General features: G+C 40.7%; 4 protein-coding genes and 1 long non-coding RNA gene across 5 annotated transcripts; 3 read left to right on the top strand and 2 right to left on the bottom strand.

Moving 5' to 3' along the window:
* Window positions 1-4,610: 4,610 nt before the first annotated feature.
* Window positions 4,611-20,451, bottom strand: LOC146719129 (uncharacterized). The gene is made up of 4 exons (XR_014920999.1): window positions 20,387-20,451; window positions 19,868-19,976; window positions 5,972-6,104; window positions 4,611-5,529 (listed from the first exon to the last, which is right to left on the bottom strand). It is a non-coding gene; the product is annotated as an uncharacterized LOC146719129 (long non-coding RNA).
* A 46-nt stretch (window positions 20,452-20,497) lies between these two features.
* On the top strand, window positions 20,498-23,988 carry htatip2 (HIV-1 Tat interactive protein 2). Its single transcript, XM_085460670.1, has 6 exons — window positions 20,498-20,636; window positions 20,981-21,170; window positions 21,260-21,367; window positions 21,870-22,007; window positions 22,087-22,148; window positions 22,999-23,988. Exons 1-6 carry the CDS (start codon window positions 20,512-20,514, stop codon window positions 23,213-23,215), a joined length of 840 nt encoding a protein of 279 aa, XP_085316796.1. The 5' UTR covers window positions 20,498-20,511; the 3' UTR covers window positions 23,216-23,988.
* Window positions 23,989-30,666: 6,678 nt separating this feature from the next.
* On the top strand, window positions 30,667-95,476 carry prmt3 (protein arginine methyltransferase 3). Its single transcript, XM_085460660.1, has 16 exons — window positions 30,667-30,742; window positions 30,897-31,026; window positions 32,556-32,638; window positions 32,731-32,780; window positions 32,930-33,035; window positions 33,738-33,891; window positions 34,416-34,557; window positions 36,427-36,492; window positions 38,879-39,000; window positions 41,976-42,075; window positions 62,143-62,221; window positions 72,593-72,780; window positions 77,317-77,403; window positions 84,524-84,574; window positions 85,170-85,257; window positions 95,253-95,476. Exons 1-16 carry the CDS (start codon window positions 30,721-30,723, stop codon window positions 95,360-95,362), a joined length of 1,578 nt encoding a protein of 525 aa, XP_085316786.1. The 5' UTR covers window positions 30,667-30,720; the 3' UTR covers window positions 95,363-95,476.
* LOC146719127 (E3 SUMO-protein ligase ZBED1-like) lies at window positions 43,953-46,464 on the bottom strand. The gene is made up of 3 exons (XM_085460648.1): window positions 45,344-46,464; window positions 44,915-45,167; window positions 43,953-44,761 (listed from the first exon to the last, which is right to left on the bottom strand). The coding sequence occupies exons 1-3, from the start codon at window positions 46,459-46,461 to the stop codon at window positions 44,345-44,347; spliced, it is 1,788 nt and encodes a 595-aa protein (XP_085316774.1). The 5' UTR covers window positions 46,462-46,464; the 3' UTR covers window positions 43,953-44,344.
* A 5,516-nt stretch (window positions 95,477-100,992) lies between the features above and the next one.
* Window positions 100,993-121,339, top strand: slc6a5 (solute carrier family 6 member 5). The gene is made up of 15 exons (XM_085460635.1): window positions 100,993-101,751; window positions 103,459-103,609; window positions 104,107-104,238; window positions 104,406-104,579; window positions 106,020-106,170; window positions 107,066-107,198; window positions 108,149-108,283; window positions 108,388-108,491; window positions 109,416-109,540; window positions 109,684-109,796; window positions 115,771-115,902; window positions 116,189-116,288; window positions 117,493-117,593; window positions 118,599-118,766; window positions 119,970-121,339. The coding sequence occupies exons 1-15, from the start codon at window positions 101,299-101,301 to the stop codon at window positions 120,123-120,125; spliced, it is 2,328 nt and encodes a 775-aa protein (XP_085316761.1). The 5' UTR covers window positions 100,993-101,298; the 3' UTR covers window positions 120,126-121,339.
* The last annotated feature ends 3,339 nt before the right edge of the window (window positions 121,340-124,678 follow it).

The following is a 124,678-nucleotide window of genomic DNA, read 5'->3' as shown; positions in this document are numbered from 1 at the left end:
AAAAAGCAGGTAAACTGGATTTTCTTTTACATTCTTTAGTGGTAAACGTGCAGCTTAGGAAACAATCCAATGACCCAAGGAATTAACATTTGCCATCGCACCAGGAGCAGAAGGGTAACAGCTTGCAAATAAATCTTGGATTGAGGGAACCTGGTTGGATTAAATGTTGTTTTTGTTTAACTTGTTTAAATGGAGGCCTGATCAGAGCAAAGAACTCCCTGAGGTGCACAGGCTGAGGTGCAGACAAAGGTAGGCCTGCCTGGGCTAAAGTCTCTGAGGACTCGGGAATATGCAAAGCCCTGCACCTCCAGCACCGAGGCTGAATTTGAATGGCTTAAACCAAGCAGCACCATAAGGAGGCAACAATCAGCTCCCCAAGCCACCGGGCTTTACATATAAAGGTTATAAAATGTAAATAGATGACAGTAGCTGGGATGTCAGGGGCTTAAGTAGGGAAATGCAAGTTTGTATAAAGTGTCAGCCAAACAAATAAAATGTATAAATAACTGTAAAGTTAGCCTTGGTGAAACCTGGGCGCGGGAGGGGAGTTAAAAAAAACAACAAAACAACTAGAGTAGAGTTCATTGCCTGTGATAGACAGTGTCAATCAAACCAGTGTGTGGAAAGCCTCACCGCCCAGGTCTTTGAGGACACATTGACTCCCTGTTCATCTTCACTGCACCATTCTACACTCCTGAGAGATGGCTACATGGGAACTGAGCAGTAGTTAAAATTATCCATTTGACCTTTTCTTCCATTTGACTCTGCCGAATACAAAACAATAATAGCAATAATAATAATAATAATTACATTTCATGCCTTATCCCATAGCATTTCTTTCAGCAGCAGTGAAAGTGTACTTTATTAGAAGTAATGCTGAACCATCATCATCATTAACATTTTTCTCCAAAAAAGTCAATATATACTAATATATACTGGTTCATGTAGGCTGTTTCATGAGTTATTATTTACAACTACAGATAAATTATTTAAAAGTTAATAAAAAAAGCAGATACAATAATAGCTGATGGTTTTCAAATTGCATTTTGCCAAATGCGGTACATCTGCTGATATCCACATCGACTTTTTGCATGCATGCTTGCAAGTAACACCTGTTCAAATGCAACTGCCCACAAGGACTGTGACTAAAGATGGAAGCCTGAAAGGATCAAGTACCTGAATTTGAAGATATAAGTTTATAGAGAATAGAAAATCCACTTTTACGTGCTTGAACCAGTTAATTTAAGAAGGAAAAAAAGGATTCAGTCTTTCCACAAATTTGCATATAACCCCCAAACATGATCTCTTCCTTTAGGAAAATGGATGAGCTAACAAAAATGACCAACAGTTTTCTTAACCATAACCAAGTGATTATAGCATTACTCAACTAACTAGCAGAGTATTTTTTTTTTTTTTTAAATCTGACAACGTACTAATGTATTAAGTAAATTCCCACCTACCAGTTGGGGTAAATTAGCCAGCTAATCCTGCTGTGTCAGTAAATGTCAATGTGATACTTCCTGCAGCCAGGAACCTGCTGACAGACACCACAACAGTGCTAACTAGGGCCTTTTAGAGATGCAGGATAATGGTTAGCTTGCCAGTACAACATCAGCATTTCAACATCTGTCTCAAAGGTCAACAGGAAGGAAGATGACAGCTATTTCCTGGTAATGCCAAACCAAGATGCCTGGCTATAGAGCTGCCTACCTGGTGTGATTATTTCATGTTATCAGCGATCTGAAGCTAGTTATGAATCTAAGAGCAATATAAAGTGGATGGTAACAGAATGCCAACAAGCACAACTATCAAAGGCCTAATTTGATATCATCTATATACATGTCAGAGATTAAAAACATAATAGTTTTTGATATGCCTGATGAGTAATGAATATCCAAATAGCAGCATTGTGCTTGCAGTGGTCAATATGGAAATGATGACTTTCCAAACGGCTGTGACTCTTTGTGAGAGTCGTGAACATTTGTAAGCATGAGAAGGTCGGGAGAAAAGACTCTTTTTCTTGGAGAAGTGTGGAAACTTTTTGGAGGGAGGACGGTTTCAGGGGTTGTGCTCAAATCTCTGGAAAATTCAAAGTGGGAGAGTGGAGGGGGTGGATCTGCCAGAACAGAAGGGTGGAGGAGAGGTGGAGGGAGGGGTGATGTATGGATGCGTAAGAGTAAGAGTTTATTCACTGGCGTCTGAGGGAGCCTTTCAGAGCCACTGAGTGAGTGTCTATAGTGGAGCAATCAACCATAGGACTAGAAGGCTTTATCTCTAAAATACAACCCCACCTCCACCACCCCATCCCACCCCACCCTTCAAACACACACACACACACACACACACACACACACACACACACACACACACACACACACACACACACACAGTCTTTCTGGTACCTGTGAGAGTCTCTCATGTGCGGCTAAGGGTGCCATTGAGGGAGACAGCAGGGAGAATGGCCCATGAGCAACAAACAATTCAGAGGAGTCTATCATTCTGTGTGGTGTTGTCTTAGGGATTGAATAGAACCACTGTGACCCCACCACCACCACCTCCTCCTCCTCTCTTCTATATCAACCCCTCCTATCTGCTGCCAACCACTCCACCATTACTATCTCCAACTTTCACAAGCCGCTCTCTCTTCAGGCATAGGCTGTCATTTTTATGGAACTAGAGTAATGTACGTTTTTAACACATCCCTTTTTTTTTTTTAAATGCGTCAGATATGTGCTCTAGTTTTTACTGTCTTGCAAGGCTGAGTTTAACGCCTTGATGCAGAAACATTCACTTGCCTCTGTTCCATATACTGTCTCTAAAAAGTGCACCATAGTTTACATAGCTCTCAGCTCTCAGTTTGCATACCTCTCAGAGTGCAGGTTTCCAGATGATTCCTGTATAAGGTTGGGATTGGGGTTTTAGGCAAATCCTAAAATCAGGGCTTGGCTTATGATATACTGAACCATTCCTCAGGATGACAGTGGCCCAAAGGCTAACTGCTTTAGCTTTTTTACATTTTTCTTTACATTATTACTGACATTTAATTGTAATTTTTTTTTAGAAGAAGAAGAAACTAAAGTTACATTTCATGATCACACAAACAGTAGGGTAAACTATATATCAAGCCATTCAGCAAAACTGTTCCCAATGTCACCAGACCTTGTATCTGCTAAAAGACATTTGGAAGTAAACAAACTGATGGATGACTGAAGCTCAGAAGTTAAGGACACTTGCTGTATATTCATTTTACAGTAATATGCTGTAATATTTAGCTACATACTTGATACAGTTAAATTAACAGCTTGACATGACAACGTTCATATTGTCATATATTTTTGTACAGCACATGCTTAGAATGCTCTTTTTTTCCTAATTACTGGATTAAAACTTTGGACATGTTTAGATGAGATCATTTGAAATGTGGTGGCAGATATGACTTAGAAAACTGATGAAGCAGTTGAACATTTTTCTGAATGTTCTGAATTAGCTCATAGACTGAAGATTTAACACTTGATAATTCTACAAAACTTTGTTCTAATAAATATTTTAAAAGTAGAAAGTTACACAGTAGAATAAATCAACTTCAATAAAACAAATATAGTATATGAAGTGCCCTGGCTTTTGTGACTTCATCTAAACTAAATTAAAAAGAATACCGTACTGTGTGTTGTGCTGAGAGGCCAAAGTGTGACTTGAAAATTAGAAATGTTTGTCTTCACTGGACCTTTGACTCCTAAGTTGAAAAATGGAGTGGAATTACTTTTTAAAATCAAACTTGTTGTCATTTTTTCCTGGAATAGCTGTAAACTCTGTATGTTAGCTGTATAAATCAACCCCATGGGCCAAAATAGTACTGTTCAATATCAATGTTTTACAGTAATTCATGTAGTATTTCTGCAACAGTCACAGACATGGAAGAACCACTGAGGATAACTTTGGGGAATTATTACTCCTATGCTATGTTTAAAGGATGGTTAAGAGTATAAGGCTGTAACATTAAGTAAGGAAAACTATCATAGTAATATTGCCCCTCACCGTATAAGGCTAGTTGAAATGCTGCTTTGCACAAGCTTGGTGCCTGATAAGCTTTCACACTAGACTGGACTGTTTAAACATTGAAATCTGTTAGCTGTAGCACATCACCCACACAAAAACCCTGGCATCTAGACTTTAAGCTCATGGCTCCACACACATAAGAAACTGGGGAGTGAGGGGTAAGCCTTTCCCTGGAACCTACAGGTGGATGCCTGGGCTGAAATAGGCATCAGCACAGACATGTGATGGGAGAGATGGGATCACCAGATTAGGAGGATATGTGGATCTATGGCATAAGTGAGGTGTGTAAGCATGTATGGTGCACTGCAGCTCAAGTCACTTGCCTAAAGTAGCTTTGCTCCATTTCTCCAACTTTCAGTTTATATTGATTGCCTGAATTAAATACAGGAAGAGGAATGCTCTTACCCTGAGTGGGTGAAAACAGCAGTGTATATCCAGAAAACAGGGCTGAAACCCCAGTGTCATCAAAGCTGGTCAGTTTTTGGTACAGTAGAAAGATGAGTATTGACACTGAGTAGAATAAATAATAAGCCAGATATTTGTTTAGTTCCCATTGTTTTTAATAAAATAACTTTGTACTCTGTTAAGTTTTCACGTTCCATATACCAGAAAGTCCCACTTTCTCTAACACAGCCTCCTCTATCGAGCTCTGGGAAAAGCAGGAGGAGCATCACTTATCCCAACATATGGTCCCGTGATCCCTTCTCCCTGATCTGTCGACAGCATCTGTTGCCAAGTGCATAACACAGACAGAAATTACAAACATTGTGTAGATGACACCAGGAGAAGACCAGGGGAGCACTCAGAGTTGGAAGCAAAGGTACGGAGAGGGCACGGGGCTGGTGGCCACTGGAGTAAGGTGGGGGTGTGTGTGAGGGCACCAGGAGGGCGTAAATAGAAAGGCATAGAATACAGTCATTACCCACCCAGGGCTATTCCTCTCTGGCCCATTAGCTGCTGGCGGCCGTGACCAATTGGGTTTTGTCGCTCCTAGCAGGGTCATCCAGTGGTGGTCTGGGCCTTTTCTATAATGGACGCTCACTCAGCCGTCCTCACACAAAACCTTTAAGAGGGAAAGAAATTCTCTCCCTGACTCCCTCTCCTCTCCCTCTCAGTTTAAAAGGAGCCAGTCAGGCAAGAAAGCGAAAGAGTGAAAAGTGATCATGAAAGGAGATTTGTTACAATGCGAGACGTGCAGGGAAGTGATCGTTTAGCCACACGTGGGTTGAAGGGGGACTCCATGGCGGTGGGTCTTGTTAACCCTCTTGACTTGTATGCCAGAAACCACATCAAATTGCTCTGCGCCTCAAAGTCTGCGGACGTGGTTCCTTGTGGGATAAGCTCACAACTTCACAACCTAGCGGCGTGTGTAATTTTCAAAGAGGAAAGGAGGACTTTGAATAGGTCATTGCAGATTATCCAGTGTGCATGAACACAGCACCTTGAACTTCGATGGTTAAAGCGAAGTTCGGTCTTTAAAAGAATCAGAAAAGATTACGAGTCAGTGGAAGAAACACAAATTCCTAGACATTGCCTTAACAGAATCATTGCCTTGAATTATCTTCATCATCGACACACTGCCACTTGAAAACCTGAAACATCTACTTTGTGGAAATCTGTATGAAACTCTCATCTTCATGGGTGAAAACCCCCCAAAACATCATAAGACTCTCCAGGCAAGATGTGGAAATGGGATATTCACACAGAGTGATATTTAATTGTGTGAACATAAATGCATATTGCATCTCATGGGATGTGCATCTGTCTGTGTGTGGGTGTTTTGGTTTTTTATGTTTTGTTTTTTGTCCAGTCCCAAGCTGAATAAAAGGCCAGTTAGCCACCTAGCGGGCTGCTAATTCTCCATGTCAAATACAATAGCTGCAATTATATGGTAATCAGTGTTGGTGGCTCATACCTTTCTGCTGCTTTTCTGCGAGTGTGTGTCTGGTCGAGCTGCTCCTCAGGGAGACGGTTAGTCACGGCTTATTATTGACCCATTAGACACCCGTCCCACTGCCAGAAAGAAACCAGTCAGCTCACAGGCCGTGCTGCATTTGCGGAACAATAACAGAGGGGAGAGTGAAAATAAAGTTAATCATTTTGTTATCTGTGGACAAATTGAACATGTCGCTGCCAGAGATGATTCTTTTAGAGGCACCATATCCAAAGTTTTGTATGCTTTCATTAAAAACTAACAAACTAATGACTTTAGAAGTCATAATGCTAGACTTTAGGCTCTTTTCCAGCCTGCACTAATGCATAATGAATTATTTGTGCTGGTAAAGAACAGAGGAGACTTTTCAAATCAGAACATACTAAAACTCCATGACCATATAGTAATAATGTAGCTTGATAAATCTAAATATATTAGCTGTCTAAAACTTTAGGAACTTTATGAAAAATATTCCCATGAAACATCTTAGTTATAGTTACATTTTACGTACACACCAGTCCTCCAACTCACAGTGTTGCTGCAAATAAAAATGAGCAGTTACTCTGTTTTATTTTGGAACCATTGAGTACATTTTTGCTGCTTTTTTTGTTGTATACACTGGAGAACAAACTTTACAAGTCAAAAAGAGATTATTATACAAAGGAGACTCATAACATGACACAAGCTTGTGAAGATATTCTCTCTCAAAACACATCCTCGTGTCTTTGTTGCTTCTTCTCTTCGTCCCATAATCGGCAACTGTGTTGTTTTGATATAATCCTCCAGATCTGTCAACTCAAAAGCTTGCCCTCTGCCCCACCCATCCGTCCATCCCCTCACCCCGCAACACACCCACACAGACCCCTCTGCCACCTCCTCAGCGGTCTCCACCCCTCCAAAGCAAAGCTCTCTTTGTTAACCTAATGTGCTTTTACCAGTTGCTTTCTGCCAGGGAGACATCTGCTGTGTGCAACCAGTCAATATTGTGAGGACAGTTCAAAGCAGCCAGTTCATTATCTGTGTCAGCTTAACAACCCGAAGGTAGCGGTCTAAGGGACACAAGGAGGAGGTGGTGGTGGAGGGGGAGGAGGGTGAAGGGTGAAGGGGGGGTACAATGTGTGAGGACACAATAGACTCCTCATTAACCAGTGATTTATCATGATGGGATGCCCGGTTCAACCTTTGCCCCCCCTCCCTCTTCGTGCACACACCTCTAGCACCCCTAGAAAAAGATTCCTATTGTTGGAAAAAGGGAAAAGAGGAATGTGAAAGTTGGGCTGAAAGCAAAATGATACAGTTAAAAAGTCAAATGAAAAGTTAAGGTGGGAAAGCATCCTGCATTGCTAAACTGTGCTCTTTTGAGCATGTCTAAGGTTAAAGAGTCAGAGAAGACCAACAGTCTAACTTATGAGCTTATCACATTTTTTTAAACAAATAAAAACAGACAAAGCCGATAGTTTCTCCGTTACATTTTTCAGTCTTCCCACTTAGATCTGAAACATTTAAACACACTTTAAAGTTTGAGACTTCTTTGATTGCCAAATTCTCTAATCCTGACAACTTAAGAGAGAGCCCAGAGGCCTGAAAAGTCAACTTTATTAAACATCACATGCTATATGACTCACACCGTAAAAAATTTGCCTTGCAACATACACACCCCTCCCTTTTCTGATTTCAGGCTATATGAAAGTCAAATCTCTCGGTCATGATGATATCATACATGTCAGAAAGCCTCTAAAGATGCTCCATGCATGCATATGCAGAGAGATCATAGTCCATCCTCGGCCGCTCTGCCCTCACACAGACGGAGCCTCCCTTTGCACATAAAGGCTGTATAATGAGCGTTTAATGTATGGCTTCTCAAAACGTGAGAGAAAAAGAATATTTAGCGTGGCCCATGTGGTGGTTTTGTAAAGCTGCTGCATGAAGGAACACACCCCTTTTCACTTTCTACTTTTCCATCCTTTCCATGCAAACCCCCTCTCTCTCCACCCCTCCCTCCCTTTCTGAATCCATTTGCCTAAATCAATCCCGCAGGAGGCGGTCGTGGATAATGTACCAGCCAGGGTTTGTAAACCGTTTTGTTAACAATGCATTTTGAAAAGAAAAGAAAAAGGAGGAGAGAGATAAAGCGAGACGGAGAGAGTGAGAGAAGGAGACAGGGGGAAATGGGCAGAAGGGTGCTGAAAAAGGAACAGTTGGGTGGGTGTGGTGCACTGGGCTGCTTCGGACAGGCCCTGCCGACTGGTGACACCCCTGTCCCATCTCCTCCTCCCTCAGCTAAAGCCTGCATCCGCCTAATTCGGCCCCAGTCCTCGCTTTAGTCACACCACCTGCTTTCACCATTCTTCACTAACTACACATCCACCCATCGACTGACGCGTTGAACACACAGAATAAACTCCTGTGAGTCAGCCTAAACCTCCTTTTTTATGTATTTATAACACATGTTACACAAGCAGCAGACTGATAGGCCCAGTGTAATAATAGTGATAAAAAATAAGCTGTGAAAGGTGATCAGCTCCTCAATTCCAGTGCATCATTTTTTGTTCGTTTTTTAGAGGGAACAAGGGAACACCTGAATACTCTGGAAAGTTTCATGTGATCATGCGGACAGTGAGAGGACAATCATACTTTTAAACTCAGCATCTTTTCCATTTTTATATTATCATTTGTGTATATTTATTTATTAAGCCTGCCACATCAAAACTGTCAAGATATTTGACATCCATAATTGAAAGCTTTCAAACTTTCCTTGCAAAAAGCACATGATCTAAACAGTCTGGTTTTGTGTGTGAAATTGTATGTGAGCCACTTTGTCACTTTTTAATGTTGTCTCTGTTCACTGCCACACTGGAGTGTAACATCAAGAAGCCATGGACATCACAAAACATTGCGTTTCCCCCTTGAGTTGCTCTCTTAGGCCTTCACTGCAGCCACCTTCAGTTGCTGCTTGTTTGTGGGTCTCTCTGCATTTGGCTTGATCCTCACTGACTGACTTGAGAGCTGAAGAAAAACACATTTCTTTGCCCTAAGAACTGTTGGGTTACTTTTGCCGTATGCTTAGGGTCAATGACTGGCAGTGGCTCAGGTGCTAGGGTGGGTCATCTGCTTATCAGAAGACAGGTCGATCTCACCCCAGCTTCTCCTGTGCATGTGTTGACATATCCTTGGGCAAGTATCTGAATGCCATGTTGCCCCTGATGCATCCATCGGACTGTGAGTCAGAATGTTAGGTAAAACTGCTTAGGTATAGGCAAAAGCATGTTATGACTCTGTGTGTGATTGGGTGAATGAGACTGTAGTAGAAAGGCACTACATAAGTACCAGTTCATCATTATCCATTTGCACTGTAAATAATGGCAAAATATCGTAATAATATCAAAGTAACATCAAATGAACTGCTAATTAGGATGAAAACAAACCGATCAACACATTTAAGCCCAATCACAAAAGCATCTTGCAAAACAAACAGACAAACCAGAAAGGGAGGCACAATTGTCCTCAAAACTGTACCAATTATATATTTTTGGCAGCCGATCAGTACTATTACAGGCTTTGCAACAGTTGAGAGGGAAATGTGGACAAAGCTGCTGAAGCTTTTTCAGTCCCTGCCGCATCAAATTACATATTAGTTAAAAGCTGTTCAAATATCGTGCAAAGCAGATCAGAGTTTTAATTCAGATAACTCCAGGTTTGGCAAACATTCAACATATTATCACTGACAAGACTGAAAGGGTTGTCTCTGTGAGCTGTGTTAGCAAGGGGTCATCTGCTTCAGTACAAGTTAGTAGTGACATATCCTATCAGCTGGGACCTGTTTCTCAATGTTCTCTTTGCCCAACTACTTTGCCTATCAAAGAGCCTTTCAGTCTGAGGACGCCTGAGCCAGTTTAACATCATATTCCCTTAGGATCCCTCAGATACCCACCAAAGCACCCATTACTGGATCATAAGCTTCAGAATCAGGCAACACTGGACAGGAATCCCCAGCAGAGTCCTGTGGATCTGTGCTGATTTGCAACATAAGCCCCCCTGTGATTGCCCATTAGCCCCTGTCCCAACTGACAGTGGCTAGTAGGGTAGCATGTGTAGGTCCAACCAGCTACTGTGCTTTCCCATTGAAGGTTTGCTACCATTACTTCCCCTAATTGGCTGTGAGGGGTATTAGTAGAGGTTGTGCCTTTGGGGAATTGATACTGACATCTGAACTGATGTCCACTTAAAATGAAGATGATGTTGAGTCATAGTGTGCTAACAGAAGAATATTCCCTTGGGATGCAGCTTAGGGTCTGATGATTGATGGGATATTCTAATACAAGCCCCCTTTGTCAAAACTGATTTTATGTTTGCTTCATTTTCCGTGTTCCTTACAAAAGCTAAAATCTTCACTTTACTGTTTTTCTTAGATTACCTCTAACCATATAAAAGTAACCCAGGTGTGTGAGAAATTCTGGACAGATTTAAAAATGTTTCTGCTTAATAAACAGCCATTTGATAAACTCAATTATGATGGATATAAAATATGCACCCAGCATTTGGAACATTTTTTGTGTTTGTGTAGGGACAGCTTTGTCGCAGGAACCAACTATGATGTGTGACATTGCATGCTGGGATACTATGCTAAATTTTACAAACTAGCATAATGTCCTTTTCTTGTGAAATTTAAAATAAGCTCTCTAAATTCAGTAGTAAACAGCTTTATGATGTCATTTCCTATTGCCTCTCTGTTTGCTTGGGAAACTCACATTTTTAAGCAATTAGGTAAAAATAAATACTCCATTATATATCCATCTGATATAAGCAAACTTTTAGATTGTTTTCTTCTTTCTTCTTTTTGATTTGCACAAACATTTTATGGTCCAAAGTTTGAACATATATAATAAATGCTGTGATTTTTTATTTTTTTTATTTTTTATTTTTTAATTGGCCGTTGACCCATCTTTGGGTCATTTTTTCACACATTGAAATCTGAAGTAATGGTTGAACATGAACATCTCAAAAACTATTAAAGCTAAAAGCCAGAAATTTTCACCGGCCCTTTGTACCATCAAAAGTAGCATCTGAATACTCGAGAAGTTTGTTTAATTTAAATTAGACTATCTGTTAATATTTCCGTTTGCTCAATTCAACATGAAAGTTGAGCAACAATAACATTTTTTTTCCTTCTGTGTTACAAGAATTTCATGTTAAAAATATTGTGTTTTATTTCTGCATTTTTGTGAAATATAATGATTCAGAAATTGTCACTAGTTATTAGTGTATGATCAAACATGGGATTTTATATGAGTACTGAAAATTATTTTATATTTTAACCTCGGAGGGAGACAGACAAAGTTAGACCAGCCTTTTTACAATGAAGGAGAGTTCTACAACAAAAAAGCTGGACAATTTGTACAAAAAACTCCACTGTCTCAGTATTACTACATGGAAACGTGTCTGGTTTCCTGTGCACACACAGGTCCGGGGATGCACATGATGGTATTGTCCAAAACAGATTTCTCGCAATAATCTTACTCCTGCTTTCTTACAAACTGAAAAGCATGCAAGGCACTTTTTTTTTTTATAGGACTTTGGCAGAAGCGTCAGATACCTGATCTGCTAACACTTTGTAAGCGCACCAGAGGCCACAACAGGCCCACTTGGAGCCACCCACAGTCAGAACTAGTATGACACATGAGCCAAGGGGCTCACAGTTTTTCTGCATGATGTCTGCAGATCAGAGGACACCAACACTGAGTGTGGTCCATCAACAGGTCTTCCTAATCAACCTCAGAGACCCCAGTCTTTTAGCCGCCAACTCTCAACATCTCTCGCTGTGTTTACACACACTGATTAGTTTGGTAAGTGCACAGAATGTCCCAAGGATGGTGATCTCTGAATCAATGTGCCCCTCAGTCCCATCCTTTATCTTTGCATCCCTCTGTCACAAAAGCTAGAGATCCTCTTGGAATCGGTGAGAGAAATTAGGGGATCAGAGTCGGCCTACTCTTGGGCAAACAGAGTGAACTAATGGACCAGCCGCTTTCTCCTCCCCTCAAATTATTAGTGCAGTGAGGGAATGTAGCCAGTCCAGTCATGATGTTAATGCTAAAGCTCACTAATCCCTTACACACACATTGGCTTCGCACTTGCCTTGATACACACATGGCTACTGGGTAATCAGCCCACCACCCATGCAGTGGGAGAGGATGGGAGAGTGCAAGACAGCCAAGGAAGCCAAGCGACTGAAAAATGTAGGTTTGAGAGATGTGGGGGAAATTCCCAAAAAAGGGGGATAACTTGTGGTCCACAACATTTTGGGGGTGGGGGACGTCTACAGGAATGCTAAGGTAACCTGTTATTGACCATTTAACATCTTTCCCCTCCTCTTTAGCAGTACATCACTGCTGAAGCTATCTCTTTTGGGTTCAGGTTAGCAACAGCTGGCTTGAGAAGTATATGTTAATGCCACTGTTTGGGAGGAGTACTTTGGGCTTATGAGGGATTAGCACTTGTTGGCCAGCCCTTACTCCCTGCCGAGCGAGCACGCTAATACAGGTGTTAGTAAACTGGCATTAGACTCCAGCTAATTAGCTTCCATTCAGCAAGTGATTGTCCAGCTAGCTCTGCCATTTGTCGTGGTGTTTGCTCATCGGCAGGGAGGTCTCTGTGCTGTGGTGGGTCTGCCATGATCCAGCATGATCTCCCTTTTTCCCTCCCTTTAAACCACCACAAGACAGCATGGCCCATCCAAAGGAGAAATTCAGGCAGTTTTATAAGACGCTAAGATAGAGAAACAGAGGGGAGGACAGAGTTTGACAGCATGAGTTTGGTAAAGCACGAGTTTGACAATGCTTCTTTTTCTTCACATTTTACCTTCCCTTCGCACTATGCCAGCATATCCTACCAGTAAAAACAGAGCATATGAAAATGTATATGAGTCACTTTGAAGACAACTCTGAAGTGAGTGCACCTGGAAAAACCACCAATCACATAGCTTATGCACACTACAGTAACTGCAGTAGGTTAAAGCTGAACGTGATGGATGCATAGAATTTGGATCATATTTGTAACTTTTACTATTCTAACTTTTTATTTCCAAGTAAGTTTTGTCTAACCTGGAGATTTCTATCATCTTACTACATGACCAGACCCTTAATTTAAATTACAGTACTGATATGTAAAGCAATATATATGCATATAGTCTAGTCTATGAATATAAATGTATGGGAGCAGCCCATTACACATAGTTTTAAATTGTTGTGAATTGTGATTTCGACCCTGAATTGGACAAGCGCTTTGGGTGCCTTGAAAAGCGCTATATAAATGCAATCCATTATTATTATTATTATTATTATTATTATTATTAAGCGTAATTTTGGGGATGAATGAATTTTTGGATATACGACAGTGTGCAAATACAAGGCTGAATTTCATTCATGGCACTACTTTTAAAAGCATGACTATGTCAAGATAACATGTTTTATTAGTGATCATGTAGTTTAAGCAAATACAATCCTACAAGGTTCAAAAGAAGTTGAAAATCACATCACCTGCAACTATTTGGCGACTTTATATTTTCTCTTCCAAAGATAAAGTTGTAATTTGTACAAAACATTAAAAATGTGGTAGGCTAGCTCAATAGGCTTATTACCATAAAAGCCTCATGTCTGCGTGTGTGATATACAAAATAATTAACTGATTAAGAATACAGGAGAGGGACAGGAATCGAAAGATAGGTATTACGTGCCCTTCACTGTTGCTTCATGTGGGAAAGAGACTAAAGGTTAGTTGGCTGACATTCCCGAATCCAATCTGCCGGGGATGTCGGCAGTTCAAAGGAGTCATTAGGCTTCATCCGTCCTGCCACAAAAGGGAGATTTAAGACAGCAAATAGATCTGATAGTGAAAACTCAAAGCCAAACACAGATATCCTCTAAGAGGCTTTGGTGTATTATGCTATTATTACATACAAGACCAAATAGATTTAACAGTTTCAAGTTTAATTTTCTCCTGGGAAAAATCCCATCCTATGATCATCTGTCTTTTTCATGTTAACTAATATTGAGAAAAAAAAAGGCAAATAGAAAATGTCAGTGACAGTCAATTACAATTTGCTATTTCAGTGAGTTCTGGAGGTTAGACACTCAAATAAATCCACATCTCAATTAATTATACATTTGGAATGCATTAAATATTGGAAAAGGGTTAGTAAACCCTAGCTAATATACGTGCAACAAGGGAAAAGGAAGGCCCTACCAGTTAGCTGTCTGACTTTAACAAAGCCAGACTCGTGAAATGGGCTCAAAGGCCAATACACATCCATTCAGACAAAGGCAGCAGAAAACATTTGGTAAGGAAACAACTTTTAGTAAATGGGAATGGAAATGTTGACCAAAAGGCACAATACAGCATATCAGCAGATTACTGACAAAAAAAAATCTGAAATAAATAATATAACCTGAAAATAAAATTGGAAATAAATATAAAAGTGCATTTGGTATCAGCCTTGCTCTTTAAAGTATTGAAAATTATGTCTTTTAAAAAAATCATAGGACTATCTTTCTGCACCTTTCTGCCTTTTTATGTCTCTTTATGACATCTCAATCCCAGCATATGGCAATAGCACCATTTGTTTATTATTTGAAAAATGTTATTATTAATTATTAGCTAAATGAATGCTTACTAGATATACTATATTGTTTCAACTGTATTGTTGAAACAATACAATATAGGCTAAAAACATTATAAAAATGAATGCAATCGCTGCTCATGGTTCTGTTTATGCTACACGCACGCATGCATACAGTCCACTATTTGTTATTTTTTTCCAGCAAACCCTGACAGACAAGCAGATGCAAAACCTCTCAGGTTAATTAGCCAAAAGCTCAGACCCTTTTGGCAGTTACCTCATAACTTCACTGTTAACATTCAGTTTCAGCACTGGCAGACTTGGAAACATGGCCTCGTGCTTCAAGCAATGTGAGACACTTTGATGTTCAAAGGTCCAGATAAATCATGTTGTTGTCTTGTTTAAACCTAGATTTCATACAGTGAAGTCTGTTTTCAGAGAAGATAATAGATTTTGCGATTTGTCTTATTTAAGTGCAAAAAGATGCAAAGTAAAGATATACAGTTTTAAGACAGCAGTAACCAGCAGGTCAGCCAGATGTGCATGGGCAATCTTAACTCTACCTGCTGGGAGCTGCTAGGTCCCCCAGACTCCTTAGGATCATCTATTGAAAAACACAGATAATCTGTTTGCTCTTCTAATGAGCTCATTGTTCCGTAAAGAAGGAAAAAGCAGGTGTCATTGCTGCTTAGCTGTGGCTCTTTGAGCAGGAAAGCTCCTCTGAGTCCAGCTGATACCTTGATTTGGCTCAAACATATTGCTAATGTCTGAGCCTGCAACAAAGCCAAGCCTGAAGAAGACTGGGCCTTTATCTTTCTATGCCATTATTTTTAAAACTTAAAACTGATCAGATGATTTGATGGCAGGTCCGACCTTTTAAGCCTTTAAAGTTAAACCTTCTCTTTTTTAATTTCGATGCACTCTGTAAAATTTGTAAAACATAGGCCGGCTGTTTTTGTGTGACTTGATTTTTGTTATATTTTATATCTTCTCTACATATTTACAGGGATTTTAGTTCAGAAAACACATGCTTTTCTTGCTTAGATGGAACTGCAAGGGGAAAGCTTTTTTGCATTGCACAGAATAACTTCTGCACAATGAGTTCTCTGTACTACATATATGTTTTTATGTTTTTATATATAGTGCAGTGAAGTGTATATGTCTTTATCATGCCAAAGTGCAAAACATGTGTAGTGACAAAACACTGTCGATTAATAAAATCAATGAATCAACTGGGGAGAAAGAAAATCCATATGATTTTTTTAACTAATGACACTGACCAGTAACAAGGTCACTTTAGGCATCCTAAAGTATTCATGGATATATTATCATTTGGACCACAGAACACAGTGGAGATGATTTCCCATTGAAATGCATGGCAACAAATGAATGTAAGGTCAGCAAAAAGACAAAAGACACATTTTTTCACTACTGTTAACATTATTAGACGCCGCAACATCTGATGGCAACAGTCGGCTTTAATGATGGAGCTTCACTCACATTTCTCCCTCACAGACGCACCATATATATCACTGAACCCTCCATCTTGATTAGACAGTGCCTTTCTAATTGAGCTAATCCCCCACTTCAGTTTGAGCGCTGTCCCCTGAGGTCTGACCCTCCACTCTGGCTGCCTCCTGCTCTCACTGTCTCAGCTCTCAGCTTAAAACTCCCATCCCCTCTGAGGCTCATGTGTAAAGCTGTTTATTGAGAGACAATGGGCAGCAGATTGTGCTGTCAGGCTCCATTAATTACCATCATTAGCATCACACTCCAGAGTCTGTGGAACTCGGGCCTTAAGCCTTAAGCCGTGTTGGTGTACAGATTGTGTGTGTGTGTGTGTCTGTATGTGACGTGTATATGCAGGCATGCATGTATGCGCTTTTTATTTGTCTTAATTGGTTGTATCACTTGTTTTATTTGCTTCAAAGAAATATACATTTCAGAAAATACACACACACACAAAATCTTAACTATAATTAGATATGTTCATTTTAGTTTGGTGTTCAGGGGTTCAATCATATGTCAGCAGTTAACACTTTGAAATGAAACTTTTAAAACATTGTATTTTCTACAGAAGATTACTTTTTACGATATTTAAATTGCACTCTGAAGCTGAAGTGTTGGCAGACTTCAGATAAGTTCAGTTTGATGTAAGCATTGCAGATGTTTTATGTGACACCTGCAGGCTCAAACAGTTATATTATATCTCATTTTGAACACAAATAAAATGTATATGAGGTGAAAACTGTAGTTTCCTAACTGCATAAGCCAAAAAAGTCTTTAAATATTTCTGGCCAACCAAATTTTCTACCTTCATCTAAAGTCAAAATAAAAAATTGAGAATTTGGGTATTAATTTAAGTACTGACATCAATGGCTAGGGGCCATTATATAACATAGAGCATAATAAATCATGATGCTTACCCACCAACTATTGTAAAAGTTAGTTTTGCACAACAATGTTTTTGTTAACATTGCATAACAAACCTGTTATGCACTGTTGGGTAAATGCTATAACTGTAAAGTAAAACAAACAACTGATGGAAAACCAACTCTTTATGATCCATATGTCCTTTTAGAGACTAATCAATGGTCAAATGCAATTGACCACTGACCACCATTGGTATTTTCACCTCCAACAGCGGAGTTCTAAAAGGAAATTGAACCACGTATCTGCCACGCACCCACCGAGGCATAAGCCTTCTTACTCCAACTTCCTGTCTGATCAATGTGAGAGACAATGACTCAACAGGTGCGACAGACAGGAGCCCAGCAGCAGCTTTCTTCCCTGCCGCTAGCTCCAATTAGCACCCGTGGCTAAGGAACAAAGAGGCGACATTTCATTTCAGCAGAGTGCCAGTTTAAGGCCTCTTCTCTCAACCTCAGCCTCTTTTCTTTCTGTCTCTTACTGCTGACATCTTTAAAGGATCATCCCTGGCTCCATCATATTCTATTAGATTGGGTCGATGCCTTGTGTTCAAAGTGGCAGGAGTGTTAAAAACATGGGGTGTTGATGAATTCATTGCATGTGACTGGACTTGCTTTCTTTGTGTGGAGGTTTTGACTAATGAAACCCCCTGAAGATCTGATAAAAGGCAAAGACATTTTTTAAGGTTTGGTCCAACTCTGGAACCACGCTGGATTTCTTCACCATAGACTAAAGTGTTGCTTTTCCCTACAACTTCCACTTTTTGGAGAAGAGACCTGGTGTATTATATTTCAGTTACAATTTTTCCCCCTGATTCACAGCACTTGCTGTGTAAATACCTTTGACCGATGTAAGAATACACGTAGTGGAGAAGAGTTTAGCTTTGATGGGTTGAGCAGGTGACCCATATGCTACAAGGCTAATGCAGAGCCTTATAGGTTCAAATCTACCCCAAGGCCCTTTACTGCATATCTTCCCCCTGCCCCTCTTCTTCTGTCTTAACCTCCTAAGACCTGAACTCTTTCTTGGCATGCATTTTTAATTTCTCTTTACTATTTTGGCTGATTGGGAGCTGATGAATGTAAAAACAAAGAATTACCTGATTTTTTTAACCTGATTTTTGTTTCTGAGAAAAATGAGATCCATATATGTGGACATTTGTTTTAAATTTTGATAGAACAGTGGCAGTATAATGTCCTTGTAAGTTGATATCAGGCCCTTGTAGAGCAAAATTTTGTATTTTGGTATAGACAACCCAAAATGTGATGTCCACGTATGTGGACGCCAGGTCCTAGGAGGTGAAGGTTTCTTTTAACCTATTTTTCCTCTAAAGCACTGGCACGACATGAGGTTGAACATTTTGTAAGCATATTTTCTATGTAACTTTCTATGCTTTTCAACAGCATGAGCTACTCTAACTGAGCGATTACAAGTGTGTTCAGCTCCAGTTAAATAGTCATTTACCTATGTATAGCTTACTGGTCTAGGGCTAACATAGGTCTAATTGACCGTTTTTGGTCTTTTATGGTGTTCTGTTAATGGGTGGGATATTTTAGAGAGCAAATGAACATTTTGTGCTCAGAGTTGATGTGTTACAAGCATGAAAATGGGGAAGCTGAAGGATTTGAGTGAGTTTGACATGGCTAGCCGACTGGGTCAGAAACTAAATTAAACCTGGGTCTAGCTCAGAGGGATGGTGGGAGTGTCTAAGTGTTTCAAGAATCCCTCTTTGACTCTGAACTACAACAAAACGATCTCATGTGTTTTACAATTGGGTGTAAAGTCTGGAATAACTTTTCCACTGTGATTGATCAGAGAGAAATCCAAAAAGTGGATGAGTTTAGATATCTGGGTGTCATCTTAGGTTCCCATCTTAATTTTAAAACTTTTAAAACAGGAAAGATATCCAGAACCATTAAGATCAACATAAACTGTTCCCGTTGTATAATGCAACGATGGTCTTGTCCTAGAGTTAGTGAGCAGAATGATTCTAAAAGCCAGCAGTAACAAGAAGAGTAGCTCATGGAGACTGCGAACTACCAAAAGAAAACATCATTTGGTCAATCCTCATTCTCACTCAAAGGTCCTCAGATTATTGGAACAGTTTACCATCTGCAATAAAAAATGTTTAACAGATCCTAGAGTTTTTAATTCCCAGGTGAAACAATAGCTGAAACAAAAACAAATCTCTGGACACTGATGTAAACCAGCCTGCTTTGCTGTGGCTGAATAACACGATACATCGCCATGTATCCCCCGTTATTAGGTATAGTAACTCTGAGTGTGTGTGTGTGTGTGTGTGTGTGTGTGTGTGTGTGTGTGTGTGTGTGTGTGTGTGTGTGTGTGTGTGTGTATTTGTGGACAGATTCGTTTTATTTCTGCTGTATTTTTAAAAAAAAAAGTCCAAACACAGACTGGGTTTTCTAGCCTTTAGCTAGAAGACCTTTGTGGAACTCGGGCCACAAACGGTTGGATTGTTTTATCATATAACATTGTCTTATGTGCTGTCCTTAATTAAATAAACTTAACTAACTAACTAGCTGCAGACCAGTCCTTGTTCAGTACATAAAGCAGCAAAAATGGATACATGAGCATCAGAACTGGACCATGGAGCAAAAGAAGGTGGTGGCCTGGTTTGATGAATCATGTTTTCTCTAATGTCACATGGATGGCCGCGTGCATGTATGTCACTTAACTGGGAAACGCCTGGCACCAGGACGCACAATGGGAAGAAGGCATGTTGGCAGAGGCAGGGTGTTGCTTTGGGCAATGTTCTGCTGGGATACCTTGGGTACTGCCATCCATGTGGATGTACTTTGACACGTTGCACCTACCTAAGTCCTGCAGAGCATCTACACCCTTTCATGGAAATGATATTCCTGCCCTTGGCTGTGGCCTCTTTCAGCAGGATACTTCTCTCTGCTACACAGCAAAAATATGATGCTGATGCGATTAACATCAGCATCAACTAATTAACATTAGTTTACCAAGAGCTTGAAAACGTTGAATGTCACACCCTTAAACTGTACACCTCCAGTTTCTGCAGCATAAACCGCTTTACTGTGCGGGGCAATGCAAAGACACACTTTTGTCGCAAAACCAACAACAACAAACAAACACACACACACACACACGTCATGGTATAGGAGATATAAAGATTGTGCACAAACTAACAGCTGGATGCATTACAAATCGCTAGCGCGCATGCGCATGCGCTGTCCGTAAAGCGTTGTCTGCGGCGGAGCTGAGCGAGGCGTGTTTATACCACCCCTTTGGTTTGCTTATATATCATGCTACGGTTTAATACAAACATAAAGTTAGTAGTCTAGTGTGAGTTGGTTTCGTGTATTAACCTGTCAGCGGCACGCTGTCGTTTCAAATTTCTTCCTCGGCCTATCAACGAAGCAGGAAGACATCCGTTTGTGTAACTATGAAGCAACCAGGAAGTGTTGCAGCACTTTAATCGTTGCTATCAGCGATGCCTGTTATTAAACTGCTGTGCACCACCCTGGGGAAGACGTTAGGATTTTTCACTGTCCTGGTTGTTTTCATCGCAGCGACCTTAAATTATTTCGAAGATTCCGAAACGGTTAAATACACGAGGTAATGACACGCACTCGTCTTTGTTAACGTTACCGAATTTATACTCAAAACCGAGCTGTACATACATGCTAAATATACCACTGTCAGATCGGTCAAGCCAAACTCCATTTGGGAGTAGATGAATTTAAAGTGATCTTTCCTCTTGGTAGTCGCAGTCCCCTTAACACCGATTTCTGAATTCCGTAAATTTAGCACAAATAATCATAACTGGTAGTCACTATTAACCAGTATTTAATACTTTGTTTCACCCTCGATTATAGCTGTCCACCGAGGTGCTAAACGGTACTGTTCAGATTTACATGTGCATTAAACGCGTGATATTTACATGACTCTGTTGTTAACAGTATGGCTGAGGACATCAAGACCCTAGAGGAAAACTTCAGGCAGCAGAACAAAAGCTGTTTCATCCTAGGCGCTTCAGGGGAAACTGGCAAGCTGTTGCTTCAAGAGCTGCTGGAGCATAATATCTTCTCTAAGATTACTCTTATTGGAAGGAGGCAGCTCACCTTTGAGGGCAAAACTTATGAAAACCTGGTTAGTGGGCTGATCAGTTGACCAAACCTGCAATAATAAGGCCCGTAAAAAATTTTTTTTTTCTTAAGCACTGTTTTCTGTGGCCCCAGGTCCAAGAGGTGGTCGACTTTGAGAAGCTTGATGATTATGCTGCTGCCTTCCAGGGCCATGATGTTGGATACTGCTGTCTGGGAACAACCAGAGCTAAAGCAGGAGCTGTGAGTGGTCTCAATCCAACACGGGAACTTGACAACCAAATGATAAGATTTTACTGTTTCACTGTGGCTGTCGGCCATAGCCAAACCTTAGTTTGTGAACAGTAACTATGACTCAACAGTAACAATAACTGAGCCGTTTCACCCACATTAATTCGGCTAACATTTCCATTAACACAGCTAATAAATTGACAAGGCTCATGGGCTGTTTTATAGACACTAGCTTATTTTGTAATATCTTTTATGCCACTAAGTTATAAAACATTGCTTTGAGGTAATTTAGAAGCAGCAATGTTATTACATATCATGTCTCTCAGAGCACTTCTAAATCATGGAGGTATTATTTGGCTACAATGACTTATTTAAGAGCTCCTAATGAAAAATACTTACCCATATTATACATATGGAAATGATATACATCAGTGACAATCACCAAAGTTAAAATGTAAAAAATGTTGGTCTTTTTTGGGGGTCCTATTTCATTAACTGCATTCTTCTGTTTCAGGAAGGATTCGTCAGAGTTGATCATGACTATGTTCTAAAATCAGCTGAGCTCGCCAAGGCTGGAGGCTGTACACAGTTCCACCTGGAGTCTTCCAGGGGAGCAGATAAAAAAAGCGGCTTCCTTTACCTCAAAGTCAAAGTATGTTATTGACTTAACATCCTGAAATTTCCTTAGCTAAACTTTCTTGGAGTCCTAAAATTAATGACTGTTCTTCCAGGGACAAGTAGAGGCAGACATCGAGGCCCTTGGTTTTGACAGATTCGCCATTTACAGACCAGGGTGAGTGATCTCACTTAGAACCTCTTTTCAAAAAGAAGCAAGACGCTGTGTAAAAAATGTAAACAGGAGCAGGATGGAGTGCTTTTTAAACCATCAATTTATTTGAAAATAGCACATAGCCCCCCAAAATTACACGAGTCATCACAAAACAAACCCTCTTTCTTAGAAACTAGATTGTACTGGCTGTTACAGAGCCTGTAAATATACACTCACAAGACATTTTATTAGGTACATTTAACTGCTCAACTTAGCATCAGAATGAGGACGAAAGGTAAATTGAGTATGAACATGGCTGTTTGTACAAACTCGTCTGAGTATTTCAGAAACTGAGGTCTTAGTTCACACAAGCTCACCAAAGCTGGATAATGGAAGATGGGAAAAATTAGTCTTTATTTCTACTGTGACATTTTTCATCGCATAAACAAGATGAAATCATGGACCCTTCCTGCCTTGTATTAAAAAATAATAACTAAAGGTCTAAAGGCCAAAGCGAGTACAACCAGGTATCAGCGAGGTATACCTAGTAAATAGGCTGCTGCAAATTACATGAATTGAAGGGATGAGGAACACCTACCTAGAAAATATACAGGGCTGTGGCTGCATAGAGTTGATTAGAACAATAAAAAAGTAAAATCTGGGATGATCATTCTCTAAAAGAAGAGTCGTGTGTGACTTCTGCTAATGTGGCAACAACTTAGGGAAACTCACAATGAACATGGCACAGTGTGACTTTTCTGTAATTAAACTCTTGTAAATTCATTCTTCTGAAGTTGAAGTGGCATTTCATCAGTCAGTGTGATCTAACCAAATACAATCTCTCAGTCTCACCTTTTGTACTTCTCCTCCGCAGGGTTTTGTTGGTGGATAGGCAGGAGAGTCGTCCCACTGAGTGGATGGCGAGGAAGTTCTTTAGCGCCGTTTCTGCTGTGGGATATAGATCCATGTCTGTCCCAATCCAAGAGGTGGTCAAAGCAATGGTGTCAAACACTGTGCTTCAGCCCGAGCAGAAGATGGAGATCCTGGAGAATAAAGACATCGCCACTCTGGGGAAAAGTACAGGGAAATAAGAGAGCAGGAAAATTTACAGGGGTGGGAAAAAACATGTTCAGTTTGCACTCAAACTTTCAGAGAGACACATAAACCTTTACATTTGACAGGAGACACCTGTGATGCTGTGAATAACCTAAGTGGGTGGTTATCTATAATTCATCTGTATTTAAAAAAAATCATCTGTGTTTAAAAAATATTTGGGGTGTCTCTATATTTTCAAGTCCTATAAACTTGTAAGAAATTGAAGCCAAGTAACTTTCCAAAAGTATAAAAAACTCAAAGGTGTGTATGAGAAGTTGCTTAAAGATAAATATTAACTTTAGTTTCTTTTTTATTTAAGGAAATGTTATTATATCCTCGAATGCCCATCAAACCAACATCATGGTGTTTTGCAGTTGTCAGAAATCCAAAGGTTTTTGTCTTTAAAGAAGTGAAAAAGAAGTAGTAGTGCCAGGCTTTTCAGTCTTCATCATTTGTGCTCCAACATATTAACCACTGCCTTAAAGTAAACGTTTACTGAACACTAGATTGAGATAATGACATTTAACCTGTTCATTAAATTATAATACAAATGTAACTATGTGTGTTTAATTCAGGGAAATGTTTCCATATCTGCAGGATGAATGTATGGATCAATGTAAAGATATCTTGTGTGCATAGGCTTTACTTTGCACACACCAAGATCCCAATGTGTGATGCATGTATTACAATTTCTGTACTGGAGGTGCTGCATAATTGTCATATTTACAATAAATGTACTCATGACAGTTTATACAACACGTCTCATTTACCTGCTCTCTCAGTTTTTTCTATTTCTAATTTCTTTCTAATATTAGTAGATGACCTGCTCTACCTCCTGAGCCACAGTGACCCCCAGGCAAAAACTGCTTATTAAAAACAAATGATCCGCAAATTGATTTAATGTAATGAATCCACAAAACCAGTTTACCTCTTTGTGTGCTTTTGTACAACTCCAGGGTTTCTCCACACCTCTATTATTAGTGCAGTGTATTTTCCAAGAAACAGAAAGGTAAAATCTGTGTTTGTTCTTTTTCCTGCATTTTTTTATAGACATTTTCTTTTTGCCGCATAATAAATGTCATATTCTTGATTTTAACAGTACAATGCAATATCACATGTTTATTTTTATATGCAAAGTGATCTTTAACAGATATATTTTGCATACTGAATTTTGTTTCACAAGTGTTAGAATTGAAAGTTGCAGATTTATTTGAAGTTGATAAAGCAGGTGATACCCCCACTTCCCTTTTTAAGAGACACTAACTTCATTTGAACATGCGTGACAGAGCGGTGTCACTGTCACGTCTTAGGTCTATCTCAGTTTTCGGTTTTGCCTCCTCGTTATTTCGTTTTGATGGACTTCAAGCTAAATGCAAATCCAGTGAAACGCTTGTATTTGGGATGAATCGCCCCCTTTTCCTCTTTGTTGCAGCAGCGCCCTCTTGTGACTAAATGCTGTAATACATCTTACAGACAAGGATTTGTTCACTAGAAATATTTGTTGGGATCAGCAGTCGGTGGTCGGTATACATTTTGGTCACAGAAACACAGATGAATACTTTGACATTATTGGCAGCTGAATTAAATTTAGACCGTTTTAGAGTCTTGCTGTTGTGTGCTTTGGCTCACTGTCACATTTGATATGTAATAACTTCAATGTGTACTCAGTATTTTGCTTTTTATATTAATTCCCATAAAGACTTGAATGTTGGGTATTTCTCTTCCTTTCTTTTAATCTAAAAAAACTGCAGTATGGCTACTGCACAAGTGTGCCTTGTAACAAACCACCAAAATGACTAAAAGTAGCCACAAGGTAACATAAAGAAAGGGAATTTACCTCTGAAATTGAGAAACAATCCCTCCTGCACTTTTGTGTGTGCTGCCATCATGACCTTGAAGTAATTAGTCCATAATGACAAACACATGCATCTCTCTATAAACGTTTGGAGTTCAGAATATGTTTATGGGTCTTAAAAGCCTGTTTCATCAGGTTGCTTCCAGCCTAATTTACTCATATGGTGGTGTAAGGTGGTGCTGCTTTTTCTATGCTTCTAGGCCAAACGGGAGTCTAAATACACAGTCTCATATTCTTTTAGAGGCTAAATGTGACTGGACAAAACAACAATCATAATTTAGTTTTCATTTTTAATAGCTCATCTGGACATCACCAGAGAATGGGATTGATTGCCTTTGTCACAGATGTATCTTCAGTTGTTTTTGTGTTTGCGGGTCTCCCTATCTCACTTTAATTTTGTCATCAGCAGGTGAAATGAAGATCAGTCAGACTGATGATGATTGAATCTCGGTATTACAGAACTTTTTACTTTTAAAGTGCAAAAAAACTTTAAACTTTAAAAGTATGTTTTGGGTCACTATTCATAAGGGAGAGTCAACTATTTATTTTTTCTCCATTTGGTTGAATAAGAAGAGACAGTATATCCCCAGCAGTTCAGAATTCCTGGACTCCTGTCTCCTTTAATTTTCTTCTTCTTTTCAGCTCTCCCCTTTAGGAGTCGCCACATCTGCCTTCATCTCACCCCTGCTTAGTATGCAAGAAAAAGCATTTCAAAATATAATGCCCTGTCACCTTTACCAAGCTATCTCTTTCCAATTAACTATTGTCTGCTTACCCACCAGGAACGTTACAGACACGGCTACAAAACCAGGCAATAGCTTGCCATGTTTGGGTGGGCAAATAAAACAAAGACCAGAGCTGAGATAAGCAGAGCAGTAACTTCATATTTTTAGAGATAATTCAGGGGCTATTGTTGTGATTTGGCACTATTTAATAAAACTGAAGTGAATTACACACCCTTACCTCAGAGGTACTCTAAATTGATTGACAATTGATTGAACCAACTTTGATCAGCTGTTCCGGAACAGAAAGCTCAGAGTTGAAAGATTAGACAGCTCTTTCCATCTTCTTTTGTAGCTGAAAAAAGGAAAGGAGACGGATCCCCTTTACAGTGATGACCCAAAATATCAGTAAAAGATTTGTTGTGGAAATAAAGCCTCCGCTGTTGGGATGTTCATGTTTTTTTCATGTATTGCATTGTGTTTGTTTTTAAAAAATTATATAAGTTAGTCAGGCAACAAATCTAAATATGAATCAAGAGAAACAAAAATGTACAGGGAGATACCTTCATTAATGAATCAGACTGAGACAAATCTGATTTATGTCAACATTTCTTCCATTTCGTTCTTCATGAATTGTCATTCCAAGTACACAAAAATGGTTTTATCACAGACACGTTTAAAATGAATTTACTTCTTGAGATCGTCCGTTGTTGTATCAACCTCCAAGTCATCCACAGTTAGGATTACATCAGTACCAACAAGTGTGAGTTATGCTGTGTCATTGTGTTTTAACTTCAGCCTCCTGTGGTAATAACATAATGTACAGAAAGCTCCAGCACAGAAAGCAATAAGTATTCTATATGGCTAACATGTGATCATTTATTCTGCAGATAGCAGCTTATTTTTTCAAACAATAATTAAACTGCAGGGATTTTTTTTTTCTGAACTAAAGAGATAAATCAATCGCTGGATTTTGCTTGATATGGGAACCAAATATACGTTTCTCTTGTTAGATGAGCACTCGCTTATGTGTGTTCAGTTAAGGTGCAAACTTTTTTTTAAATATACACAGTTTTCCTTCACCGTGTGTCACCATGAGCAAGAGGAGCGCCTGGGATGTCTTTGCTTCTTGTGGAGTCACAGAAAGGAAGAAAAATTGACAGATGACAGAAATATACAGTGAAAAGAGAAACTAACATTAATGTTAACATAACTGTGAGGAGGGAGGGGGGGGGGGGGGTCCTTTTCCATCGGTAGGAGAGCATCTAAAGAAAAAAAAAAAAAAAAGAAAAGAAAAAAAAAGGCAGTGGTAGCCAAGGAGTACAAACCCAAGATTAGCATTTAAAAGTTTACAATAGAACTTCCGGTTTAGGTGAGCATGGAGTATGTCGCATTGAGCGCAGCTCTTGCAGAGTCTAGCTATTATCTAGTATTTCTAAACGTTTACAAGCCAATAAAATACTAAAACTAAACCCAAGGTATTAGTCCCACTTATACAACACATGCCGCAGTCTTGAAACCACCATTACAGAAATCACGTTTCACCAGTTGTGTCTCACTGGGAAAGAGCCTCCTTACTTGGTCCACCTCCTTCATCATATCCAGCAACACTTCCAGGGCAGAGCCCCTTTGCATCCAACTTCACGCTTGTGCACTTCTGCACATGACTGCCACCACCTCCCACCATCTATGCACGAGCAGGTGTGGACAATTTCTTTGATTAAGATGCGGGTAGGAAGTAAAAACCTTTCACAATAAAAGCATGCAAAATCTATAGAAACGTGGATAAAACCAAAACAATAAGCACACAGAATAAAGACATTAAAACTATTCATACCCTGTAACACAACCCCTGGAATCAAATACCATCAAGAAGCATTTGTTCTGTCTCCACCTTGATCTTAAAACAAATGCAATGCCTGAACCATTTCTACATAATTTAGTGACTCATCGATATGTTTATTTGTAAATTTCTACATTTCTCAGCCCAAATTTGAAAACAACAACAACAAAGCAGAACTGCTGCATCATGGCATTTGACACTGAGGGAAAACTGCTCCATCTGCAGGGTTTGAAGTTCCTTTGATTTTAATATCCAGTCAGGTATTTACTATTGAATTTAATCTACAATCACAAAAGATTAAAAAAAAAAATCAGTGCATGTCATGATCATTGTCGCCCTCTAGTGGTTGATTAGATTTACTGTCAACAACTTCTGAGGAAAGTCCCATCAGATGTATCCCTGCCATATTTAGAGTTTAGAGTTTCCAGATAAGGTTGATATTTTTGGAAAGTGGGAAAATGTGGGCAACTGGTGAATGAAAAATATTTATGAAATAATTAAAACCAGACTCCTGTATTTGCAAATATATACTGACATTAATTTTTTAAAGTCAAATGCAGGCTACCGCCAACTAACTAACTAACCAACTAACCAACTAACCAACCAACCAACTAACTAACTACTGGATTAAACTTACTTTAACCATACTCAAACCTACATTATAATATTTTGTTCTTATAAACATAAATGAAAAATGCTGACTGTATCTCCATAGTACCATAGCAGTTGGTGTTATTATTATATATAATAATATCAATCCAATCCAATATACAGAATGACAAGTGACCTATAGGTCACTTGTCATTCTTGAGAAACTATTTAAATATCTCAATGTACACAGTGCGATATATCCCCACTTCCTCTGCAAAAAGAAACAGGCAGAATACCAGCTATATAATGTATTTCCCTTCAAAATAAAATCAAAGCGCTCTGTAAGGAGGTCCAAAATTGGTGATTCAAGAAATTCAGATGCACAATGAGATTGTAGAAGATCTGAATGCTTATATGGTAAATTACATGTGACTGAAAGCAGAGAGAAAGTCTCTTATCAACTAAAATACCACTGCAGATGAAGCTTGAGGTGCCGAAGTCAAAGTTCTCAAAAGAGGAAACATTGGAGAAGAGGAAGAATGAAGTTAAAGGAGAAAAGAAGGGCTTCTTTTTCTCATTTAACTTCATTCTTCTTCAGCATGTCAAATCTGGCTCTGCCAGCTGAAGTTACAGAGCTCCGTAAAAAACTCAAAGGGATACCCTTTTTAACCTGATATATTGAAAAGGAGAACATCAGTTGACAAAAGTAACGTAAGGAACTTAAAATGACAAATAAAATAGAAAAGGCTGTGGAGCAGAAGTGTGCAGAAATGAAGGAAGGACAAAATACCCTTAAAAATAATTCAATGATCTGACAAACTCTTAGGGAAACAACTCGAGTTACTAATGAAAGAATCCATTTAGATCTTTGATTTTCTATTTTGGCAACAGAGTAATGTTTTGTGGTGGAAGTGCATCAGCAATGGCTGTGAGTTTCAGTGCAGCAGTGTGTAGTCAATTAGCATCAATCACATATCCCAAACATTCCACAGATGACTGGAAAAACATTTCCCTTCATGGACACTCAAGACATATTCTTTCTTTGTAGGTTCTATCCAAGTTGTGCGGGTGCTGGTCCTCAACTGCTCCAGTGTGCAGAATATTATTGAGATAACTCTACACTGTTAATAACTCACTCAGGATTTGATCCATTGTTCACTGGAACAGTGCTGACAGAGCTCAGCAGAACTGCTACAAGGCAGTGTCTAAAAAAAGCCCTTTATGTGTGATACTAGTCAGCATTTCACACGACTGCTCTTCTACATGGATCTATAAGTAAGCTTGACAGAGAAAAATTTTGAATTCTGAATTTCAGTCCTCCATTCATTCAAGCAAACAAATCATCAATCTGGGGGTACTGCCCTGCTGCCAACACTGTAGTTAGTGTTACTAAAGAGTCTCCACAGATTCAGACTCCACGGTCCTTTTTTAGTGCTGGAACAATGGGTGTGTCCCATGGCAAACCAAAATAGCATCCTTAATAGTGGTGTCCCAGTTGCTTTCAAAGGGGCCTACTCTTCCAGCAAGATGGTCCTCTACCTCACTAAGACTGAAAACTAAACAAAAACAAAAGATTACCTTTAATGCATAAAAAAAAAAAAAAAAAATCAGGCAATTCAGTAAGCTAAAATACAGAGCACCTAGTCTTATGCTGCAACCTTGGGATGATTGTAACCCTCTAAACAGCCCAGATGGGGTCCAAAAACATAATAACACTACGTCTGTGAAGGTTCTCAGTCATCCAGGTCATCATAGTCAAATGAGCTTGCAAAGAAAAGCGTCAGGACTTCTTTAAGTTGCTTGAAGACATTTCACCTCTCATCCGAGAAGCTTCTTCAGTTCTAAGGTCAAATGGTGGGAAGTCCCAGATTTAAACCTAGTGGGAGTATCCCCCCACAGAGGGACAAAAGGACCCCCTGATGATCCTCTAATCGCCTGAGCCAAGGTGTGAAACTGGGTGTGGGTCCCAATCAGCCAGGGTTTCAGGTGAGCTCATTGTGAAACCTGGCCCCACCTTTGACATAATAACACTACCCTAATAGTTTGATTTTGTTATCACTCTGCCTATTGTCATGTTTTAATGTTTAGAGAGGTCACACTGTTTATGGTAAAAAAAACACCCATGTGTGTAATAATGCTGCCATAATCACTCCTGCAGTTATATATCTTGAATTTAAATGGATAAAAAAAGGAAAAAAACGGATATTTTGACATTAGAAAGTACCTCAAAAGTTTCAGATAACTATAATCTGACCGCTTTGGTAGCACCCACAGCTAAAACTAACCTAAACCAGTGCATGTACCTGTTTGTAATGTACCTGCAAACACCCAACAAAACATTATACAAACCACGTTATTTACGTGTTACCTTAGTTAAACGTTGGCGACATCTGGTGGTTTGTATGTGGAAGTGCTTCTTTGGAATGGGCCCGTCCCATTTATTACGTCACTAAACGTCACCAGGAAGTCCTCCGGACTCAAAGCGACATCATGGCAGAGTACACAGACCCACGTGAGTGAGAAATAACTGTATTAATCAAACACACATACTCTTCTTTGAGCTAGCTCATTTGTGTTATTGACTTTGGTGAAGAATAGTGTTTCTAGTTTCGTCACACAGCTGCTTTTACATCTGCGTTTACACTCATGAGATTTAACTTTGGCAGACGTCGATGGAGCTGCTGAGGATATGCCTGAGCTCTCAGACGGTGATGATGATGATGACGTTGATGATGAAGAGCAGTGGCAGTGGATGGAGGAGGACAGTCAGCCGGTTACCTGTTTGTTCTGTGACAGGTGAGATCACCCTGCTCTGGACCTGTCTGTCACTGCTTTTCTTAGAATGATGCGACACGTTTACACGCATTTTGAGTTTCTCAGATCTGAAGATGCTTTACCTAAAAGAGATCGTGTAACAAAACATACAGATATAACTTTCACACACTAAGTGGCCCTAAACTTTCAATTCATGTGTAATAATTGTACTTTTGTGTCAGTGCAAATAACTCATGGTCAGAATAAAGACAAGTTCCTTTGACATTATGCAAACCTCAGCAAGCTTCACCATCAAAAGAGCTGTTTTTGAGTACTACCTCAGCTGTGCAACATATGATGTCCTTCCATCACCTGAAATCTTAAACCTTTGAGTAGGGGAGGGTGCAGCCTGTCAGCTATGTTCAGCTTCAGTCAGTCTTAAGCACATACTCGTTACTTGTAGTACCAGTGTAACGCGTGGCAGATACACCTGGAGACACAACCAGGTACTCAAGTTCCCAGCACCTGCACTAGCAGACAAAAGAAGAACCACTAACATATTGCTGCATATCTCCAAGGCTACCCTACTACATTGTAGAGGTGGAAATCACAAGATGCCCCATAATACAATAGTATTGTTTTTTTTAAGTATTTAAGATTTATCACCCTTTTCTAATGCAAAATTATGGCCTCTGCTTTGTCCAATAAGATGACGTTATCTCACATACTGCAACTTTTTTTTGTTCAGTGCAAAACGAGATTGTCAAGCACATCAACACTGTCACTAAATCCTGCCATAAATTGTGCCATAAGATACTCAGTCGACAATTGAATAGGGTCAAGTTGGCAACTACATGCAGTCTGTTTCTGACAATACATCAATTAACTGTGATAAATCAACGGAAGTCGTATATCTGTTGTGGTATGCATAGACAGAAATTCACATTTAACAGAAATTTGCATTTAATAATTATGTTTGCGCTCAGCAGCCTTCCTGTTCTGTAGGAATATGACCAGCTGAGTTGTGTTGTGTCCCCTCGAGTTGTGCTCATTGACCAAGACTCATTCAGATGGAAACATATTGGCAATCTGTTTGCATTTGTAAATTACACAGCAATTATTTGACAACACTCGACAATCTCTCTGAGAGTGACTACAGTCAGTCTGAGTCAGACCATAACTATTTGCAGAAAGGTTGCCTCCTAGCAGACGAGATGAGCCCCTTTGTTCTTATTATTCCCAGTATTTAATTTAATTTAATACAGTAATGATATTTGGTGTCTATGTATTGATATAGTATTGACACGACAAATATCGTAATATTATGCTGATTGTTGTAAAAGTAATGTATGTACTGGTTCCAGCTTTTAAGGTAGTTATTGACGCAAATCTCCACCCCGTGTCTTCTGTGTTTTTTGCTTTTTCAGTCAGGTTTGTTTGCTGTTATGTAAAATAACTGGATACCCAAGTTACTACTCTACTATGAAAGAAAAAAAACAATCAAAGATTCAGTTTTTGATTTTTATGGCTTATAACTAAACAAGTCTTCCTGTCTGTCTTATTTTTTTCAGGTTGCTAAGTTCTGTAAATGCCACCCTGCAGCACTGTACAGCTGAGCACCAGGTCAACATTGTAGATCTAATAAGAAATTACAGTAAGTAGATATTGATTTTTTTCCTGCATCACCAAAGGAGCAGATGGCTGTTCTGTTCTCATGAAATGTCTCAACTTTCTGTCCCTCATTAGATTTAGATGACTACGGATACATAAAAATGATCAACTTTATACGGTCAACAGTGAGTGCTGTTTTCAAACTGAATTGAACATCATGCTGTGAAATATCAGGATGTGAATGTTTCTACTGTTTATGTGTGAAGAATGAATATCTAAAAAAAAAATTGAGAGTTTTCAGATTTATGAAAACATACATTTTTTGTGTGTATAGAAATGTAAAGCATCCAGTCTGAATGGGTTGCCAGATGCTCCTTTACCCTGGGAGAGCGAAGACTTCCTGCAGCCAGTCCTTCAGGATGACCCGCTGCTGCAAACAGGTACAGAAGCAGTTTTAAAACACAGATCTTAGTTTTTGATTTTTGAGTAGCTGCATTTTCTATCAACAGATCTCTGTTCTGTTAGCGCGGCTTTTATGCACAGGTCAGAGAACATGTCTGGCTGTTTCTGCTGTTTTGATATTCAGTTGAGTGGAGAATCGGCTGGTCACTGTTCGTACCGCAACACCAGCAACGAAAATATAAAATATTTGTGATTATCATGATTGCATGATAGGGCATAAGGCTACTGGAAACTGCTGGAATAACCATTGCACATCAATAACATGCCATTTCCAGAAGGTTTGCTGTGTCTCCCAGCACAGTATCAACATATTCAGTTTCATCTGCTGGTTCTCATCTTTTAGGACTGCTTCTTCTGCATGATTAACAGTATTACACAGAAGACTGTGTAATGTCAGCTCTATTGCAAAGTCCTGACTTGCTTATGTTAATGCTTATTTTAATAGTTGCACTTATGCTCTATTTCTGCCTGTATCATCAATGCAAGAAAAACACATAAATACATAAAATGCACACTCTAAGCCAAAACAACAGCCATGTCCTGCATACTTCTTATTGTATGCCACAGGCTTGATCACTACGTGTTGTCGCTCATGTTTTCACTCAGTTGTCCTTAAAAGGAAAACTTTTTCCCCATTTAACATCCAAACATATCTATCTCTCTGTCTGTGTTTTTGTCAGACCCCGAGGAGCTCTGTGGCAGCGAGAGGTCATGCCTGGCATCTGGGGCCGATCCCCATAATGCACTTGTGCACAGGGCGCAGGCTGCGGAGGAGAGAGCCCGCTCTTCGGAGGAGGCACTGGCCAGAGCCATGGATGACCTGCACAAACTCAAGTCAGTGACTTTTCTGCAGTTTCATCTTCATTGATGTCAGGGTGATTGTGTTAGGTTTTAAATTGTGGCCTTTTATTTATTTATTTTTTAATACATTATTCAGAACTTGCAGTTTAGTCAGTGTAATACGTTGCATTTGCACTGCTCTCTGAGCTCCAGCAGGGGGACACAGTGAACGCAGTATTGCAGAAACATTAACTAGAGTACCTTGTGGAAGAAGTTTGGAGGAAGGGAAAAGATAAAAAAAAAAACAGAAGGGAAAATTCCACTGCAGCATGGAGGTTAAAGTGAGGAGGAAAGGTAGGTAGGGGAGCAATAAGGGAATATTGCAGAAAGGGTGAGCTGTGGGGGAGGAGGGGTTTGGGGGGGAGGGGGGGGATTTGGGTGAGAGGTAGAAAGATGAATGCTCCATCTCCTCCATTTACTGCTTCGTCCTGCATGAAGGCTGTGTGTGCGTTCTCCTTTCTCTTGTCCCTTGTGCTAATAAGAGAAGTTAAATGGCGATCTGTGCGATGTTCTTTCAGGGTGCTGGCTCAGGGGTTGGTGCTGAATGCGGAAACAAGCAGGTCTGGCACCCTGGGCGCTGTGGCGGAGCTCCGTGAGGACGAGGACGAGGCCTACTTCAGCTCCTATGGACATTACAGCATCCACGAAGAGATGCTGAAGGTCTGAGTTGTGTAAACACACACAGACACACACACACACACACACACAGTGACCAGGCCTGCAGGTCTCTTTGCAGTCTTTGGAATAATTTCCCCTGGGCACAGAAATGAAGCTGGGTTCATTGGCGTGCATCTTGGCTAAAAGATTTTCATATAGCTTATAAATGAAAGCGATCATCTTCATGTATGAATTAATACTGAGGACGACACAAGCGCTCCAAAGTGACAAATCAGCAGTACGTGCTGATCTCTTATGTGAAGCAGCGCTCATGCCTCTGCATAGCGGAGCTTTAAGTGTGCAAATTAATTTTTACACTCCTGAAGTGCTGAAACCTGAAAGCAAGCTCTGTGTGTGTGTGTGTGTGTGTGTGTGTGTGTGAGAGAGAGTTCTCCCTCTCCTCAAGTCCTGTTCTACTTACCGCAGTGCTTACATATCCTTTTGGCTGTCCTGATTGGTGCTAAGCACGGTTAAGTTTTGCGTCATGTTTTTGCGTCAAGCTTTAAAGTCCATCAAAGCGTCAGGAGGGGCCAGGAGCACGTGATGGGGGGCTTTGCAGTAGAATGTTTCACAGGTTGGCATGAATTGAATTACCTATGACGCAGTCTCTGTGTGTGTGTGTGTGTGTGTGTGTGTGTGTGTGTGTGAGAGTGTGTAAGAGAGACAGAGAGTGAGAGATGTCATGTAAAAGAGAATGACATGTTTCATGAGTGTCAGGGTTTAATTTTTAAAACAACTTTTAATTGGCCACAGACAACATTAGCCTGGATTGCTTTTCAAAAAAGCTGAATGATTAAAATCTTCAGTATTTCTTGATCATTTTAGTTTTTCATTTAATTTTGGTTTTGAAAGGGCATTATCTTAAATCTATCTTAAATATCTTAAAGTAATCAGGCATGAAATGCTAACTTTGTTGTGTTGATTGGGATATTTTTAGCCCTTCTCCATTATTACCTACTTGGCTTGGCTCAACTTAACTCGCTTTTTAGAGTTATTCATTAGGTTTGATTGGCCGGTCCGTGATGTCATTCGGCAAGTCACCAGAGCCACTTCTTCACCAAATTAATAAAATATATTTTTGAAACCTGGTAATGAGGGAAATGGCTGCACAAAAGCCAGTTTTGTAGTATTGTTTTCATGATAAACGGGGAGCATGGGAGCTAGTTGTACAACTTAATTAGATCTGATTGGATCTCATCTCTCCAGAACATTTTCATCAAATGTACTGATTCAAGTGTCAGTACATTTCATCATAGTTTTCATCCTTATGCATTAGTTGTTATTTAATTATTGTCTTGTTTTCTTCAGGAGACAAAATCAGAGTTACTATTACCGATATACCCTTCCGATTTTTCCTGTTTCCATTAGCAAAAATGGAAACAGGAAAAATCGGAAGTGTATATCGGTACTTGGGGACCGCTTAACTTCTGCCAAACTCCATGAACTGAAGGTTCTAAAATCTGTTTCTTGTAATCTTTCAAAGTCAAAAGTCCAGATTCATATCTGTTCTAACATGTATTAAGCCGTGTTACTGTATTTCGTTTATAGCTTTTCCCTCAGAGCGAAGGTGCTTGGATTTGTGGGCAGATATGATTGGCAGATTAATCAGCGAGTCCTGACCTGACCTCCAGTGTCCTTCCAGTTGTTATTATCCCAGCGTTTTGCTCATAAATGTTCAGGAAACCAACACAGACTGTTGTAACCTGCTGTTATATACCCCTATATGGAAAAAGCTTTACTTGCCTGGATTTACTTATTTTTTAAGTTTGTAGACAACCTTGAATTCAAAGCTTTGTTACAACATAAACATGACTGTAGATTACAAGCAATCCTTTCTTTAATTCAAGAGCAGCTTGTATATTCTATCCACAGGATAAAGTACGCACGGAGAGTTACCGAGACTTCATGTACAGCAACCCTGAAGTGTTCAGAGATAAGGTGAGTCATCCAAGCAAATGAAATTGCGTGTGTACACATTAATGTGTGTTTACATGTATGAGTTAGCCAGTTTAATGTTCACTCAAGCCTGTAAACAGGAATGTGCATTTTCCAGAAAAAGACATTAATAATGCGCCGCGGTGTCTGATTTAAAACACATCATGACTTTATTAGCATGTCTAACTATGGACTGCACAGTCCTGATAACAGACACATGCAATCCACCACCAACCCCATAGCACAAACCCTTCCAACTAACCGCCCCACCCCCCCCACCCTATCCGTCTCTTTTCCATTGCTTTTAGCTGTGGGAAGCAGTGGCCTGTATCATGACCATCCATTATATGGGTCGCTGCTGGTTAGTGCTGTGATGAGGCGGTAGAGGGGGGAGGAAGGATGTGTTGATGGGAACGTCCATTATCCCTGTCAGGCTGAAGCAGTCGGCAGAGAGTTGAAGCGTCTCCTTCTTCAGTAACCGGTAACAGAACCAAGCAGGATATTTTTGTTGCAGATCAAGCGAGGAGTTGCGTTCTGTTGTGTTAGCGCTATGTTGGCGACCCTCTGTGAACCCATAAAGACAGCAGGATTGTAACCAGGGAGTTTCCTTAAATAGAGACACAGAGTCACACAGTGTTATACATTTGGGGCATGTAGTCGCTGCGTCCATGTCTCAGTCATTTAACTCAGTTGGTGATGAACAAGAACAAATTAAGTGAAAGCAATGGGAACCTGAAATAGAGGTGATTAAAAAATGCAAAGAGCGAAAAAGCTGAGAGAAAATAAGGGTTTAAACAGCAGTTTGAGCAAGTTCTTTAGAACATGCTTAACATGAATTCATTAAGTAATCCAGATGTTGATGCGGTCTTTGAAGTTGAAACAGCAAGACATCAGCGAAAGAAAAAACCCAACTTTTGTTTCTTTGTTTCTTTTTTTAATAATCGTTTGATTATTAGTAGCCATGTAATGTAATATCAGTTCCTATCTGATTATAGTTTGCCAATAGAAGAGCCTGTGTGACATCACTGTCAAATGTGGTTAAAGTGAGCTCACTTCTGACCACACTGGCCAAAACTGGTGGGTAGGTGTCCTAAAATTCCCTGAAAAGTCTTCAGTTGATCCAAAATGATGCAGTGAGAGTACTGACAGGGACTAGAGAGAGAGAGAGAGAGCATATTTTGCCCAGGTGAGCATATTACTGCCTTCTCATTATTAGCTCCATGTTAAAAATCCTTCTCCTCACATACAAGGTCTTGAATAATCAGGCCCCATCATATTTTAAAGACCTCATAGTTCCATTTCACCACAATAGAGCATGTTGGTCTCAGAGTGCTGGTTTACTTGTTGTAACGTGGGTATTAAAAAGTAGAATGTGAGGCAGATGCTTCAGCTTTCAGGTCCCTCTTCTGTGAAAGCAGCTGCCAGTTTGAATTCAGGAGACAGACACCTTCTCTACTTTTAAGATTAGGCTTCAAACGTTCCTTTTTGATATAACATTTAGTTCGTTACACTGCTATAGGCCGAGGCTGCTCAGAGTTCTCATGATGCAATGTTTCTTTTCACACTTTAATCATTAGTTATTATTCATCTCTGGCTCTCTTCCACTGCCTGTCTTTTGTCCTGGTCTCCTCCCCTCACCTTCTACTGGTCACAGCAGATGGCCGTCTCCCTGAGCCTGATTCTGCTGGATGTTTCTTCCTGTTAAAAAGTAGTTTCTCCTTCCCTCTGTTGCCAGGTGTTTGCTCATAGGGGGTTGGTTGATTGCTGGGGTTTTCTCTGTATCATTTTAGGGTCTTTACCGTATAATAAAAAGCATCTTGAGATGACTGTTGTTGCTGTTTGGCTCTATATGAACAAAATTGAATTGAAAATTTGATGAGGTTAAATGTTAAAACTGAAAATTTCAATAAGTGAGTGTAAAGTCTTTTGTTAAGTTATTACAGAGCCATAGACTGGACGTGGTTGACTTATCTGTTCCCTGGAAGTGTAGAAAAACATTCTCAGAAATGTGCAAGTGGCATTGCCAGCAAAATATGGCAGCTGTCATTTTAGCAGTTATTTGGGTTGTCAAAGAAAATCCAAATAAGAATCATGTATTTATTTCCTCCAGTTATATTTGATTTTTTCTTTTGTAATAACTTGCATAGGCTAGAATCTTTTATCCTTAAAGCTGTAACGTGATCGCGTTTCCCTTCGTGATCTCTGTTGTTATTGTGTTGGATGACCTTTTGGGGTCAGCAGCGCATGGACATGACAAGAATTATGAAGAAATCAATCGTAAACACTGTTAAATGCTCCTGTTTAAGTGTTTGTTTTTGAACCCCTTGACTGTGAAGAGCTTTCCATGTTTGTGGGTAATTTCTCATTTTGACTCCATCGCATCCTTTAGGTGGTGCTTGATGTGGGCTGTGGCACTGGCATATTATCAATGTTTGCTGCACAAGCTGGGGCCAAAAAGGTTATAGCGGTGGATCAGTCCGAAATCATCTACCAGGCCATGGACATAGTCAGGTGAGACTCTTCCTGTGCACTCTGTTTCTGTTCAGCTCCACCAAAACACATGAGCTGTCAGCAGAATTTCCTTTGCGGTGCTCACAGCAATGAAAAATTACATTTTTTACAACTTAAGTGCAAATAGTCAGTCAGTACTAATCAGATTTGGTACAAGCCCCTGTGAGTCGTGTGACCCTCACCTCATATCGGCCCCTGTGGAGCCAAGAGAGTACGCAGATCTTCTTCCCTTTGTGTGCAGCAGAAGATGGTGAGAGTGGAGGTTTGTGTGACCTCCAGCTACCTTTTATTTGTTTCAGCTGGTTGACTTCAATAGAGCTGCTGTCAGCTGCCTGGCCATAATGTACATAATTTACACCTGTGATCTGACTCGTTCACTCCTCTCCTCTGCAGTATCTCCAGTCTGAAGTCTAGTGTCACCCCCAACACTGCCCCAACACACAGAGATACACAGATGAACATGCAGATGAACCCCCTGTTGATTCCCTTTTAATAAAGTCCTCGGTCCAATTTCATGTGCCGCGTGTTTCCTGTATTTCTGCAGCTGATACTCCACAGTGGAGTCCATTTACCTCAACAACAGCTTCTGCTCTCCTTCCGTCTACCTGCAGCCACTATCATACCCCTGCCTCCTAAATGGTTTTTTGAGTTGGGGGCCATTATGACAGCTATTATTTCCGTTATGTAAGACAGTGCAGTATAAGCAAAACAACAGGGTTTTCTAAGGGAAGAGGACGTTTTAATTTTACAGCCCACTGAATAGCTGTTGGAGTGTGTGTTGGCATGCAGGCTGCATTGCAGGTTTGCCAGCGGTGAGGATTCAACTAAAGAAAGATGTTGTACATCCTCCAGCACTCCACCCTTTTTTTTTCTTCTTTAAAAAAAAAAAAAAAGCATACATCCACACATGTGCACACACACGTAAATACAGCAATGCATACAAAAATCCACCCATGGCTTCTTTGGGTTGTGATTTTATTTCTGTGTGCGTGTGTGTGTGTATATGCACGTAGAGCTGGCCCCTGTGTGTGTCCGTCACTTCCTCCTGATGTTAATATCGGGATTGTAATTAAAGTGGCTCCTGTTGGTTGGGCAGGAGCATCCATCTCCTGTTTCCACTCCATCGCCAAAGTTTAAATGAAAAGCTCTATGTGACTTCCTCCCTTCACAGTCACGTCCTTAATAGATACTGTCTAAATACTTTTAAAAAATGGATGGAATTGATGGATTAGCTGATAAGACGTAATTTATTCTGACAATAAAGCGTAAAAATGTGAGACGCTGTTTTTTCTGAGTGAGCAAAGTTAATGGCGGCATGAACTGAAGGCATGGATGATTTTTTAGCAAGTATTTGCCTGTGGTTTGCCCAGAAATGCAGCATTAACGAAAGTAAATCGGGGTGTTTTAGCCACGTTTGGTCTGTGCTATTCTTTAAAAAAATTACTAGGTTCACTGTCATGTAAAGCCTCTCTTTTTCCTTTTCCTCACTTCCTCTTTCTCTCCAACACACGCACACACACACGCACACACATACACCTACAAAGCTGCGCAGACACGACTCTCTCCCCAGAGTCCTGACATTGTCCTCTAAATTACCCCAATAATGAGATTACAGTGTTTCCTTCTTGTGAAAGGGTGGTGGTGGGCGGGTGGGGTGTAGGGTGTAGGTGGGGGCCATTGCATTCTGGAAGAAGGTGATAGCAGCAGTAGAAGAGCAGCTGAGAGGGGAGAGACAGTTCAAGATAAGGATCGCTGCTACAGAAATGCACTCTGGGCCGCTGTGAGTAATTGTTCTGTCCTCTGTAACATTAGCTGTCATGATAATGGAATATTCACAGAGATTGATGCCCAAACTGGCTGGTCTGAAAGGAAGGATCATTTAAACAGCAGCACTGATCTCACAGTGCTTACCTGAACCTGACACATCGCCAGTCCACAGGCTGGAAATACACAGAACAGCGAATATGCCCCTGCACAAACCACGACAAGTTTTGATGTTACTCAAAAAAGGGGAAATAGTCGACCATAGTTTTATTAACTTTAGCTGGTGCTGTTTATTTTGCATCTGTGATTATGTAAGGGGTCACTGGGGTCTAAGCAAGAATGGTAAAAGAGCGATAAATCTTCCAGATTTATAGCTAATATATGGAATGTGCCTCCACCTGGTCCAGAAGCTTGTATAATAGTAACAGTTAAATATTTGTGGTGTCTTCAGCTGTCTGAACCTACAGGGGACTATAATCTATGGCTTAGGGCACTTTTTATGTCTGCATTTTGGTTTATTTGATCCAGACCAGACCAGGGAGAACAGATTGTTCCAGTGGTCAAACTTTACACGTTGCAGTTTTCACCGGACTAGCGTGCTTTAACCTGCCATTAACTGCTCTGCAGAGCTATCACGGTACAGGAAAATGGAGTTGTAGTATGATGTTGCAGATCTTTGTAATGCGGTTTGTGGTCTCTGTTTCAGAATGGTTACAAACCTAATCAAAGTTAACTTGAAGTGACAGTGGGAGTGCTGTGTAATATTAAAATGTGACTCCTCGGGTTTAATACCATAAAATAAAATATTATAGACAGAATTATTCTTATTTTTTATTTAATTTAAAAATACTAGGAATAACCTTTGCCTTGGTTTTTAGATGCCACGTTGAAGAAGTGCTCACTGACAAACACGTAACAGTTGACTTATTTATTTATTTATTGCCAGTTATATTGGTGCAGCAGTAGGAAATATTCTGTCAGCATCAGCAGAAACTTAAAATTTAGATCCGAGGTTTTTCATGCTGTGCAAGGAATTTTTCTTCCCTCAAAATCCCTTTTCCCCTTAATTTCATGAAGATTTAATCTTTAAGACCATTAATTTCGGGGTGTTGGGTGTTGTTAGGGTTTCAGAATTCTGTGGAAAATGTTTAATTTGTTTAATTTAGGTTGATATAAAATTAATATTAGACATATGTCTGTATTTTCTACAGGTCCAACCAGCTGGAGGATAAAATTACACTGATCAAAGGTCGCATAGAAGATATCAAGCTCCCTGTAGAGAAGGTTGACATCATCATCTCAGAATGGATGGTCAGTACATATTTACACATAAATCCACAAGTGACAGTTTGTAACTAGCTGATCTTCATATTCAGTTTCCTGAGGTCTTGACAAAATGCACTAGTTTAATGGAGACTGCCTCTCTGTCTAAGCTCTTGCAGTATGTATTGGCATTTACTTAGCTACACTAGCAAACCAGACAACAATTGCAGGGAGCACTGTACTGGGTCTATTTCACTTTGGGGGTGCTGTCTACCTGGTTTTTGATCTACTCTTAAATCAATAGTTGACAATAATCGTACCTTACATAAATAAGTACATGTAAGCTGTATAACTTGCTGCAGCATGTTGGATCAACTGAAGCCTTTTCAGGCAGTTTTTAGGATAATCGGATAATAATGGATTACAATAGACCAGAAATGTGTGAACTAGTTTTTCAACATCACTCTGAGACAGGGCGATATTGCACAAATGCAAGAAAGCAGTCGTATTTATTTGTTAAATTATAAATATCCTACATACAGTGGGGCAAAAAAGTATTTAGTCAGCCACCGATTGTGCAAGTTCCCCCACCTAAAATGATGACAGAGGTCAGTAATTTGCACCAGAGGTATACTTCAACTGTGAGAGACAGAATGTGAAAAAAAAAATCCATGAATCCACATGGTAGGATTTGTAAAGAATTTATTCGTAAATCAGGGTGGAAAATAAGTATTTGGTCAATAGCAAAAATACAACTCAATACTTTGTAACATAACCTTTGTTGGCAATAACAGAGGTCAAACGTTTACTATAGGTCTTTACCAGGTTTGCACACACAGTAGCTGGTATTTTGGCCCATTCCTCCATGCAGATCTTCTCGAGAGCAGTGATGTTTTGGGGCTGTCGCCGAGCAACACGGACTTTCAACTCCCGCCACAGATTTTCTATGGGGTTGAGGTCTGGAGACTGGCTAGGCCACTCCAGGACTTTCAAATGCTTCTTACGGAGCCACTCCTTTGTTGCCCGGGCGGTGTGTTGTGGATCATTGTCATGTTGGAAGACCCAGCCTCGTTTCATCTTCAAAGTTCTCACTGATGGAAGGAGGTTTTGGCTCAAAATCTCACGATACATGGCCCCATTCATTCTGTCCTTAACACGGATCAGTCATCCTGTCCCCTTGGCAGAAAAACAGCCCCATAGCATGATGTTTCCACCCCCATGCTTCACAGTAGGTATGGTGTTCTTGGGATGCAACTCAGTATTCTTCTTCCTCCAAACACGACGAGTTGAGTTTATACCAAAAAGTTCTACTTTGGTTTCATCTGACCACATGACATTCTCCCAATCCTCTGCTGTATCATCCATGTGCTCTCTGGCAAACTTCAGACGGGCCTGGACATGCACTGGCTTCAGCAGCGGAACACGTCTGGCACTGCGGGATTTGATTCCCTGCCGTTGTAGTGTGTTACTGATGGTGACCTTTGTTACTTTGGTCCCAGCTCTCTGCAGGTCATTCACCAGGTCCCCCCGTGTGGTTCTGGGATCTTTGCTCACCGTTCTCATGATCATTTTGACCCCACGGGATGAGATCTTGCGTGGAGCCCCATATCGAGGGAGATTATCAGTGGTCTTGTATGTCTTCCATTTTCTGATGATTGCTCCCACAGTTGATTTTTTCACACCAAGCTGCTTGCCTATTGTAGATTCACTCTTCCCAGTCTGGTGCAGGTCTACAATACTTTTCCTGGTGTCCTTCGAAAGCTCTTTGGTCTTGGCCATGGCGGAGTTTGGAGTCTGACTGTTTGAGGCTATGGACAGGTGTCTTTTATTAGTGCTGTCAAGAGATTAAAAAAAAATAGAGATTAATTAATTATGATTTTTAATTAATTGATCTAATTAATCTCTTTTTTAATCTCACCTAAAAATAGCTGAGGAAAGCCCTCAACTTATTGTGGCAGACCAAAAGACTGATATAACAAAGAAAGTGACTTTATAAAGTCATTTATTGTTTAACAAACATTAAACAGATGCAACCATTTACATACTGTTGTATTCTTTTGTAAAATAAGTGGAAAAATAAATACAAATAAAATCAAATAAATTAAGTGCTGCAAGTTAGCACATCAGAGTTGCTCTTTTCTGAGCAATACAGCACTGAAATTCCTCTGCTTCAGATAATGAAAAATAAAACTGACATTGCAGTGCTGCAAGTTAGCACATCAAAGTATTCTTCCATCACAAAAAAAAGTGCTGAACATCAAGCAATCTATTCTAGTAGGCTACAAATGACACAGCAGCTATGCTGACCACATGTGTCTCATTTCTTCTTCCTCAGCCAGTCGCTAAGACACACCAGCCTGGTAACATTTTCTGGAAGCAAGGCTGCCCTTTTCTTTTGCACTATGTAGCCTGCAAGGCTAAAGAGTCTCTCACAGGGTACAGAGGTAGCTGGGGAGGCCAGGTACTTTTGTGCTAGGACTAACAGCTTTTCATAGACTCCTGAGTGAGCATACCACCACTGCAGGGGACAGTCATCAATACTGATGCTGGGTTCTGCTCTGTAGCGCTGCAGCTCTCCAGACTCAATTCCATCTTCTGAGTCAGAGTCAGACCCCAGAAGGAGTTCGCTCCTCCTCTTCTTCTGAGCTGGTCCATCATCCTCTGTGGAGGGCTGGAGACTATCTGCTCTTCTGGGCTCTGCTGCCTGGAGCATATTCTCCAGAATGGTCCACACCTGAATGAATGAATGAATGATTGTGATTAAAACTAAGTGCTTTTTTTTTATTTTATTTAATCTTGTAAAGAACTTTGTGTTCCATATAATAAATAAAAGTTTGATTTGATAATGAATTGGACTCATTAGTCCAGCTTAACCTTATTGTCCTACCTGTTCCCTCTTTTCTCTTGGAAGACATTTCAAATCCTTAAACCGTGGATCCAATGCTGTGGCCACCTCGAACCATATCTCGTTGCCATTAGCTCGTCGTGCTGCCAGATCCTTCTGGAAGGCATTCTTGAACTTCACCACGTAGGCAGGATCATCATCAGTAATGTCCATGACACGGTACAGATGGCGAAAAGCAGGCAGCACTACAGAGCAAGAGACGTAGGCCTCACCACCCAGCAGCTCTGTCACATACCTGCAGAGGTGGAGAGGTTTGCTAAATAAACCTAGCTGGATTCATTTAAATCAAAGTGTAACTGATTTCCAATTTAATTGTCCTTAAAAGTTCCTTGTTATGTTCATTAATTTTGATTTTACACATGTAACAGTAGTTTATATAATTAAAATGGGAAGGTGTTTATTTGAACTTACTTGCATGGTTCAAGCAGGAGCTCCAGCCTCTGCAGTTTCGCCCACTCAGCTTCGGTTGGCAAGACCAACCTGTGGTTCTGTTGGTCCAACGTAGCCTGGACAGCCTCTCGGTTACATAGGAGGCGTGAGACCATTGCGAGAGTCGAGTTCCACCTGGTGGGTACATCCTGTATAAGTTGATCGCTCTTCTTTCCGAGTGCTACTTGTTGTTGGTTAAGTTCTGTGGTACTCGCAGGGCTTTGTTTAAAATGACCAACAATCTTGCGGCACTTTGCCAGTACACCGACAAAACCACTGCTATCGAGACATACCGTGATGGTCCTCTGGAGAATGTGAGCATTGCAGGCGATGTGCTCATATGGAAGTGCTCTCATAGCAGCCAGCATGTTTGCTGCGCTGTCTGTGCCAATGGTGGATATCTTGTTTTCAATACCCCAGTCATTTGCTACCTTGAGGAACTGTTCGGCGCATTTATCAGCAAAGTGCCTGGTTTCTGTTCTCATGACGGTCAGTGCAAATGAGTTGAGGTTCCACTCACTATCAATAAAGTGTCCAGTCACCCCAAAATAGCTGTGGTTGCCAGCTGAGGTCCAGTGATCTCCGGTTATAGCAACACAGTTGGGAGAATCCTCCGCCAAAATCTCAAGTTTGTTTTTCTTTTCGCCGTCGTACATTTTGCTGATTTTGGTCGTTACTGTAGTCCTGCACGGCGGCTTGTATGACGGGTCATTGGACGCAATTTGCAACACCTCTGTCAATCCTTCGTCCTCTACTATATTTATCGGCCTACAGTTCATCGCTATCCACTTGGCAATAACATTAGTCAGCCTGTCGGTCGCAGACTTGCTCATACGAGGGGTATTCTCTAGTTTTGTTTGGCGAAAAGCTTTGCTCTGGCTTGCTATATTGCTAACGTCTTCACTGCTAGCTGTTGCTGCACTCGCGGCTGGGTGCTTTGCGTTGAGGTGATAGGCCAAACTTGAGCTGCTTCGGTGGTAAGCAAACTCCTTCTTACACTCTAGGCAGACCACTTTACCTTTGTCAATGGTGCCGTCGGGGCGTTTATGAAATACAAATTTCCCGTTCATTGGGCCAACAACTCTCAGATGCGCCTCCATATCCACACTAAGCTAATCACCACTTCTCACCTTGACCTCACGACGTGACTCCACCCCCAACAAGTCAAGCACAAGGAGCCCAGCACATAAAAACGGATTTTATAACATAGCAACTCTCATACAAAATCAATGACGTCAAGAGATTAAAAATTAGATTAACGAGATTAAAAAACATAACGCGCTAAATAGCATTGTAATTAATTAATCGCAATTAACGCGATAATTTGACACCCCTATCTTTTATACAGATGATGAGTTCAAACAGGTGCCATTCATACAGGTAACGAGTGGGGGACAGAAAAGCTTCTTACAGAAGACGTTACAGGTCTGTGAGAGCCAGAGATTTTCCTTGTTTGAGGTGACCAAATACTTATTTTCCACCCTAATTTACGAATAAATTCTTTACAAATCCTACCATGTGAATTCATGGATTTTTTTTTCACATTCTGTCTCTCACAGTTGAAGTGTACCTCTGGTGCAAATTACTGACCTCTGTCATCATTTTAAGTGGGGGAACTTGCACAATTGGTGGCTGACTAAATACTTTTTTGCCCCACTGTATATGAGCACTGAAAAGCAAATCCTGCTAAAAAGTGACTCCAAGATTTCTTACAGTGTTACTGGAGGCCAATGTGATGCCATCCAGAGGAATTATCTCCTTAGACACCATGTTTCTAAGATTTGTGGGTCCATCATGGGTCATAAACTCATTTTCCACCCGAGAAATGGAACTCTTTTAACAGATCTCTTCTAAAAAAAATACACTCATAATATGAGGTTAATTTTTGAGTGAGTGTTTACAGGCTAATAAGGATTCAGAATCCAAGGTGGCAGCAGGATGGATTTATGTTTTAAATACGGCTCGGGCAGCCTAAATTCGGCCATGAGCTTCTCTGAATATCTTACCTGGAGCTGGAGGAGCAGTCTTCCTTCGCTGTGATGGCCATTTATCAGACAGATTCTGCTCAGCGATACATGCGGGACAGCCAAAGTTGAATGCACTGCTGAAGTCATACCTAATTCATGAGCATCCCGTATCTGTCCCCCCTCCACTACCTCCTCCATCCACTGTGAAACCCCAGGGTCACAAGCAGGGGTCGCCACGCAGAGCCTTCCTATCCTCTAAAGGGGGAAATTGAAATTCGGTGGCTGACATGCCAGTGGACCGTTGAAGGATAGGGGGCGTAATCTCTGATGACACTGGCTCACAGACTGATAATAAATCTAAGAATTCTCCAGTCACTTCTCATCAGGGCAGCGATGGTAGACATTTCTCAGAGTGGCTTGGACTTGAGAAGCTGCCCTCCGATCTGCCTGTATAAAAAGGAAAAATGACAGTTGTCAAAGGAAGTAGGCTCTGTGGCTAGGGTAAACGGTCTTATATCCAGGTCGTGCCTTAATGTCTGAGAGAGTGTGTGGAGATGTGGTGGATGCATTTTTCATTTGAATTCTTTTATTCACCCACATCTTTAAAAAAAGAAAAAATAATGAAGCTGGCATTACGGTTGGAGGGTTTCACTGTAATACTGTACATGTAATATGCCTCAACAGTTAATCAAGTGAATTATATTGCACCAAGTTACAGGTTTTTATCATAGTTGCTATATTTTCATAGTTATTAATAATTTGAGAGAACACAGTGAATTAATAGTTCAGACCTTTCAAACTGAAGTAACTTGCTGATAGATTCAGATAGATGTGTGTCTTCATATCAGAGATGTTTATTTGATTGATTAATGGAGTGACCGCTCTTGTGCTGTCTGTGTAAATGCACACAATTCTCACTGTGATGAGGCTCGTGGGAGGCTCCCGGTGCTGTGTGACACTGCAGATGTAATAACAGCCAGAAGCAACAAACTGACTTCATCTGATATTTTATCAAATCACAGATTACAGTCATGTATTGTAGTCACATTGTAGACAGATGGCGTGAATTGTTAATCTGACATTGAATTCACCATTGAAAAGCCAGAGAGGGTTGTGTTTTGGGCACTGAGTGAGAAGGAGCTCAAGAACACAAAAAGGTTTCAAAGCTTTTTCAAAGCTTTTAGTGAGGTCATTTTGTGCAGCATGAGACTGAGACAGAACAATCACAACTTTAGTGAATCGAGTGACTCAAGAAGACAAATTAAGATGTTCTCTGTTAATGAGTTCAGACTTGTGTTATGTTTAAAGTCAGTTGTAAATGTTACTACTTTTGATGTGATAAGACTAAAGTCTCAACTTCTGTGGAAATGTGACCAGGCCACTTATTCAGGAATGAAGCCCACATCAGAATCTGTATGTGTTGGGCATTTTTTTGGTAATGCCCTGTTCTAGCAAGGTCTTAATGCTTACCACTGGTGTTGTCTGACCCAACTCAATACACACACATTAGTGCAGAATAGGCTCTCGGGGTATACTACAGAGAGTGCCCTAATTGGGTCAAAGCAAAGGCAGACATGCACAGGAGGGAATTTAGTAACTAAGAATAGATTAGCAACTAACATCTCTGTAGTGCAGAGAATCTGCAAGCTTTTTGTTCTTTCCTGTGGTGTGTTGTTTTTATTCAACAAAAGTTGAATAAAAAGATCAGAATTAAAAACAGAGTAGTAGCGTAGAGCAGCCACACCACAGTAAGTTTCTGTGGCACGCTCTAATTGTAATTTGTAGACTAAATAGGCTTAACTAGGCTAAATGCAAGCTTTGTAGATCAAGAGAACGTATTGTGGTTGATGTGGCAAAGGAACCATGTCATATTTGAATAACCTCAAAACATGTTTTTCCTAACCTGGATTTTGTGATGATGAATTTTACATTAAAAGAAAAGATTTGTCTATTTTTATCTATCTGAAGCATATTTAATGAAAGAGCTTCACTAAGCTAAGGTTAAAGTTCGAGTAATTATGGTTGAAGAGAGACAAAGTTATGTCCAGCTGTTAGAGTTTATCGAGCAGATAGTGGTTGCAGGGCTAATAGACGGAGATGGGTGATGAATGTGGAGTATCTGTAGTGGTGGTGGTGGTGAAGGGGGCAAATGAGTGCCTTGTCTACTGTGGCAGTGTTTGAGAGACTGCCTTCAGCAACACCACTGTCATTTCATAACTCAGAGCATTGATCGGTCGTGTTTGTCAGCACACCAAAAAACAAACAGTGCCGAGCAGATAAGAGACCAGTGAGCTGATGGGGGGGAGGACAGCTGAGTTTCTCTAAGGCTAAGTGAAGATTGTTAGTCAGAGATCAATCAAAGATGGTGATTGATAGTGTTTAATGGCACAGACATGCAGACTTGTAAGGAGACAGGAGAGTTGGCTTTAACAAACTTTTCTTGTATAATACTTGAATCTCGCTTAAAAAGTCTTAAAATACGTATTTAAATCTTCATATTAGTAATAAACCACAACAAGGATAATTTTGTTCTATGATCTGCATTTGTCTGCCTGTATATGCGACAGTGTGAAAGTCATGAACTCTCTTCTTCTGGTTATAAACATGTTTCATACAAGAACCTACCGTGATGGCTCTTACAGTCGCTGGTATATATATTCTGTTAGAAGTGGTATGTAAAGGTCTCCTCTTTATATTAATAAATGAGGAACACATTCAAAATAGACTTTACAGTCTCTGACCGGGAGTGATTACTCGTTATGTGCAGGATACAAACAATAAGTGCATCTGCTTTCGTTAGATTGTGTTTTTCTGTGATTGAGACTTAAAAGATGACCACATTTTGGGAAATCAGTTGATTGCTATTAACTCTATTGAATAAATTCTACCAACTTTTTCCGGTCTAAACAATAATCAGGTCTGAGTCGCTGTGTGGGGGTAAAGTCAAATTAAAGGCAGTTCTTCCTCTTTAGCCTCATTATCAGTGCTGGCAGCCTCACCTGCCCAAGAAAAGGGTGGTAGTCATCAGTCATCCTGTCCTTTAGTCTGTCAGTCAGTCCCAGACACACACTTACACAAAAACGCAACAGAAACACACACAGACACTCACAGAAGGACTGAGATGCAGCAAAATTGTCACACGCACAAACAAGCAGACACACACAACAGTGTAAGTGGCACAGGTGTGTCCGCGCTCTAATGAGGATTTATTGGCCGCGCTTACTTCCACAAGACCTTCAAATACTTCAGGTGGTTTTCAGCCAGCTGTAAAAACTAAAAACTTCTGCTCCTTGTTATATAACAGGCCATTGGTGGTGTGGCGATGTCCACATGCTCATAGAAGTTACTGCTTGCTGCTGCAAAAACATACCAACTAGTTTTCTTTACTGTAAATTATGTCCTCAGTAGGGTCACGATAATAGAGTTTCAAACTCGATAACAATACCTGGGAAAGTGTGTGATGCTGTTTTAAGTTGTCTGATGTAATGCAAAAACAAGATTTACAAGATTTCTAAGATTGTTTCAGATACACAAACCGGTTTTGCTTATTTGTAGTTATTCCAACCTGAAATAATCTTAGAGTAATGTTAATGTTTTTTTCATTACATCTGACATTATAGATTATATTATAGTATATTATATAATAATAACAATATATTATATTATAGAATATTATATTAAAAAATACTGCTGACTTGATAAAGATTCTCTTCTCAGCAGCTGATAGCACCTTATAAAACTGAAGTTAAAAGTCTTGTATTATACATTAAAACACTAAACTTTAAAATATTTTGCAAACTTAATAAAACAGTTCTAGTTGGTTGTGTGAAACTCTTACCACCATCTAAAAACCTAATTGATTTCAGTCTCTAATACGGCCTCTAATAACCTTGTACCTGCACTGCAAATACACTATCTTCCATCTCTATCTCTCATTTGCATGTCTTTAAATGGAAATTATACTGCATTCGCCAAGCGTTAACACCCTAAAAATCTATTACAGGGATTTGTGTGTGTGATATGTTGATGATAATTCAGTGTCATCCAATCCTGGATGGTACAGAAGAGGCTCATTGATGTAGAGGTGCTGCCTTGAGTGTTCAGTGAAGCATGGACCTCTTCCCCCACACATGCATTCATTCATGCACACCATCTCCTTTATTTTGCCTTGGCCCTCCTGGGACTGGAAGCGATGATGATCTGCAGTAATTGAGGAAAACGTGTTGTGAGTGCAGAAGGAGAGAGGAGGTACTGAGGAGCGGAGGAAAGTGTAAATTGCTGATGCAGATTTTGTACCAAAATTCTTCATGCTAGCAATAACAGAAAGCAACTCAATCTCCAAAGGGTTGATAGGCACAAAATGTGTAGCTATTAGATACAAAGTTTTCAATACGTCTTCACCAAGTACATACATGAAGACACAGTAATTATAAAAGTTTTCTTTGTAGAGTTTCTAAAGAATACTTATGCTTAAGAGATAATAACCCAGTGAAATATCTAAATATCTAATCTATTCTTGACAGATGTAAAACTGAAAAAGAAAGGAAAAAAGAAATACATATTTTTTTCCTTTATGTAGATCGATCGATCTATCTATCTATCTATCTATCTATCTATCTATCTATCTATCTATCTATCTATCTATCTATCTATCTATCTATCTATCTATCTATCTATCTATCTATCTATCTATCTATCTATCTATCTATCTATCTATCTATCTATCTATCTATCTATCTATCTATCTATCTGTGTGTGTGTGTGTGTGTGTGTGTGTGTATATATATGTGTGTGTGTATATATATGTGTGTGTGTGTGTGTATATATATGTATGTGTGTGTGTGTGTGTGTATATATGTATATATGTGTGTGTGTATATATGTATATATGTATATGTATATACAACGAACATCCAAGAATACATTGGGAAGATGGCCCCAACTGACCGAGTGCTCAGTGAATACCTCAGGCAGCAGAAACCCAAGAAAGAGGAGGGAGACGAGGAACCATCATGGAAGGACAGGCCCCTGCACGGTATGTACCACCGGCAGATAGAGGAGGTGGCTGATATCCAGAAATCCTACCAGTGGCTGGACAAAGCTGGACTGAAAGACAGCACAGAGGCACTAATCATGGCAGCACAAAAACAAGCTCTGAGTACAAGATCCATAGAGGCTGGGGTCTATCACACCAGGCAAGACCCCAGGTGCAGGCTGTGTAAAGATGCCCCAGAGACAATCCAGCACATAACAGCAGGGTGCAAGATGCTAGCAGGCAAGGCATACATGGAACGCCATAACCAAGTGGCCGGCATAGTGTACAGGAACATCTGTGCCGAGTATAAACTGGAAGTCCTGAGGTCAAAATGGGAGATGCCCCCAAGGGTGGTGGAGAATGACCGAGCTAAGATCCTGTGGGACTTCCAGATACAGACGGACAAAATGTTGGTGGCTAACCAACCGGACATAGTGGTGGTAGACAAACAGAAGAAGACGGCCGTAGTGATCGATGTAGCGGTTCCGAATGACAGCAATATCAGGAAGAAGGAACACGAGAAGCCGGAGAAATACCAAGGGCTCAGAGAAGAGCTTGAGAGGATGTGGAGGGTGAAGGTAACGGTGGTCCCCGTGGTAATCGGAGCACTAGGTGCGGTGACTCCCAAGCTAGGCGAGTGGCTCCAGCAGATCCCGGGAATAACATCGGAGATCTCTGTCCAGAAGAGCGCAGTCCTGGGAACAGCTAAGATACTGCGCAGGACCCTCAAGCTCCCAGGCCTCTGGTAGAGGACCCGAGCTTGAAGGATAAACCGCCCGCAGGGGCGTGCTGGGTGTTTTATATATATATATACAGTGGGGCAAAAAAGTATTTAGTCAGCCACCGATTGTGCAAGTTCCCCCACCTAAAATGATGACAGAGGTCAGTAATTTGCACCAGAGGTATACTTCAACTGTGAGAGACAGAATGTGAAAAAAAAATCCATGAATCCACATGGTAGGATTTGTAAAGAATTTATTCGTAAATCAGGGTGGAAAATAAGTATTTGGTCAATAGCAAAAATACAACTCAATACTTTGTAACATAACCTTTGTTGGCAATAACAGAGGTCAAACGTTTACTATAGGTCTTTACCAGGTTTGCACACACAGTAGCTGGTATTTTGGCCCATTCCTCCATGCAGATCTTCTCGAGAGCAGTGATGTTTTGGGGCTGTCGCCGAGCAACATGGACTTTCAACTCCCGCCACAGATTTTCTATGGGGTTGAGGTCTGGAGACTGGCTAGGCCACTCCAGGACTTTCAGATGCTTCTTACGGAGCCACTCCTTTGTTGCCCGGGCGGTGTGTTTTGGATCATTGTCATGTTGGAAGACCCAGCCACGTTTCATCTTCAAAGTTCTCACTGATGGAAGGAGGTTTTGGCTCAAAATCTCACGATACATGGCCCCATTCATTCTGTCCTTAACACGGATCAGTCGTCCTGTCCCCTTGGCAGAAAAACAGCCCCATAGCATGATGTTTCCACCCCCATGCTTCACAGTAGGTATGGTGTTCTTGGGATGGAACTCAGTATTCTTCTTCCTCCAAACACGACGAGTTGAGTTTATACCAAAAAGTTCTACTTTGGTTTCATCTGACCACATGACATTCTCCCAATCCTCTGCTGTATCATCCATGTGCTCTCTGGCAAACTTCAGACGGGCCTGGACATGCACTGGCTTCAGCAGCGGAACACGTCTGGCACTGCGGGATTTGATTCCCTGTCGTTGTAGTGTGTTACTGATGGTGACCTTTGTTACTTTGGTCCCAGCTCTCTGCAGGTCATTCACCAGGTCCCCCCGTGTGGTTCTGGGATCTTTGCTCACCGTTCTCATGATCATTTTGACCCCACGGGATGAGATCTTGCGTGGAGCCCCAGATCGAGGGAGATTATCAGTGGTCTTGTATGTCTTCCATTTTCTGATGATTGCTCCCACAGTTGATTTTTTCACACCAAGCTGCTTGCCTATTGTAGATTCACTCTTCCCAGTCTGGTGCAGGTCTACAATACTTTTCCTGGTGTCCTTCGAAAGCTCTTTGGTCTTGGCCATGGCGGAGTTTGGAGTCTGACTGTTTGAGGCTATGGACAGGTGTCTTTTATACAGATGATGAGTTCAAACAGGTGCCATTCATACAGGTAACGAGTGGGGGACAGAAAAGCTTCTTACAGAAGACGTTACAGGTCTGTGAGAGCCAGAGATTTTCCTTGTTTGAAGTGACCAAATACTTATTTTCCACCCTAATTTACGAATAAATTCTTTACAAATCCTACCATGTGAATTCATGGATTTTTTTTTCACATTCTGTCTCTCACAGTTGAAGTGTACCTCTGGTGCAAATTACTGACCTCTGTCATCATTTTAGGTGGGGGAACTTGCACAATCGGTGGCTGACTAAATACTTTTTGTCAGGTGCGCATTCGCTGTCAAAATAAAAAACGCGCACAAGGGTTAGGGTTAAATTTAAAAACTGTACTTTTGAGTTAAAATATATATTTATAATTTTAATAAATGACAAATTAAAAATGCATGAACATTTTTTGTATCGAAAAAATATCGAACCGTGACACAAAAGTATCGAACCGAACCGAACCGTGAATTTTGTGTATCGTTGCACCCCTAATATATATATATATATATATATATATATATGTATATGTGTATGTGTATATATATATATATATATATATATATATATATATATATGTGTGTGTGTGTGTGTGTGTGTGTGTGTGTGTGTGTGTGTGTGTGTGTGTGTGTGTGTGTGTGTGTGTGTAGATGCATGTGTATTATCCCACTCAGGGCGATTGTGTTTTATATGCTAATTTGGTTAATGGGTATAAGCTGCTCCAGCCCATTCTCATTAGGTTTTCATTAGTCTCTTTTATGGAAATGCACAGTGACTATAGTGTCAAGTATCCAAACAGCCTGACTGTCTGAAAGGAAGTCAAGGGAGCTGTTTCCTCGCACTTAGCTTGCCTGTCTGTGGTACTGAGCCCTTCAGGCAGGTGGATCAATATGTGGAAATGGTATAAAAAAAGTTAGTAAGTCACTGTAGTGGTGAGATTTAATCTTGTTTTTCTTAACACAAGTCAATACATATAAAGTGCAGTTCAAAAAATGAAGAGGGGAAAAATAAACTCTTTCTTGGTTTACTTTTCATGGAACTATTAAAAAAACAAAACAACTCAGGCTCATCCCTCTATTATTATTCACTGGTATTGATTAACCAACTTGTCAGGGACAGTGTATACAGCTGGTAAAATAAGTACTGAAGTAAATATATTGCTAAAGTTGCCATTGACATGAACTTCTTACCAGATGTCGGTAACAACCCATCCAATCTGCAAATGCAAAGAGATCAAAACATAGATGTCCATAAATTAGGTTATATTTAAGTTGTGTGTAATGATGAAATATGAACCAGGGAAAATGTATTGAACATATGAAGAAAGGGGGTGCAAAAAGACATGGAAAGTCATAACACCAGCATAAATCTATCAGTAATTAGAAAGCAATCCTGCCACTTAGTGCAAATTAATATCAGCTGTTTCAGTCCCATCTGATGGCCTATAAAAAGGTGTCTCATTACCAAGATGTCACATAAGAAACACCTCACGAGGTCTCTCATGACCTTTACAACCTTATTGTTGCAAAACATACTAATGGCACTGGTTACAGAAGAATTTCAAAACTACTGAAGGTTCCAGTGAGCACTTTTGGCACTATCATCCGGAAGTGGAAAGAACATAATTTCACCATGAACCATCCACGACCAGGTGCTCCCGCAAGATTTTAGACAGAGGAGTAGAAATAACAATCAGAACAGTTGTCCAAGACCCAAGGATCACTTGTGGAGAGCTACAGAAACAAGACTGAAGACTGGATTGCTAAAGAAAAAACACGTTGAAGCACATTTAAAGTTTACTGAAGAACATTTAGACAAACCTGTGAAATACTGGGAGACTATAGTCTGGTCAGATGAGACCAAAATTCGATGCTCTTTGGATGCTGTAATACACACCATGTTAGTTGGAGGTGGGAACATAATGGTGAGGGGCTCTTTTTTCCAGCATACGGCACTGGCAAGCTTCATTTAATTGAGGAAAGAATAATTGGAAAAGTGAACAGAGACATTCTTGATAAAAAAAGAAAAAAGAAATTGCTGCCATCTACCAGGATGATAAAGACGGGTGGACTTTTCAGCTAGACACTGATCCCAAACACACATTCCAGGAAACTCTCAGTTGGTTTGAAAGAAAGAAAAAGCTGCTAGAATGGCCCTACCAATCACCAGACCTGAATCCGACTGAAAATCTATGGAAATAACTAAAGTTCACAGAAGGGCCCCCATAATAATAATGATAATAATAATAATAATAATAATAATAATAACTTTATTTATAAAGCGCTTTCAAACAAAGTGCTGTACAGCTATCTGAAACTAAAAACATAAATAAATAAAAGCGATACATAGCAATACAAATAAAAAACACAATACAAGTTAAAAACAAGTCATAGAATTAAGACATGTAAGATAGGGTGAACAAATGTGTCTTCAACTTAGTTTTAAAAACCTCCACAGAGCATTCCTGCCTAATATCTTGAGGGAGGGTGTTCCACAGAAACGGGGCACGAAAAGAAAAAGCACGCTCTCCAGTTGTCTTTTTTCTGGCTCTAGGAACCTTTAGAAGGCCAGAGTCCTGAGATCATAGAGCACGGGATGAAACATAAAGGTGTAAAAGGTCGGAGAGGTATGAAGGTGCCAATCATTTAAAGCCTTATAGGTGAGCAGCAGGACCTTAAAATCTGCTGGAACCTGACAAGATAGCCAATGAAGAGATCTCATTACAGGGGTGTGGTGGGGCGTGGTCTGCGGTGCCGTGCAGAGGAGGCGGACGCACCTGCACGGCATCCGCAATCACACCCCACCGAATTAAATATTGTACTGGGTCCTGTGGTTGGCGTTGTTGTTGTGGTCGTTATGTTGAGCTGGCAGCGGGAGAGCTGAGCTCTGGGTGCGGATGTACAGCAACCCTGAAAGTGTTAATAAAGTATGCTGCAAAGCATGAACGTGCACCAGGGTCTGCCGTGGTCGTTTACAGTGGTGCCGAAACCCAGGAAGGGAGGCACGGCGGGTCCAGGGATCAGTGTTTTGAGACATTTTTTTTACATCACCTCACACCACAACCCCCCACCAACCCCTGAGTCCCCGTGTTTTAACACGGCGGGCGTGATTGCGGATGCCGTGCAGGTGCATCTGCACGGCACCGCAGACCACGCCCCACCACAAGGGGTAATGTGCCAAATTTCCCAAGCAGCTGCATTTTGCACCATCTGTAGACCTCTAAAACTTTTCTTTAGTAGCCCAGAAAGAAGAGCATTACAATAATCAATACGTGAAGACACAAATGCATGGACAAGAACCTCTGCATTGTCGCTTGACAAAACTTGTCTGATTTTGGCTATGCTCCACAAATGATAAAAGGTGGTCTTTGTTATCTCTTTTACATGAGACTCGAAGGAGAGCACCATGTCAAACCACACGCCCAAGTTTTTTTTACCTTGTCCCTGCAATTTATGACATTGTCATCAATTTTCAAGATGAAACTTTGGGACAAGTGCTGAAATTTTTGTGGTCCAATGACCATCAACTCTGTCTTATCAGTATTTAGTAGCAAGAAGTTATCCGATAACCAGCCCCTAATTGCACATAGACAAGGTTCTAGTTTAGAGACTTCAGCACAATTTCCAATGGTTAGAGGAACATAAAGCTGCAGGTCATCAGTGTAACAATGAAAGGTTACATTAAAAGAACGTAAAAGAAGACCAAGAGGCAGCAGATACATAGCAAACAGCAATAAACGGCAAAAGAGCAAAACGGGACAGGCAAAAAAAAAAAAAACAGCAATAGAAAACAGAACCTTCAGGATTTGAAGACTGGAAGAAATCACACCTGAGCAATGCATGCAACTACTTTCTCCAGGTGTTTTAAAGCTGTCATTACCAACAAAGGCTTTTGTAGCACTTTAAAAAATATATTTACTTAGAAAATTGGAGATGTGTTCAATACTCATTTTATGTGCTGTAAATAAAGATAATAGAACTTTGGCTGTAAAAGAAAACTTGTTTTGAGATCATGTCAATTTCATCTGTTTTTAGTACAGAGATGGTCTCCAGCCTGGTTTGTAAACCGTGAGGTAACTGAAAGAAAATGAGAAGCAGCTGAATAGGAAAGAACATGCATAGATTCCAGTCGTGATACATATTAACATGCGTGTTTAGTATAAAAGTATGAAATGCAAGTTGCCTAAATTTTTTAACCACAGTCACACAGACCTAATGCAGACTTAATGTAGCATTAATTTGTGTGTGTTTGTGTGTGTAAAATAATGGATGTAGCTTCCAGGTACAAAGAAAAACCCCAAAACTAACCAAATGTGAAGTGCCTAAAGCCTGTATTCAATCTGAAGGCCACCAGATGGCATTAGCTGTGGTTACAAAAAGAATTTGGGTACTATAGAAGTCTACGAGAAAACAGCTTTCTGACTTTACCACTGTAAACACCTTTCTGCTACGTTTATGGTCTCAGTCACTCGCTTTTGGTTATTGAATAAAAAATTAAGTCTATTTTGTAAGTCTTGGTCATCGGTCACCTCAAGACGCTTTATATTGTAAGGCAAAGACCCTACAATATTACAGAGAACCCCCCCCCCCCCCAAACAATTAGACGGCCTCCTATGAGCAAGCACTTTGTGACAGTGGGAAGGAAAAACTCCCTTTTAATACGAAGAAACTGCCAACAGAACCAGGCTCAGGGAGCAGCAGCCACCTGCTGCAACCAGTTGGAGGTAAGGTGAGGGGAGTCATGTCATTACAAATTATACAGTTTTCAGTTTTCAGTTTTATTTGTCATATGCAAGTTAGCACAGGGTCAACATTGCAATGAAATGTGTTTGACGAGCAGCAGTCACTCAGCAGCATGGTACAGTAGGAGAAAATATAATAAAATATAATAAAATAAAATAATAAAAAAAATAGAAAAATAGTAAGGAGCAAAATATTAGAGAGACATGGTAAAAGAGAAAAGATGACTAAATATATATGTATCTATAAATATAAATATATGTACACTGGTGATTAAATAAGAAAATCTTGAAAAGAAATATGACGGGAGGGCAGATGGGATATTGCACAGGAATGAGCAGCAGAAAATTACAGTATTGCACTTTTAAATATAAATATCAATAACTTAAATATAAATATCAATAACCTACACCTAGAGTGAAGCATTTCCAGAAAGAAGTGAAATGCCATCATTTGTACTTGGTGTGGATACACTGCTCTGTCATCACAAACAGAGTGAATCGTGTTGCTCTTGGAGCTATTAAATCCTGACCAACTGTTACCACTGTAATCTAGGAAAGAGAATGTTTCAGAGTTGGTTGACTCTATACAGTGTTTGTTAGAGCTGTGAAAACAAGAGAAACAGCATTTACTGCAAGATTACTAGCTATTGCATTAGCTTTTTGAGCAAGCTGCAGCCTATTAAAAGTCACTTAACTGAGGCATTATCCTTACTTAGTGGACCAGGGACATGTAGTTACTTCTCTGGGAAGGTAAACGCTAAGTTAGTGTGCAGATTACAGTGAATAATCTTCACTGACTGGCTTTTAACTTGTTATAGGCCCATCATATGCTGCATAATACAATTTTATTGTCTTACTAATAGCCCGGGATAACTTTTAACACATGTTCACCGATGGCTTCTTGTTGCTTAAAGTTTTCTTGTCAGGCAAACCTAAATACTGAAGCCTTATTGTCCTGTGTGAACTGAAATAGACCAGTGTCTCCATGTATTTTTTATTATTTGGTCATTAACATCGCACACAGCAAAATCTCCAGTGTTAAATACAACACTGTTGACAGTGTTATATGTTTAAAAGTAACCTAGTCAGTTTTGAAGATTAACAAAGACTAACACTGAGCAGTGCTGATTTTCTAACACTGGAAAATAACTCAAAATGTTAGAAATATTCCAGTGTTAGAAAATCAGCACTGCTCAGTGTTAGCCATTGTTAATCTTCAAAACTGACTAGGTTACTTTTAAACATATAACACTGTCAAACGTGTTAATTTAACACTCAACAGTGTTGTATTTAACACTCAGAGGTGTGGACCCATATAGACACTCTCCAGTGTTAATTTAACACTGGAGATTTTGCTGTGCAGATGTATAAGTTAGGGAGGTGTGGTAGTTGATGTTGGAAGGACATGCAAAGCGGCCAGCGGTGTGGCAGTGGTGTTGGTGTGGGGGTCAGTAATTTTGGAGCATTGTTGATGATAAAAACAAGGTGTGACTGCTTTCAGGCATCTCTCTCTTATGTCCTCCTTCCTTCAAGTGAACCAGTGTCCCGTGAAATTGGGCTCTAAATTACAAGACTAGTGTGCTCTGTGCAAGGGGTTTAAAAACGACTCGCTCTGCAGCTAAGGACATTGACTGGACCACAACAGTCAGCAAACAGGCGATCCGCAGGCCTGACTTTGGTTTGAGACTGGTGTAGTGTTGATAAAGGGAAACAATCTCTCTGTTTATCTCCTTGTGGAGGATGTGACGGTTATATCTGTTTCATCACTGTCATCATTATCAGCGTCAGCCCATGACAGAGATGGTGACGATTTTGGAGTTCCAGTTATAAATCAGAGCTGTTTCCCTGTTTGTCTCCCCCCCCCCCCCCCTCTTCTACCTCCAGCGAGAGATTGTCTTTATTTGAATAATAAGGCTCTTATCTCAGTGAGTTGCTAATGTGCCGGCCACTGCATTTCCTCAGTATCACTCTGTCTTCTTCCCCTCTGTTTTGTCCTTAATCATACATGCCTACTAACCCACACACCGCTCATTCACTTTTTATCTTCTGTCCTGGACCTCACCTCTCCTTGTCCCTCTTTCCCTCCACTGAAGGTAATATAGAGATACTGGATTCTTAAACATAAATCAGTCTGTTTTTTCCAGAGGTTTTTCCATCATATTGAGTTCACACTACAGATTTAATCAGCTGTCTCACTTGTAGAGGACTCTTCACTATAGTGCTAGCAAGCCATTTCTGAAATATTAAACTGCCCATCAGTTAAATCACAGCACAATTGAACTTGGTAAAAGACAAACTCAGGCATGTAAGCCTTAAAATGTTGAGCTTAAAATACAGATCTGAAAGCAGTCATGGGCGTCTTCATTCCTGAGAAAGTCAGTCAATGCTTTGACAGCTTTGAAAAGACTGTCGTGGATCATCAGTTACAGGATGTGCATGTACTGATTTGTCTCTGCCTCAACATCCCAGATGGAGATGTAACCTCCCCATATGTTTGAACCCGCCCAAATCATATGCTGAAAAATAACATACCGAAGTGGCCAGGCTTTTCTGATTGGTTGATCCTTTGGTTGGACTGGCAGTAGGTGGAAAAGGCCATTTGTCAGCAGTATCTGCCACTCAGGTCGAAGCCAATAAGATGTGGACAAAAATCTATTTCAGCATTAATGGAATAATACCACGGTTAATGTGCCACCTACTGGAGCAGAACACAAGGTCAACCCGAGGTCAGATCCATGGATGCTGGGTTGCAGATATCCCTTGATTCACAGTCATGGCCATGTCAGATTAAAAAAAATAACCCTGCCATGAACTCCTTGAGAAACATGTTCTAACCTCTTTTTTTGTTCATTAACCCCTAACTCTAACTTTAAGATGTTGGGATAGTGATGTGTATTTCCTCTCCTCCTAGGGTTACTTCTTGCTGTTTGAATCCATGTTGGACTCTGTCCTGTATGCCAGAGACCTCTACTTGGCTGACGGGGGCTCGGGTACGTCACATCTTCTGTTGCGTTAAGTCATCATTACAAGATCAAGACAGCAGAAAGGATGGTTACATCACAGCCAGTTGTTAGGCTAATGATAGGATTACATTGAGAAATGTTCTTCAGAGAAATGGGAGTGCATGCGAATGTGTTAATCACTCAAAACTGAGTGTGTGTGTGTGTGTGTGTGTGTGTGTGTGTGTGTGTGTGTGTGTGTGTGTGTGTGTGTGTGTGTGTGTGTGTGTGTGTGTGTAACTTTGTAATTCCTGTTTCAGACTGAGACCAAAGGGATGCAATTGAATTCACAGGCCAGTTTAATTTTACTGTGGACGTATCAGTGTCAGCCAGTTAATGGAAGTCATCAGTGGCTATTATATTAACAGGGATTGTTTGGATTGGTTTCCTTCTATTTTTTACTTATGTCAGATGGTACACATTGATGCAGAGTTTGGCCTCCAAACTTTCGATTTTTGCCTCAGTAGCAACTTGGTTAGGTGTTTTTAGGATATTTGGGTCAAAATGATTGGACCTTATAATGGAAACTACAGCCTGACACACATGGAAAGACCTCTCTCTCAGGTCACCCCACCCCTGCCAAAGTCCCAATTTAATGACATGTGCCAAATGTGAGGGAGCTAAAGAACGGTTCCACCACAGTGCCTTTAGTGGCTCTTGGGGAAATGAGAGCGAGGTCTCACATGCACACACATGTACACACATGTACACACACAGAGGGACAGCCAGAATGCGTATAGAGACAGATCTGTTAGTGAGAGAAATCAGACAAGTGAACGTTTGAAGTACGTGAAGCAAAGCTTAAAGGTCAAGATAACGTATGGTTCATCATGAGCCTTATGGTCATAGCACAAGCTGCTCTCATTGCCTCTACTGAACCGTCGCTCCACCAGAACTGCAGAATGTCAAATGAAAACACTCAAAAACAAGAAAAACATCTGACAGCAACATGGACTTAAAGCAGTGGAGCATTTGAGTGTCTGTCTGTAATGTCATCAACAGGATATAAAATCCAAAGTTAACCCGAGGTACCCTCATTTAGATTACTTGCATGTAACAGCAGCGTGATTAAGTGACTTTTGTTTTCCCATAAATGCACTTCTCATAGTTCATTATCTTCTACACTTACCTACAGACAGCTCAATCAAGTTATTGCATGTTACTTTTGACAAAGTAATTCCAGCAGCATGTTCCTCCCTGCTCCCATTGTGGCTTCACTATTCCCAAAGGAGTTTTTAGGAGTTCATTGCTTAGATATAATAATAATGAATAATAAAACACGCTAGGAGGGACAAATGATGGTAATTATTTTTGTGTTATAAAAGTATTTCATGCTTTTTCATTTTTGGCTCTCTCAGATATGTTTGATTTGATAAACTACAGTCTGATCAGCCTGGACAAGATTGTGAGCTAATGATTTACTCGGCTTTCTGCCTTTATGAAGCCGGCTAATTTGGTATGCAGGGTGCCAGACACTAAAAAGAAGTTAGTTACCTGTGACAGTAATATGAGTGGAGGCTTCCCTCTGTGGTAAACATCCCCAAGGCAGTATTTGTGCAAATAAACACTGCAAATATTCTGTATAAGTACAGCTAGACAGCACCTTAAGCTGTTCAAATTTACCAGTATTTGGCAATAGTAAAGTTGTTGTGTCACCTTAAATTGATCAACTTCTGTTCTCGAGTTTGTTTTAAGATTTTCAGTGTGTGTGCACGTCTTAGCTGAGTTATTAGTCCAGCCCTGCAGCACTGCTGCTGTATGTGTGTTTAAGCTACATTAGAAGAGAGTTACAGCAGCTCTCTCATTCTCCCCACTACATTAACCTCCCCTTCATCCTTAAACGTGTCCCTGCTTGCCTGGCGCAGCACAGCGTCCAGGGAAAAGGGATCTGTTTTGTCCCATGCTCCCTCCCACACCGTCTTTCCCTCATTCACAGCCGACCAATGGGGGAGATGGTGAGAGACGGAGAGAGAGGTGGGGGGGTAGGCATGGAGGGGGCATGAGAAATGGGCTGCGAGCAGTGAGTCGAGAAGGACGCAGATGTCAAAGCCATGAATCTGGGGACGCCCCCCCCCGGCACGTTTCTTTCTCAGCTATTCCACAATACCCCCTCCTTTGCCCATTCATCTCTCAGTCTTCATTTCTTTTTCAGTCTTTCTCTCAGACCATCAGTCCAGATTCTGCCCAATCAGCACCTCTCCCCTCACCTGGCCCTAACTCGGTTCAGTAATCAGAGTAAAATGAAGTGACAAGTCCAATGTTTACGTGCCTATGTGTTGGTGAAAATGTGTGTGCACAGTCATTAGGTATAGTGACACTCACAGGGTCACAGGCAGGCTTCAGCTAATAATGAGAAGCCATGAGATACCCATCACTGAGCTGTCACTATCCATTCACGCATTTTATAGCCTGGTGGGTCGAAGGTCATGTGAGACTGAACACAAACACGTATGCCAGCAACAATGATTCAAATGTGATAATTTTAAATCTATAAATATCTTCTGTGCAAAAGTTTATGATATGCTTCACAGGAAAAACAAGGCCAGGTTTGTCACATTACACGTATATTACAATTAAACAATCCATTGCTTATAATATTTTATTCTTTACCCTTTTCTTTATTACATAAAGTACTTGATAAATTGATTTTGTTTCATGTTGTTTTTATGTTAAAAAAAAATCTCAAAATATTGTCCTTTTTCCATCATTTCCAAGTGTTGCTTCATTCTAGGGTTTTGCATATTGGGACATAATAACAAAAATATTGTCATTACTAGGGATGGGTACCGGTGTCCGGTGCCATGATGGCACCGGTTCTGACATAAACGGTAGTAACCAGACCGAAAAGCAGCGCACATTTCGGTGCTTTATTTCGGTGCTTTTTTTTCCTGAGCTGTGATACACTTCTAGCCAATCATTTTACGTTTCCGAGGATAGTAGGCGGGGCCAGGTACGTACGTTCTTTTAGAGCAGAGCTAGAGATTAAAAATGCCCAAGGAGGACCAGTCAAAGTCTGGCTGTACTTCACAGCAAAAGATGCAAACTCAGCAGCAACAAGTGCTTTAAGCTGATACTGTGATACTGTCAAAGGAGGTAACACCTCAAATCCGATGAAACACCTGGAGACGCATAGCGTGTTTTTTTAAAAGCCCAGAAATGCGCCGTATTTTATAGCTTGCTGCGAGACCTCACACCGTGCACATCTACTGCGGGTGGGTTGCCTGTTAGCAACATCCCCCAAAAACACGAAGAGGAGAGTCCTGGCCCCTAGCCCTGCCAGTGTAGCAGAAATGATGACGGATGATGATGCAGCAGCAGCCGTTCTTCTCTGGGCGAGTAGCTTAATGTTGTTCGTGTGTAATTTACGTTGAGTAGGCTAACCACGTTATTACATTAATGCATGTAAGGTGAACTAGCAAACATCATCATAGCTACATGCGGCTGTCTTCTTGTTTGATGGCAGATACTCCCTTCACCCTGGCCAAAAAGGCTAAAATGACCAAAGAAAAAGTGGAAAACAGTTAAACATGAGAGGTTTAGGACAAAGTTTGTGTTTTTTCCATTGTTTAAGCACTGCTTCCAGCCAAGAGTTATGCCATAAATCCCCTATAGCTGCAGAAGAGGCTAACATTGTTATCTTTTTACAAAAACCAGCTGAACATGAGAGGTTTTTGGACCAATTTTGTGTTCTCCATTCTTTAAGCACCGGTTTGAGCACCGTTTGAGCACCGGCACCGTTTCAAAAGTACCGATTTGGCACCGGTATCGGATAAAACCTAAACGATACCCATCCCTACTCATTACAGGTTCTAAAATGAGATACATCCTGAGATGAACAGCAGCACAGGATATTGCGTGATTGTTGCGGTTACCCTGTTTCATCCAAGTTCAGCTGTCCGACAGATGGCTTCAAATTTAATACTAGTACTGGTATACAGTGGAGTTCATGGTCTAGTCACTGATTGCGTAGTTCCTGTGGCTGCAAACAAGCCCAAATCATCACCTCTCCACCACCATGCATGTATGAGGTGTTTGTGTTGATATGCTGTGTTTGGTTTTCCCCAAATGTGGCGATGTGCATTTTGGCCAAACATCGTCACTTCGATCTCGTCTGTTCAAAGGACTTTGTTCTTGAAATCTTGTGGTTTGTTCAGATGCAAACCTAAGCTGTGCTACCATGTAGTTTTCAGAGAGAAGAGAAGTTTCTCTAAGAATTGCTCAGTTTGACCTTGGGGAGAATTTGGTGGGATGTCCACTCATAGCAAGAGAGGAACACATCTTGAATGTTTTTCAGTTGGGAATAATCTTTCTCACTATAAAACGATGGACTTGAAATTGTTTGTAAATGGCCTTATAGCCCCATTTGCTTCTCTAAGATCATTGCACTACATTTTTCCTCCTTGGCATTGTGTTGAATACTTCAGACGCACAAACCGAAAAACACCAAAAGTTTGCTTTCAAAGAGCTGCTCACACTTGCCTATGATCAGTTAATCAAGTGCATTTGATTGCGGCACCTCTCCATGTAGAAATGATTCCTATAGAAATTGTGAAATAAAGAATACGTGATGTAATTCATGTTTTGCAGGCCATCTGAAGTCGTATTTATCTGATTTTAAGACCTGTTAAGAACCAGATTATTTTTTATTATGTCGTGACATATAAAATCTTAGAACTCAAAGAGTTTGTTTTTCCTGTGATTGTTCATCATACAAATTTTTTTTAATCACTTTGTATTTGTTGCAGAGGAGAAATAAGTGACATGAAGATAATGTTAGTGTGACCTTTGTGTCCTTGGACGTGCGTTTGTGTGTCTGTGCGTGTGTGTCCCCTTGGCAAAGTCTAGTGCTGGACACGCCTACTGTAGCAGGGATTACCTCAAAGGTGACTTTGAGTACTTTGGCAGGCATTAATATGTCTGTCTGTGGAACAGCTATCCTGTACCAAAAACTCTTTACGGGTATATAGTTGACATCAAAACAAACCCCAGATGTATGTCCATCATGGCTTGAGTCACAAGGTGGTCTCTAGTTAGGTACTAAACATTGTCTATTTTTTGGTTGTTTGTTATAGATGTCTTTAGCACAGGGGCTGATACTTGCATTACTAGTAGCAGGAGTAGTTTTATATCCTCATGAGTGTTTTGAACTCTAGTTTAGGCCCTAGGCCTCAGTGTTGACTAATGTTGCTTCACAGTAGGAACAGCAATGGCTTCAAGCATCTCAGCTCTAACTTAATCACCAAGCATATTAGTCATCCAAAGAAATTTATTCAGATGTGAAAATACAATGACAAGACATTAACTCATGTTTAATGCTCATTTTGTGATGCAGATAGTTCATTTGATAGACAGTGTTATATAATTATAATACATCTTATAAGAGTTTTTTTCCTATGAGGCGGCAGGATATTGTAAAAAAATTTGGAAAATAATTTTAAAAATGTGCTTATTTTTTATCAGTAATTATTTTGTGTCAGTTAAAGTTTTGGGGTCACACCACAATCTTAAATTGCCTCAAAAGGCTACCATTTCATATGTTTCTGTAACAATCCTCAATCTGCTTTTCCACAAGTAATGAATCAGTCGTAGTCTGGGATCACACCGATTTTAGCTTTTTCTCCCTCATTCTTTATCACACAGCATAGTTATCAGTGTTACTGCTGAATGAGAGAGAGAGAGCGAGAGCAGGCAAGTGCAGGCAGACTAACACTGTTATTGATGCTGTGGAACTTTCATTAGCACCTAAAGTAATGAAAGGGATAATGGACAGAAGGAAGTTGTTGGTTGTGTTTTTTTGTTGTTGTGTTTTTTTGTCTTTGTGTCTGCTTGAAGGGGAAAATTAGTTAACTATTTTTTCCCTCTTCTTTTGTAAAGTAATTTGTGCAGTAGAGAAACTTGACTCATTAAAACTTGGACTGTCAGGAGAGTGTCTCAAATCTCACAAGTTTAAGTCTTTTTGGATGCTCATGCTTCCTATGCAGTTTCTTGGTGGACAGCAGTAATATTTAGATGTTGGTGGACAGAAGTTATCCAGTGCACAATGCTAACTTCTTGACAAGATATTTCTTAGGGAACTCTGTGCACAGAACTGTGAGTGCAGTTTGAGTGCTGCTACTTAATGGAGATAAAGCATTAGTACTTGACTTCTTTTATGCTTTCAAACTGAAAGTTTGAGTGAATTTCATTTTTGTGGGAAACGTTTCTGAAGAGTGGAGGCTAGCCATGGTTTTGGAATTGGATGTGTGTCCACACCCTTTGTCTTGAGCCATTTAGTATTAAAGTAAAGTGTGAAGAATGAAAGTAGGACAAAGTGGTAATCAGGCCAGTGTTTTGTGCACATGTGATGGATACAGTCATTAAAGGAGCTTCATGAAATTGATGCAAAACTCCACACCCCCAGGATCTTAAGGCGTTCTCTGATTAAATTTGTTGAATAGTTTGTGAGTTATTAAATTTGCTGACATTAAGGATGTCTCATCACTGAGAACAGACATTTATGGGAGCAGATTTTTTCACTCTCTCCTTTAGTTGTGATTAATGATCTTTTGAGTGGAGTAAATAAAATCCCAGAATATTCTCTCATTGTTGTCTGGGCAGCCTTCCAAGTGTTCAGGATACAGATTCAGTGTCCTTCAAAACTGTGGACAGTGATACATATGTTTGATGCTGTTATTTTACTGGAGTGTGTTTTGTATTGTTCGGAAAATTAGAGCAACAGTTAAATTCAATTTAAATGCATTACCAACTGAGGAGGGGCATATCACTGTTTAAAATGCTTTTGGGGGATTTATCCTGTTTTTTTTTTTACCACATGGGGATCCAGTACGGACTCTTTATGCCGGCGAGGCGTGATTGCGAATGTCGCTCAGGTGCATCTGTCTCCCCTGCAGCTGGCGCGCAGATCATGCCCCACCACAGACTCCTATGAGCAAGTGCTTAGGTGACAGTGGGAAGGAAAAACTGCCCTTTAACAGAAAGAAATGTCCAGCAGAACCAGGCTCAGGGAGTGGAGCCCATCTGCTGGAACCAGTTGGGGGTGAGGGGAGGAAGACAGGGCAAAGACACACTATGGAAGAGAGCCAGAGATTAATAATAACTAATAACTGAATACAGCGAGGTGTATAAACACATAGTGAGCGAAAAAGGTGACTGAAATAGACTGCAAACAGGGTGTAGCATCAGCAGACAGGGTGCCGCAGTCAACTTTAGTTGGAAGATGCTGACTTGTCTACAAACACTTGTTAACTACTACAGGGAGTGCAGAATTATTGTATATACATATACATATATACATATATATACATATACATATATATACATACATACACACACACACACACACACATATATACAGGGAGTGCAGAATTATTAGGCAAATGAGTATTTTGTCCACATCATCCTCTTCATGCATGTTGTCTTACTCCAAGCTGTATAGGCTCGAAAGCCTACTACCAATTAAGCATATTAGGTGATGTGCATCTCTGTAATGAGAAGGGGTGTGGTCTAATGACATCAACACCCTATATCAGGTGTGCATAATTATTAGGCAACGTCCTTTCCTTTGGCAAAATGGGTCAAAAGAAGGACATGACAGGCTCAGAAAAGTCAAAAATAGTGAGATATCTTGCAGAGGGATGCAGCAGTCTCAAAATTGCAAAGCTTCTGAAGCGTGATCATCAAACAATCAAGCGTTTCATTCAAAATAGTCAACAGGGTCGCAAGAAGCGTGTGGAAAAACCAAGGCGCAAAATAACTGCCCATGAACTGAGAAAAGTCAAGCGTGCAGCTGCCAAGATGCCACTTGCCACCAGTTTGGCCATATTTCAGAGCTGCAACATCACTGGAGTGCCCAAAAGCACAAGGTGTGCAATACTCAGAGACATGGCCAAGGTAAGAAAGGCTGAAAGACGACCACCACTGAACAAGACACACAAGCTGAAACGTCAAGACTGGGCCAAGAAATATCTCAAGACTGATTTTTCTAAGGTTTTATGGACTGATGAAATGAGAGTGAGTCTTGATGGGCCAGAAGGATGGGCCCGTGGCTGGATTGGTAAAGGTCAGAGAGCTGGCAAGAAAGGGTATAAAAGAAGAAAAACTAATGACATTGCCACCTTGTTCACCTGATCTGAACCCCATTGAGAACCTGTGGTCCATCATCAAATGTGAGATTTACAAGGAGGGAAAACAGTACACCTCTCTGAACAGTGTCTGGGAGGCCGTGGTTGCTGCTGCACGCAATGTTGATGGTGAACAGATCAAAACACTGACAGAATCCATGGATGGCAGGCTTTTGAGTGTCCTTGCAAAGAAAGGTGGCTATATTGGTCGCTGATTTGTTTTTGTTTTGTTTTTGAATGTCAGAAATGTATATTTGTGAATGTGGAGATGTTATATTGGTTTCACTGGTGAAAATAAATGATTGAAATGGGTATATATTTGTTTTTTGTTAAGTTGCCTAATAATTATGCACAGTAATAGTCACCTGCACACACAGATATCCCCCTAAAATAGCTAAAACTAAAAACAAACTAAAAACTACTTCCAAAAACATTCAGCTTTGATATTAATGAGTTTTTGGGTTCATTGAGAACATGGTTGTTGTTCAATAATAAAATTATTCCTCAAAAATACAACTTGCCTAATAATTCTGCACTCCCTGTATTTATGCATACAAATAACCAAACATCAAGGCAAGCTGTGTAGCCACACAATGCACAATTGCATCAAACTGACATTGAGGTATGTCAACTAAAGTTGCTGCCTGAACAAAAATAAAGTGAAACACTGAAAGTAGTAACTTTTATAAGAAATAAATAAAAACTAGTAGGCCCAAGTCCCATACAATCTCAAAATGGCTCAACAAAACATGGTTCCTGCAACCTCTCAAAGGTTTTTAGCCAAAAACACCAGCCTATTGACATGATCAGGCTTCAGGGATGCACGCAGGCAGTTGACAACATTTCCACCAGTGCTGAAGACCCTTTCTGATGAGGCACTTGTGGCTGGGATGAAAGATATTTCTTTGCCAGGATGGAGAGTCGTGGGAAGTCGTGCATCATATTCAGTAGGAATTAGGCCTACTCACCTATGGCCAAATGGGTTCTTTTTTGGGTTCATTGAGAACATGGTTGTTGTTCAATAATAAAATTATTCCTCAAAAATACAACTTGCCTAATAATTCTGCACTCCCTGTAGCCGAGCAGGAGTAAAACTTGGAAGTAGTGCAATTGAGACCAGAAATGGAGAACATCCGCCTTCAAAGTAAAAGTTGCATGTATTACTGTAGCCAACAACTTTTTAGAGATTTTACTTTGAAGGTAGACGGTCTCCATTTCTGGTTGTTATCGTACTTTTCATACTTTCACTACTGGTGAAAGAGTAATTTAGGAGTGCTTGCAGACAAGTCTTCATCTTCCACAAAAACTCTGAGCAACCACAGCAATCTGCTTGCAAATAAAGTATTTGCAAAGAGGTTTTCAGTCCAGCACCGTGTTGCTCTTTGTGAATGCCATCATTCCAGCAACGACTCACGAACTAGTTGTGGGAATACTCAAAAAGATCTAAGTGGCAACCATGATAAGAATTTGTGGAATTTCTATTTGTTTGCTCTCTTATACCAAATGTTATCAATTCCGCTGACTCCACCCACAACTATAAGTGCAAGTGGTCAATTCAGCTGCATCTCATAGGGTACACAGCACCATCCCTTACCAAAGCGATGCACCACCCATCACAGGAAGATCCTCACACATTGATGTTGTGTTTTGTATTTTAAAGTATTACATCGTGGTATGTTGTATATTGTGAATGCACTATTACAATATTCATAGTTCAGTATTTATGAGATTGTGCCTTCTGTAAAGCAGTATGTATGATGAGTAAACAAAGATCAATAGCTACATTAAAAAACTAAAAGCGAGAAAGAATATTTTATTTAATCTCTATTTGACGTAGTTGTCTCCTCATTTTTAGTGTTGCTCTATTGCGTGCCTTTATCATCATCCTTAAGCAATATTACATCAGTCAAAGAGTCTGAAAGCTGAAATATAGGCAAGATTTAAAGTAAATATTAATAGATCGATGAAAAAGCTCAAAGTGGGCAGGAAGAGAAAGTATGCATGTGCTGAAGGATGAGCAACTGTTGTCAATCTTTACAAGGTCAAGAAAGGATTTGAAGGAATATTCATGTTATGGAAAAGAGATATAAGTTAAGTGTCTTTTGTTTTGGTTTTTGGCTATTTGACTTTAGCCCAAATTTGGCAGTTTCTCTGCTGGATGTGAGTGTTGAGGCTTACTGATCAAACAGTGGTGATGCTGTTTTACTAATTTTGTTCATTTGTTTGTTTCGCTTCCTCACAGTGTACCCAGACCTTTGTAACATCAGCCTGGCAGCTGTGGGTGATGTACAGAAGCATCAAGACCGCATTGCATTCTGGGATGATGTATATGGCTTTAACATGACATGCATGAAGAAGGCTGTGGTGCCAGAGGCTGTGGTGGAAGTGTTGAAAGCAGACACACTCATCTCTGAACCTACAGTCATACAGGTAAACATTCAACCTTCTGTGTAGCTCCTTTGCAAATCCAGTGGCAAGGCTGATATTTAAAAGTAAAAGTAATGTCCTTTACCAAATAAAATGACAATACAACCTGAATGGTTGGCTTGTCTCTGTATTTATTTGGGGTTGTTTTTGGCTGGACACACAGTAGATAATTAAACGTGACTTGTCAACCAAAATAACTACTAGAAACTTTTTGTCTCTTTAAGTTAAACTCTATTTTTTCTCTTTATCTGACTTTGCACAGATATTTTTGATCAAGCTTACAACTTTGACTTTTTTTATTGTTCTGCCTTATTTGTGTTGCAGTGATTAGAGATCAGATATTCAATTTTGTCTTCGTTTGATGACACGAACAAGTAAAAATGTTCTGCAGCAATACACCTGTACACACAAATGGGAGAAATAGAGTCTTCAGGGCTCAGGCAGTTAAAAAATCGACAGAGAACGAGAGCTGCAGTTAGCTGTATAGAGAGATAGGGCCTTATAGCTTGTGTGTGTATGTGCATGTGTGTGTGTGGTGATGCTGTAGAGCTGGGTGATTGATCTGTCTAATCCTTGTTTAAGTTCTTCTTAAGGAAACTTCATTACTCTCAGCACACTGAGGACAGAGTAGTTTTAGCTGTGCTGGTGGGAGAGTGGTATACAGAGAATATGCAGATAAAGACACAAGGAGTCTCATATCTAAGAACACCTTTTGTGGATATATCTCAGAAGGATTGCTCTTTCCTCTTTTCTCTAATACCTTTTATATGTGGGATTTTTTTTTTGCCAGTTGGCCTGTTTGCTAAGTACCGTGTCCTCCACCCATCTCAGAATGTGATGAATGAGGGTAGAACTTGATGTAATGGAATTTGAAACCTCTAATCGATAGTTTCTCCCCTCCAGTGACAAATAGACAGCCCCTCTGCCCAAATTACAAGGACTCCCATCTATTGCCTCCCTTTGATACGATCCAATAACATTCCATTAAAGCTGGCTGCTACTCCGGAAAATTGAGAGCCCTTTCATGGAATTATATATTCCAGCTAAGCAGATAAGTTTTTTTTTACTCACAGTGAGAAGAGATAGCAATGTTCAATCTGAGCAATGTTTAATTTGCTCCCTTTAAACCTGCCTTATGTTATGCAGTTGTTTCCAATCATAAATAGCTTAAGAAGTCATTTTGCTCCTTGGTATTCCAAATTGTTTCTTAAGAAAAGCACAATGTTTGCTACATACAATAGGGGAAATCATTATTCGATTCCCTGCTAAATTTGTAAGTTTGCTCATTTACAAAGAAATTAACAGTCTCTCTAATTTTTATGATAGTTTAATTTTAATAGAGAGAGAGAAAAAATGCAAACAACATAAACAAACAAACAAATCAAAAAACACATTACATAAAAGTTACTACCCAGCCAGAATTCTGGCTTCCACAGATTGGCTGTGTACCCAAAGGTTACAATTAATCACTTAACTACAGATACTACAGATCTCAACTCGTATGCTTAAAGCACTGTCCACAGTTTCTTCCATGCCAACATCTCCACCACCATTGCCAAGAACACAGAGGTGTCAAAGGGCCAGGGACAAGGTTGTAGAGCTACACTAGGCTGGAATGGGCTACAAGACTATCAGCAAGAAGCTTGATTAGACAAATATTGGTGCAGCCTTTTGGAAATAGAAGAAATATAAACAATTTCAGTCTCCCTGCCTCATGGCGTGAGGATGATCATGAGAAAGGTGATGGATCAGCTCAGAACTACACGGGAGAAGTTTGTTGATGATCTGAAGGCAGTTGAGACCACAGGCACCAACTACACCATCAGAAACACTACACTGTAATGGATTGTAATCTTGCAGCGTCTGCAAGGTCCTTCTGCTCAAGAAGGCACATGTACAGGCCTGTCTCAAGTTTGTCAGTGAATATCTAGATGAGTCATAGAAGGCTTGTGAGACAGTGCTGTGATCACAGGAAACCAAAATCAAGCTCTTTGGCATGAACTTGACCCGCTAAGTTTAGAGGGAGAGAAATGTACGACCCAAAGAACACTATCCCCAAAGTCAAGCATGGAGGTGGAAACATTATGTCATGGGGCTGTTTTTCTGCTAAGGATACAGGATTACTTCACTGCCAATAGATGGGACCATGTCTTGGAAGAGAACCTCCTTTCCACAGCCTAAACAGTGCTGATTGGTCTTCCGGTGTGATAATGACCCAAAACATACTGCCAAGGCAACAAAGGAGTTGTTAAAGAAGAAGCACATCCAGGCCATGGAGTGGCCTAGCCAGTCTCCAGACCTCAGTCCTGTAGAAAATCTGGAGAAGGAACTGAAACTTCAAGTTGCCAAGTGGCAGCCAAGATATTCTGCCTCTCTCATTTCTTTTTGAGAGAGCAAACTTACAAATTCAGCAGAAGACCAAATAATTATTTTCCCCACTATAGCAGTACAACTTGTTGGGTCTGCGCTTCCACAGGCCCGGCTGGTTTAGAAACTTATTCCCTTTAACGAAGCAAGGAAGCAAGATGAACAGCTTTAGCTGGTTTTTACTTGCTAGCAAGGGAGGCTGGTTGGAACCAGGCTCTTGGAGCTAACCGCTCCTCACCTGTCTCCTAGCCAACTTCAAATAAACAGCCTTCCTTGCAGCCTTTTATTCTGAGAACACAAGCATTACTAAACAACAAAACAGAACCCTCACATAGGATGTCCCATAATAAAACACTATAGCCTCCCCCACCAGCAGACTGGCTGGGGAGGTGGTCAGAAACAAAGGAATGTCTTTGATCCTACAGTTTGAACCAAGACTTACAAATTTAAGTACAATAATGGCAACATTTAACAATTTGACTCCAACACAACTGTATTCCTCCACTACCAGTAAGATTCTATCCAAAATCACTCTATATTTAAATCTATATTTTACTTTTTAGTCTGATCTAATTCTAGTATCTGATTGATGAATGTAAAAACAATATCCTCTATGTTTGAGTCCTCGCAATCGCTAAAATGAACAAAGAGAAGTGTTCTTGGCATGTACTCAATTTTCTGCTTTTGGCTCTCAGCTTCCAGTTACTACTGAAAGCTGTAGTAAGTAAATTGTCACAGCCCTAATTAGTCACCATAACTGTTATAAAGTAACATGATTCATTTAACTGATCTGGGTGCTCAGTGGGAGAGTGTATCTAATTAGAGTTGCTATATAAATAATGTCAGATGATTGTCAGAATGCTGTAGAGGAAAGTCATTTTTCCCACCCTTGATAGGATAATAGACAGGTGCAGGATATGATTTAGGAATCATTTCCTCTTTTGTGACAATTGTAGGGGATAGTACCCTTTAAAGCGCCCTTTAACTGGCCTGCAGTCAGCTATTTTGTCTCCAGTAGGGAGACATTTTTTGTTTTTTTCGGCCAGCTCGAGTTAGTCAAAATATAATTACTTTCCAACTTTTTTCTAAGCATATATTTGCATGAGATTCCTAACAGAAATGCAATTTATTTAAAAAATCACCATTTATAGTGAGTGAAATCATAGCTTTGTACCAAAAAAACACAGTGATGGCAGGAAAATATGCCAGTTTTCAATTTGCCAGGCAGTACCTGAACAAAGCACTGATGTTAACATGTTCGCATTGACTTCTAAAACACAACATAGATTAACAAAGGCATCCTGTACAGCACATTTAATTTTCTCAGTAAACAATTCTGTGTACAGGTATGTTATTTCCAACATGTCAGCATTGGTTCTCGCAGACATAGTGACAATAGAGAACTACTGGGGAGATTTTGTAAGATTAGCCACTGTGATTGTGGTTCTGTTATTCCTCTGGTTAGTGTTTACTCTGTTCTGCCCGTGTGTTCCTGTATCTAGTCCGCGTTTCTTAGTTTGTGTCTTTTCTTGTGTAAGTTCCTGTTTTATTGTGAAGGTCTGTGTCTTATGTGAGTGTTTTCAGTTTGCCTCCCTAGTCTCGTCATGTTAATTACTCCCAGCTGTGTTCCCACCTGTATGTAATCCCCCTGTGTTCTCTGAGTGTATTTAAGTTGTGTCTTCTGTCATAGTAGTTGCTGGTTCGTCTGTGTTGTTTCCCCTCGGTCTCCCTGCGTCTCCCCGTATGTATTTCTCCGGACCTCCCTGCATCCTCATTCTGGTTTGTCTTATTAGTTTACCCAGTTTAGGTTTCCGGTTTCATGTTTTGTCGCCACTGCTGTTTGTACTAACACCCCTGTAAAGAAACACTCACCTGCACCAGAGCTGCTGCCTTTTGGGTCCTTTTCTACATTCCACACGGCTTGCCCCGGCAATCCGTGACAGCCACACTATTATAAGAAATCTCTACTTGCCCAAACTTGGTGAAGAGCTTTGATTTGACCAACTCTGCTGTTATGAACAAACAAACTCTGTCACAGACTCTATGTAAAATTCAAAAGCAAAGTATACCAACAAGTTTTTTCTGTTATTCTTTGAATTACTTCACAGTTCACACTGTCATTATTATTATTATTAATCTTTTTTTAAATGCAGTTTTGCCTTTTCCCTACAGACAATTGACTGTAACAGAGTGTGTCTGTCTGAGCTGGAGTTTTCATCAGATTTCCACTTGAAGATAACAAACACCACAGACTGCACGGTAAGTCAGATATATACGTACTGGCTTTTGTTCATTTGTAGTCTGTCCACATGCTACACAAAAAGCCCCTGAAACAACATTGTACATCCGCAACCATTTATCAGAAATACTGCGTGAAAGGAACAAGGTGGTACAAACAGAAGAGATATCTGTCAGCACGTGCTGATATATTATGTCTCTGTATTGTCTCTCAGTTGGATGTTGAATAGAGTTTCAGCTTGAATTGGAGACACCAGGCTAATGTGATTTTGTATTGCATGCCATACAACATAGTCAGTGTACATGGCCTGCTTTGCTTTCCATGTCATACATAATTAATTATTTCATCACCCACAAATACTTTGTGGGTTAAAAACACGTAAGCACATATTAAAAGAGAGGATTTCAAAGCTAATCCAGCCTTGTTAACTGGTAATATTCAAACCACATTCGTGCATGTCCTTCCAAAAGTTTGCTCAACCTGTTAATTTTATTTATTTTTAGCACTCAAAGCACATGTGGAATGATGAGAACAACTGTAGTCCTGTGTGAGGCATTATCTGACTCCTAGTTGAACCTGTGAGTAGGTCAGCTTGACCAAAAACTTCAGTACAAAATTGAAGTGCATGGCACCAAAGCATGAAGAATGCTTTATGAGTCCATTTGGACTGGCTCTGGCAGCCACCATCAGCCCCTCCAGTCATGCCACCCAATTCCATGAACTTCCTACAGCATCACAGACACATTTCTCTCTGCAACACCAATAATAACCACCCAGCTAAAGAAGAGCCTCACTACTGTGGGCTTGGAGAGAAGTGATTTGTCCATAACAAGGCCTATTGTGTTGAAGCAGCTTTGTACTATGCTGCAGTGTTACCGCACTGGTGTATGGGTTTAATGGATAATCAATAGGTGGTTATTATCTGGCTTGTGCTCCCTGGGTAAGGCTGGTGGATTTAATGGGATTTGTAAACATCCTTTCATTTTTCCTGTCTTCTCTGCTCTGTAATTGAAAACATCCCGTTTCTATTTCTGGATTGTAAGTCCAGTCATGTTAGAGGTAACAGATGATAGGATCATACATTACGGAAGTGGTTTTTCAGTTTATTGTTATTTTTTGGCAATACTTTGTCCTGCTTTCTTCCTGTTGTTTCACATGTCTTATTATTCTCAGTTGCTGTGATGTATGTAGGAGGACAGATACTGTATGTGTGTGTACGTCTGATGTGTACAATTTATCGTTCAGTCATGCTTGTTTCATGTAGGGTTGTTTTGGTTTTTTTGCATTTATAATGCAAGTACTCTAAGTGTCACTCGTGTAAATTGTAAATACCTGCCTTGAGTATCCAGCCTGCTTGTCTCAGGATTTACAGACGGACTGTTGCCCTGTGGGAGTAGCATGTTGTTACCATAAAGACACTGACCTGTAGTCAGTATTGGCCACAGCTCCTCAGTAGTAGTTAAGATTGGGGTGTGTGAAGGGTAAACTGCTCCTGGACCAGTGCTCAGGGATTGGTGAGGGAGAGCTGCTTCTCCTGTCCTGTGATGGAGCGCCTGCTTTTGTTCTCCTGTCGACAGTCCATTCATCAGCTCAGCCTGCCTAACCTTGCATTAAATGAACAGCACAACCCCTGCGTCTGCGCCGCTCACGCACAAGACAAATCCTTTCACTCTTGCTGTTTTTTCCCAGTCCCTTTTTCCTTTCCTCCCTCTTGAATTCCACACACTTTGCACCCTGTTTACATGCAAACGTTGAAATCTACCTGCTGCATACAAACTATATGTGCTGAAATTTTCATTAAAACTCTGACTGGTCTGGCATCTGTATCTTTTTTTTTTTTGGCTTAACCCTCTAAAGCATTGCTGCCATCATGATCCATTTACCTAAACTGTAGAGTGAGTAGCAAAATATCTCACCCCCTCTCCTAAGGGTGGAAAAGATGAATGCTGATGGCATAGCAGGAGAGAATAAGTTTCTGTCTGTAATTAATTTTAACACTGCTGTCTCGGTGCTGCTGACATAGCTACTGTAGCGCTACAGAGAAAAAAAAGTGAGCAATCCATCTCTTACCTGCTTTCCATCAAATTTGAATTGGGTGTATAAGGGAGGGGGGGGGGGGTGGCCTTCTGGACTGACAGGACAGGTACTCTTCAACTTCAAGGACAATTTTCAGAAATCCACTCTAACTCTTAACAATGCAGCACTATGCAGCATTTTGAGTTAAGCTATCAGTTGATTGTCAGAAAAAAACTGCCTTGGCAGGTTATTTCCACTTACAAATCATCATCAGCACACTGATTTATGCAAATGTCCTGAAAGTTACAGAGGAAGTGTTCTGAGTTTAAACTTAAAAGTCTGCATGTCTGTCTACAGAAGGGTAATACACGCAGCACTTTAATTGGCTAGATTATATTTGATTGAGGAAAAAAATGTGCTTAGAATGTGTTTTCCCTTCAAATAGCATTGTCTAACATCGATACAGTTCACTATTACTACTGTTATTATTATTATATGTGATCACAAAGTTGTATAAAGCTTGTTCTGGGCTCCCTCAAGTTAGGTCAAAGGAAACTGATATCCACCAGGTCCTTAACACTGATTAGTAGCCATAGTGATTCTAACAGTGGTAATTCTAGTATGTATTTATGAATAGTGGTTGTAACATTCAGCACTGACAGCATATAATGGCACTATTTCCGGTTCAGTATTTAAAAAGGGCATTTGCTGACCAATGCAATACCAATTTACTAAATTTGGTAAACCTGTTAATTAAACAAAATTGTGACCTGTATAAAATTAGTCAGTAAATACAGGATGTAGATAATTAAAAGAGCCTTTGGCCTGATTAGTGATTTAGAGCAGCCATTCCCAAAGTCAAGAGTGCTGCGGCCCTTCCAAGATATACTTAATTTCAAACTGAATTTCTCTTATTACTTGTTACTGTGTCCCACACTTTGGGACAAACAAATTAACAGTGACCAACGCCCAAAGGTAAAGGCTTTAAAGTGACAAAGCTGGAGTTTGTCTTCATGCCGTGTGACTATGCTATTTTAACATGCCCTCCACTCGTGCATTCATCAAGCACTCAGGAGCAAAGCTCAGCAGTGGAGCAAACAGTCGGTTTTGCACAGCTTGCCTCTCGACCTTCTCTAACTGTTACTGTAGAGCATCACGAATGAGGAACACCACCTGCAGGTGTGCTGACTCGTGCTCCACCTGAGCCTCACGGCTGCAGTTGAATGGCGAGGCTGAGAGGAGAAACGTAGGGGGAAGGGGGGAGGAATTCACAACATCTTGCTCGTGAGGTGGTCGTGCTTGAAGCCTCCACGCCTGGATAAACCCCATCAAAAGCGCATTAGCCCTCTATTCTCCCGCCCCCTCCCTCCCTCCACCTCACCGCCCCTTCCTTTCCGTCCTTTTAACCCACCCTCTCTTTTCATGCATCCCCCTCCCCACCACCGTATAATAGTATCTGGACGGGCCACGCGGCTCGCTGACACATAGCCAGGCGAAAGAGGAGCGATGATGAATTGCTCCCTGTTGGTGTTATCCATGATGATAATTATTAATTTTCCCCCTGTTCTTCCTGGAGAATGGGGGCCGGAGAGCTGCAGTCTTGCAGAGCCTCCTCTGTGGGCCGCCAAGAATCCCACTGTCATCACTTATCACAGACAGAGCCGGGGCCCAAGGCTAAACGCTGATGAAAATGAAAAGCGCTCGTTCTGATTTGTCCTGTTTTTGGTGTGTGGTTGTGTGTGTATGTGGCTCTGTGCTTCCTCTCCTCTGTCTTATGTTTTTGATCCCTTTTTGTCTTCATCCCCTATATGGTAGGAAACATAGGCTTTTATCTGATTTCATAAGATGTCAGGTATGACACAAAATTTTTTTTGTTTAACGCCAAACAGGACAGCTTTTTTCCAGCAAACACCTACTATTTGCTACCTGCTTAGTAGATGGAGCAGTCCATCTACTGGTGAAGAAAATTGTAACATTTAGCATAGAGATCACTGTTTAGCATGGGCGGCGGTCTTATATCGGTCGTTATTAGCTATTTGCTCGTTGCCAGTACTGGTACCATTAACTGTCGATAAATGTAAAGTAAAAAAGCAAAGATGTGTGAGAAACGCCATTCAATCATGTTATTTATGAGTGTTGATGGTGTATAGTTTGTGCACATGAGCGTACTCTTTAGTGTCCCTGATGACCACACACGTGTTTGGAATCTGAGCAAAGTCAGGAAGTGTGTGTGAGCAAGTTATCGGTGACAGCATTTGTCACATTATAAGCTCATAAAACTGACATAAATGCTGAGACCAATACTTTTATCAAAATATCGGCATTAGTATTTGTCTTAAAAACGCTATATGCCGTGCTGTAATTTAGTATCCTTCCCAGTTTTTGGAGAAACTGAGGAATAAAGAGAGAGATTACCATGCTTAAATTCATCAGGTGGACAGAGACAAGGCTCAAAATAAATATGGGAGTACATGGGCAAATATTTGCCCTCTGGCTAGCTATAACAACTCTGTAATCTGTGACATGATGCCTGTTGTCTGTTTAAATACTAAAATAATTTCCATTTCAGGGAATTCACCTTTTTTTTTTCCATGCGAAAATAAACAAACTTCTTTTTACTGTTTTCAATACCCATCTGAAGTTGAACTTTCAAGCTTTTACTAAGTCATTTCGGACACCCGGATAAGTTTGATAAGTTCTTCTCTTCCTCTTTAATTAAAAAAGTGCTAAAACATGTACAAATCAGGTGAGAGTCATCCAGACCTCATTTGATCTTCTTCTGTTTTATTTATGAGGCTGTTACATCCTGTTTTTTCAGTTGCGATTTTAATGGGGCTCTGAGCTGCTAAGCTGTTTGTGTATTTGCAAGTTTCTCTGGCCTAAATTTTAATTGCCCGTCTCGCTGGCTGTGTGAAAGTTGCACAACGCAAGAAGTGACAATCAATCTCGCTTATGAGGCATTGTCATCGACGAGGCGTGATGAGGATGATCTCTGCCTCTCTGGCTGAGAGAGGTGAATCTGCTCTGCCTGACGAGTAATTACAGCTAATTTCCTAATTACCTGAGCAGCGAGCTTTTCTGTAGCGTTCATTAAAAGCCATAATTGCATTGGGTTGACATGCTCTTTTATCCACTTTGGGTTCTTTTCTCACGGTTTAGCTGCGACTTGCGGTGCTGCCCCTGCCTGTCTCAGTCGATAAAGGTTGATTGAAGCCTCGGTGCGTGGAGTTTATTGAACGCAGCTTCTGACAGCAGCATGATTATCAGGGTTGCGTATGTGTATTTTTGAGTGTGCTGCAAATACTTTTAGTATTGCAAAAAAATCTGAAATTGTTTGGAGAGTTTTACAGAAGCTGTGAACAGATGGTACTGTATTTTATGTCTTGAAAGAAGAAGCAGCATTCCCTCTGGCATTTAAATGGTTTCCCCATCCTCCATTCCCCATCTTCCATTACCTTGCAGTTTTTGTCTCCCTACCTTTTGTCTGTTTTCCTACCTTTACAGCTTCCTTTCCTCTCTTCTGTATACTATTTTCCTCTCTTGCATTGATTCAGCTCTTCTTTGTCTCAGAGAGCCGGCCTCCAAGTTGTCAGCTGCATCAGGATTAAAAGCTATTAGTTCTGCATCATTGCCACTACAAGTGCGCTCCTGAGATTGATAGAGTGGCTTTGTTCCTCCAGTGGGGGCAGATATGAGAGGAAAACAAACCTGGGGGGGGGGTTACACCTCATATTTGACAATGGTCACCTAAAGACTTTCCCTCAGTTTGTTTTTCAGTCAAATGTGTTTATGGCGCTGCAGGACTACAGAGCATGTTTTGGAGCAAAAACCACACTTCCTTGCTGGTTTTTAGTGAATTTACACAACTGTAAGACATGTTAAAAGCTCATTATTGGACCAGAGATTTTTCAGATGTCCGATTTCCCTTTTCCTTGTGGGAATTGTTGATTTAAATTCAAATGTATGGAGTAAAGCGTCATTCATTTTCCTTAACCTTTCCTTTTCTTCTTTTCCTGACTTTTGAGATTTTTTTTTTTTACATTATTGGAACACTGCCACCAAAATAGCCACCTTTGATAATTTCATATAACAATCTAAGGTATATATTTTTGTTACTGTCAGCAAATTTCGCCCAGTGTTGCCTCATGCGGTAATTTGTTTCTTTTGTCCAGTGACAAGTCTCAAGCGAGGTGAGAGGGAGCACGCGGGGACATGTTGTTGACTCAGCCTAAATGAGAAAGCAAGTTGTTTTTGAGAAGAAGTGGGGCTGAAGAAAATAGAATGCAGTTCCCATACAACTCATTTTGATATCTACTATATGTAAGCTGGCATTGCCACTGTGGCTCTACAGACCACACACTAGGGCTGTGCAATACTGCACACTGGCCCTGTAAATAGAGGGCCAGTACTGCCGATACCAATACCAGTGGAGAGCAGTGTGTCGTGATTCATGAGATGAATCATGTTCAGTTTTCAAATTCTGAACATATTTTAATGACCACCAAGTTTGGAGGCCTGGAATGTAAATATCCATCTGATCATGTCTCTGTCAATGTCTGTGCTTTAAATGTTCTATAGGCTAGAAACAAAACAGAAAGTCAACACAAAAAGGTTCAAACATTTTTCATTGTGCATGTTTAAGGTTTATTTTATATTATTTTTTAAATTAATGCAGTTTAGTTGGCTTCCTACTAAACTTAGTGGCAGTATTGATCAAAGTATCGATCCTATCATGCTAGTATTGATCCAATAGCAATACCAGCCTTGATATCAATACTATTGATACTATTGATATTTGCATCAATATGCCCAACTCTCACACGTAAGAATAACATGACAAAGCTGAATTGCGCTTTCTCCTTTAAGGAGCACTTTAAACACAAAGATAAGGGTGCATATCGAAAGTTTTTTTTTTCTCCCAGTTTGTTTTTACTGTCTTGTTCTTGAACACAGTCCTTATCATGTGGCTCATATTGCTCATTAATATCTCGAGACATGGTCTGCCTCCAGCCTCGTGCGCACTCGCTCTCTCAGCTCTGCATGTCACCGTTGCAGTGTAGTCAAACAAATCCAGGGGTTTATTGTACTGTCACATTCTAACACACCCCTCATATTTCATTGCAGGCAATTGTGGGCTACTTTGACATTTTCTTCGACAAAGGCTGCAGCAACAAGGTAAGCAGCGACCGAGCCATTTAACGGAAACTCAATTATGTTCACGCTTTAGCGTGTTCCTCCTCCCTGAGGCATTCGCTGGCAATCGACGGGCGTCCTAGCCGACTGCTGATACAAGCACTTACCCAGCAGAGCCGGCCAGTTGGAACAGGCGATGCCAAGCTGTGTGAGCAGCACAGACACGCCTTCTGATTGCACTTCCTCTTTTACCTGAAACTCAAGTTGCATTCTATTGATTTGAATTTCAGTAAGATTCTGTTTATTGTACATACTCAGCTATAAATGATTCAGAGACCAATAGCTGTAAGAGTGGGTCAGCTTTAACAGAAACTCACCTCACCTTTTTTTTCTGCTTTCTGTGGCATATTTGACAGGAATCAAAAAACCATGGTTTCCTCTTTTGAAATAGTTTCACATTAATGCTAATTTCTTTCACAAAAATCTGGCCCTATAAATAGATTTGAAGTCCTTAAGCATTCAAATGTTTTGTTTTTTTGCACAATAATACAAAATGACAAAGTGATCCTCCTTTATAGAAACTCAGTACTGACTTTAGGATGCTCTGCTAATGTTTTTTCCCTCTCCACATTACTAGGTGATGTTCTCCACTGGTCCTCAGGTCACAAAGACACACTGGAAACAGACCGTGTTCCTGTTGGAGAAACCTGTGTCTGTCCAAGCCGGTGAGTCAACACTTCCCTGAGAAACACTCTACGACACTGTGCAACGTTTAGTGCTACTGTCTACTCAGTTCAGTTTAATTTTTTTTACTCTTATTTACATATTTTATAGGCAGGTTTGCATTTAATATTCAGGTGTGGTAATTCTCATGATATCATTTCACTCTTCTGGACCCTTTGGGGTGCGTCATAGTGTGTTGCAGTCAGTAATCTGTCTGTGGTGGAGATGTAGTGAGGCTGGTTGACACCCATTATCCGTCAAACACAGTGACAGCGAGGGATCAAAACAAATCGCATTCAGCCATCAGAGGCACCATGTAAAACTTCATCTGATAGCCAGCTGCAGGCCTCTGAATCATGATATGTTACAAGGGAGGCGTTTTGTAACTGGCCAGTCAAATATCTGCGGAATCGCTGTATCAGCACGTTAAAAGACAGTTAACTGATAGAGCTTGATGTGAGTCGTATTTGTATGATTGTTTATGGAAATGACTTTCTTTAAGCCCAATCTCCACCAAACTGAACTGGACGTCTTGTCCTGTGTCTTGTGTTCACTAACAGCATCATACAGTGATTCATCTAATAGCTATATTTTTTTAAATATTACAGATTTCACTTCATTGTGAGGACACTGACGCAGAAGTACATTATTAGAAGACATTTTGTTTTATGGTGTCATGTGTGTCCATTAGAATCACAAGCAGATGCCCACGGCAGGGTACTCAGAGCCATTATGCTATCATGTCAAGGCCCCTTGTGGTGTGGCTCTCACACTTTACAAAATGCCATCAGTTACTAAACCCTCATATAAGCACAAAAGTGTGACACAAGTGTGTCAGTGTGTTTGTTGTTGTGAGGACATTTATTTCACCATTTATTTTATTATATTCACTTAAACATTTCCAAGTTTAACGATCACAAGTAACCGTACAACTCTTAACCTAATTCTAACTATATCCCTAAAACTAAATCTTAAGCCTCAACTAGGTTTAAAAGGTGTTTCAAAAATTGAGGGCTGGCTAAACCTAAAATTTCATCCCTCAGATAAAGCTGGCTCTCCAGTGGCTGGCAGTAAAGGCATTCTTCCTCAGTTTAACACACAGGGGTTTTGCTGTTAGAAAACAAAAAGGAAAAACAAAGTCAGATCACCTTATTAAAAAGTCTTTTCATCTCAGAAATGGTTGAAGAATTTGAAGGTTCCAGCATGTTTTCCTTTTCAGACATGGTGCTGATTCTCAAACTCAACCAGCCAGTTCTTTTCTCTTTATTGTAAAAGAAACGATTATTGCTGCTAGTGTTGCATTCAAAAATGGTATTCCCGTCACAGTATATCAGTTTATATACAGTGGTGTGAAAAAGTATTTGCCCCTTCCTAATTTCCTGTTTTTTTTGTATGTTTGTCACACTAAATACCAGACAAAGATAACACAAGTAAACACAAAATGCAGTTTCTAAATGAAGGTGTGTTATAATATAAACTAAGTGTGGTATATCACATCTTGGGACAGCTGAGTTTAATTTCTCTAGCCACACCCACACCTGATTACTGCCACACCTGTTCTTAATCAAGAAATCGCTTAAGTAGGACCTGCCTGACAAAGTGAAGTAGACCAAAAGATCCTCAAAAGCCCGACAACATACCAAGGAAATTCAGGAAAAAATGAACAACAAAATAAATGAGATATCTTAGCTTGGAAAAGGTTATAAAGCTGTTTCTAAAGCCGTGGGACTCCAGCCTACCACATTGAGAGCCATTATCCACAAATGGCAAAAACATGGAACTTTACCGGGGTGGCTGGCCAGCCAAAATTCACCCAAGAGCACAGCAACAATTCACCCAAGGGGTCATAAAATATCCCAGAAAACATCCAGAGAACTGCAGGCCTCACTTAAGGTTAAGGTCAGTGTTCATGTCTCTACCATAAGAAAGAGACTGGGCAAAAGTGGCCTGCATGGCAGAGTACCAAGACAAAACCACTGCTGAGCAAAAGGAATGTAATGGCTTGTCTCAGTTTTGCCAAAAAACATGTTCATGATCCCCAAGACTCCCCAATATTCTGTCGACTGACAAGACAAAAGTTTAATTTTTTGGAAGGTGTGTGTCCCATTACATCTGACGTAAAAGTATCACAGCATTCCAGAAAAGGAACATCATACCAACAGAAAATATGGTGGTCATATAATGGTTTGGGGCTGTTTCGCTGCCTCAGGACGTTGAAGACTTGCTGTGGTAAATGGAACTGTGAATTTTGCTGTCACCAAAACATCCTTAAGGAAAATATTTGGCCATCTGTTTGTGACCTCAAGCGGATTTGAGTTCTGCAACAGGAAAATGATCTAAAACACACCAGCAAGTCCACCTCTGACTAGGCCACTCCAAAGTCTTCATTTGTTTTTCTTAAACCATCAAAATCCTGATCTAAATCCGATTGAGATGCTGCGGCACGACCTTAAGAAAGGTGGTTCATGCTCGAAAACCTTCCACCGTGGCTGAATTACAACAATTCTGCAAACATGAGTGGGCCAAAATTCCTCCACAGCCATGTAAAAGGTTCATTGTCAGTTATCGCAAACGCTTGTTTGCAGTTGTTGCTGCGAAGGTTGGCCCAAACAGTTATTAGGTTTATGGGGGAAATCGCCTTTTCACACAGGGCCGTGTAGGTTTGGATTTTTTCCCCTTTAATAATAAACACTTGTGTTATCTTTGTCTAGTATTTAAATTTGTTTGACAATATGAAACATTTAGATGTGAAAAACATAAAAAAGAAAGGGAAATCTGGAGGGGGGTAAACACTTTTTCACACCACTGTAATACATAATGTCTGGATGATTTCACATTTATTACTGCTGTAAACTCTTTCTCTCTATGTTATCATAATGGGAATCATGGATATGTCTGCTGAAGTGGGAATGGATGAGCTTTGAGACTGGCTGTCCACTCAGTGGCCAGATATCAGACTTAGTCTGCTGTAATAAATGACCTGTGTGGGGACAGAGCCGCTTGATGTCCAGCTACTCCTAGCCGTGCTCAGCCTGCGAGGCCAGCACCCGGGGTGATAAGAATGTCAAAACTTCTGATGCTGCACAGACGCTATCACGGGCTTTGCATTATCCTAGGGAAGATAAATGCATCAGAGAGAGAGCAGAGAAGAATAGTATGCTAAAACAGAACAGAACTAGGAAGCTGCACAGTGATACCAAGAAGCATTATGCACCAGATTTTTTCACATAATAGTGCATGACATGGTCATGTGAAAAAGAATAGTGTGAAAAACACAAAAAGTTCAACCCACGATTTAGTAGTCTGTGGAACCTTTAGCAGTAATAATTTTAAGTTTTACTTTTCTGTTTAATTTTGTCAGTCTAATACATTGTTGAGCAATGCTGACCACACTTTTTTTTTACAGTGTTTTCTCATTTCATTGATGTTTGTTGTCATTAATTTATGTACAGCTCTCTTACAGACCTACTACAGCATTTCAATTATGTTACAGTTAGCATTTTGACTGGGCCACCTTGATTTTGTTTTTTCCTTCTTCAGCCAGAGATTTGTTGCTATGCTAAAGATCATAGTCCTGTTGCAGCAAGGCTGTAGCTCTCAGACAGATGGCCTGACATTAGACTGAAAAATATCTTAATCAGGGGGAGTTCATGGTAGGTGCAATCACTCCATGTTAACCAGATCCTGTGGCTACAAAACAAGCCCAAATCATCACCCCTCCTCTATCGTGCTTAACAGTTTGTATGAAATGTTTGTGGTGATATGCTCTGCTCTTTTTTTAGAGAGAAGAGATTTTGTCCTGTAGTATGCACTGCAAGGCATATAACACTGCAGATCATTTTTACCATCTGAAGCAGTGCCATCCTTTAGAGCATGCACAATGCTAGACTTTACTCTCCCATCCCTCTCCTTATGCCAAAAAATGAAGAGCGACAGCGATAATATGAATGCATCAGCCTATTTTTTGGTAAAAGACATGTTGGTAATAAGAATAGTCAAAAATTAGGTCTAAGGTCCATCTCAGGTGAAATCTCAGGGCACAAAGTGAAATTCATCAGAAATGGTCCACCAGAGAGTGACCTCAGACTAGCAATATGATCATGAACAGGAGATCATTTAAATCAGGTCAAGTTTTTTTTTGAGGCAGAATTCTGTTTATTTCAAGTTCAAAGATTTAAGCAGCACCAAAACTGTTCTATGGGCTTATGACAAAACAGGGCTTCATTATTATTATTATTAGTAGTAGTAGTATTATTATTTGTGTGCATTTTTGTAGATTTCTAGATTTCAGGAAACTAAAGAGCCGATTTCCTTTAAATATGCGGTGTACATTAATGCTTATTATCATGTGTGTTATCATGTTTTCGGGACCTCCAATAAACAACTATCCTGTACACAACCGGTGAACACCAAAAATGTAAAAAACCTCATGTGCCAATGGCCAGTCTGTGGCAGTCTGAGCATATTAATGTCAGAAAATCAAACAGTAACATCTACAAGCTGACAGTTATAGTTTTTGCTAATTTGGGTTAAAAAAATTACAATTTAAAACGAAACAGCAGATTTGAATATAAGTCTGGAAGGCAGCTGGCTGGTGGTGTGTCTAGGTATACTCCTCTTTTGCATGTGCTGCCATCAGCTTCTGGCTCTGGTAATCCTTCATAGGATGTTACCTTTCCTGTAGAAACTTCTGAGCTCTGGTTATTTTTGGAGTGTAATGGATATGACTACCTCTAGAGGCCACTAGACCAGTTTGTAGACTTAAACTTGTTCATTCCTCCCACCTCTACACATGTTCTGTCTCACTCTGGTCTTCTTTGATCAGTGCCTATTTTACCTAGTCCTGCATTATCTAGAAGGCATAATGTCATGTTGCACCATTAAACACACAGACACAGATGTGTTTGTAGCCTGAGCTTTTTCAGCCTAGAAGATTCTGCCTCAAATTGGACAGATTAAGTCCATAAAGATCCATCAGTTTGTGCATGCGTCTCAAGCTTGAACCGAGCAGTGCAAGCAGAAAAAGTTAAATGGAAGAATAAAATGAAGGGAGAAGCAGGTTATTGATGTGCTTCCTCTACCCCAGCACCCTAACGGTCTCCAGCCTCCTCCAGGGGCTGTAAACCAGAAATGGAGTTTTTAACAGCATTCACCGGCTGCCTGCTAGGCTCCCATGGTGTACTTTTACAACACCCATATACACACATTCTTCTTTACACACTGAAATGCACAATTGTTTTTGCATAGTTCTGTACTAAACTTCCCCTTAGCTGTAAGAGAAAACTTTCTAAAGTTACCTTGAAGATGATAAAAGTCTCTGTTACACACACATACACACACACACAATGGCCTCTCCTCTCGGGTTATGACTGAGAAGCACTTTTAGCTCTGATTGGCCGAAGTAAGGGCTGAGCATAAACAGCCAGTGGTTGTGTTTCATATTGGCTCAGGCTGTGGTGATTTATCGTGGCGGGACCAAATCTTATTTGATGTGTTTGTACGAGGTGCAGCAGTAATTAACTCTAAGGCCGCACTTCTGTGGGAGGCCCTTGCTCAAGAGAGAGTAGGCACGCAGCAGCCTGGAACAAAACATTGCTGCAAATCCTCCCGACTGGCAGCGTAATAAATTAAACAGAAAATCATTTGTCATGCTCTGGTGTGTTTGTGTAGCTCTAGTATTGAAGAGGAGGGTCTGTTTTTCACAGTTTTACCTGCTTAATGTTCACTGGAGAAAGGTCACATTTTCTTCTTTGCCTTTTTTTGTTTCGGTCCAAGAAAGTACCTTGAGCTGAAGCAGTGCCCTGGTTACGTGCTCAGAGCTAGTCAGAGCAGCTAAAACATGGGCGTGCATCATCATCCAGGCTTTCATTGGTCAGTCAGGTAGTCTTTATTCCTGCCCCCATTTTCATGACTCACCTCGTGTGTCCTGAGTGGAACCGTAGCTCTTCCAAATATCCTCACCCCTCCCTCCCTGCCTCACCTCTCCAGGCACAGTTTAAACACCTCTTTACCTCCTCAACCCTCCCCCTCTATCCTGTTTGAACTCTGAGGGTCCTTGAGCTGTCGAGCAGCAGTGGCCGAGCTAAGCTTAAAGTTCTTCAGGGTTGTAATTCAACACATGGATCAGTTGTGAGTGCAGACCGGTGCTCGGGATATACAATCCATCATCTCTGCACCTCTGCCTCTTCGCTGTGCGCTGAACGAGACCTGAGAAGCAGAAAAGGATTAGATGAAAGCAGATTGGAGCATAAGGGAGTATGCCAGAGAATTGTGAGTGAAATGTAGCTATGAGCATCACATCAGTGTCAGGTGAAGTCAGCTGCTGTGGCTTGCCCTTTTGTATAAAAATATACATCAGGATGACAGAAGGATCCCCAGAAGCTTTAAGAGTGAACATGTGCTTGAAATGAACTATTTTTAGCTCTGTTGTGTTGCTAAATTAACTGTGCGCGCGTCCCTCTTTATACTCTCTGCGACTTTCCCTCCTCGTATTCCCTTTCTTTACACTTTTAGAAAAAGATTTTTAGAGGGAGATGGTGGTACTAGTTCTACAGGAGACTACAGGAGTGCTAAGTGAAATGTGAATGACAACAGTTTAAATGAATCACATATAACTCTGGTGTAATTTCATGGAGAAACGCTGCACTGGGCTGACATGGGCGCTTTCTGTGGGCCTGGTGGTGCTTAATGATACTGGCACGGTGATGTATGACATCGCAGTGAAAGCCCGACACCGTTCCCCGACTCATTTCCACACATGGTTAACTCTTTCTCCAAGGTTCTGAACGGCCAGTTTACTGAAAGCACGAGGCCCTCTTCCACTGGGAGTTTGCACTGACTGATTACAGCAGAGCTGCTTGCATACACCATGACTGAAAAGACACTCTGTCATGGGTTGTTTGTATGCTGCAATACACAGCTGACATTAGACGGACAGCTTAGAGAGCATGAGTCTTTGGTCACAAGACATTTTTATTTTCCTTTCAGTGCTGTTTTAACAAAAGGTTACCAAAGGTCAAGCAATTATTTCTTTGGCCTTTATCAACCTCTTATCAAGTGAAGTTTGACTGCAGCCTCCCAAAACCACCACACTCCATCACAAGACTACCAGTAAGGCAAAACCCAGTCCTCTAGAAACTTATGGCTTAGGTATATTCAGTTCCTAAAAAACAAGGATAAGGAAAGAGAGTTTGTTTCATAGCTATCATTGACTGATTTCTAATGGTTTTCTTTATCAGCTTTAGATTGTGGAAATTGTCTCATTTTATAAGTCAAATGCACAGAGACCAGACTTCAGCCTTTGTAGAGACACAGGAAAAGACAAACTAGGCATGTGTGTCAGTGACCTTTTCCTTCACGGTTGGGTAGTTTTGCTTCTATATTGTTGACCGATGACCAAGTTTATTAAGTTGGGGGTGGAGTCGGGGGCAGAATGGTGTCTTTCAGTTTATTACTATGGGATGTATCTTGTTTTCAGGTTTGCAACATTTCTGTGTATTGTCTTTTGTAGAAATCTTTTGGTAAAGTTTTATTAGTTATAAAAAAACAAACTGGATGATTGGCATGAAAAAAGAACATTACAAAAGTTATTAACCAGTGTAGTAATTCAATTTTATTTTATTTTTATACCACCAAATCTAAATAACGGTTGCCTCAAGGCGCTTGATATTGTAAGGTAAAGAACCTACAATAATACAAAGAAGACAGAGAAAACCCGAGCAATCATATGTGACCCGCTATGAGTAAGTGCTACAGGCAACGGTGAGAAGGAAAAACTCCCTTTTAACAGGAAGAAATCTCCAGCAGATCCAGGCTCAGGGAGGAGCGGCCATCTGCTGCGACCGGTTGGGAGTGAGGGAAGGAAGATGTGCTATGGAAGAGAGCCAGAGATTAATAATAAATGATTAACTAACTAGTACAACTTTATTTCCTAAAAAGGTTGCGATGCTGTGTAAACCCTTTTTTTTCTGCCATTCACAAATTAGAAACAGATCAAGGGCAACAAAAGACTGGACAAGCTGCTGAAAAATACCTGTTGGAACATCTGAAAATTAATTTGGTTATTTGTTGATGATCTTTGGGTCCTTAAAGGAGCAGCTTTAATAAAACAATTGGTGCCTAGCTCAGCTACCATAGGGTGAGATGCGGGGTAAACCCTGGAGAGGCCACCAACCTGGCGCAGGGCTAACACAGAGAGACACTCACACCTATGGGCAATTTTAATATATAAACATATGCTATCAACGCACAGTTAAAAAGAGAGCATTTCCAGTAGGATCAGTGTGCACTATTGCACATGGCATGGGTAACTTTACCATCTGTGAGTGCTGGTGTGTTAATGCTGAATGATATATGCAGGTCTTGGAACAGCATCACTCCCTTCAAGTGACTACTTTGCTTATTTTAGTAAGACAGCACCAAACAATATTCTCCTCTAAGATTTCTTGTCATGTGTACTTTTGGTTTGGTTACTTGTTTTTAAATACTCTTTCTGAAAGTGATTCAGTAATAAGGTTGTAATAAACTAGAAAGTTTTCACCACTGTTCTCTCCCAACATAGCAGTGGCCCCCACTTTCCACACCCAAATATGGAATATTCTTATGTTCCATTACAATTTGTCACACAGTGGTTTTTGTTTTTGTAAAAGCCCCCACAGAGAAACGCCACGGCTGTTTGCCCTCCTTGTAGTGAAGTGACAGCCCCAGAGCACAGCACCAGCAGCAGATTCTGTGACAGCACCGTTGGCATGGAAACGAGTAAGACATGACAGCAGCGATGGCGGACAGTTTGCTGGAGAAAGCTCCACTGTCAGCATTTTCTCTCGTCGTCCTCCTCTAACCTCCAGCTATGTGGAGCGCGCAGCATGCGGAGAGGAGGCAGGCCGGGGATGGAGAGCGTGAGAGGATGCTTGTTTGCCATTTGGGTAAACATTCATTTACCTCCAGCAGTCAAACGTGAAGTTAATCAGAGTGATTATGCGTCATAATCAGCAGCGCCTTCTCACAGCCTCACCGATCACTCGTGCATCGCACTGTAGACGCGCTGCCTCCTTGCTGCCATCTGGGGATCGCGACACATCTGCATTCATACACGCACGCTCACAGACAATCTTGCTTATTAACATACATTAAACCACATTGCCTTTACACACATCATCATTTCTGTAAGCGACAGTGCGTTCAACTCATACTGCAAAGGCCTGAGCTCAGCAGCACTGTAGTGCTGCAAGGCATCAGGAAGACTTGTTTTTATGAGCAGTTACTCATTTCTGGTTTACTATGGACACACGGATTGATTTCAGTCTAATTGTTTTCTGTCTTTTGATTTATTCATTTATTTATTTTTTATCAGTGCATGATATGTCCAGTTTTATTTCCCTGAAATTTCTATAAGGTGAATAAAAACAAAATCCACACACATCAGTAGTGCACTTGAGCAAATATGACATATGTAGCTGCATGTATACTTTATAGCATTTTGGTGTTTTGGTGTTTCTTTGTTGTTTGCTAACACTATAGAATGTAGAAAATACTGAAACACTGTCCCTCTTTTACAAAAAATGCTCTTTTTTTTCCTCTCAGTTTTGGTTCAGTGCTTTGGGACTTCCTGCCTTTGTTAGTAATCCTACCTGACTAGAATATATTAAGACAAACTGATGGTAAAAATCTTGTCTTTCTTTAAACTCTGAGTTTCATTTGCAGATTTTTACGTGGTTTTTGGCTGTAACTGTTTATATTTGATTTCTTTTAATTCATATTACTTCAAAACTGATGATTTACTGTAATGTGTCTTATTAACAGCCTTTATATTTTGAGCAAAGTTCTACTTCTTGTGGAAAGTTATCCCTCAGGGGTAGATTTCAGCTCACAGATGAGTTAATGATGACGCATCCCTTCAAAGAGAAAGAGGGAGAGACCCTCCAGTTAAATGTGATGTGACTTCAGTATAAAAAGGTGTACTGTACTCATATTTCGCTGTCTTTGATATTTTCTTTAGGGGAAGAGCTTCAGGGAAAGATCACTGTGCGCAAAAACAAGAAGGATCCACGCTCACTGTGGGTTACCTTTGAACTCCGAGACAGGAAGCAGACTTATAGCCTCCAATAAGGACAACCATCACATGGTCCTTGCCACGAGTAGTTCGAAAGAATTAATACCTTAAGTGTTTTAAATGTTGGTATTGTTCTTGGCTTTTGAAATAAAACATACTGTAATATGAGATTTCCTCCTTGTCAGTGTCTTTTTGTGCACATTCAGTGTAACTACACAAAAATGCACATTCAGCGTGACTATGTGTTTATTTTTACACATACTGCCAAATGCATGCTGTTGAAATAGTAACTGCAAATGGTTAACAAAGGATCAAGGCTTCTTTGCTCTTTGTGCACTTAATTGTTTTATTTATTTAATTTTACCTTGATAAAATTGACATTTTCCCATTAGAGTAAAAAATGTTCATTTTCCACCTTTAATGTCCATCTTTTTTTTTCCCCTCACAGTTATAGCTTCAAGTCTGTCATACTGAAACAGGAGCCATCACACCAGCCACAGGTTCTGTGGACATTTAGCGCAGGTTTATCTGGGTTAGGTTTATGCCTGAATTTACTCTTCTCTCGGTTAGGATGAGTGTCACTGTCCCTGCTGCCAAGAATCAAGCCCGTAGCATCATATTACCACCAGGAACCATGTTTTACAGATAGCTATAGACACTTTTTGAGTTCATCACTGCATCAGACCTGTTGCCACAGATTTCCATTCCAGTTTTGGTGTAATTTGGTATACTTCAGCCTTTTCCCCTCCCTTTCTTAATGATGGCTTCTTGATGGCCATCCTTCCACTGAGACCATTTCTGATGAAGTTTTGGCCGCTTTGGCCTGAACATACCATTTAAAATTTGTTCTTTACTAAGTTGTCTGTTATTTGCGAACACAGCATTGGTTCATGCCTTAAGTTATCTTTGTCAATAAGTCAATAAAACGAATTACAAGTCTGAAGCCCAGAAATCAAGATGTAAAGAAAAAATGAGTGACTCAAAGTTGCTTGAGTTCTACCCAAAAGAGTTTTTAAGATTTATCTTATAATATAATTAGAATCTTTTTTTCCTGGGGTAATCTTGGGTAATCACTGTGCTTGTGGAAACCATCACAGTCATCTTGTAGTTCTACGGTGTTCCATAGACATCATGACTCAGTGTGCACAATCAGTGTGAATGTTTGCTGCCTTTAAAATACATCCAGACTTTTATGTGTCACAGAGGGTCTCAAATCAAATTCAGTCAATGTTAATCAAGAAGCACAAAGTGGAGCACCAAAGGCAGAGCATATTTTTATAAAGAAAAGATTTCCATTGGGGATCATTAAGTAGAGGATATCAGCTAGCCAAACTCTTGTCTAAACCATTTAAAGTCAGTTCAGCAATCAGAGAGGCTGGATATTTTTCTGAAGCCACTATACATGCAACCTTGATGTCTGAAGATTGTTTAACAGTTAAAGACAGCGTCAGGTGCAACCTTAAGTCTTTCTCTTCAAATCCGCAATTTTACTAATTTCACTAATTCTTCAAATCATCACTCACATGCATCTCTGCCTCATCCAAAGGAGGCTGCTCTTTGTTACAGATTGTGTGCGCTTGCCAGGTATCCCTCCTTATTGTCCTACTTTGAGCTGTGTGATACCTCAGCAGGGGCATCATCCATCTTCCGTGAGTTTACTGGGACAATGCAAAAATGAATTTAAGCTTTAAAAAGGCTGACTGAAGCCTCTTTACATACTTCACCGAGCAGGTCTGCTTACAATTACCCCCCCCCCCCCCCCCTCCGAGAAAGAGGAGTCATCTGTGAGGGGAGCAGCGGACTCTGGGCCTGGCTCCCTGTCTTAATGATGATTTGACGGTCACATTTCTACCGCTTCCCTGTCGTCTCTGGCATTCTATTCCTACAGTGTGCTGTACAAGGTGACATCAAACAGGGCGAATGCTTTTTTTGTGTACATGTTTTATTTTTTCTTGCAAAGTTGGATTCGTGGGATTTTGGTTGCGTGGAGTCAGCTCTTTAACTACGCTCCATTCAGTAGTGTCATTTTTGGCTGGACTGCGAGGGACCTGCATCTAGAGACTTTTACGGAAATCGTTCAGCATCATTCCCACATTTTCTGCGGTGTTGTTTCATAATAAACAAGCACTGATGTGTCCTTTGATAAAACTGACGAAAAAAAGAATTCACAAAGCTGGCACCGCCGTGATTAAAAGCCTTAAAAGAGCCTAATAACGCGCCTTTGTTCACAATTGATTATGTTTATTGTCTCACAGCCTGTGCCATTCGTTTTCTCCACATTATTCTGTAAAAAAATGACGCTCATTCTGAGAGGTAATCAATTTTGTAAATCTATTGCACTTAAACGCTCATTTACAAAGCAACATATTTATGACACATTCATTGCTTTGGGTTGGATCACTGTGTCTGAAATAATAATGAAAACGAACGTCAAACAGAAGGAGAAAACAATCCTGAAGCTCAAAGAATTTTCTTTACTTACAACGAAATAGCTCCTTAAATGAAACGAACCCAATTTATTTATAAACACCTTGGGGTCTTTGTCACTGGACGAACTTGAACTGCAGTGTGTGAAGGCTCTGTCAGGGCCGACTGATGAGGATGCTGATAATGGGAGTCGTGCGCCTCGGCATGACCCCCCCCAGCTAACCCCCCTCCGCTGAATCACGGCTTCCCAGGCGTTAGAATTGGTGCGGCTTCTTATCGCTCAGGCGACAGGGGGAGTGATCAATTAATTACAAGAGCTCACATAATTAACGAGCACGAGGAGACACTCGGCGAGAGGCAGTTCACATCCTCCGTTAGGATGCAGTCCGCTCAAAGTAATGAAAAAACACACACACATATATATGTGTGTGTGTGTATATATATATATGTGTGTGTATATATATATATATATATATATATATATATATATATATGCTGACACAGTAGAATTTAAACAGTTGCAGGATGTGACGCATCTAATGCGCACTTTCTTCACTTTGGTGCGCGTGTGCAAGTAGTGTAAACCACGCTGTTTCTAAAGAAAATACAACAAACCGGGGTCTTTTTGGCAGTGGGCGTGTATGTGCGCGCGCGTGTGTATGTGTGTCAGTCCGCGCGCACAGCGGTCTCTGGAAGAGGAGCAGAAATCAATTACAATTATTCTCTGTTGACAGTATAATTAAACTCAAGGCTGTGGCTAATACAGCCGCTCCAGACTCTTATCTGGAACGGACGGAGATTTACAAGCGCAAGCAGCCCGGCGTGCATAGCAAGCGAAAGGCCCCGAGTGAGACCCTCGCGTGTCCTGCTGGTACCACACCGATCACAGCGGGCGAGCAGAAACTGCCCCAAACTTCCCCAGCTGTCCAAAATACATAAATAAATTAATAACTTAAAAAGAAAAAGAATCAGGGCATTAAACGGACATTTAATGTACTAGTTTATTACAGCGGTTCAGATGACGTTTTTAAAAGCGCTCCGAGTGCTTAGAGAAGAAAAACGCCATAACGACCAGTTCACAGTATAGCAAGTTAGTTTAAAACATAAATTATTATTTTCGTTTATTTATTTTATTGTTTTTAGAGGCTCTTTGAGATTTATATCGCATGTTAGTGAACGCTACCTGGTTAAACAACGTACTTGACTGGCAGCGACGCACTAATTATTTTTCCGTTCACTGGGATTGACCTGACTTGACTTCACTCTTGTGAGCAAACTTATGTCCACGTTGCCGGAAAGGATCAAGAGGAGCCAGTTTGGCTTGTTTCCGACACAGTTTACCACCCGTCCCGTGGCCTTTGTTTTCATTTAAGCTCATAATTAACGCTCCATTCTTAAATCATCAGTTCACCAGTGGGGTTTTAGTTTGGGGGTAAAACACAACTCACGGGACACGTGTACAGCGAGATTCGGAGAATACGCAATGCAGTGTTTTAGACTGTACAGTATGCCCCCCTCCGCCTCTTTGGGGTGTCACTGCTTCCAGTGCAGGCTCCAGTGGTTGGCTCCGGCTCCCCTTAAAACACGTGACTTTAACTTTAAAAAAAAAAAACAGAAATCTTCTTGCGTAAGACTTTAACAAATGAGTAGCTTTGTCAAGACCTCGCCCACTTTTTTTTCTCTGTATTTGATCAGTTTCCTATTGGTGACGCACGAAGGAACGTATAGAGCCCAGAGCTTTGTGCGTAAAACCCGCCAAGTGGAAAAACTATTTATAGTTCAGGCCATTTTTAGCACATGGTGTATTCCACCCATACAACTTCTGAAAATGTGTGTGTGTGTGTGTGTCTAATTGTAATTGTTGAATGTGAATTTATGAGAATAACTATAAAGAACTCCCTCATCTTTGATTGTCAGCTTAAGGCACAGTCTTAGTTTCTTTTCTGTAAAATAAAGTATTTGATGTTGCTACGCTAATTGGAACTACTGGCTTATCCTGGCTCAGCACAATGCAAACATTACTTAGGCCTCGGTGCGCTCCAGTCTATTCAAATTCCCCCCAATAATTACCCAAACCTGGAAATCTTTATCCAGACAAGCCACGTGAGATCAAGTGGGACGCTCCCCTGCATGCGTGTAAACATCCCACACTTCCTTAGAGACAAGTGTATTAATCAGGTTTTGGAAGGCTCTGTCCGGCGCTCACGCATTCAACGTGCGTAACCAGACAATTCACGCACGCACACACGCGCCCCCGTCGTCTTGTTCTCCTGTTGTCCCTTTAAAAATCCGAATCCAAGGCCAATGATTTATCAAACTCCTATTATCAAGAAAATGTCACAGGAAGGGCACCTTGCTCTGCACTGACGCAAACCCCACTCTTTCCCACGGAGCTATAGAAAAGCTTTGCAGTTGGTACTTTGCGGAGCTACAACCAGTCCGCTTCTAGTCGTCTCCTCATCGGGTTTTTTTTTCCTTTACAGCTGTTTCCAGCCTGCTGGCAGAGCTCTGCAAAAAATGGTAAGTGTTCCAAACTAATTCGTGTAACTATTCTCCTGCAGTTTCATCTATCTATCCTCTGTCATCTGAGTGTATTCTCTTCTGTTTTTATGCTAATCTGGCACTTTTCTTGCAGGGGGGCACTGTTTAACGCTTTCAGGCGCTCGAGCTGTCCGTGGTGCTGAAATGCAGCTGTGGTTTCACACTGAAAAACTTTAACCGCCTTTTCTCTTCTGTGTCACCTAACCTTTTTATTTCTTTATTTCCGTTTTTAGAGAAAGATTTCAATGGGAAAGTTAACATTTGGTTGATCATGTCTATTTTTGTAACCTTTTTTTTTCTCAATTTACTCGCTTTCTACAGACTTAAACGGAAGCCAGGTAGTTAGTCCCCCGCTAAAAACACAACTAAGAAAACAACAAATCGGTCAGTAATTTTTCTTTTCTTTTAAGGATTTATTCCTGTTGCCCCCCCCCCCCCCCCCCAAGTTACATTTCAGGGGAGTCATTTGTAATTCCACGCCCGTGGTCTGCTCACCGCTGGTAACGCCGGCGATCTTGCATGCCTGCGGGGAGAGCGAAGCCACCGAGAGACCCGCAGCAGCTTGTCTATTGCCCATAAAAATCAGTGGATGTGTGTGGCTGAATGACATGAGGGGGGAAATGGGGCGTAAAATTAAAGAATCTTGCAGAAAGCGAGAACCGGAGAAGCAAAAGCAACCCCCTCCCTCCAACAAGCACAAGAAGCACTTTCTCCACACACACACACACACACACACACACACACACACACACACACACACACACACACACACACACACACACACACACACACACACCCGGCAGACATTGAGCTGAAACTATGGAGCGACCAGAGCCACAGCATACAACAGAAAAGGGAAAGAGCGTAATTTTTATTATGATTTTTTGTTTGTTTGTTTGTTTTTAGTCCCAGAGCAGCGATGGCCTGCAAACGCCTGCTGGTTTCATGGTTTCTGCCCTGCTTTTTCCTTTTATCTCGCTGATCTGTCGCTCCCATATTCCAGGATCTGTCTGACCACAGAGACATGGCCAAACAACCGGCCAGCGCTCCCACCGGCTACATCCCTGCGCAGCAGTCCGACGGAGCCGCGGGACTTACAGGAAACAAACCGGACAACACGGCAGCGTGCCCGCCGTCCACTCCTCGCCATCACCCGGCGCCTCAGCCGCCGCCTCCTTGTAACGAGCGCAACACTTTTTGTCCCGCGGAAAATAAACCGGGGGAACCGGACAGCAATAAAGAATACGGGACGTTTAAAAACACCCCGCCGGCCGTCCCCGGATCCGTTGCCGTTAATTCGGCCTTGAGGAAGGATTCCATCGGTTCGGCCCGCGGGGGGTCCGCCCAGTACGGCGACCCGCTCCGGGCCACCGCTGAGCAGAACAACACCGCAGGCAACTGGACGTCTATGAGCCAGACCACCATCATACTGGGAACAGATGGGAACACGTCTGTTCAGCCTGGAACCGTGGCGGGGGTAAGTCAGCTAAATGAACCGTTACCTTAACGGAGGGCGGCCGCTGTGGAGGCAGGTGCGGTGTGGATGTGTTTCCGCTCGTGGCTGATCGGAGAGCTGACTGGATTAACCTGCTGCCTCCAAACAGGGGGACAGTGCCACGCAGACCTTTAGTAATATCTCTGCTGTGAATAACAATCTGTGGAACTCTAAAAAAATGTGGTAGCTACCCCAGGCATTGATTTGTGACGGACGTGTTAAGCTGTTCATTTGTAGCCCCAGAACTTCTGAGCTGAATCAGAGGATTCTTTAAAAGTGGATCTTAAGAGGGAACCGTCATTGTGAGGACAGACCGTGGGTTCGTTGTCGGGATGCTTAAACAGTATTGTCTGATACATAGTTCGTGGTCTTTATTTAGTTATTTTTCTTTCATGCACCGGTTCGGGAAAGCCTGTATTGGGAGTGAGAGTGGTTCATTCAGCGTATGCAAAGATTGTAAGCGCGCGGAACGCCCACAGGTGTAACAGACTATGGTGAACCTCTTCGCAGTGATACCGGGTTGAATCACGCATGTGTTGTAATTTGGGTGGACCCTGAGCTATTTGCTGTCCTTGATTTGCGCAGCGTCTGTTCTGATGCTCTGCAGCAGTCTGCGGTGTCTGATCAAAACTTTAAAAACCGCTTATGTCAGCTAAACATGAGGAAAACAAAGCGCGCACACTGGGCTGTTTTGTTTATTCACGATTAGATCGCCCCTTTAGACATAAACCTATGGCTGTTTCCGGTGTTTTTTATTTTTCTTATTATTTTAGTTACAATTCTAAACTTGATTTGTGCTTGGTGGTGATAACATGGTTAATGAAAAAAAGAGAACTGAATCATACTCTCGCGGTATTCTCGGTGTTCCCTGCCCACACTTGGTATGGCCCAAAAGCCCAGGTGTTATCCGGCTGATAGACAGCGCTGTATTACAGGAGACTGCGGATTGTTTCCAATCCCCAGGAGGGCATCCCCCACCACCCCTACCATTTCACACGCTCACACTTACAGAAGCAGACACACAGACACATTCCCATGCAGCGCAATGTTTGTGAATCGGAATCTATATATTCAACACAGTCTATTTCCTGAATCTGATAAATGAGGTTCTGCTGTGTAAAAAAAAAAAAAAAAGTTCTCCTGAATCGATCCTCAGGAAATGTTTTTAATCTCCGCATGAAATTCCACGAAGATTTCCAGCGGTTTGGTGGAGGTAACGGCCCTTAAGCGTAGCAGAGGATGAGACGAGTTACGTGTGTAAGCTTTGAGAGCCGCTATGGAATTCTGATTGTCGTGTGTAAAACGGAACAAAATTAAAACATAACGAACACAGTGAACAAAATGTAGATGGCCCAAAAAAAAGTGTTTTGGATCGGATTCGTCAACATTTTGTAAATAAAAATGTTCCAGATTTTCAGTCAGCATGATGAATGTGGAAAAAACGCGCTTTGATCAGTGAGCATGTAATATTATTGTCTGTAAAGGACAATTCCCACCAGAATGATGAGTTACTCTTTTTAATTATGTATTTATAATTTGTTTTTAAACTAGAGAATGCTTTTTGTTGATGGGAGATGAGTTAGCCTGAGTGCTTCTTCTTGTGGTTACACTTAGCTTTAAAAAAAAAAAAAAAAAGATTATTATTACTTTTTCAAAACATTTTAGAGACTCAGTGTTTTCCCCCCTCAGGTTAACGAAGATGATGACGAAGGGGGAGATGAGAATAAGGCCAGAGGAAACTGGTCTAATAAACTGGATTTTATTCTGTCCATGGTTGGCTATGCAGTGGGACTGGGAAACGTGTGGAGGTTTCCTTATCTTGCCTTCCAAAACGGGGGAGGTAAGACTTTATGTGTGTGTGTGTGTGTGTGTGTGTGTGTGTGTGTGTGTTTTAAATAATAAAATAAAAATTTCAGTCAAGGCCGGAATTAGCCCCATTCATTCCTTTATCCTGTTAGGCCTGTAAGCATGCGAATGCTAAGAGAACTATGTTGAAAATGAATTAAAAAATAGGTTATAGTGCTGGGATTTCCTCTGGTGGTGCGCAGATATAATGTGCTTGCATCGCAAGCAAAATCGACTCTCATTATTTTAACTGGCATTCTTGTCCTTGTTATAACTGCTTTATATAGGAGTTATTATCAAATAATATCCTTAAATGTTGCAGAAGTCATTAAAAGCTGCCGTATGTTTTTCCCCATATGCCGAATGTTTTTTTTTTAGAAGCAGCCAAGTACACACTTCACGTTTGATGATTTTCACTTTATTCCATAGTTAGGTTCAGACTTTGGTGCTTCTGAAACTCCGCTCTGTAGCCTGGTCTTTAATTCCCCGCAGGAGCTTTTTTGATCCCCTACCTGACCATGCTGGGCATCGCTGGGATCCCAATCTTTTTGTTGGAGGTTTCCCTCGGCCAGTTTGCAAGCCAAGGGCCAGTGTCAGTGTGGAAATGCATCCCCGCTCTGCAAGGTAAACTGGCCCATCTCCTCATCTTTAAGAAATATAATTTTAAAAAAAGAAATAAAAAAGAAATAAACATATAAAACCCAAATAAAAAATAAATACATTTTATAATCACGAGTTCTCCACTTTCCTTAAGAGTAATTTATCTATTTCGTCTCATTTATTTATTTTAGGTTGCGGGATTGCCATGTTGATAATATCTGTCTTGATAGCCATATACTATAATATTATAATGTGCTGGACACTGTACTACCTGTTCGCTTCGTTGAAGGGCTCACTGCCATGGGCTAACTGTAGGAATGAGTGGAACACGGTGGAATGTAAGGACAAAGACATGCTGCTGTTAGGTAAGACACACACCTTCACACACACATACACACACACACACACACTAGAAAAGCACCCCACTCTCCACAATACGCAATGCGTCATGCCTCCCTCAGCTAAGGTGTCCTGCAGTATAATGAATACTGACCTGTGATCTCTGCGGCGTTTCACTCTGAAAAATACTTAAACTTAAGAGCACCCAGTTTGTTTTCTATATGATCCGGTTGGATTGTTAGAGACCAGTAAAGTAGGGGATGAAGGCCCCAGGGAGATAAAATCCCACCTGAAACACGCTATATTTATATCTTCGATTATTCTTTTGTGTGATTCTGTCAGATTAAAGCATTGCTTCATGTTTTAAAGCTGCAGCATGGGGCAGAAGCAGCCTGTTAGTGGTCTGACACTGAATTAAACTGTGGATAAAATTATGTTTTAGCAAAGAAAACATAAAAGCGGAGAATCGAAGGCGTCTTGGCGTCGATTTGCATCGAATAAAAGTCGAAAGAGGCTTCACTTTGTGTAATATTTGCCTTTAGCGATTCTGTGAATTCAGCACAAAAACTGCTTGCTTGACAAATTTACTGTACAGGCTGAGCTGCTGCAGTGCTGCAGTGAGCCCGAGACTGACCCCTGCTGGATGAAACGGGAAGGCCTATTCGGGTCTGCATGTCTGCGTCTTTTGAATGATGAAGCAGACAAGAGGGAGCAAAAACGTGAACTATGTAGCCTGACGTATGTTAATGTGTTTACATATATGATTTTATCGTGTGGGTGAGCGAGGTCTGAACAGGTTTGCAATGCAATGCACAAGCTCTGCAAAAATAATCTGTTATATGCATACTTTAATGTTTCCCTTTTATGCCAAAGAGATGTGGATATATTAAAATATGTATATGGAGTAATATTACACTACAATGTAATTTTTAAAGCTATATTTGTGGCCTAGGGTCATAAAGGATTCATGTCATGTCATCGCATGTTGTCCACTGAGTGCCCCCCTCCAAAAAACGAACAAACAACAACAACAACAACAACAAAAAACAACAACGAGTTGCACAAGTGTGCAAAGCGCAATTAAAAAAACGTCCTGAATCATTAAGGCCCAGTTAATATAAGCTTGAAATGACTGAAAATAGAGTCATATAAAAAGCTTAAACCTACTTCTGTCTACCTTGTTTGCATGAAAAAAAAATATAAATAGTGAGAACAGGGCTCAGAAACATTTATTTAATCATATTCAGCAGTGCAGGATTTTAACAAATACAAGTGGAAGAAGTTTCCAGTGAGGCTACACTACACTGTACATTGTATCCATCTGGCCTTTTCCTCCCACTTCTTACTCACATCCATCTCTTCACCCCAATTCAGAGTGTGTACCTGAGCGGGCAGTAAGTTGTGTCCCACAGCAGCTCTCTGCCAGCCTCTCCAAGCTGACGTGTATTGATTTCTGATTGGAACAGACTCATGCATCCTGCGGGACAGAAACATCACGTCCATCAAGAACTCCACTTTCTGCACGTTGGCAAACACAGCGGGAAACCTGACAAAGCTGCTAAACATGAGTATGGATGGAAACAAGACATATGTCAGCCCCAGCGAGGAATACTTCAAGTGAGTGAATCCTCTGGCCAAAATAAAATGTTGTTTTCAATTCCTGAAAAAAAGATCTATACACTTTTAGCCAGATTTAAAAAAAAAATAAATACATTTATGACTGGATGAAAGACAGAATCTGATATTTTTTTAAAACCATTCTCTGCAGTTCTCAAGCCATCAAAAAAGTGATCATTTTGCTTCAGTAAAAAGTTCATGGACACTTAGATAAGGTTTATTCCTAATAATTCTAGTTTTATATCTTCTTGTTTTATATTTTGCATTTCCTTTTAATGTGACAACACACAAGTACATGTCCAGATAGTTGCCTGAAGCCACAAATTAATCTTTTAATTTCATACCCCACAAAATCACCCACATAGGAGATATTCACGTAAAACACTGCAAAAATAATCTCAAAAATGTACAAAAAAGTACAGCACAATAATAATAAAAAAAAAGTCCTGCAGCATTTTATGAAAACATGTTTATGTACACTTTAACAACAATATAAAGACAGAAAAAGCAGAAGGAAAGAAATCAAGTCCGGAGTGGGGTAATCGTACTGTTTTCCATATACAAGGAAAAAACTGTACAGAGACTTTGTAGTTCTCTCTTATTGCACTCATTCAGCTTAATATCTTTAAACACAACGAGGCTATCCTCGCAATATATAATTAATGATGATTTATGGAGATTTGTGTCAAAAGTTGGGCAAAAAAAAAACAACTTACATAAATCTTACATCTCTGGCAGACCCTCTGACATGTTTGGGACTCTGTAATAAATGACTCGGCAAAATGAAAAAACAAACAAACAAACAAACAAAAACAAAAAGTGTCAGCATGAACTTTTGATCTGCATTGTTTTTTGTTTTTTAGACTTAACCTTTCTGTTTGAATAACACCTGCAGGTACAATGTGCTGCACATTTCCAAAGGGATTGAATATCCAGGAGACATCCGCTGGCCTCTGGCCGGCTGTCTCTTCTTGGCCTGGCTCATTGTCTACGCCTCTTTAGCCAAAGGAATCAAGTCATCGGGAAAGGTAACAAACTAAAAACAAAACTAAAACCTGCCTTCCGATGTCTTTCTGCTTGAAGTTTGAAGCTCAGAAGACATGCTGCTATTAGTTTTCCTTTGATTGCGTTCCCTTTAATGATAATATCGCCACCTAGTGATGAAGTATGTGACACACAACCTTTTATGAGGAAAAAATGTCATTTCCAAAAATGTAAAAATAACGCAGATCTGAGTTTATTTCCAAGAAAAATTTCATATGCAAATACCCAGAGTCTAGAGAAACGCAAAACAAGTGCATTATATTGTGTTTAATAAATTATCTACTTCACAGCGATTCTTTTAAACTCCGTGTTTGAGTTTTTTTCTCTCGTAAGAAATACTTAAATGTTACTTAAAATAACTGAAAGCTATTTTCTTAGTTTAAAGAAAGCAAAAGAAGGAAAAAATAAATACATAAATATATAATTTATAAATATATAAAATGCTGTTCAAGCCCAGGTGAATGTTAGAGCTGCTTTAAAAAGACAGTCTTATGGTCTCAGACCAAAACAACACCCAGAAACTGAATAAAGTTGCGATTGTTGTATTGTGGTGCCCTCTGGTGGACATAGAGATGAGCTGCAGCACACATAAGCCTGTCACTGTGGAGTGGAGCTTCAGGCCTGTGTCAGAGGTTTTTCTGTAATAATTGTAAACTTGGGATTTTTTTAGTGTACAAATTCCTGTTTGCACCACAATCTGGATCAAAAGTGATCCTAATATAATCCTAATATATATGTTAATAATAGTGTTTTTTTTTGATGAGAAACAGCTAACTCTTGAAAAACTAAATGTTTAAAAGTCCACACACAAAGAGAGGGATATAAATGATCTTACAAAGTTTACTGACTTTGACCGTTTTATGAAAAAAACTGTTTTATCTTTGCATGTGTGTGTGTGTGCTGATGTTGCTCATTTCTTTTCTTTTCTCATTAGGTGGTGTATTTCACCGCCACGTTCCCTTACGTGGTGCTCGTCATCCTCCTGATCAGAGGAGTGACCCTCCCCGGTGCGGCTGACGGCATCCTCTACTTTATCACACCAAAATGGGAGAAACTAAATGATGCAAAGGTAACCAGAATTTCCTCACTGAATTCTACAAACACTAAAGTACAGACAGAAAAGAGGCCTTCCAGTTCTTGCCCTTCTCCTGCAGCTGCTCCTCTCTCCCTCAGGTGTGGAAAGACGCTGCCACTCAGATCTTCTTCTCCCTGTCGGCTGCTTGGGGCGGCCTCATCACGCTGTCTTCTTACAATAAGTTCCACAATAACTGCTACAGGTAAACACATAAAAGGTAAACTATGCTTCTGGCAGACAAATTCCACCTGTCACCACAGATGCATGACGCTATGTCTGAATGTGTCTGAATGTCTGGTAGGATGAAATGTCAGTAATAAATGTGACTTTTTGCAGCAAGCTGTTTCTTTCATTTTCTCTCAATTTGTTCTTCCTGTGCTTTGTTTTATCGCTAAAGTAATCCACAGCATTTGAAGAAAAAAAAATGCAAAAGCCTAAATGTGTGAAACTTTTTTGATTCACAAGAAATATATATATATATATATATATATATATATATATATATATATATATATATATATATATATATATATTTACTCCATGCAGTCACAATATCTGCACATTAACTGAATATACACATGGTTCATTACTATAAATGAAAGCTTAGTAGTATTATCCACTATTATATATTTGCCAATTGTGTTTTTTAAATGTTGTACACAAGACAGGGCTCTAAGTATGAGAGCATCAGAGACATTATCAGAGGGATGTGACACTCAGATCGATGAAATGTTTGAGAATTCAGTTGCCGTAAAGATGGTGAAAGAAGTTTGACTTCTTATGAAAAGCTTTTCAAATCATTACTCTGTGGCAAAGTTGGCAAACATTAATAAACAAAAAATCCAATTTGACTCGATGGTAATGAGATTTTTATGTTCCAGTGATCATTTTAATTCAAATGAATTTAGGCAATGCTTCAAAATAACCGCCCAAATAAGTGCCAAGAGACGTTGCAAGATGGCTTCCTCATCCCGAGACCTGGTTCTAGAAGGACTTTGGCACCACTGGACAGTTTTCATATTCATATTTCTATGTTTTAAATACTTAAAAACTCTTGAAGTCACAACAAATATATTTGCTCACTTCACGTTTCTCCTTTCTCTTCTTGTTTTCCTTTTCATTGCAGGGACACTATCATAGTGACATGCACAAACAGCGCCACCAGTATATTTGCTGGGTTTGTCATCTTCTCTGTCATTGGTTTTATGGCACATGAGTTAAAGGTGCCAATAGAGAAGGTGGCTGATGAAGGTAAGCTCCCAAACTGGCCGGCAGTAGCATGAGGTCAGCACCGCTTTTATCTGCACTTGAGACAGTGTCTATGTATTCCTATTGAAATACCATACATGTAGTATATATGTTTGTCTGTGTGTGTGTGTGTGTGTGTGTGTTAGGTCCAGGTATAGCTTTCGTGGTGTATCCAGAGGCTCTGACCAGACTTCCCCTGTCTCCTTTCTGGGCAATCATCTTTTTCCTTATGCTCCTGACCCTTGGCCTGGATACTATGGTAACCTTTACATCCTCTTAATACTAATGAAAAAAAAAATCAAGTTCCAAGTTTAAATATGAGCTATGGCATTTGGAAGTTATAGCTGGAAACAGGCAAACAATTTGCCCATAAAATGACTTTTAAGTAACTCTATTTGAACTTACATGTTAAAGAACATGAAACATCACTTTTAGTCTTTGCTCTACTGCTGGAGTAAAATCCTGCACAAGCTCTCCATCTGCTAAAGATGATGTCAGTCTTCTTACCCGAATCTGAGCAAGACATGCAAACAAGAAAAGAGTTTCCTTTTTTTTTTAGCCAGTTGGTGGCAGAAGAGCTCCACACTACCTATGAAACCAATCATCACCCTCTTGTCCACCACAGTGTTTGCGTAGAGGATGAGATGATCTTGTTCTTGTGCTTGAGAGAAACATCTCTCACCTCATCTCTCAGTGTGTTCGTCTTTGATTGTCTTCCTCGCCCTGTTTCCTCACATCTTAGTGCGTCCCAACTGAGATGGAGGCAAGAAGGAGAAATGAGGAGAAAAGGCTTGAGGGCAACACGTATTTAAGAAAAAGTGACACTCTCACTTCTGAGCAAGATTACAAGAATGTTAAAATATTCGTTTTTTTTTAAATTACAAGCACAAACGAGGAGCACAAAGTTTGATTTTCTTTATTAACGAATATAACTTATAAATACAAAAGGAATATTTAGTAGTCTCTTTCTGCCAAAGCTTGTATAGTCCAGTTGTGTGTCACTTAAAACATAAAATGAAAAAATGAGCTGATAATGGCTAAAAAGCTCTGTGAAGTGCAGAGTTGGGGATAATTGTAAACATTTTCAAGCAATAATTAATATAAAAAATATGAATAAAAAGCGCAGTGAGGGGAGGTTGTTTCGTTCAAGGGTCAAGATTAGGGAAACCAATCTCGACCTTGATGCCAGTGTTCATTTTTAATGTGTAATGTGTTTGTAAACGAGGTGTCGTGAGACGTTGGTCTGTCAGGTAAATGATCTGTTTCTGCTGTGGTAGGTATTCAGGCCCACTTTGTTTTAATTTTGCTGAAGATCTCAAAGTTTGTGACAGTCAGAAACACGAGTCTCTTGACTTTTGTTTGCTCCGAGGTTAACATTTGGGTTTGGTAGCTGATGTATAAACACTGCACACTGCACACATTGACCCAATTAACATAATTACAAATGCACAGCACCCGCTGTGACTGATTTCACCTGAAGTGCCTGAGCTCTCCAGGTACTTGAACAGAGGGGAGTCTGTGTGATTGGAGTGAGTGAAACTAGGTTGACCTTAAAGTCTTGGAGCAACATCAGGAAGTAAAAACAACAATCAAATGTGATATGTGAACACAGTGCTTTACACTGTGGGTGATAAGAATTCATTTTGTTAACCATTCCATCACAGAAATGATGGAAAGATCAATCGTAATATTAATAAAACCACTCCAGCTGCAGTTTGAGCATATGGAGTGTGGAGAATACCAACAATAACTGCACAGATTTAAGATATAATTCATTTTCAGGAAGCTATTCTACACTAAAAATGTTTATGTCCAAAATTCTCAGTGGATAATGTAAAACATTACATTTAATGGAAGCTGACCAAATAATACTGAATTGATTAGTATACTTTCAGTTCATACCAAGCTTATTTTCCTTAATGATTAATTAAGCGTGTAAATAAACCATTGTTTTTATATTTTTCATTTGCATTTTACTCAAAATGCAGTACATCAGTTTTGGGCCCCTTTTCCCTTCAGGACTGCTTTAATTTTTCATGAATTCAACAAGTTGCTGGAAACATTTCTCAGAGATTTTAACATGACAGCTTCATTCAGCGTCAGCATCACTAGGTTTGAACTTCCGCAGGTTGTTTTGAACAGTTGTTGCCACATGATTGGATGGTTAGATTTTTGTGTCAAAAAGCAATAGCTTACAAAGTGGCCTGTGCCTTTACATTTTAAAAAGGAATTACAGTAAACAAAAAACCTATAAGGTTTTCATTTTAAACTATATATCTGTCTATGATATTGATCTATTGTAACATTTACTTACTTTAGATATCATTTACAATTTGTATTTGGAAATTGTTTTAATTCTTCTAATGTCAAAACAATAATTCCACTAGCAGATCCATAAATGTAAAAGTGAAAGACAAGTATACTGAAAAACTTCAAACGGACTATATTATTGCTCCATGTCAGCACTATGTTTTCCTAAAAGAACCCAAAACGGTTTCATTTGGACCCACTAGCCATGATATCGGTTACTGCGCTGAGTTATGCCTCACGCAGCTTCAGCGAACAAACACTTTTCGTCTTCGGGATGTTTTTAAAGTCCAGAGCACCTCCCGCCATGATCCTGGGTAAACAGTTCCTGATAAAACACAAACTCCTTCAAGTGCATTGTGATGCTCCTGAGCTGAGCAGAGGAGCAGAGGGCACAGTGGTGCATTAAGACACAAGTAAACAGTAACAGTAAATGATGATGTTACTTTGCCTTGGCAGCAGCAGCACAGAGGAGAGTGCTGCTGCTGTGGTTTTGTCGTGGAACGCAGCTCAGCAGTAATAGGCTTGGGATGTTGACGGGAAATTAGTTTTGGGAGCTCAGGAGGAAAAGGAAGAAGTGGGGAAGTGACAGATAGCTTGATGGCAGCGCCATTTCTACAATAAACTTATGCATACGCACACACTATACAACCCTCGCTCAATTTTCATGTTTATGTATTCATCCGCTGCTGTCCTCTGGGTTCCGAGTCCCTTTTACCATCATGTTACATTTGCAATTCTCTAGACAGGCTCATCCTATCAAAGTCTATCCATTGTAAACTAAATCCTTCATACTTATTTGTTTTCAGAAGTTCTTCTGCTCAGGGTTAGAATAATGTTCAGAATCAGAATCAGAATCAGAATGGGTTTATTGCCAGATGTTGAGGTTTACAACATTAGGAAATTGCTGCGGTGCTTCAGTGCAGACAATAAGAATTAAAGTGCTATGTAGAAAGAAAGATATGTGCATGAGATATACATGAGATATATACATGAGAATAAGAATTATGAGTGCTACGTAGAAAGATATATACATGAGTGCAGGTGGTGATCAGTGCCAGACATGAAATGATGCAGTGACACAGCGTAGGGTCATGTGTTAGTGGCGGGGACAATCATGTGGTTATTGTTCATGTGTCCCACAGCAGAGGGGAAGAAACTGTTCTTGTGGCGAGAGGTTCTGGTGCGAATGGACCGGAGCCTCCTGCCTGAGGGGAGCAGGTCAAACAGACTGTGTCCAGGGTGAGAAGGGTCAGCTGAGATCCGGGCTGCACGCCGCAGAGTCCTGGAGGTGTACAGGTCCTGCAGAGATGGGAGTCTGCAGCCAATCACCTTCTCAGCAGAGCGCACAACACGCTGCAGTCTCTGTTTGTCCCTGATAGTGGCTCCAGCGTACCACACGGTGATGGAGGAGGTGAGGATGGACTCGATGATTGCAGTGTAGAATTGCATCATCGTCCGTGTTGGCAGGTTGAATTTCTTCAGCTGCCTCAGGAAGTACATCCTCTGCTGGGCTTTCTTGATGACGGAGGTGATGGTGGGCTCCCACTTCAGGTCCTGGGTGATAGTGGTACCCAGGAAGCGGAATGAGTCCACAGAGGTGATGGGGGTGTCAGTCAGGATGATGGGGGGGAGTGGGGCTGTGTGCTTCCTGAAGTCCACAATAATCTCCACTGTCTTCTGGGCATTCAGCACCAGGTTGTTGTGGCTGCACCAAGACACCAGACGTTCAACCTCCCTCCTGTAGGCAGACTCATCCCCGTCAGAGATGAGCCCAATGACGGTGGTGTCATCTGCGAACTTGATTAGCTTGACAGACTGGTGGGTGGAGGTGCAGCAGTTGGTGTACAGGGAGAAGAGCAGAGGAGAAAGAACACAGCCCTGAGGGGAGCCGGTGCTGATGGTCCGGGAGTCCGAGACATTCTTTCCCAGCCTCACGTGCTGCTTCCTGTCCGTCAGGAAGTCAGTGATCCACCGGCAGATGGGATCAGGCACATTCATCTGGGAAAGCTTGCCTCGGAGATGGTCTGGAAGGATGGTGTTGAAGGCAGAGCTGAAGTCCACAAACAGGATCCTGGCGTAGGTTCCTGGGGAGTCCAGATGCTGCAGGATGAAGTGTAGGGCCATGTTGATGGCGTCGTCTACAGACCTGTTGGCTCTATATGCAAACTGCAGGGGGTCCAGGAGGGGGGCCGTGAGGGTCTTGAGATGGGAGAGAACTAGGCGCTCAAATGACTTCATGACCACAGATGTCAGAGCCACGGGTCTGTAGTCATTTAGTCCAGTGATCCTAGGTTTCTTGGGGACAGGGATTATGGTAGAGGACTTGAAGCAGGCAGGCACATGACATGCCTGCAGTGAGGAGTTGAAGATGCCAGAAAACACTGGGGCCAGCTCGTTTGCACAGTGTCTGAGGGTGGCAGGAAACACACCGTCTGGGCCGGGAGCTTTCCGAGCATTCAGACTCCTAAACTGCTTCCTCACATCTGCTTCATGAATATGAAGAGTTGTGGTCGGAGGAGGTGGTGTGAAATCCTCTTTTGTGTGGGGTGAGGGGGCGGGTGTTGCAGGTAAACAGTTTGAAGGTGGTGATGGCTCTATGGAGGGGGGAGAGGTGGGGGAATGAGTGTCCAAAGTGCCTCTATTGTTGGGGTCGTTGGAGGTGTGAAGGCTGCCTGATGGCTCGTCAAAACGGCAGTAGAAGTCGTTGAGGGTGTTGGCTAAGAGCAAGTCATCAGTGGAGTGGGGGGTTTTAGGCTTGTAGTTTGTAATATTCCTAAAACCTTTCCACACAGAGGCCGAGTCATTCTCTGAGATCTGCTGCTGCATCTTCTCAGAGTGCTGATGTTTGGCAATGTCCACTTCCTTAGTGAACCTGTACTTGGCCTCTCTGTAGCAGTCCCTGTCTCCGCTTCTGAACGCCTTACTCTTTTCCAGCCACAGCTTTTTGAGTTTAGGAGTAAACCAGGGTTTGTCATTGTTATAACTCACCCTGGTGCGTGATGGCACAATGCTGTCCTCACAGAAGTGGATATAGGAGGTGACAGTGTCCGTAAACTCGTCCAAGCTGTTAGAAGCAGCCTTCATTGTGTCCCAGTCTGTGGTCTCCAAACACGTGCGAAGCTCCTCCACAGCCTCGTTGCTCCACAGTTTTTTGGTCCTCACGACAGGTTTGGAGAGCTTCAGCCTCTGTCTGTACGCGGGGATTAGGTGGATCATGACGTGGTCAGAAAGTCCGAGTGAAGCGCGCGGCACCGCGCGATAGGCCCCGCTGATCGTGCTGTAGCAGTGGTCCAATGTCCTCTCCTCTCTGGTCGGGCATTTAATATACTGTTTGTATTTCGGAAGCTCATGGCTCAGATTGGCTTTGTTAAAGTCCCCAAGAGCAATGATGAGAGAGTCCGGGTATGTCCGCTCCGTGTGGAGAATCTGATCTGCGAGTGCGCACTGAGCTGCTTGCGCATCCGCGTCTGGCGGGATGTAAACAGCGGCCAGGATGAATGAAGCAAGTTCAGAAGTTCTTCTGCTCAGGGTTAGAATAATGTTCTTTATTTGTTTGCGAAATAAATGAAATTATGTGTTTATTGGATGAACCGAAGACAAATGCTGGATGCTAAAGTTATGACAGCAGCGGCCGCTTGGATTCAGATGAGGTAAACTTGCTGACTTGAGGCTTTTTATTTAGTGGAATTGCTGCTACGCCCTGGCCTGGGTGGACAATTGTTAGTGATTCTGTAGTGGAGCCAAGCAGGATTACTGTAAGCTGTTGCCAAAAGTATTAATATTAAATAGGAATCATAAAGAGTTGGCGATTGTTTTCAGCAAATGCAATGTTTGAACAACGTGTTTATTAAACATCTGCCATGGTTAAACACATTTCCTCCCTAGTTCTCTTTAATATTCCCCCCTTCTCATCTCCATCCCAGTTTGCCACCATCGAGACCATAGTCACCTCTGTGTCAGATGAGTACCCCAAATACCTGAGGAAACACAAGCCGATCTTCACCCTGGTCTGCTGCGTCTCTTTCTTCATCCTGGGATTTCCCATGATCACAGAGGTATGTGCTCTGCTGCACTCTGGGTTCACAGTGGATACTTGAGCATTCTCCTTGCACCCTCTGACTCTGACTTTGAATACAATGCCAATTTTTCTGCATGTCAAGCAAAGTTCTGGCCTTCAGATGTCAGGTGCAATGATTGGAACAGTAGGCTGAGTCTTATGAAAAGGAAGTTGTGACCGTGGACAAATCCAAGTGTCGGGTGACAGGAGGGATGACATTGCAGGATGAAGGCTGAATAGATTTTGTAATATTTTCTGTGTGTGTGTGTGTGTGTTTGTTACAGAGTGGGATGTACATGCTCCAGTTGGTGGACACGTTTGCGGCCTCCTATTCTTTGGTCATCATTGCTATCTTTGAGCTGGTGGGGATTTCGTACCTCTATGGTAAGTACACGAGCTGCCATGAAAGCTCACTTTAAGGCCACTCTAGGTTCAGCATGTGAAGTCACAGCTGTGATTTTTTCTTTCCACAGACAGTACCTTTAATCTGCATTCTGTTTAATGGTCAATAGGGGGCGACTGCTCTGGTTGCAAATGTAGACAGATAAGATCATAAGGACAGATTAAATTTGATCTAGTGAATACTTCTCTGATGATTTCATGGCCTTTTGGGCAAACTTACGGTTGCCAAGTTGTTATTTTATAAGTCTGTTGTTTTTTCAGTCAAACCAATAGGTGACATACCTATACCCACTTTTTTTTCATTTGTATTTCTTACATAAAAAGCCAGTGCCAGTTTGATTGTGTGTTCAGAGAGGCATATGCATATAATAGAATAATAAATGCAAGAATACCTTTCTCTTCTGAAAATCTAGATATCTGATATTGTGTGTGTAATTTCTTTGCTTTGACTTTGCTTCTGTGACACATTTCCACAGACAGCAGGGCCAAACTGTATAATCAGCCGAGAGACCCTAAAATATTACTGTCAGTGCAGGGTGCAGCAGAGAATGTTGGTGGTTTTTGAGGCATTTCTATTCCTGAACTTAAAATCCTTTGTCATAGTAAAACAGATAAAATCAAAATATCTTCAGGCTGTAGCAGTTTTAACAAGAAAAAAAAAATCAAACTGAAAAGAACAGCATAGTTAAAATAACGGGTTTCTGCATCTCAATTATGCGTATCTGCAAAAGGGGACAATCGTCCAAAGCTCCTTCGTGCTGGAAACGAATTCTCACTTGTTAATCCTGCGGTGACCACTAGGAGTCTCTGTTGTAATGCACAAGTCTCTGTCACACACACAGGCAGAGAGCTCAGGTGTGTATCAGAAGGCTGTTACCAAGAAGCAAAGCTCGCCTCCAGTTTGTCATCAGTGCAGGTGACATATTGAAATGATTGTGTGACTCTGCCACTTCATGTCACTCACAGTTATCCGTCAATAAAGGCAGAGGAATGAAGCCATCTGCTCACTCACTTTTTCCAGGGACCACAGAAACGCATTCACATGTGCTCATAAGGACAGATTGAATTTACCGATCCTTTTTTTTAAAGGGACGTTATCAAACCCAGGTCACACTCCATGCCTTCTCTCTGGAAACCACCCATTTCTCTTCTTTTATTTCTTCTCTTTTTTCTTCTTCCTTTGCAGGCCTACAGAGGTTTTGTGAGGACATTGAAATGATGATTGGTTTCCAGCCAAACCGATTCTGGAGACTGTGCTGGGCCTTTGTGACTCCAACCATTCTGACGGTATGTTTGTTTTTGCTCATCTCATTCCCTGGTATGCGCATACACGCACACTCACTCACACACACACACACGCTCACACACACACACACACACGCACACAGACACTCGTACACATGGGCACATATGAACATGTGCAGCCCAAAATGCCTCTATTTTCACTGTCTTCTTTCAAGTTCATTGATTTGCAATCATAAAGGAACAGAGGAGAAATTGCTCCTGTACTCAGAAATCGAAAAATTATTTCCTCCTTCACATTCCTGTCATATCACAGGTTCTCACGTTGATTGTCATTTCAAAACTGAAGCTGCCAAATTCCAAATGTGTCAGCGTTTGATCTGCACTGAACATGTACATGATCAGTAGAGAGTATACACATATCTCCAAAGAAACCTGTCTCTGTAAAGCTGAGAGTCTTTACGTAGAATTCTGTGTAGTCGAAGTTCACTACAAAGGCACGTAAGAGCTGGACACTGGCCAGCATTAATGTTAGTAGTCGTAATGGAAACTACTGTGCCTCCAAAGCAGAGGTGACGATGACAAATGGAGCAGCAGTCGAGGCGGCTGGCCATCTTGCTGCTCTCTCTCTCTCTCTCTCTCTCGAGATCACATTTCCTCCGGGAGCTCATTGATGCACAGCCTCCGGCTAACCTAGTTCTGTCTGCCATCTTTTCTCTGTTTGTATTCCTTTTGGTCTTATTCTAATCCTTTCAAACCAAATTCACTTTTTTATACTTTTTCCACCCCCCCGACCCACTCCTGCCTTTCCTGTTTTTGTACTCTCTGCATATAATACAACTAAAGATCTAATTTTCTCATTGATATAGAACAGCAGACAAAGTTTTAGCCTTGGACCCTGAGGTCAGTGCAGTTAAGCTACTACACAGTCCATACCAGTCAGTGCTGACAATCACTGCACAGTTGAGCAGCATCAGGTAACAGCAGTTGAAATACCGTGCTGTGACATTTCATCTAACAAATGTTTCTCGGATTTCCGGGCGTGTGCAGGGCATCCTGGGGCTGAGTCTCTACCAGTGGAAGGTGATGACATATGAGGACTACACCTACCCCACCTGGTCCATGGTTATGGGCTGGCTCATGGTCATCTGCTCTGTAATCTGGATCCCCATCATGTTCGTCATTAAGATGCACCTGGCCCCCGGCACCATCATCGAGGTAATAATTGTGATAAAACTGTCACGTAATGTTTTGGGTTTGTCTGCTACGCACACACTGTCCCACATGCATCTTTGTCTCTTTCTCTTTCTCTTTCTCTCTCACGCACACACACACACACACACACACACACACACACACACACACACACACACACACACACACACACACACACAGGCGCGCGCACTGTCGAGGAAATCAATAGTCTCATCCTTCGCTCATTAGCAGAGAGAGGAAGGCTGCAGGCTGAGTATTAATTTGAACATTTTTTCTGGGAGTCTTGTGGGTCTCTTTAAAATGCTTTGATTAATGGATGATGATGATGACGAACGGGCCTTTCTGGTCTAACATCTTTGTGCGCTCTGTATCTGACAGCAGCCTCTATCACACACCTCTAACGCTACATTTGATTTGCTTTGCTTTTCTTGATCATAATTAACGCGTAATCATCACAGTGTCAAATCCTTTTTCACCTCGAAATTCTGCACACAATGCCCCATAGTGACAAAGTCAAAAAGTTTGCTTGAAATTTTTGCAAATTTATTAAAAATCAAACAAAATGAAGCACATACACAAATCTTCACAGCCTTTGCCATGACACTCAAAATTGAGCTCGGGTCCTTCCTGTTTCCACCGCTGATCTTTCAGATGTTTCTACAACTTGACTGAAGTCCAGCTGTGGTAATTCAGTTGATTGGACATGATTTGGAAAGGTACACACCTGTCCACATGTAGTTCTTGGTCCCATCTCATTAACTGAGGCGAAGGCTCATTTTCCAAAATAATAGTGAACCCCAACACGCAGCCAAGATAACAAAAGATTGGCTTCAGGACCACTCTATGAATGTCTTTGAATGAACACCTCTTGAGAGATCAGAAAATGGCTGTGCACCGATGCTCCCCCATCCAACCAGGTTCTGCAAAGAAGAAGAACAAAAAATATGTGTGCAAAGCTTTTAGAATCATACTCAGAAAAATTTGAGGCTGTACTTCCTGCCAAAGGTGCATCAACAAAGTATTGAGCAAAGGCTGTGAATATTTATGGACATGTTAAATGTGCAAGAAGTAGCTTTATCAATGTGTTAAAAGTCAGGGCAAAAGCCAAAAAAAATGTAATTTAACAAGAGGCCAGCATTTGTTAAAGAGAGCAGTTCATGTATTATCGCTACCTGTAAGTGCTCTGTGTTTCCTGTTGTCATGCAGCGCCTGAAGCTGGTCTGCTCCCCTCAGCCTGACTGGGGTCCTTTCCTGATGAAGCACCGTGGAGAACGCTACCAGAACATGATCGACCCACTGGGAACCAGCTCCCTGGGCCTCAAGCTGCCCCCCAAGGACTTCCAGCTTGGTTCTTACCAGTAGCAGCCATCCTGACAGCACCACATCCACCACTTCCAAGCCCTGTAGGAGGCACTGGTGGGTGGTGGGAATCGTCTCCATCCCCACGTCTTCTCCCTTCTCTCTCTCTCCTGCTCTGTACTTAAGCCTTCTTTGCTTCTTGTCTTCTTTGCTTTATCGTGGATGTGGAAACAAGCTCCTTCTCTTCTTCCTTTATGTCTGCATCATGTCCTTTCTTCTCTCAGGGAGGAGTAGCTGCCCAAGTGGAGTCTACTCTTCCACTGCTGCTTTGTACACTCTTAATGGGCTACCATTGCCTCCCACACATGACCGCTGATTACTCCAGAACCCTTCCCAGGGATCTTTATTCCAAGAGAAAAATTGTGTCATAAAATGACACAGCTCAGACTGCACTTGCAATATTAGACTCACCCTAGTTGCTCCCTATGGAGTTGTGTGTATTTCTCTGTGTGTGCGCGCGTGAGTTTAAGTGTATGTGCGTGCCATCAAATTCGTGTGTACAGATAATGAATCATCTTGGTGCAAGCAGACACAGGAAAACAAAAAGAAAATTGAGCGACAGAGAAAAAAACCCCCCAAAAACAAAAAACGGCACAACGAGCTCAGTGGGGATCTTTGTTTGGTTCCATCTGTGTACAAAATTCCATCGGCAATACAAATAATATCAACTGCCTGGAAAGAAAAAAAAAACCACAATTTGCTCTGTTATCACATTTTGTTCCTATCCAGCAGTATATATGTATATTCATATGGGCTTCCACTCAGTCGCTATTGCTTTGTCAAAAATAGATTATAAGATCTGCAATTTGTGCCTCTTACATCCCGGTAGAGTAGCGAATGCATCCTGATTACTACTTTCCGTAGATACACTTTGGCCTCAGATGACTCTACAGTATGGTACAAACTTGGGTTTATTTTTCATTCTGAACCCGAGGGACCATTTGTGATACCCTCTCTCTTTGTCTATTTATTAAGTTGTATTCCTGCTGTATTGTCCTAGAATTTAAAGTAGCACATTCCTAACGTAGGAGTAGTCTAGCCTTCCTCTAGAAGGTGATAACGTGGCCATTTAACCTTCTAAGGTCTGAAAACCTAGTAGTCGCTATTTGTGCATATATTTTAGACGTGTATTTGTGAAAGTGCTAAGCCAGCTGACGAAACCTTCTTTCCAATATACATCGCATCAGTAGAGTAACAGTGTAATATATATATATATATATATATATATATATATATATATATATATATATATATATATATATATATATATATGTATATATATGTATATATATATATATATATATATATATATATGTATATATATGTATATATATATATATATATATATATATATGTATATATATATATATATATATATATATATATATATATATATATGTATATATATATATATATATATATATATATATAAAAAAAAATATATATATATATATATAGCAGTGATAGAGGTAGCAAGACAGGGACTCGCATTTGTGTGTCTGCGTGTGTGTGGGAGGGGCAGTAATGCCTCTCTGAACCCTAGTTGTGGAATATTTTGTACAAAAAAAAGACTTTCTTCAAGTAGTAAGCGTGTGTTGTTGTCCTGTCCTCAAAAAATTAGGAACTGCTGCTATATGTGAGCAGATGAAGATTAGAAAATGGCCTCCTTCTATCCTGGAAGTGTACTTTGTCTCTTGTTGTTTGTGGTAGAGCTCTTGAGACCTCTTTGTCATTTCAGACGTATGCCTCGCTTCTACGTGTGTCCTCATGAAAACAGGGTCTCAGGTATACTCGATCCCTTCAGACTACTCTGGTAGCTGTGGGAACAGTAGCAGCCAGTGCACAGAAAACAGCAGAGCCACCCCAGTGCTTAATTATAATGGGAACGGTGTGGAAGTGTGTTGCAAAAGGTCAGATAATCTCAATGCAGCACTGCTTTGGTTTTGCTTGCTGTTGCTTCGGTGCAATGAATATAAAAGATACACAAGTGATTTAGCCTGTTTTGACCAACCCTGTGCACTGCTAAAGGAGGGTCATTATGAGTCAAATTAATTAAAAAGAAAGTCACATTTCAAAACTGGAACTTTAGTAATTAGCTCTTGAAACAGTTTTGTTGATCATCAATGCACTGATTAGTTTCATTCGAAAAGGCAGAAAATTCTGAGCTCTCACCAACTTCTACTCACACTGTGATCCTGTAGAATTAGCCATAATGCTGTAATTTAGGACATATTTCCCTTTAACTCATCCTGTTAAGATATCCTCAGCACAAATGAGCCACTGTTTCTGGGGGCGTAAAAGTCATCTCCTTATGTAACGCCACAGCAACTTGAAGAACAGTTCAGTAAAGCTCAGCAGGTAGACAGACAGGCTTTGCACCCTCTTGAAATGTCACATGTGTGGCAGCCAACTTTTACTTTGTGGGCTGCCAACCAATTACCTTCAAAGTAACACCATGTATCCACTCGAAAGCAATTAGTACTTTCCACAATTTGACCAGTTGGATATGCATTTTCATGCTGACAAAATTCCTAATTGGCTTTACTATGCTTTTAACACTGCAGGTGATGAATTGTGGAATGGCGTAAGCGTTCTTAATGGAGGCTGCAGGTATAGATTCTACAACAGTAGACAAGAGTTTAAATGTCTCCTTAACTATTTCTCTAAGCCATGTATTTTCAAGAACTTGACATGTACATAGCACAGATTGTGATCAAAGAGGTTTTATGGTTTGAAAACAAAACGCGATCAATCGATGAGCACAAATACCCTGATGTTAAATAGTGTGCTTGCTAGGCAGTGTTGCTTTGGGTAATATGTAGTGCATTTAGCTCTATTTGTTCCAATGTGATAATAATGTATGTCTGTGTATGCTTGTATGTGTGTGTTTGTCTATATATTAGTTCACATGAACTTCCACTTACCTGTCAATCAGATGTTTGCATGGTCAGTCTTACAGTAGATTGCTGAAACAGGCAGAGGAGATTTACAGGATGTTTGATGCACCTAGTTCTCATTTCTGATGATGTGGGGATCTTGGAGAACAAATTATTAACTCGAGCTGGGTAAAGCAGACTATGAACACTAATCTGCTCCAAAAAAACCATTGAACTCTATGGCTTTCATGCAAATTAGAGCAGGGCTGGCCAAATGAGCAGGTTGGCATTTTAAATCATGTTGGATGTAGTAGACCGTTTGCGTATTGCTATAAGACTTGAATGATTAAAGCCTTTTTTGCCCTGAGAGAGATTTTAATGCTTTCACTCGGGGCCTTGTTCTGTGCCCTGTTATGTTCAATTTCTATAGAGATTCTCTGCCTTTATTTTTCAGAAAAAAACAAACAAAACTAAATTAGGGTTTAGTTGAAACCACATGGAGCCATATAATGTAATGAAGAGCTTGCATGTGCAGTTTGTGTTGCTGTAACTTGATGTCCATGTATAATAATCTTTGTCCTTTTCCTCCCGATAGTATAATACAGTGCATGTTTACTTTAGGTAACTTTATGTTCTACATAAAGAAACAGAAGGTTGCTGTTGTCCTTTTACATAGGTGAAAGAATCAAAACAACAACAACAGCAACCAAAAAGAACTGCTAATTTGCTTAGCCTGCAAGTCAACTTTGGGCAGTATAAGTAACCAAAGAAAGAGCAATTTATATAAGGGTTGTAGTGAAAACAGAAAGCAATCTTTAAAAGAAAAAAGGAATGTGTCATCTGCGTATAGGAGGTCGAGATACTGCCATTCATATAACATGTAGTGTTCTTTGATGTTTGCCAATATGTTACAAAACATCTTCAGGTAACCATTGGCCTTATAGATGTCCTCTTATGGTAGAATATTATATGTATTTCAGAAATAACATCACACAATAGCTGTCTGTCTCATATGGTACCAGTATTCCTATTGTTACGTCTGTTGTGTCTTTTTGGCACTTTATTGTGTGACCTATGAATGCATAGGTTAAATTTCTAATTACTTGAGTAATGTCATATATTTCTGTGTGTTCTATGCGAGGTACTGCTGCCTATGGATATAGATATGTGCCTCCAAAAGCCCATGACATCAATTTAATTTTAAAATTAAGAGTAGATATACACTATAACAATTATGTTTTAAAATGTGTGTGATGTGTGTAAACCCCCCAAAACAAAACAAAACAAAAAAAACAAGAAAGAAAATATATATAATATATGTGAAATGCATTTATTTATTTTCAACTTCATCAATCTTTGAGGCTCTACCTCAGATTTTGTATTTATGTATAGAAATGCTATTGGATTATAGTATCTTTGCCAATTATAATATATCGCTATTATATCATGAAATATATACCCTATGAATCAATAAATAAATGTTATTGTTTTCCTTGTTGTCACTGGCTTCTTTTCAGACAGCACACATGCTGAGCTTGCAGAGCTATGAACAATAACAAAACGGAAATTTGGCTGAGACAATAAATCCCCTCTGCAAATCAGTCTGTCAGACTGCTCTTACATTGAGCCGCTAAAGTACTGAAGGCATCATAGCCATATGAAAATATATCATACTGTTTG

This window comes from Copadichromis virginalis, linkage group LG1 (assembly GCF_057382275.1).
Source record: "Copadichromis virginalis isolate Kocher_CV1m ecotype Utaka linkage group LG1, C_Virginalis_male_GT1.1, whole genome shotgun sequence".
In the NCBI taxonomy this organism is placed as follows: Eukaryota; Metazoa; Chordata; class Actinopteri; order Cichliformes; family Cichlidae; genus Copadichromis; species Copadichromis virginalis.
Note: the sequence above shows the minus strand (reverse complement) of the source record. Positions and strands in the feature narration are given on the sequence as shown.

Coding starts and splice junctions, on each gene's coding strand:
- slc6a5 (XM_085460635.1), top strand. CDS start 101,299: ATGGCCAAACAACCGGCCAGCGCTCCCACCGGCTACATCCCTGCGCAG. Junction 103,610..104,106: donor TGCCTTCCAAAACGGGGGAG/GTAAGACTTTAT, acceptor AATTCCCCGCAG/GAGCTTTTTTGATCCCCTAC. Junction 109,797..115,770: donor CCCTTGGCCTGGATACTATG/GTAACCTTTACA, acceptor TCTCCATCCCAG/TTTGCCACCATCGAGACCAT.
- htatip2 (XM_085460670.1), top strand. CDS start 20,512: ATGCCTGTTATTAAACTGCTGTGCACCACCCTGGGGAAGACGTTAGGA. Junction 20,637..20,980: donor GAAACGGTTAAATACACGAG/GTAATGACACGC, acceptor TGTTGTTAACAG/TATGGCTGAGGACATCAAGA. Junction 22,008..22,086: donor TCCTTTACCTCAAAGTCAAA/GTATGTTATTGA, acceptor CTGTTCTTCCAG/GGACAAGTAGAGGCAGACAT.
- prmt3 (XM_085460660.1), top strand. CDS start 30,721: ATGGCAGAGTACACAGACCCAC. Junction 32,781..32,929: donor TCAACTTTATACGGTCAACA/GTGAGTGCTGTT, acceptor TTGTGTGTATAG/AAATGTAAAGCATCCAGTCT. Junction 39,001..41,975: donor CAGGCCATGGACATAGTCAG/GTGAGACTCTTC, acceptor TATTTTCTACAG/GTCCAACCAGCTGGAGGATA.
- LOC146719127 (XM_085460648.1), bottom strand. CDS start 46,461: ATGGAGGCGCATCTGAGAGTTGTTGGCCCAATGAACGGGAAATTTGTA. Junction 45,168..45,343: donor CTCCTGCTTGAACCATGCAA/GTAAGTTCAAAT, acceptor CCACCTCTGCAG/GTATGTGACAGAGCTGCTGG. Junction 44,762..44,914: donor CAAGAGAAAAGAGGGAACAG/GTAGGACAATAA, acceptor TCATTCATTCAG/GTGTGGACCATTCTGGAGAA.